Source organism: Neoarius graeffei, chromosome 1 (genome assembly GCF_027579695.1).
Source record: "Neoarius graeffei isolate fNeoGra1 chromosome 1, fNeoGra1.pri, whole genome shotgun sequence".
NCBI lineage: Eukaryota > Metazoa > Chordata > Actinopteri > Siluriformes > Ariidae > Neoarius > Neoarius graeffei.
Window position 1 is genome coordinate 52,148,291 of NC_083569.1, and position 144,179 is coordinate 52,292,469.

Below are 144,179 nucleotides of genomic sequence, written 5' to 3' on the forward strand. Positions count from 1 at the left end.
TCATTCACACACACACACTTGTCTGGTCCCGGGTTGCGCTCCCTCTCCTCTCTCTCTGCCTCCTTAAATAGGGAGCGGTTACTGGGAAAACACACACACAAACACAGGTTAATTATCCTCAGGTGTCGCGATTCTGCCACTCACCTTCCCCGGCTCCACCCTCCTGTCACAGACCGGCGCTTGACCACGCCCCCGCTGCCACAGTTACAAAACCATCTCTAAAGAGTTTGAACTCCACGAATCCACAGTCAGACAGATTGTGTACAAATGGAGGAAATTCAAGACCATTGTTACCCTCCCCAGGAGTGGCTGACCAAAAAAAGATGACTCCAAGAGCAAGGCGTGTAATAGTTGGCGAGGTCACAAAGGACCCCAGGGTAATTTCTAAGCAACTGAAGGCCTCTCTCACATTGGCTAATGTTAACGTTCATGAGTCCACCATTAGGAGAACACTGAACAACAATGGTGTGTGTGGCAGGGTTGCAAGGAGAAAGCCACTGCTCTCCAAAAAGAGCAATGCTGCTCGTATGCAGTTTGCTAAAGATCACATGGACAAGCCAGAAGGCTATTGGAAAAATGTTTTGTGGACAGATGAGACCAAAATAGAACTTTTTGGTTTAAATGAGAAGTGTTGTGTTTGGAGAAAGGAAAACACTGCATTCCAGCATAAGAACCTTATCCCATCTGTGAAACATGGTGGTGGTAGTATCATGGTTTGGGCCTGTTTTGCTGCATATGGGCCAGGACAGCTTGCCATCATTGATGGAACAATGAATTCTGAATTATACCAGTGAATTCTAAAGGAAAATGTCAGGACATCTGTCCATGAAATGAATCTCAAGAGAAGGTGGGTCATGCAGCAAGACAAAAACCCTAAGCACACAAGTCGTTCTACCAAAGAATGGTAAAAGAAGAATAAAGTTAATGTTTTGGAATGGCCAAGTCAAAGTCCTGACCTTAATCCAATCGAAATGTTGTGGAAGGACCTGAAGCGAGCAGTCCATGTGACCAACATCCCGGAGTTGAAGCTGTTCTGTACAGAGGAATGAGCTAAAATTCCTCCAAGCCGGTGTGCAGGACTGATCAACAGTTACCGGAAACATTTAGTTGCAGTTATTGCTGCACAAGGGGGTCACACCAGATACTGAAAGCAAAGGTTCACATACTTTTGCCACTCACAGATATGTAATATTGGATCATTTTCCTCAATAAATAAATGACCAAGTGTAATATTTTTGTCTCATTTGTTTAACTGGGTTCTCTTTATCTACTTTTAGGACTTGTGTGAAAATCTGATGATGCTTTAGATCATATTTATGCAGAAATATAGAAAATTCTAAAGGGTTCACAAACTTTCAAGCACCACTGTAGATGTGAGTGTGAATGGTTGTTTATCTCTGTGTGTGAGCCCTGCGATGATCTGGAGACTTGTCCAGGGTGTACCCCGCCTCTCGCCCATAGTCAGCTGCAATAGGCTCCAGCTTGCCTGCGACCCTGTACAGGATAAGCGGCTACAGATAATGGATGGATGGATGTGCCATTCCTGAAGATTGTTGATTAAAAAATGTCATAAGTGATATCACACATCACCTGAAAAAGAAAATGATCTTGTCATTATCATTATCATCATCATCATCATCAACAAGAACAAGGTGGTGCAGTGGCTAGCACTGCCACATCACAGCAACCGGATTCCTGCATGTACTCCCCATGTATGCATGGGTTTCCTTCAGGTTCTCCAGTTTCCTCCTACTGTCCAAGAACCTGTCAGTAGGTGGATTGGCTCTGCTAAATTGTCCCTAGATGTGAATAAGTGTCTGCATTGTGTCCCATCCAGGGTGAATTCCTTGTGCCCAGCATTACTGGGATTGGCTCTGGATACATTGCAACCCTAACCAGGATAAAGCATTTACTGAAGATGAATGAATGAACAACAACAATTTTTAAACCACACTTTTCTTTTCAGTCTTTCTTTTTATTTATGTCTGCATTTTTTTCAGCTGAAACAGCTCTCCTCAGGCTTGCTCATTTGCTCACTTGCTTAAAATAAACCCCAACAACTTGCACTGTAGATAAACAAGCTGACTCAATCCTTACCATAATATAGCATTATATTGATCTTCTGTGCATGCTCAAAGACCAAAGATCAGAAAAGGTCTCCATAGGGATCGGCGAGTGAATTTTTCACAGCAGACCAAGCTCCCTTTCGTCTCCGCTGTACACAGCTGTAATTATTGGAATGCAGTTGCTTCAGTTTACTGAGTACCTCATGAAAATCAAACATAACACCCCATCTCAAATGGGTAGCAAATTACTAGTGTCTGATCAGTAATAACCTGAGGCTTGTGAGACAGTCGCTGTGAATGGAGCTACAGACAGTGTGTCCAAACAAATAAAGAGTGATGTGCACGGGCACTTAGTTGGATAAATTAGTGTTGGAGTTTGCTTATTGATCAAAACAAGTCCTTTCAGGATCCCAGCAGGGGAGAACAGATTGGCTGATATTTGGCACGGCTGCTGGACTTGGCAGAAATGGCAGCATTTTTCAACCATATTTGGGGCACAATGGATAATTATATTTTTTGTGCCAAGTCAGGGCGTCTTCTCTGAACAAGGGTGTGCACTGTAAAAAATGATTTGTTGTTTTAACTTAAAAAAGTTAGTACCTGGGCTGCCTTAAAATTTTGAGTTCATAGAAATTCATATAGTAAGTTAAATTGTTCACCTCGTTGTGTTAACTTACTATATTAATTTCAATGAACTCAAAATTTTAAGGCAGCCCAGGTACTAACTTTTTTAAGTTAAAACAACAAATCATTTTTTCTCCTATAGGAGAATTCCAGATCAGGGTGGCACTTCCTGTACTAGCATGGAGATTTAGTGGCATTGTAGAGCAGTGACCTCATCATATAGTCAAAATATTCACCAAGGCAGTAAAACAAGCAAATAAAAAATCCAGAAAATTAACCATATATATATATATATATATATATATATATATATATATATATATATATAGAGAGAGAGAGAGAGAGAGAGATCAAATGTACTGTCCAAATGTAAGGCTGCATTTTTGTTACTCATGTGTAGAATCATGCTATAATCATTTTCTTTCTGTGAATAAAATGTGTTTCAAACATTTCATTGTGTAGAAAGACTGGGCCCTGAGTAATGACCGAGCCAGAGTTCAAATTCCTTCTTTAATCTTTCATCCTGCTTGACTTTGTAATAAAATATGTGGACTAGAGAAGCAGATAAGGTGGAAGCTGGATACTTGCAGTATGAATGAATGAATGGACGTTGTATGGTGACGTTTGCTGTGATTGATGGTGGGTGTCAAGTGAGCTTAACAGAAACATCCTCAGTCACTTTTGCTGTAGTCAGGATTTCAGGCTCCCAGCACCGGACAAAGAACATCACACATGTACACTATCATACCTTCCAGCAAATTCCATGAAAAATGATTGCTCCATTTCTGCGGTGAGCTTTGGACTTTTATCTGATGCATCACCAGCTTGAGGCTCCAGATGTCCTCAATTCATTACGAGGCAAAGCGGCCCAGTTGTTGCCTGGCAGCAATGAGCTTTTCCACATCAGCTCTTTTGCCGTGTGAAGGAGCAGATCAGACGAGGAGGCGAGCTGGAGGTCTGCTGTTTGTCATCCGGGGTGAGGTGGGGGCAGCACTGGCTCTGATCCAAGTTGGCAAGAATGCCTTCATGCCCTTTTGCTGTTTCTCAGTATATGAACTCTGTCCATCATATATAATGCTTATTCCCTCGTGTTCTATGAATACGGACGCTCCATTTAGAGTTATTTGCAATGAGCTTCCAGTGAAACTCATTGAACTCGAACCAATGTTTGAAACGGTTGCAGTTTTATTTACTAGCAGTGATTAATTGTGCATTGCTAAAACATATAAGTAATGGGATTTCTTTCAAGACCGTGCCAAACTACTGTTTAATGTAGACCATGAAGGCCAGCGCAGCCAGCTACAGCCCATTACACATAGTAGCACAGCATAGTAACTCACTTTTCATTTGTTTTCAATTAGCTCAGAGGAAATAAGACGAAATCACACAGACTCTAATAGTTACTGCCAACTCCTGAATCAAAGCTTTAATGGCTTTTAAATTTACTCTAGATTCCACTTGCCTTCCCATTCATACAGCTCGTCACTAATTTAAAACCGAAGTAGAAAAATACACTATTTGACAATTGGAATGAGACACCATAGCTGGTGTGATTTATTCAAAGCTTATTTATATACTGGGTTCTTAAACTACTTCCAAAAAGTCATTCTGCAAATATCGATTTTAATGCTGTGGAGGTTTTTTTTTTCTTTTCTGCTCTTAGCTAGAATTGTCTAGCATTGTAGAATTCAAGAAATCCCAAACATACAAATGTAACAAATAAGTGCCTTTATGTGGACAAAGTTTCTATAGATTTTTTTAAAGGGTTTGATTTTGAAAGCCTGGACCATGCTGCTTCACTCAGTCTGTCTGTCTGAATGTGTTTCGCTCTCAGTCTCTCTCCCTCTGTGTGTGTGTCTTTCTCTCTCTCAGGCCCCCACTTTCCCTCCTTTGAGAAGGATTTAGCGACTGAAGCATTGTATGTGTGTGAGGGAGAGTGTCTGAGCACTCACACACTAACACAGACTGGTGGGTTGGTTGGGGGGGGGTCACGGGTCACTGACCTGCCCAGCTCCGTGAGGGAGAACAAAGCCTCAGTCAGGCCAATCAAAGAGCAGGTTGGCTCCGTGCTTCACTCCAAGAGTCCGGGCCCACATTGGGGGTACCGGGGTTCTGGGCCCAAACATGTGAAGGAGGCGGGAGTTCCTAAGAAATAATCAAATCCCCAGCCGTCTGGAGGAAAACCGTCTATCCTCCTCCATTCTGTTCCCTCCACGAAGCTGGAACGAAGATCTCCCTCCTTCTCGCCAACATCCCACCCTTCAGCTTTGCCCATCACTTTGAAGTCTGCTTTCTTTTGTTCTTTACATAACTCAAGCTGATGTTTTTGAAAAAGCTAATTTGTATGCATTTCCAGTGACATGGCTGCCACCCAGAATTCTTCACAAAGGTCTGGCAGAGAGGTGAACGTCTGAAGAAAGAGCCCAGAGACAACTCGGCGAAAACATGACGACGGACCTTTGAATTATTGTCACTGTGCAAATCGGAGAATAACGGATTAGGGATTTGAAGATGAAATCACTCGGAGAATAGGAAGTTTGAGGAGGATTTTCTGGCTTTCTCTCTCAATTACTTTCTCTCCTGAACCACTTATTCACAAACTTGATGCCCATGTAGAGTGAGAGAGAGCAGACAGATTAAAGGTGGGCAAATATTTGAACTAGTTTTGTTCACATTTAAATGAAGGGCTTTCAGAAAGGAAAGTGATATTAGGGCCCTGTTGTTACATTCTCTTCAGCAGACTCATTGATGCTCTTCAGAACTGAGGTTCAGTGAGAAACGCTTACAATTAAATGTTAAAATCTTTGCCAAATAAGCGACAATCTTAAAAAGAAAACCCAACAATTTCAAAACAAAATAAAATATATTTTTTTAATGTTAAAAAATACAGCTTTTTCTGATGGTTCTTTTGAAATAACCCCCCCGAATAACATCCATTCATGCAACTCAAAGCGACATTAGTAAGAAAGAGCAAGAAGAGCTTCCTTTTTGAAGGTAGCATTTTAAGCTTTTGTAGCCAGCGCACTGTGACGGTCTTTTGGAAAGGCTACTGAGGACTTTTCACCAACCTTCAGCTTTAATAACGTACTTTAGGTGCATTTTTTTCTTTACTACCGCCTAGCGTCTCTCACAAACCCTTTCTTTGAGCCTTGGCCTTGGGCCAAGATGATGATCAATGTCCTTGCTTCTCTTCTGTGTGAGCCCGATGTGGAAAGTCTCTCCTTTTTTTTTTTTATTAGAGGAAATGGCATTTGGAGGCTCAAACAGGATGTCCCACTGTTGGCCCTAACTGTGAACCCCCCCCTTTCCTCCACTAGCACCCCAGCAATGTGAGATGGCTTAAGTTAATCCAAGATCCCAAAACTTGTGGAGCCTTCTTTTTTTTCTTCCTCTTGTTCTCGCTCATTTGGAGAGCAGTGTGAAAGAAGTCGAGGACACAATGCTTCTCCTATGGTGCGTCTCTGACCACAGATAGACTGTCTCAGGGTTGAGCTGTCTGAAGTTTTGACCGTGAATTTGGGCTACTGTGTCTCTCTCTGCACCAGTAAGGAGTTACATCTCGCAAACTTTTTCGCTGCTGAATATAATCTCCTATGAGAAGGATAGATTCGAGGTTGTGTGTGTACAGTGGTGCTTGAAAGTTTGTGAACCCTTTAGAATTTTCTAGATTTCTGCATAAATATGACCGAAAACATCATCAGATTTTCACACAAGTCACTAAAAGTAGATAAAGAGAACCCAGTTAAACAAATGAGACAAAAATATTATACTTGGTCATTTATTTATTGAGGAAAATGATCCAATATTACATATCTGTGTGTGGTAAAAGTATGTGAACCTTTGCTTTCAGTATCTGGTGTGACCCCCTTGTGCAGCAATAACTGCAACTAAACATTTCCGGTAACTGTTGATCAGTCCTGCACACCGGCTTGGAGGAATTTTAGCCCATTCCTCCGTACAGAACAGCTTCAGCTCTGGGATGTTGGTGGGTTTCCTCACATGAACTGCTTGCTTCAGGTCCTTCCACAACATTTCAATTGGATTAAGTTCAGGGCTTTGACTTGACCATTCCAAAACATTAACTTTATTCTTCTTTAACCATTCTTTGGTAGAACGACTTGTGTGCTTAGGGTCATTGTCTTGCTGCATGACCCACCTTCTCTTGAGATTCAGTGCGTGGACAGACGTCCTGACATTTTCTTTTAGAATTTGCTGGTTTAATTCAGAATTCATTGCTCCATCAATGATGGCAAGCCATCTTGGCCCAGATGCAGCAAAACAGGCCCAAACCATGATACTACCACCACCATGTTTCACAAATGGGATAAGGTTCTTATGCTGGAATGCACTGTTTTCCTTTTTCCAAACATAATGCTTCTCATTTAAACCAAAAAGTTCTATTTTGGTCTCATCCATCCACAAAACATTTTTCCAATAGCCTTCTGGCTTGTCCACGTGATCTTTAGCAAACTGCAGACGAGCAGCAATGTTCTTTTTGGAGAGCAGTGGCTTTCTCCTTGCAACCCTTTTATGCACACCATTGCTGTTCAGTATTTTCCTGATGATGGACTCATGAACATTAACATTAGCCAATGTGAGAGAGGCCTTCAGTTGCTTAGAAATTACCCTGGGGTCCTTTGTGACCTCACCAACTATTACACGCCTTGCTCTTGGAGTAATCTTTGTTGGTCGACCACTCCTGGGGAGGGTAACAATGATCTTGAATTTCCTCCATTTGTACACAGTCTGTCTGACTGTGGATTGGTGGAGTCCAAACTCTTTAGAGATGGTTTTGTAACCTTTTCCAGTCTGATGAGCATCAACAACGCTTTTTCTGAGGTCCTCAGAAATCTCCTTTGTTTGTGCCATGATACACTTCCACAAACGTGTTGTGAAGATCAGACTTTGATAGATCCCTGTTCTTTAAATAAAACAGGGTGCCCACTCACACCTGATTGTCATCACATTGATTGAAAACACCTGACTCTAATTTCACCTTCAAATTAACTGCTAATCCTAGAGGTTCACATACTTTTGCCACTCACGGATATGTAATATTGGATCATTTTCCTCAGTAAATAAATGACTAAGGATAATATTTTGTCTCATTTGTTTAACTGGGTTCTCTTTATCTACTTTTAAGACTTGTGTGAAAATCTGATAATGTTTTAGGTCATATTTATGCAGAAATATAGAAAATTCTAAAGGGTTCACAAACTTTCAAGCACCACTGTAACTAGAAAAAGTGTATAGATTCCTCCAAAACATAACAAAATGCCTTTACTGAGTATTTTCACAAAACTGTAAGCAGTTCAGTGAGGTCTAGCTTAAAGACCTTTATCCATTGTGTGAAAGTGTTTTTGGTTTTACTCCCTTGAACAAAAAGCATGGCTTTAACTTTGTGCCTCTCATAATTGGCTCTCGCTACAGATTTATGATGTAATGAACAGGTGTTGGGTGGGAGGGACAGTGCGACAGGGATACACACACACACTAGTCTTATTTTCTTTGTGAGGACCTTCAGTTGACATAATTATTACTGTAGGTAATTGACATTAAACCTAAACTCAACTCTAACATTAACATCAGTAATATTTTGGATCTTTAAATTTTTTTTTTGAAGACCTGGTGACTGTGATGATATTTAGTCCTCACAAATAGCTAAAAACATGACCACACACACGTGTGTGTTACAGTCCTTATGAGGACCTTCATTTAACATTTGGCATTATGAAGGCAGCTAATTAATGTTATACCTACACTAAAATCTAATCCTAACCTTAACACCAGAAAGCAAAGGGAAACCTTTGAAATAAAAGTCACAATTTGTTTATTAAAAAAAAAAAAAAAACGGGGCTGGGGGACGACATGCCAAATGTCCTCATAATGTCCAACATTTTGTCCCTGTGAAGATATGAAAACATGGAAATACACACACACTCAGTATATTCTCATGGTTAGTTTCACATTTGATATTTGTAGATAGGATTAATAATCCAATTTGTCACGCAAGATTAGTGCATTATATGTGTTCCACTTGTAAATGATACGTTTCACAGTTCCACTATTCTGAACAGCAGGAATCCCTAACATTACTGCTTCATGCAACCTCAAATGAAATGTACAAATGGTTGACAGACAGACTTCAGGGCTTAAATCTATAGTTACTATAATAAAGAAAAGAAAGAGTGGTTCTTAAAGTGATGCATGATTCATGGGTTAAATACAGTATATACTACAAATAAGCAGTGAAAAAAAAAGTCTGGCATAGTGATTGAATTTGCTCCCCCCCGTAGGCCAGTATTTTTTCAGTAGCTCTAGCTGGACTGGTGCATATTCCACAGATGCAGTTACAGTGCTAATCATTTCACAAACAAGTCTTTCAGCTCGTGGAAGAATGTTTTGAGTCGATTCCATTTCCCATTTTCCCTATCCGTTACTGCTTTGTAATCAAGAACTGCCAGACTAATCTGACGAGATTTGTTGGTGTTCTTTATGTTTAACTTCTGTATTGGATGCCGGTTGTCCGACGTGATACGAGTGTGAAAGTTCATGTGGCTACAGACGGGCAGCAGTCCAACACATGGCTCTGTGTTGACTGTGTTCAGCTGCTCATGGTCTTTGTGGAATGGTGTTAAGCAAAAGGCTTAGTGGGACTGTTACAGACGCTCTCACGCTTCATAGCAGCCGTTCGAAGGCTGTTATTAGACAAAAGAGGCTGAAGGAAAGGAAGAAACAAGGACATAACCTACTGTATGCAGTCTCGTGCAACAATGAAAAATGACAGTACACGACCAAAATTCAACCTGCTCTCAAACATACTATGAAACAGAATATCTGCTTCCTGATAACCAAAGCGAGTTGTATTACCGGAAACTAGATGTACTTTTACTTTGTTGTGTTTAGATTCAACTAAAGCCAAAGACAAATGTGTGGAATCCTCCAGGCTTGATAAGCTGCCCGTACTACATTATGGCACCATCAATATAGACTGCTACCATCATCCCAGACTCCCCTCCCAAGACCTCTTCTGACTGACAGTGAATTTTAGTGTAGAAACTTTCATACGCCTAAAGAATTAGATCTCTTTCCACAAATATCTTCAGACAACACCATGATCTTTAAGAAACCGAGCATCTTGTAGAGGACCTCACAGCTCTGTTAGACCACCCACACTGTACTGTAATAAAAACACATCCTACAATTTCATGGCGAGTGGGAAGGGTGTGTGATTTAAGAAACTGTGTTCATGAACTTTCCCACTTTCAGGGCTTCTTTTAGATCAACTAAACTGCTAAAGAATGTCAGCATTTAAAATCTCCTGGTGTGAGACACGAGTAACACTTTACACTAGAACAACGCTGCTAATACCAGTAGAATATGAGACAAAGACACATGGAAGACACATTCAGAGTATGCAGCTTTGATTTTGGCATCGACATGAGCCAAGAGACTCCATCAACATGAACCAAACATCCATCCATCCATTATCTCTAGCAGCTTTATCCTGTTCTACAGGGTCGCAGGCAAGCTGGAGCCTATCCCAGCTGACTACGGGCGAAAGGCGGGGTACACCCTGGACAAGTCGCCAGGTCATCACAGGGCCGACACATAGACACAGACAACCATTCACACTCACATTCACACCTACGGTCAATTTAGAGCCACCAGTTAACCTAACCTGCATGTCTTTGGACTGTGGGGGAAACCGGAGCACCCGGAGGAAACCCATGCGGACACGGGGAGAACATGCAAACTCCGCACAGAAAAGCCCTCACCAGCCGCTGGGCTTGAACCCGGACCTTCTTGCTGTGAGGCGACAGTGCTAACCACTACACCACCCATGAACCAAACATTACTTTTTCAAATTCAGGCTGCTAATACAATCTTACTTTTCAGGTTTCTGTATTTCTAGTAGGCAATTAAAGGTCCAAGCATCAGTGATGCAGGGCCCCCATCCTTGACTTGCAAATGACGTCAAAGCAAAATAGAAACCAGGATGTTGGCCACATTGGCGAAGATACAAATGCATGGTCAAGCGACATTCCATATAAAACATACTCATGCATGTGCAACCCTCTTTGTTTTTCCACTGCTTTAAGCATTCTTTTAGCTCTGCCATATCTTTGTGCTGTATATGGTTGTGGTCACAACAGTACTCGTGACCGCAGCACGTTCTGATTTTTTAGAATTCCGTCCGTGATTCGGAAAGAGGGCGAGGAACTGCTGAGGCTTAGTACGGAGAGGAGACGAGCACGGCTGAAAATCATCAGCAGGGCTGATCTAAGAGGCTAAAACCAAAACAGCTCGTGTTTGCAGTAATCATTTTCTCTTGGGTGAGATTCAAAAGCTCTCAATAATATCATGGAAGAATTTTGTGTTGCTAGAATTTTGCTATAAAATGAGCGTTCTCTTGTCGTGGTTCACTCGGTCGTTGTTGAAATTATAACACGTGTATTACCATTTCGCTTCTAGGAGCGCCAGCAAAATTATAGAATAGAAACAATCCAGACTGGGGACCCACTCAGAACATGGGCTATGTTTCGTCCAAGGTCAGACCTGATTCTTCGGCAGCCAAACCAGATAGAACGCGATATCTGGGTACTCGATGGTTGGTAGAAGAGTCTTATCTTCAGAAAAGTCTGACTTTTTTTTCAATAATATGGGTCAAAACCACACACTTCTCTTTGTATCGAATCTCGACTGTTCAAATCGTGGTAATACTGAGAAAATTCAGCCTTGTTTACAGACACGCTTTCAGCAGCTGCCATCCTAGTTGCTTTGTATATCCACCATCATGACGGACGCTCATGACGTAGCACATTTTGATCATGTTGGTGCAAGACATCTATACTGATTGTACAGTGGTCCTTGAAAGTTTGTGAACCCTTTAGAATTTTCTATATTTCTGCATAAATATGACCTAAAACAACATCAGATTTTCACACAAGTCCTAAAAGTAGATAAAGAGAAACCAGTTAAACAAATGAGACAAAAATATTATACTTGGTCATTTATTTATTGAGGAAAATGATCCAATATTACATATCTGAGTGTGGCAAAAGTATATGAACCTTTGCTTTCAGTATCTGGTGTGACCCCCTTGTGCAGCAATAACTGCAACTAAATGTTTGCGGTAACTGTTGATCAGTCCTGCACACCAGCTTGGAGGAATTTTAGCCCATTCCTCTGTACAGAACAGCTTCAACTCTGGGATGTTGGTGGGTTTCCTCACATGAACTGCTCGCTTCAGGTCCTTCCACATTTCGATTGGATTAAGGTCAGGACTTTGACTTGGCCATTCCAAAACATTAACTTTATTCTTCTTTAACCATTCTTTGGTAGAACGACTTGTGTGCTTAGGGTTGTTGTCTTACTGCATGACCCACCTTCTCTTGAGATTCAGTTCATGGACAGATGTCCTGACATTTTCCTTTAGAATTCACTGGTATAATTCAGAATTCATTGTTCCATCAACGATGGCAAGCCGTCCAGATGCAGCAAAACAGGCCCAAACCATGATACTACCACCACCATGTTTCACAGATGGGATAAGGTTCTTATGCTGGAATGCAGTGTTTTCCTTTCTCCAAACATAACGCTTCTCATTTAAACCAAAAAGTTCTATTTTGGTCTCATCCGTCCACAAAACATTTTTCCAATAGCCTTCTGGCTTGTCCACGTGATCTTTAGCAAACTGCAGACGAGCAGCAATGTTCTTTTTGGAGAGCACTGACTTTCTCCTTGCAACCCTGCCATGCACACCATTGTTGTTCAGTGTTCTCCTGATGGTGGACTCATGAACATTAACATTGGCCAATGTGAGAGAGGCCTTCAGTTGCTTAGAAGTTACCCTGGGGTCCTTTGTGACCTCGCCGACTATTACACACTTTGCTCTTGGAGTGATCTTTGTTGGTCGACCACTCCTGGGGAGGGTAACCGTGGTCTTGAATTTCCTCCATTTGTACACAATCTGTCTGGCTGTGGATTGGTGGAGTCCAAACTCTTTAGAGATGGTTTTGTAACCTTTTCCAGCCTGATGAGCATCAACAACGCTTTTTCTGAGGTCCTCAGAAATCTCCTTTGTTCGTGCCATGATACACTTCCACAAACATGTGTTGTGAAGATCAGACTTTGATAGATCCCTGTTCTTTAAATAAAACAGGGTGCCCACGCTCACCTGATTGTCATCCCATTGATTGAAAACACCTGACTCTAATTTCACCTTCAAATTAACTACGAATCCTAGAGGCTCACATACTTTTGACACTCATATGTAATATTGGATCATTTTCCTCAATAAATAAATGGCCAAGTATAATATTTTTGTCTCATTTGTTTAACTGGGTTCTCTTTATCTACTTTTAGGACTTGTGTGAAAATCTGATGATGTTTTAGGTCATATTTATGCAGAAATATAGAAAATTCTAAAGGGTTCACAAACTTTCAAGCATCACTGTACATTGTATTGTTATACATGCCATGGGAGTCTGCAGCAACCAGCAGAACTATTTATGATACTTAAAAATAAAATTTGGCACTCCATGCTTTCACCATGGTCCTAAAACATCTCACCAAATTTTAGGTGTACCCCTTAATCCATCTACTGCCACCACTAAACCAAACATTTTTGTCCATTGCTTTTGTACCACTTGTCACAATCACCTCTCCAAATGCCCAAGATTTTAACCAGTTATGTTCGTAAACTTAAAAAAAACAATCTTCAAATCTTAATTTTCTTTACTACTTCTACAAATTTGGTCCAATCCATCTTCAGTTAGATGATCCTACATGACTCTCACCAAAGCTATCAAAAGATTTATGAAATTCATAACTGTTCAAAAGTAATGCATTAAAGATGCCGGTTGGTCACCAAGCAGGAAGCAAATATGGATTTCAGCAAAGTTTTGGCATATTGACACCCAGCTGGGTGTGTGCATGTTGGGGTAAATAAAAAACTCAAGACTGAGAGGACATGTTTAAAATAATTTTTGCTGCAACTGTTTAACTTAAATTCCAAACCAGAAAGTCCAACTCTTCAGCAAACCCTTGTTTCACAGACACCAAACTTGGTAGGCATTTTAGACCACACCCAAAAGCTCACCTGTGTTCTGTTACTTCACCACTAGGTGGCACGATAATAAAGAGCTGAACATGACATATTCATGAAACCATCTTTACGATACAGGAATTTCTAAGTCAACCAAATCCTTCCAAAAGTATCAAGTCAACTGGATTCAATCTTCACAGGTCATCAGAGTGCTTGGACCCCTTAACTGCTGCTTGCAGCTATATTTTAAACACCCCTCTCTCATTCAAGTTAATTTACATACAAGTTGCTACTTACAATCACAATCATTCTGTTCATACACACTTTCTAGTCAATAATGAGACGTTGATGCAGACTGTTTGGATTTTATATTAGGATAAAAAACGTTCAGCTAGAATCAGGTCAGTACCTTCCAAGAAAGGAAAGATATTCAGTTATTATCACATAAAGTTTATACACACATATAAACATTATATAATGATAGCTAAACTAAAGTTTCTTTGGGTTGAGAAACTCAAAAATCAGGGAAATCCAGACAGGAAAAAGTATACAAGGTTTGATTTCATTCAAAAACAACACAATACAAAAATGCAATTATGAAAAGTTCGTACACATTTTTTTTTTCCTTTTTTTTTTTTCTTTAAATACACACAGTGCCAATACTTCAGCCCCCCTCCCTGTCAGGCCACCAAAGTAATCTGTAGCTCTTATAGGATGTATTCATTTGATTTAAAATAACCCATTTAAACATACTGGTCATGCCTCAAGGCATAACTCAACCATCAAACCCACAGCTCAACTGTACAATCTGCCCACACTGATGTCTCGCAACTGATCAAGCTGTTTATAAAAGAAGAGGTCGGGGGGGGGGGGATTCTGACAAAATAAAAATTCCAAAAAGACCCATAACCAGTTCCCACTGGTTTAGAGAAAGCCAAGACAGAAGCAAAGCGATTGTGGTCTCGATGAAATAAATAACATCAACAGATTCAATAAGACAGCTTTCAACGGAGACATATTCTTACTATGTAAGTATATTTGGCCTTAAAATCAATCAATCAATCATTATTTTTGCTCAGTCCTGACCAGTACAAAAGGTGGCATTCCGAAATTACTCCAATGTTGGTACTGCCTTCATGTGCAATCGCTTAAAAAATAGTATTTGATCCTCACCGTGAAAGTTTCGTCTCCTGACATCGCTTTTTCTGGAAACAGCATTAAGACCAAGACTGGTGCTTTCCTCTGAAACCACAATTTCTACAGTGCCTTTAAAATGTCCAAACAGTCTTGTAAATGTGTCACGGATCATTTGTTCTTCCTTTCATACTGGATGCATTTGTTAGATTTGGTGAGCAAAATCTAACACTTCACCACCTTAAAACACCAATGACATGACTGTGCCCAAGTGCTTGCACGAGTTTAATATCATTTACTCTTACACACACACACACATTCTCTCTCTCACACACACACACGAAACTCATACTCAATAAATAGACAATGGTGTAAGGCAGTGTTAAGACATGCATTCGTGACAAAGAACAGAACCAAACCTCATTCACACATCGTAACAATATGCACATTGTTTTTTTTGGCGCATGAACTTGTTATTCCCTTTTTGGCAATGTTGGACTTTTCAAGGCTTTTCAGGTGAAGTCCTTGTGGACAGGAAGAATCTCACATCCATCTCTGAGGCACACAGAGAGAAGAAAGGAGCTCCAGGACCTCTCGATGAGGCTGATTCCGTAACATTGCCACAAGCTGATTGAGACAAAATCAGGAGGACAATCAGGAGGTCTGGTGTTCCTGCTCATGGCAGCCAGCTGCACACGGCTTCAAGATGTTCCAGAAGTTTCTAGGTAGCTCTGCAGCTTTCGAACCGTGGTTTTGTCCAAGGAGCAAAGGTCAAAGTCAAAGGTTGTGTTTGTGATGTGAAAATGTCCAGTTTCTTCAATGAGGTTTACAATCTGGCAGCACAAAAAAAAAAAAAAAAAGGGCAGGACAAAGGATTAACAACCCAAACACATGATATTCATCAGCAGCATAATATAGTCCTCAATATATTCACTTGCATTTTTATATCGCAGATAAATAAAACCAGGTTTAAGGGAAGCTTGGCTGAATGAGTGACTTTGTCTTAATAAGTTTCCATTGAAAATGAGAAGCCCCCAAACTCCACATGGTGCCATGTATCTCAGTGTAATGGAAGAGATGCTTGTCTAATACGGCAACTTATTGGTACCAGTCGTCTCTCTTTGGTTCGAGGGGATTGCGCTAGCAAATTAAAGGGATGGGAGGTGGGGGCGGGGAACGGGTTCCGCACCAATGAAACTGCTCAGTAATGGGACCCAAACCTGATCCCTTTCACACTACAAAGCCAGACCCCCATATGGAAAGAATTTATTGTCTCTATGCTGAGCGAGGGCTAGGAACAGAGAGACTCGGGGGTCTGTTATGACAACAGTAAAGATAGAAGTCAGCTGCTTGTGTGACTGAACTGCTATCTGGATGGAGCATTGAGGTTGTTTCATTGCTAATGGTTTTATTTGACAAGTCTGCGATTTGCAGATTTTGAGCCCTCAATAATAATAATAAAATACTTTAACAATTTCAAGCAATAAGACATTTTTGCAAACTAAGAAGCATCAGATAAGAACCTTATAAATTTCAGTCTCGATTTATTTTAAGTCATTTAATCACCATAATTGTCAAACGAATGTCCAATAAACTGTCGCCTCACAGCAAGAAGGTTCTGGGTTCAAGCCCACTGGCCAACAGGGTCCTTTCTATGTGGAGTTTGCATGTTCTCCCCGTATCTGCATGGGTTTCCTCCAGGTGCTCCGGTTTCCCTCAAAGGCATGTGGTTAGGTTAACACAGTGCAACCTTGGGCTGAAGTGCCCTTGAGCAAGGCACCCAAGCCCCAACTGCTCCCGGGACGCTGTAGCACGGCTGCCCACTGCCCTGGGTACGTGTGCGCGCGCTCATTGCTCACTTGAGTGTGCTCACTGCTTCAGATGGGTTAAATGCAGAGAGGAATTTCACAAGTGCATGTACGTGTGATGAATAAAGTTGTTCAATAATGCATTTTCAATACACTACACATCATAAACCCGTTAGAAAACCTATCTAAAAATGACAGGTAGGGTTTTTTCTTTTTCTTAAAGCATGCCAAAATGACAGTTGATTATCGCCATGTTTCATGGCCGAGGAGGTGGAACACTTAAGGCTCCAAAGGATTGGCTTGATATTGCGATATACTTCTGCTTCCAATCCTTGTTTGGGAATTTTCCAAACATTCTCTATATTCCAACCACACCTGGTTGTCAGTTCAGACCTAACAACTAATCCTCAAAGTATTATGACTCCCCCTTTCCCTGAAGTTGGCAGACACAAATTTGATAAAGCATTTTACTTTAAAATGTTTCAGTCCCCATTATTTGCTTTAAGGATGTTCCATATATTTGAGATCCATTTCATCCTTATTCCTTGATGAGATTAGGAAATGGAATTCTTTTTGAAGAAATCTCTCTCTATACATCTCCCCAAAAACACTTCTCGACTCTGGTCTCTCATGAAGGTAAACAGTACCTGCTGTAATATGTGCCTCTCTCGCAGTGCCATTAGTCTTCTATGGAGCTCCACCAGTTCATCCAAGTATGCCTTAAAACACCACAACAAATGTCATTACAGTTGACGTGTGTACTATCCAAACCCCATTCCCACACATTAAAGGGGAACTGAAGGCAAATTTTTTTTATCATCAAAATTCTATTTCTCTCATTTTATTAAATATAGGAATGCATTTCTGACAGCTATTTTGTTGCTGCTATAGCAAGTTATGAGTGTTTGAAATATGCTGTAATATATATCAGTCCATATGTCAAAGCGATGGCCGTAAACGAGATTCGTTGAGACCTGTGCGAGACATCGTAGGACGGAAGTAAAACGTACAGCGGAAATCAAAGTGACCGACATCTGCCAACGCTGTCAAAAGACGCATGCGCCCTCTTTCGAATGCTGATATAATCAAGTTTTGTTCATTTTGATAGCAATCAGGAAAGTTTGGGGGAAAAAAAAAAAGTAGGCAGTAATTGTTATTTAAACTCATTTTTGTGCAATATTTCGTTTGGAAAACAGTTTTCAAAATGGCGGCACTGACACCTGGCTGACGCTTCACGTTTCGAAGTCTCGCACAAGTCTGGTGAAGATCGCATGGATAAGCGACGCCTGCCGTGGACCAAACGAACTAAATTCAACATGGCTAAAAACCGAACAGGCTGATAAGTATAATATTTAATTGCAATTAGTTGCCAATATGAGTCACGATATAAGGTTACTAAAACCGAAAACGTAATTGAATAACACGTTAATTAAGAAATAAAGCAAGTTTAAAAATGACTTCAGTTCTCCTTTAACTGTGACTTTTCATCTCCCGCCTCAACATATCAGAGCCTTCTTCTAGTGTAGAGGATACTGGATACGGATACTGTTTATAGCAATTATCACCTTGTCACAGTCGATATTCTTGTTTTTATCCACTTTTGTCTGCTTCATGGGACTCTTCACTTCTAGAATCTGTAAGAGAACAGGATTATTCAATTTGTAACATGGGCATGGACTACAGTGAAACTTAAAAAAAAAAAAAAAAAAGATATACAAGTCAACCAACATAAAGAAACAAATAAAACCAATTAGTTCCCATATGGAATCCATACTGGATAAAACAAGTTCAATTTGTAAAACAGCAGTAGTAGCTCAGTGAAGATTTTGAGCCATAGATGAACCCATGGAGGACGGCCCCATGAGGACAGTTGAGGGTTACACCTGGAGGACGCTCTGGACTCTTACAGTAATGCTTTTATGGCTGAGGACTACAGTTGACTCGCTAACTTTAGGACTGCAGTTGTCATGAACAGTTTCCATCAATGAAGAGTTTATAACATCAACGAAACTGACTTCATGTTAAAACTGTTAATGTCACGCTACGTTCACACTGCAAGGCTTAATGCTCAATTCCGATTTTTTTGTGAAATCCGATTTTTTTGGTGAGGTCGTTCACATTAACAAATATATGCGACTTGTATGTGATCCTCAGTATGAACGAAAAGCGACCTAAAAGTGTTCCGCATGCGCACTGCAGGATACGACGACGTCACACGCAGTGAGCATGGCCAGTGTTTACGGAAGTAAAACCGCCCGGTTGCGGTATGACTCATCCAATCTAGGTTGAATAGCTGCATCCCCCCAAATGGAAATCAGCTCCCTAACCTCTGCGTCCTTCCATTGAGAAGATTCAGAACCTTCACAGCCCGAAGCGTCCCTCGCATTGATGTCATGCGCAGGGGCGCAGATACGTTTTTTGAACTGGGGGGGGGGGGGGACAAAAAACTGGGGGGGGGGGGGGGGGGGGACACAAAGCTGCCAGCAAACCAACCCCAACCCCGATATGCCTGTCAAACTTGTTGTTAGTAACCATAGCAACCAAGCTCGAGCTCGCAACCTGTGCAGTCTGCGCAGCTCAACCAACCGAATATCAGTCTTTGTTTTGTTTTATGTGAGTTGTTGCAACTATATGTATACACTGCTGTGCACCTCAATAAACCGAATGGTAATTAGTCTTTTGATTTTTCCGTGAGGTTTGCCTTATGCAAAGAAAGACAGCATAGACGTTTTTTCCTCCCTATAAGTGGGGGGGACCGAACGAGGTGAATTTAAATCTGGGTGGGACGAGTCCCCCCCCTCTATCTGCGCCCGTGATTATGCGCCATGTTGTTGTAACTTTTTTTGAGAGACCCGCCACCTACTTCAGCGCAGAATAGTGACGTTTGTGGCTTGTTGATGACGTGTAAGTCGGATGAATGCGACCTGGCGGTTCAGACTGAAGTCGCATATGAAAAGAGCGGATAGGAATCGGAATTAGCACCACATATCCAAACGGCCTGGGTCGGATTTGAAAAAATCGGATCTGTGTCGTTCATATTGTCAATAAAAGATCGGATACAGGTCACATATGGGCGAAAAGATCGGATTTGAGTCACTTCAGCCTGCAGTGTGAACATAGCCTTATAGTCATGCTGTCTGTTGTTGCCCAAATGAGGATGGGTTCCCTTCTGAGTCTGGTTCCTCTCGAGGTTTCTTCCTCATGTCGTCTGAGGGAGTTTTTCCTTGCCACCGTCGCCACAGGCTTGCTCATTGGGGATAGATTAGGGATAAAATTAGCTCATGTTTTAAATCGTTCAAATTCTGTAAAGCTGCTTTGCGACAGTGTTTATTGTTAAAAGCGCTATACAAACAAACTTGACTTGACATGAACCGCTCTATGATTGGACTGTATACAATACCAGTCAAAAGGTCTGGACACACCTCCTCATTCAATGGTTTCTTTATTTCTATTAACTAAATACTAGAACTCTGGAGATTTTCGTCCCAAGCCAAAAGGGGTGCCCCCTCCTCTTTCTCCCCACACAAGCTCATCCCTCCCTTTTCAGTGCAGTTATCACCTATGCAACTTTACAGTCAGTGTGTTTACGTGCACATAGAGAAAATCGAATTTCTGCCGTTGCTCGACTGAAATCGAAGTTCTAAATGCCATGGAAACACCTTAGCTAGGCTGAAATCGAACCGAACTTGATTTCTTGTAATCGAGCTACATGACCTAGATTATGCGATTTTAGCCGAGCTACTTAGTGCATGTAAACCCTATCGAGCTACATTAGTCCAGCTACTTACTTCAGCGCTGCCCCTTCCGGAAGTGACGAGTGACGAGACCACAAGCGGGAAACACAACAGCCTCGGTCGGCATGACAACGAATCATGACAACGGCATGAATCTTTTCTTTTTGTGGCATTGTTTGCACTGTTAAAATTTAGCTCACTTACTGTATCACCAAATACATCTGTTGCATAGCTGTGAATTGTGTACATAAACAAGTCATTGTATGTGTGTGTTTTTATATTTTATTTATATATATATATATATATATATATATATATATATATATATACACACACACATACATACATACACACACATATATATATATATATATATATATATATATATATACACACACACACATTATATATATACATATATACACACACACATTATATATATACATATATACATATATACATTATATATATATATATATATATATATATATATATATATATACACATATATACATTATATATATATACACACACAATATACACACACATTTTATATATATACACACACACACACCACATCTTAAGAATGTCAATAAAAACAAAACAATTTAACTTTTTGTGTGTTTATTAAGAGAAGTTAAATTGTAAGAAAAAAAATTTTTGTAAGCAAAAAATGGACTTTAGAAAAATATACAATTGTGGAAAATAAGTTGTCTTACAAAACAGTGGTCTGCGCAGGACAGTTTGTAGCCATACAGTCTGTTAGAGCAAGCCTAACAGCTTGAGCACGGAACTTGTGAACACGGAACTGCCAGTGTTGCCAGATTGGGCGGTTTTAAGTGCATTTTGGCAGATTTGAACGTGTTTTGGGCTGGAAAACGTCAGCAGTATCTGGCAACACTGCTGATAACTTTGTTTATACTCTTGAATAGCTCTTCATGACGACAACCGGAAGTGTACCAACACGATGGGGCGTGTAGCGCCACCTGTGGCTCGGGTGCACAATGCACCTCACACAATAGCTCAATTAACTTGTGTGCATGTAGGATTGGATTTCTCTAGCACCCCTGCTGGGACCCTTAGCTCGATTACCGACAGTAGCTCGAGTTGGATGTGCATGTAAACGCACTGAGTGTTATGTAAATGTTGAGTGCAGGTAGGTTTGAGCAAAGCCACACCTGACGGGGGGGCACGTGTGCACACCTGCTTGACATAAGCAGGATACACGCATTACAGATCGTGTAATGTTCTTGTAAGGCAGTATCAGACTGCGTAAAAATAAATGTGCTTTTATGCAAGAATAAAACTGAATGTGTTCATTTTGCTCAGAACTGGTGTATGCACATTTTAGTCTGAATGACCGACAAAAAGAATAGGTTTAAAAAAATAATATTCAATTCAAGTGAAGACTGTGTGGAGCCAAACTGATGTTAATGAAAAATAGCTGTTAATTTGTAGTCTCCACGTCAATTTAAAGATTTATTTTTTTAACCTGTTTTTATTTTCACGTGATTCAAAGTTCATTTCACACAGATTAAAGTGAATTAGCTTGCGTTCATAGTTCACAGTCCCAAAAGGGAACTTTCACGCTTTTCCTTTCAAATTTTATGAGCTGTACTGAATCCAATGTGAGATTTTTCATCAGCAATTAAAATAATTATTTTACCTACCATTATAAAGTTCTTGGCTTCTACTTTATTGATAGAAGCAAATCAGTAGGGTCACAACAAGCACATCGCCATAAGACAACACTGGTCAAGGCAAGGAATCAGAAAACTGAGATGGTCTCAAATTTTCCCAAGGTGCGATCACAATATGAAAGTTACATTTTTGCCTATTATTCCTACTTCTGTTGAGTAAGCATCGGTCACTCTCACTAGTGAACTATGCTCACATTCAGGTTCATTAGTCGGAAACCGATTCAATGAACGGCACTCATTTAGCGTTCATTTTTCATTACCATTCATTTGGACTTCACACAGTCTACACCTGAATTTAATATTTTTTTCTTATTCTTATTTTCCATCATCCACACAGTCTTCTTCACTAAATATACTAAAACATGAGTCATTTATTTACTCAGTTTTATTCTTGCAGAAAAGCACACACACCCATCTGACACTGTCTCTCATGAACATTACACATTCTCTGCCAATGTGTGTACAAGGCTTGACATTAATGGTAGCCTGACTGTCCGGGACAACCAAAAGTTTGGTCCAGACAAGTCAAAGCCGCATCTGCCTGTCCGACAGGACAAGTTGAATATTTGTTGAAAATCACCATTTTATAGTAATTATTCAAGAGTTACATCAATAAAGTAACAAGAAAACTAGTTCCACCTCCTCAGCGATCCAGCTGTTTACGAAATTCAGAGGAAGCAGAGTACAAGTGTGTGTCTATAGAAATTAACCATGTTGTAATATCTAATTCTAGATCAGGGGTCACCAAACTACGGCCCGCGGGCCAGATCCGGCCCGCCACCCCCCTTTGACCGGCCCCCCAGCCCCTCTGCCCCCCATCACTTGAACCGGCCCTATGAGGCAATCCCCAAAAGTGGTCATGGCCTATTTTTTTAAATTGCTTTTTGGCAAATAATAACATGTCTGCATCTTGTATTTTGTTGATTTTATCAATTAAAATTGATATTTAGTTATAAAATGAACTATTCATATTTTCCGAATTTTCGTCATATGCTCGCGATCAAGCAGTGACAGGCAGCGCATGCGCAGAGAACTGTCAGTGTTCAGGACAGCAAAATGGCTAGCGGTCAGCAAAAAGCTGACAGAGAGTGCAGAGTTTTTAAAGAACAGCGGGCCACCGATTATTTTTTCGTTCAGTGTAAGGACTGTGCAGTTTGTCTTGTATGTAAAGAAAGTGTGCCGGTTTTCGAAGAATATAATCTGCGTCGTCACTACGAAACCCGCCACAAAGCAGGGTTCGAATTATAAATTTGACCCTATGGGGGTCTCTATTTAAAAAAAAAAAAAAAAAAAAAAAAAATGCATACTCGCTCTCCTGGACCAGCGCACTTTTGCGCACTGCAGTGCACAGCTTTCACACACAGGCGCGCGCATGCACGCACGCACACACACGGTGTTGCATATATATATATATATATATATATATATATATATATATATATATATATATAAACAAATTATATATATATATATATATATATATATATATATATATATATATATATATATATATATATATATTGTTAAACAAAGGAAGATCGTTGTGAGATAGAGGACAAGTCTTCTTCGGACTTAACTTCACATTCGATTTCACAGGCTGCAAATTTCAGTTTGCGCGCATAGTGGTGTGGTGGTGAAGTACAGCCGTACATGTTGCGGTTTAATAACACGTTCAATACAAAGTTATGGCTGCATGGTGATCGGAAATGAAATGAGTTTTATTTATATGGTGATATAGGCTATTCAAGCTTATTATGGTGATATATGACGTATTTGAGAGACTTCCACAGAAAATTAAGTTTGCTTCTTTCATGGGAGCCTGAGGGAATGGGAGCTCAGCTCCCATTGGCTCCCACGTAATTCGAACTATGCCACAAAGAGTATGCTAGTTTGCGAGGGCAAACAAGAGAAGACAGGATTTGGAGGATGAAATGCGGACTGGCTGCACAACAGAATGTATTCCTTCGCCAAACCCAGATCAACCAGGCTGCTGTCTGAGCTAGCTATAAGGTAGCTCACCTACTAGCTGCCCATGGAAAGCCGTTTACTGATGGGGACTTTGTTAAAGTATGCATGCTTGCTGTGGCCGAGGAGGTGTGTCCCGACAAGAAGGATGCGCTCGACGCGGTGAGTCTCTCCGCACCTGCTATGACCAGGCGAATCAAAGATTTGGGGGACAACGTGTATGACCAGCTGAATGAGAGAGCGTCAGAATTCGAGTTTTTTGCTTTGGCCATGGATGAGAGCAATGACGTGCAGGACACAGCACAACTGCTGTGATCTATTGATCTATTGCTCATATTATTATAATTTCACTGTTTTTTTTAAATGTATTTATTTTATAGGCCTATTTATTTGACCTTTATTAAGTGCTGCATACAATTATTATTAATATTATTAATAATATCAACAGGCTTACCTACAATTTATAATTTTCCACTCACCTTTGCCAGTGTCAATCACCTCAACTAGGCAGATGTTTCTTACCTTGACAGCTTTGATATTATTTTTATTAGAAAATAAATAAATGGAATATCTGTGGTATTTCAAATTAAAACAAAGTGTGAAGACTTGATTACTACTTTTGCAAACCACTAGTAAAGATAAACAAATATGTGCCAGGAATCAAGTGTTGATATAGTAGTATGGATATAGTAGTGTGGATGGCCGTGCCAGGCTAGTAATCTCTACTACACAATGAGGCCTGCTGGTGGTCATATTTGTCTGGGTTATACAATTCTATGTAATATAGCTGACCCGACCCCGGCCCCCATCACAGTCAGGAACGACAATGTGGCCCCCAGAGAAAAAAGTTTGGTGACCCCTGTTCTAGATCATTAGACTTTGAATTCATCAAAATGGCGATCGAATACCTCAGTAAAATAAATATCTGATGAATCTTCATTTTATTCATCTCATTATCTCTAGCCGCTTTATCCTGTTCTACAGGGTCGCAGGCAAGCTGGAGCCTATCCCAGCTGACTACGGGCGAAAGGCGGGGTACATCCTGGACAAGTCGCCAGGTCATCACAGGGCTGACACAGACAACCATTTGTATGCTTCACATTAACCATCACAAATGTGGTAAAATATTTCGGGGGAATTTTACAACAGTGCTGAATTGACTTAGGGTTTGTTTTCATTCATAACGTGATCGTCACCCTTACGTCCAACTTGTTTTCTTTCGGTTTCATTTCTTTAAATTATTTTATACTTCAAGTTTTATTGGATCAAGGTTTACCATCATTTCCTTCAGAAGCTTTGAATTTGGGTGAGTCTAACTCTACAAACTGCATATGAGGTACTGGGTTATAACACATGCACCATAATGGGGCTTTGGATAGTTTTTGTTTATTGTTGCAGCAAAAGTAATTTTTATTGAAAAATTATAAATGATTAAAGCATAATCATAACTATACCTGCTTTTTGATAAACTTTAACCACTTTCCTTTCACTGAACTTGTAAATATATAGGAACAAAAAGGTCATGGTCAGCTTGTCCGACTGGACAGGTGGATTAAAAAGTTAATGTAGAGCCCCGGTGTATCGCACTTGTGTCAAACACACACAGTTTTGTTTTTTTTCCCCCTCCCCTCCGTGTCCGATGCTGCTTTGCTCAACATTTGATTAACAATGTAAAAGTTGCATAGGTGATAACTGCGCTGAAGAAGGAGAGATGAGCTTGTGTAAGGAGAAAGAGAAGGGGCATGCCTTTGGCTTGGGAAGAAACTTCTCGCAGACCCCGGAATTCTCACGTTAAGTCACTTCATGTCTTAAAGTAATGATGGATGTCGTTTCTCTTTACTTAGTTGAGCGCTTCTTGACATAATATGGATCACTACAGTTGTGGAATAGGGCTGTTTACTGTATTATTTACTGTTTGATCTCAAATGCATTAAGGCGGCAAGAAATTGCACTAATTACCATTTGACGAGGCACAACTGTTAATTGAAAAGCGTTCCAGGTGACTACCTCATGAAGCTGGTTAAGATAATGCCAATAGTGTGCAAAGCGTCAAGGTAAACGCTGGCTACTGTGAAGAATCTAAAATACAAAACATTTTGTTTACCACATAATTCCATCTATGTTCTAGATGTTATTTCATAGTTTTGATGTCTTCAGTGTAGAAAATAGTCAAAATACAGAAAAACCTATGCATGATTCGGGGTGTACAAACTTTTGACTGGTACTGTAAATGAATTAACCCGTCCATTCAGTGACTACACTTGTAGACAGTCAGTTTAAGACTATGCATATTTTCCTCAAATATAAAATGCAAAATCATCTCCAAATTACTTGTGTAGTAGTAATAAAGTTATTATTCTGGGAATAATGCTGCTTTAGCTTTTTTTTTTTTTTTTTAAATACACACTCAATCCATTTGCTTTTTAATAAGTAATATTTAGACAGACTCATAATTCATACTTCATCCAAATTTAATCAAAAAGGGTTTAAAAAAATTAAAAAGCGAAACAAAAGCACCAGTCATGAATTAAACAGAATATGAGAACATCTATACTACTAAAGAACGCCGTCTGTCCGTTCACCTATGCAAATCGACGTGGCTGGACACACATACTCCATACTTTGCACGTGGATTGGTGACACTCCAGAAGGGCCCAACATTTTAGATTTTCCAAAACATGGGATGAGTGCAAATCCAACACACCATCATTCCCCATAGGCTACATGCTTGCGCTAATACACTGCATAGCCTCGTCAGAGAATCCCCTCCCTGACTTGCCTGAGAGTTTCGATTGCATGTGACCTCGCAATCCGTGCTCCTCGCCGGAGACTTCCGCTAGGGCTGAGTAGGCTTACAGGGCGCTACATGGTATTAAGATACATTATCCAGTTGAAAGCAGTCTATTATGTTACCTCTAATTGTTTACAAGTGTGCCAATATGGCAGCAGGAAGTTGGCGACAGATCCATCATATAAACTCGCCTCCCTGCACATAAAGCTTCAGTTACTACCAGGTAAACCATCTCTGTGAATCTACGGTCTATACTCCGACGTGCAAACGTAACAGTAATGGCTAACGTTACGTTTAACCCCTGACTCCTCGGCTAGACTGCCCAATTCCAAGCAGCTGTATGACCAAACCCTAGGACCGATACAGCCCCTGTGAAGAGCACCACTCAGAGGAAATCAGGTTCACAGGCAATAACTACTATTATTTTTTTCACGGTCCAGTTTCCATCAAATCATGCGCTCTGATTGGCTGGCGAGCGGGTCCATATCCAACGATACAGACCCCGGTTACGGACCTCTGGCGACTCGCTCGTTCACAACAACAAACATCGTAGCAATGTGTGTCAACATTTATTTTCGCATTTCTCAGGAGAATAGCATTAATGGTGGTAACGACAGTGTTCACAGCGAAAGCGAGTTTTACTGCCCTGAGGAAGAAGAAATAAAAGAAAACATTTCAGGAGAAAGCTAAAAACCTGTAATTGTTGCTAACGCCGAGCAAAAACATGGCTGAATCCTGAATGACTCCTATTTGTATAAATAGGGGACTACATAGGCGGCAAAATGTAGTTTTTTTCCTGCCATGGAAGTGCACTTGTATACCGAGGAGGAAGCCATTTGCATTACAGCCGTGAATGAGGATTCAAAATGGCGGCTCGGCTCGGTTTTCCCTTTCGGGCGCTCTCGTTTTCTGTTAGAATTTGGTAAAGAAAAAAATAAATATATTATTTACCAGCTTAAGGTCGGTCCGTATGGTGAAATACCGTGACCTCGGCCTTGAATACTGTACTTTCAAGACCTCGGTCATGGTATTTCATGATACGGACGTCCCAGCTGGTAAATAATACATATACACAAGATTTAAAATTTAAAAAAAATAAAAATAAATAAATTTTGCTTACAATTCAACACACTCATTTTGCAGTTCTTAAATACTTTTTAAAATAAGAAAACATTTTCACTGTTATCCATTTTAGGTGAATTAAGAACAAATCCTTGACCAGTTGGCCAAACGCTGAACAAGTCTGCTCTTACCTGATTATTGCTGGCCTTCAGAAGAGGCGGGGCCTCGTTGTGTGGGAGTGGTGAGGAGGTGGAGCTATTTTCACTGTCACTGCCATCACTCAAACTCACCCTATAACCAAAACAGAGAAATTCAGTGCACCAGTAGTACGAAAGCTTTTAGTATTCCATATATTTACACTGGATTTACTCAGACGAATCAGAATATTAGCACAGCTACACACAGCGAATAAATACTTCTGGAGGACAAGATGAGAACCGTGGCCAACTGGTAAACAAGCCCTTCACTAATGAGACTTTGTGCAGTTAGAGTATAATGGCTCATTCAATGTACAGCACCTATAAAATGGGCTTAGGTTAAACTCTTGGGCACCAAAGTCAATTTACGAGAACAAGGTCAATGAATTCACTACGAGTGAATCTGAGAAGCGTTCACCTGCGATGGCGATGCGTCATGTGTGTGTGTAAGGGGCGCTCCATGTCCGAGTCCATGTCGTTGTCCTCTTCCTCCTCCGACTCCTCTTCATTGTCATCTGAGTGCAAATCTGGAATTATCGTCTGTAAAGGACCCAGCACTGAATGTGCACAACACAGAAAACACTAAACAACTAAGTGACAAACTGTGTTTGAAATCATGATGTTACATATCATACAGACAGCTCCAAAATTATTGCTGCCCTTGATGAAAATGGATTTAAAAGGATTTGAAAAAAGTGTCTTTGCAGTTACTGAGCCTAATCTCTCACTTCAAACTACTGAGGTTTTTCATATTTTGATGAAAGTGTCAAATTACTAGCCTAGTAAACTAGATCCACCCGCCTAGTGGCCAAAAATATTTTTGCCTACGAGTGGGTCTAGCAGGGCGGCACGGTGGTGTAGTGCTTAGCGCTGTCGCCTCACAGCAAGAAGGTCCTGGGTTCGAGCCCCGTGGCCGGCGAGGGCCTTTCTGTGCGGAGTTTGCATGTTCTCCCCGTGTCCGTGCGGGTTTCCTCCGGGTACTCCGGTTTCCCCCACAGTCCAAAGACATGCAGGTTAGGTTAACTGGTGACTCTAAATTGACCGTAGGTGTGAATGTGAGTGTGAATGGTCGTCTGTGTCTATGTGTCAGCCCTGTGATGACCTGGCGACTTGTCCAGGGTGTACCCTGCCTTTCGCCCGTAGTCAGCTGGGATGGGCTCCAGCTTGCCTGCGACCCTGTAGAACAGGATAAAGCGGCTAGAGATAATGAGATGAGTGGGTCTAGCCTCGCACCATATCAACAACACACCCCGGGCATCAAATCGTGCCCGCCAATCACAACGCAAGGTTTTTGTTTGGATTCTTTGGGCGGGCTTTTGCAGGAGTGACGACAAAGCTGCACGACGCTGGAGAAAGCACAACAGGAAAGATGGCTACGGCTAGTGAACAGCGCTCGTTTGACTCCGCTTTGGAATCAGTTTTAGAAGAATTAGACTTGGAGTTTTCGTTGAAACATGAGCAGGAAGAGGCTCTCCGCTCATTCCTTTTCAAGAAGGACGTTTTTGCTGTTTTGCCGACCGGCTATGGCAAAAGGCTGATCTACCAGCTGTTTACCCTCCCCCACTGCTTTCTGTCGCTCTGACTACGTCACAGTCACAGTTGCGCTGATTGGTCAGAGCGTTGGCCTATACGCACAGAGACAGTTTGAAAGACAACGGGTTGTTCCTACCCACACCCTTCGGAAATGTCTACGACCGAGACCAGACTAAATATTCACATTTAGTCTGGCTTGCCAGGCTATCAAATTACTGGTACCCCTGGAAAAATTCTCATGAACAAAATGTAACGGATCATGCTACTTCTGTTTTATGCATCTTTACCAAGGGTGCCAATAATTCTAGTGCTAACTCAATGGCAAAAGAAGAATACTACTATGACTATTTATACACCCAAAACCCACTATCCGGATGCAGTTTGTTCCAGAAAAGCACCTATAACATGTTTAGAGAAAGCAGGAGCCTGTGTCTTATTAAAATGTTCATATCCTGTCCAGTGTTTGAACATAATTGTGACCGAAGGCCCAGAATTCCTAGCTGTGTCCCGGTTTCTCACTATATAAAATGCACAATGTACAGTGATGGCATTAAAGGGAAACTGAAGGCAAATTTATCATCAAAATTCTATTTCTCATTTTATTAAATGTAGGAATGCATTTCTGACAGCTATTCTGTCACTGCTATAACAAGTTCTGAGTGTTTGAAATATGCTCTGTAATATATCAGTCCATATGGCAAAGCAACGGCCGTAAACGAGATTCGCCGAGACCTGTGCGAGACTTCATAGGACGGAAGTAAAACGTACAGCGGAAATCCAAGTGACCAACAGCTGCCAACGCTATCAAAAGACACACGCGCCCTCCTTCGAATGCTGATGTGATCAAGCCGGAAGTTTTCCCTGTGTCCGAAATCGCTCCCTACTCACTATATAGGGCACTATATAGTGCGGACGCCATTTTGTAGTGCTGTCCGAAACCTTAGTGAGGATTATGTGGGAAATGCGCTCAGTATAATATGGATTTATCACAAATACATGCATGTATTTATTATTTTGAAAACCCACCAGCCGCCTGATCTGGCACATTTTAATTGTGCGACAGTAATGATGTAAATACCAGCGCGATGGACTCGTCCTTATCCTGTCGTCTTTCCAACTCTTCTCTACTCCACGTTGGTTCGAAGTCATATGGAATAATCTCCATCGCTGATGAAGCTGGCGAATCTCGAAATTAATCTAAATTGGAATGATGTGGAGATCTGGCCGCTGTGTAAACAGTTTTCAAAATGGTGGTGCGGACACTTCACGTTTGAAGTCTCGCACAAGTCTCGTGACAATCGCGCGGATAAGCGACGCCTGCCGTGGACCAAACGAACTACATTCAGCATGGCTAAAAACCGAAAAGGCCGATAAGTGTAATATAATATGCCAATACAAGTCACGATATAAAGTTAATAAAACCGAAAACGTAATTGAATAAAAACACATTAAGAAATAAAGCAAGTTTAAAAATGACTTCAGTTCCCCTTTAATGCTGCTATACGAGCACCATCTCATATCTAGAGATTGATCAATCAACTAATGTGTCGGTCCATTCTTGTTTCGTGGTCTTATCATTGATTTAAAATAAATAATTTTAAAAATAAAAATCTGCATTCTAAAATTACATGATGCCAAATTGACTGAATAGCAAGAAATGAGAATTACATCAATTATAGCAGGAGTCCAGGTGGCAGGAGTCCTAATAGAGAGGTTTGGCTGTGTTCAGCATTAAAAATAACTCGATACAAGTTTAATAATAAATTTACTGACCCTAATCTGTGATAAAAGCGTGCTAAAAGAAGCAAGGCAGGACGCTGGAGTCGAGTTGTGGTTACCTTGTCGCTTATGTGTAGGTCTGTATCCTGAACTTGAACTGGAGCTGGAGCTGGCAGGACTGGGCTGCTCTGACTGCAGTATAAAGTGAGAAGACATATTAGAGAGAGTTCCCTGCAAAGAGGGGAAAAATAATAATTAAAAAAAAAAAAAATGTACACAAGAGTCTTACTGCACACAACGTCCCTTTCCAAATACGTCCCTTCCACATTTTTATCCACAACTGGCTTTATAGCTGTGTTACCATAATTTATGCATGTTTTATGTACTGTTGCTAAAGTGCCACTGTGATCATAACTTAAATCATGCCTTCGACAGTCATTATGACAGACAGTCACACTGCCTCACATCCTGCAACAGAGCTTTAACTGTGCAAACCAGTGCTATTAGCTTCACTTTCCTCTCTACAGCAGAGGCTTTAATGGGTTCTCGTGGCACTTCCACAGAGTAAATCAAGACCATGCACTAAACCCTTCTTAAAAGAAAGCTGATTTACGAGTTCCCTGAAGCAGTGTATGCACCGGGCATTCCCCCCCACCCACACCATTACTTACCACTAGCATAATAATTAATGCAGCTAATTAATATTATGCGACACCTAAATCCAACTGTGACCTTAACCTCAAACACAAAGGAAAAACATTTTTCCACTTTTATTTTAAATAAAAGATGCAGATCCTGTTTAAAAAAAAAAAAAAAAAAAAGTTTACACATACACACCTACAAAATACATAACATACTCAAACAAGTCTGCACATTACAAAAATATCCAAAGTCAAACATTTAAAAAATGACTACCTGAGGGGGAAGAAGGGGGGACCCATGACCACTTCACCACCACCACAACTTAAATGCGCATCGTTAAACCCTTTAAACATATTCAGCATTCAGCTTACCTTAGATTCAGTTTAACAGCCTCATTAAATTTGCAAATAAACAAGATCTACTCAAGCGCACACTCTCCAGCTCCTCATAACCTGTGGCTGATTCCATCATAGGAGTCGTCGGAAGACGCAAAGACCTTCTTTGAATAAACGTCACCTCCTCGCTCGTGGACTCCAGAACCGTACGACTGAAGTACAGGAATTACAAATCACACGATGTACTCACGTTATACAGAACCCTGCAGTAATGATTCACTTCGAAGCCCTTTATTTTGATGTGAATAAGCTGCAGCTCGAGACGAATACAATTTCAGTTGCACACATCATGTGAGTAAGATGTAAAGATGTGTTTAAGGCATTGGACAGTGTGTGAAGGAAGTAGACTTCCCAATGTGGTCAAGATTAAAGACTCTGCATGCTGCTAACGGGAGAAATGTGACAGTTTTACTAGACAGGCTCCCATGGCTGCGGTATTTACAACACATGCCCGCACACACACACACTGCTGGTGCTCATATACAATTTGCCCACTAACAAGGGACACAAAATAAGACAGACGCACACAGACACACCTCCTTTGGAAACACACTACTGGTGCTCATATTCCACAATTTCCATGTAATTAGAGTCAAAATATAACACACCAGTATTCAACATTTAAATCGGTACATTAGTGTCTTGCTTTGGAGCGATCCTCCACAAAAGGTCAGCCAGAGTCATTTCCAGAATAGGGAGGACATGTTTTTAAACCCAAGCTCTCTGATGTGCGGTTCCCCCCCCCTCTCCTGAAGCACTGAGGGCTTTGTGGAGAAATATTAAAGCAAGCTGCAGAGAACACTGATACAAACGAGATACATAAACAGTCCACAGAGCTTCTGCTATGAAACCACTCTACACCAATGGCCAAGGCTTATTATAACAAAATCAGCCACACATTAAAAGGAAGAAGCCCCCAGGAGGGCCAGCCACACTTGTGGTCCAAACTCTCCACTTGGCCCGGTTTTGAGGGTTTTAAGTTTCGCATTAAGTCCATCCTGCATTTCTTTGTGGCTTGTAACTCTCTGCTGAAAGGCCCCTCACAAAGCTGTGCACTCCCGCTGGAGCAGGAGGAGGGACGTGCTTTAAACGGAGGGAGAGCATGAAAGTTCAGCGCAATACTATTAACTTAATTCCTGTTGGAGAAAAGCCCAAGAGGAACTCTAAAGACGCCATTAAAGTTAATCTCAATTAATTTGTTTACATTCTTTTCTGATGAGCTCTCGGTGAAACAAAATAGTCTCTTGTAGAAAAACGCCGTACAGAATTCGCATGGCCCCTAAACACAACAGAGAGAGACTAACTGCCTAAAAGAAGCTTAACTCCTACAGCTCTGAAATCCTCAGCATAAAGCCACAGGGTAAACCATAATTAAACACATGCTAATAGAGAGGAAATGTTTCTAAATAAAAGGAGGATTACTCACTCTGCCTTTACTAAACCATGTACAGTACCAGCCACATGGGTGTCAAACTTTTCATTGTGCACGGCGTTAAACTGAATGCATTTTGTTTACTGAGAAGCTTCTCGAAGACACGGTTACTATAAACTGACAAGTTGCGGAAACCAGCATTTTAAGACCAAAAACAGGAGAAAAGCCATAAGGGACAGAAATATCTCAAGGATTGCATAGTCTTTTGTGGTGGATTAGCTCCCAAATGTATGAGCACATTTAGCTTCGGTTAGGCCTGTGCAATATAACGACTGATTTGTCTCTACACAAAAGATCGTCATTTACTTTATTAACCGACGCCACGTGGAAGCCTACAACAAAGCATCAAACTGAACACTAACAACAAATGTTAAACAGTGGCGATCATGAGAAAGTGATTAAAATACACTGTGCTCTCCTGCTCCGGTCAGGGTTGAGATATGTTCGGATGTGCTCGCTTTGAGCAGCAACATCAAGAGTGAAAAATGTCAGCCATGTGGATTAGACAATGATTTGTAAAATGATTAATGAGAAAATGTACTGCTGCGCTTTATTTATTGTTCAATGCTAATTACTGCACAATCACTTAAAAAGTAATCATTTCTTTTTAAGCAGTTTGTTATTGTTGCTGCCAGCAAGCAGTTCCAGGCTTAAACCTGAAATTGTGGAAAAGCTTGCCTTCCTGTCTTTTTAAAGCTATCGATTCTGAACAATGAAGTCATTTGTGCAACTTTTTAAAAATGGAGTACTCTGAACAGGATTTTTTTTTTTTGGGGGGGGGATACATCGCAAAAAGCTTAGTTTGGATGGATGGTTATTCCTCTGAGGGGACCACTAAAAGGTTCCACATACAGTGATGCCTGAAAGTTTGTGAACCCTTTAGAATTTTCTATATTTCTGCATAAATATGACCTAAAACATCATCAGATTTTCACACAAGTCCTAAAAGTAGAGAAAGAGAACCCAGTTAAACAAATGAGACAAAAATATTATACTTGGTCATTTATTTATTGAGGAAAATGATCCAATATTACATATCTGTGAGGGGCAAAAGTATGTGAACCTCTAGGATTAATAGTTAATTTGAAGGTGAAATTAGTCAGGCGTTTTCAATCAATGGGACGACAATCAGGTGTGAGTGGGCACCCTGTTTTATTTAAAGAACAGGGATCTATCAAAGGCGGCACGGTGGTGTAGTGGTTAGCACTGTCACCTCACAGAAAGAAGGTCCTGGGTTCAAGCCCAACGGCCAGTGAGGGCCTTTCTGTGTGGAGTTTGCATGTTCTCCCCATGTCTGCGTGGGCTTCCTCAGGGTGCTCCGGTTTCCCCCACAGTCCAAAGACATGCAGGTTAGGCTAATTGGTGGCTCTAAATTGACTGTAGGTGTGAATGAGTATGAATGGTTATATGTGTCAGCCCTGCGATGACCTGACGACTTGTCCAGGGTGTACCCTGCCTCTCGCCCATAGTCAGCTGGGATAGGCTCCAGCTTGCCCGCGACCCTGTAGAACAGGATAAAGCGGCTACAGATGATGGATGGATCTATCAAAGTCTGATCTTCACAACAAGTTTGTGGAAGTGTATCATGGCACAAACAAAGGAGATTACTGAGGACCTCAGAAAAAGCACCCTTGATGCTCATCAAGCTGGAAAAGGTTACAAAACCATCTCGAAAGAGTTTGGACTCCACCAATCCACAGTCACAGATTGTGTACAAATGGAGGAAATTCAAGACCATTGTTACCCTCCCCAGGAGTGGTCGACCAACAAAGATCACTCCAAGAGCAAGGCGTGTAATAGTCGGCAAGGTCACAAAGGACCCCAGGGTAACTTCTAAGCAACTGAAGGCCTCCCTCACATTAACATTGGCTAATGTTCATGAGTCCACCATCAGGAAAACACTGAACAACAAAATGGTGTGCATGGCAGGGTTGCAAGAAGAAAGCCACTGCTCTCCAAAAAGAACATTGCTGCTCATCTGCAGTTTGCTAAAGATCACCTGGACAAGCCAGAAGGCTACTGGAAAATGTTTTGTGGACGGATGAGACCAAAATAGAACTTTTTGGTTTAAATGAGAAGCGTGATGCTTGGAGAAAGGAAAACACTGCATTCCAGCATAAGAACCTTATCCCGTCTGTGAAACATGGTGGTGGTAGTATCATGGTTTGGGCCTGTTTTGCTGCATCTGGGCCAGGACAGCTTGCAATCATTGATGGAGCAATGAATTCTGAATTATACCAGCGAATTCTAAAGGAAAATGTCAGGACATCTGTCCATGAACTGAATCTCAAGAGAAGGTGGGTCATGCAGCAAGACAACAACCCTAAGCACACAAGTCGTTCTACCAAAGAATGGTGAAAGAAGAATAAAGTTAATGTTTTGGAATGGCCAAGTCAAAGTCCTGACCTTAATCCAATTGAAATGTTGTGGAAGGACCTGAAGCGAGCAGTTCATGTGAGGAAACCCACCAACATCCCAGAGTTGAAGCTGTTCTGTACGGAAGAATGGGCTAAAATTCCTCCAAGCCGGTGTGCAGGACTGATCAACAGTTACCAGAAATGTTTAGTTGCTGTTATTGCTGCACAAGGGGGTCACACCAGATACTGAAAGCAAAAGGTTGGCCTAATGGTTAGAGAAACAGCTTTGGGACCTACAGGTTGCCGGTTCAATTCCCTGGATCAGCACGACTGGCGCAAGTGTCCTTGAGCAAGGCACCTAACTCCCAACCATTCCAGCAAGACAGACTGTGTACCTTGTGTCTGATCCACCAATGAAAAACTGATGATGCAAATCATTAGCTCAGGCATTGAACCTGACCAACTGAACTCATTTTCCTCAATAAATGACCAAGTATAATATTTTTGTCTCGTTTAACTGGGTTCTCTTTATCTACTTTTAGGACTAGTGTGAAAATCTGATGTTTTAGGCACAATTTATGTAGAAATATAGAAAATTCTAAAGGGTTCACAAACTTTCAAGCACCACTGTAGGACCCTACAACAAATCAAGGGGTTCTATTTGAACAAAAATCTTTAACTATCCGAAGAATCATTGAGGGAGCTTTTTAAAAAAAAAAAAAAAAAAAATGACCCCCATTCACAGCTCCATAAAGCCCAAAACATCTACTATTCAGAGGGATTTCACCAGTCATCTAAAAACAAACTTGTTGTAAACCATATCTTTGTGTTGAAGAAAAGAGTACAACGTAGAACACTGTCCTCGTTTAAAGGTTGAATTCCCAAAACAATAAACCTGAGCTTTCATCGCCTCTGGTAGTGGCTCACAATTCACAGTAAATCCAAAAGATTTGAATGGGTTGGGGGGGGGGGGGGGGGGGGGGGAGAGAAGAAAAAAAAAAAAAAAGAAGAAATTGAGTGTGACACTACTGAGAGCAACACATGGTGCAAAATTTTGCTCAAAGCAAGCAGGGTGGTAAAGACACTTTTACCCCTTGCAGAGCCGGAGGGACCGCAAAGTAGTTCTTTGAAGTATCTTTACTATCTTTCTTTTTGTTATCCCCCCTTCCTTTTTCTCTTTCCACCTCTTTGCATTTTACTGCCTGTTTGTCTGTCTGGGAGCCTCGCTGACATCAAACGCATGGTCAGAGCACCAGACTGTAAATCACTCAGCCTTTCTCAAGACCGATGGCCCCCAATCTAGACACTAGTAAAAGCACGGCCAGAGCAGCCCCACACCCCTCCACCACTATAACCAACACCATCACTCATGTGGAAACACTGGCAAATCTTTAAGTACTAACATCATGTGGTTGAGAACAGAAGCTCAGGCAAAGGAGATCTCAAGCTGCTACGACTAGCACCGAGATCCTTGCCGAGCTGTCACCTAAGCTTGAGTAACTGCTGAGCAGTGGCTGAACTATAAAATGCTACATTACTTTTTTTTGTTTTGTCACAGCTAATGAAAAAGCAACTTCTATCAAAACAAGCATGGCCTGTGGCTTCACGTGAGCCGCCAAAATGAAGCCCCAAACCAGTGACAAACTAAAACTGAACCCATTTGCTTAAGAATTGTTGCATTTCACCCCTTTGGTTGTGAATTCATCAAATCAACATACTTTTACTTGCAATACTGCAATTGTAGTATTACAGGATCCAGAACCTTGGTCATGATATCCGTTTTAAGCCTTTTATCTTCATCTGAATCTACTGGAAGAAGAGAAAAAAAAAAGGTTGAAACCCCACATTTTGTCTGGTACAGCTATAGGTCACTCAACTTTACAGTTAGTTCATAATATATACTGCATTTGAGGTGAAGTTGCAAATTTTATTTCCTCAACTTAAAATTTCAACTTGTCAACCTGGGGTAGTCTTCAACCACCAATTCCTTCCCCGTTTCAAAGATGACATCAAATCAACATGGCTGCACACAGTGTAAACTACACCTTCTCCATTTTTAAACTATTTTACAGCAGTATTGGCTATCAATCAGTTAATATACAGACACGGTACTTGGTTAAACCAACAACACTGACCATACTAATCACTTGTTTGAAAACGTAAACAGAGTTATCATTAACATTCGCTGGGTTGCTTGTTCCTAACGCAAATAACTTTCGTGCTGCAATTTCACTCCAAAATGTTGAAGTTCATTACAGAAGAACAGTACCAGTAGCCACTCAGGCCTGTAAAAGTGTGCTTAAAGAAGATTTATCATCATCTTTATGCATTCTGATGGAGCAAACGAAAGACAAGCTTTCATGGAGGTGTCCATGTCACACGTCACCTCCTACCCCACTCTGCATGTATAATGTGCCAAGGAGAGAAATGTATTGCAACTATTAAAAAGCACCAGAAACAACACTATTTTGTTCTAGTTGTCAGATTTATCTAATATTTGTTGTTCTGGCACTGAAATGCTCTTTGGAGTTGCCTGATCCATCCTGATGCCCTACTTCTGGCTGGAGTCTCATCACAGTGCTCCTGTAGAGGACGGCCCCATTTTGACGACAGCCGAAAGTCGCACTTAGAAGATGGCTCTGGACACTTAGGCCCTGTCCACACGGCAACGGATTCAGGTGAATCTGATAAAATTGCTTATCGTTTCGGCTTGGCGTCCACACGGCACCGGCGTTTTGGGTGCCCCAAAACGAAATCTTTTGAGAACGGGTTCCAGAGTGAAAAAATCTGGCAACAGCGCCGTTGCGAAGTCGTCTGGATGAGTAGAACGGATTTGTTTACGATGATGTCACAACCACATGACTGAGTGCTTCACGCCGGGTAGAAGTGTAACGAACTCAATGAGAGTTGTCAACAAATCCTATAACTTGGTTCATGAAACGCGCTTACAAAATATTTTCACTGTGAATATTTATTGTGTAATGGTGCAGAGAGAGAGAATAGCCCTTAGGGCAGAATCTTTAGTCCAAACACTGCGGAAGCAGTACCAAACCGCGCACCGCCCGTGCGCTTTCCAAAAACAAAAACAATCCCGCCAGCAAACATAGGAAAAAAAAAAAAAAAAAGGAGCGATCTCACCTCTTCAGATGTTGGTTTAAGTCCGACAATACATTCCTCAAAAAGGTCGTAGAAGAACAAAGTAATCCATCAAAGTGTCACATTCAATTTATTCCGGACCATTAAAGAATTCTGGAGGATATCAGAATGTTGGCATACCGGCTTCCATCTACCCCTATTCGTTCCTCTTTCCGCGTCTTTCGTTTTACGCTACTGATTAATAATCAAAACTTTGTGGCTGATGCTACAGAAGAAGGGGTTTATGCGCATGCATCTACTTCTATTGTTCTGGTGTCTCCGATGGGACCGTCTTACAGCACACGTAGTGGTGTGGCATGTGTATTGCATTGTTTTCAGCAAGCGTTGCGTTGCCATATGTACCTGAAATTTTACTGATCCGTTGCCCATGTGGACGCGATATTTAAAAAAAAAAAAAAAAATCTCGTTGCCGTTGTCGTGTGGATGTAGCCTTAGTTTTGCTACAATGGTTTAGGAATCCAATTGTCATGATAAATTTAGGACTAAAAGTTGTCATGAACAGTTTTGCACTCGAGTGCATCAATGAACAGTTGATGACTTCAACAAAATGGACTTAATGCTAAAAGTATAATGAACTGCATGGTCACACAATTATACTATATAGGGCACTGTTATAGAAGGGAGGGGTTTTTTTTTTATAATCCTGCTATTTATCTTCTCACCCAAATGAGGATGGGTTCCCTTTTGAGTCTGGTTCCTCTCAAGGTTTCTTCCTTGTGTCATCTGAGGGAATTTTTCCTTGCCACGGTCACCTCAGGCTTGCTCATTAGGGATAAATAAACTTATAAGGCATAAAACTTAGTTCATATGTTTAAAGTCTTGATTTTTCTGTAAAGCTGCTTTGCAACAAAGTCTGTTATTAAAAGTGCGATACAAATAAACTGAGTTGACCTCTATAATGGTACCAGATAACACTTACGGTTTTAGGTGAACCCCTTTCTTGACTGCTGATTGCAAACAATATGCCTCGATTCTCTTCACTAAGCCAGGTACTACAATGGCTTGTTTTGATGACTGGATTAATTTGATTTGCAATACACTATGGGAACATCCTGTTTTGCTCATTTCTCCATAAATCTTGGGCACTCAAAGTGTACCCATGAATAACAGGCAAGAGCAAAGTTCAATCACTGCCCAACATTTTCCTGGTAAAAGACGGTCCTTTCCCATCCAACTATGCAAGTAGCAGTTCGAATCCAAAATAACATGCTAGCGTTGGCTCACTTCACACCAGCTGACAACAGGCAAGCCAGAGAAACTGTGAACAAAAGGTTCAATAGCCATCACACTGCACAGTCGACCAGAACCACGCAGCTGTGCTGGGGCTTTACGAGCATCGCCTCAACTGTGGAGCCATAAATCTGAAATTGCTCTAAAACTGATGACTGGGCTGGTGCAGGGCCTTTGTCCCATTCACTTCCCAGCCACCAAAGAGCCCCTATATAGGAACGTCATAAACACATTTAAGGGTACGGTTAAAAACACTACCCCCCCCCCAAAAAAAATAATCAACCTCTAATCACCATCCGTCTCAGGATCCGATAGAGCAGTCAGGCCAACAACTGAGGTGCTTAACACAGAATAAATTTAAAGAGCAGGGTAAGAAACCTGTAGTGTAAAAGGGAGAAAGAAAGTCCCCCCCCATCAGGACCCAATAATTAATGTACAGCAAAGGGGTAAAGTCCTTTAATTTGCATGATGTGAACAGAAACAGTATTAAATAAGCTGTAACATTCATGAATACACATCCAAGCTCGACCGTTTAAGAGTTCACCATTCTTTCTTTTTCTTCAGAGTGAAAGAAACGTCGATACTTTCTGATTTAAGCTCTTGAACATTTCACATATTGCTTAATTTAGGGAGAGCTACTTTAAAAAACTTGTTGCAGGAGGTTCATGCTTCTTATGGGGGAACTCACAATTACAAACCACTTGTAGCTTCAGTGTAGATTTAAATACAATCAGTACCAGCAAAGGTTTTATATTTATTCAAATTTCAAGGCATGTTATACGATAACTGACAGAGGAAATGAAATACACAATCAAATTTGAAGAAGTCCTAATTTATATTTCTTTGCTACTAATCATTTATGGATTAATTATTAGCAATCAATTAAATCTAGTGCAGTCTAACTTTGGCAATTTAAACAACACTGAGGGGGGGTCGTCCTTGTCTTTGAGGAATTGGGCCCCCCACAGCTGTCAGACAGTTACAGAGTTAAGTTGCTACATGAATAGAAATGGGGTCGGGATTCCAGACTCTCAGACACGGCAATATGTGGACAGAAACACCTGGGATTTGTTAATCGTCATAAACACAGACGTGTCTTTCTTCCTTTCGCTCGTTTTTAAGGAGCAGGATTAAAGAACCTTAGCTATTCATTGCACCCTTCCTCTGTGCTCCTTAGGTGCCATAAAACCATAAATCTCATCTCACCACTTGCTTTAAAGCTAATAAACCAGGCCTCCCTTAGAGAGCCTTTTTCTTAAACAAAGTGAGAGGATACGGCGGTTGTGTGGCAGTTCCAGTGGATTACTAATCCCGTTTCCTTCACTGGAGAAATACTGAGACGCTATATAGTGTTCGTGGGTCAGTGTAGAGGTAGAAAGTATTACACTTAATGTCAAGCAGACATTTCTTAGAACCACAGACAAGCTCTCTGCAGAGAGGTGAATAAAACTAAGGTGTGTCATAAGACTTATGGCCCTTTTCCACTACCCTTTTTCAGCTCACTTCAGCCCGACACGGCTCGCGTTTCGACTACCAAAAACCAGCACGACTCAGCTCGCTTCAGCCCTGCTTAGCCCCTAAAACTCGCACCGTTTTGGAGTGGGGCTGAAGCGAGCCAAGCCGTGCCGAGTGAGGCTGGGGGTGTGAGCAGACACTCCCCTGTGCACTGATTGGTGAGGAGGAGTGTCCTCACATGCCCACACACGCCCCGCGAGCGCGCTGGGATCTGTAAACACCGCAAACCCGGAAGGAGAATAATTACGAGAATTTCTGAAGCCTTATGTGCCTCGCCTCATCTATACGCTCTTGCCAGTATCTGTTGGCGTTGTCGGTGACAACAAGCCACAGCACCAAGACCAGCAACACTAACGACTCCATGTCCTCCATGTTTATTGTTTACTATTCGGGTCGTGAGACTACCGCTTAAAAGATCACTGATGTCACTGTTTGCGCTGCTTAACGACATCACCTGACGTCCACCCACTTTCGCTAACTCCACCCAATGTGTCCACCCACTTCCAGCCAGCACAGTTCAGCGCGGTTGTAGTCGAAATGCAACTCCAACAGCCCCGCTCAGCTCGACTCAGCACGGCACGGCTCAGCCCGACTCAGCCGCGTTTGTAGTGGAAAAGCGGCATTATTTGTGCACACAAATGAACGAAGTCAGTACTTTGCCTGTTAAAGGAGAACTGAAGGCAAATTTATCAAAATTCTATTTCTCATTTTATTAAATATATCGGAATGCATTTCTGACAGCTATTTTATCGCTGCTATAGCAAGTTATGAGTGTTGGAAATATGCCATGTCCACATGTCAAAGCAATGGCCGTAAACGAGATTCGCCGAGACCTGTGCGAGACTTCGTAGGACAGAAGTAAAACGTACAGCGGAAATCAAAAAAGTGCCAACGTTGTCAAAAGACACGTGCGCCCTCTTTCGAATGCTGATGAATTAAGCCAGAAGTTGTTTGTTTTGATAGCAGTCAGGAAAGTTTGAAAAAAAGTAGGCAGTAATCGTCATTTAAACTCATTTTTGTGCAATATTTCATTTGGAAAACAGTTTTCAAAATGGCAGCACCGACACCTGGCTGACGCGTCACGTTTCGAAGTCTCATGCAAGTCTCGTGAAGATCGGGTGGATAAGCGACACCTGCCATGGACAACACGAACTAAATTCAACATGTCTAAAAATCAAGCAGGCCGATAAGTATAATATTTAATCGTAATTAGTTGCCAATACGAGTCACGATATAAGGTTACTAAAACCAAAAATGTAATTGAATAAACACGTTAAAAAATAAAGCAAGTTTAAAAATGACTTCAGTTCTCCTTTAATCTGAATGCACTTATCAAACTCTGCTCTGTACCACATTCCCTTCAAGCCTCGAGCATGGGTTGACCTCAAGACTCTGTCCTGGCACTCCTGTGGTAAAACAGACTTCCCCTGGCTCTATGAACGGCTGAGTCACTGACTGTTTTTACAGCATATACGCAGAGCCGTGGCCTCACTTTCGTTTATAAATGCCTTGAGACCTCAAGAATGGCACAGGAATAGTTTTAAGCGTTAACAATAAATCTAATACAGTAATTTTTACGATTAAAATGACTTATATAGGTAGCAGTCTGAGTGAACGACCTTGACATTAGGGCTGTACGATATATCGAATATACTCGATATATCGCGAAAATTGTGTGCGCGATACATAAAATTATAATATCGTAACTATCGAGTATTTTATGGTCATCTTCCGACTTGCGTTTGTTTCGTGTTTGTTTAAAACCTTTTCCGGTGGTTTTCTCTCTGTCCCTCAGGCAGTAACGTGAGAGGCTGCCTAAGGGTAAAGAAAACAATGTCATGCACTTGGCAACCAATCCCAGGCGACATCTCGGTGCTGAAAGGAACTTCCGGGAAGATTTTCTAGTTTCGGTTGTGTTGCCAGATTGGGCGGTTTTAAGTGCATTTTGGCGGGTTTTGAACATATTTTGAGCTGGGAAACGTTAGCAGTATCTGGCAACATTGCCGGCGGGAAGATTTCCTGGTGCCGGTTTACAGCGCTGACTCAGTTCGTGCAATCGCTGGTGTTGCATAGGCTACCGTGTAAGCTCTGGCCATTTCAGCAACAAATTATTTCCTAAAAGAACTAGTAAGGGGTCAGTCAACTGGCATTTTTTGGATATCGCAAGGAGGACGTGGAACAGCAAATGCCAGTTTGTAAAGTGCGCAAAAAAAACCCCTGTCATCATGAAAGGCAGCAGCACTACAAATATGTTCCATCACCTGAAACTCACCCGGTACAGTATGAAGAGTCTCTTAAACTCCAAACTACTTGCCCACAAGCTTAACCCCCCCCCCAGCTAAACAAATGACCCTAGCGGCCTCGTTCTCCAAAGCCCCCCCATATGAGAAAACGAGTCAGAGATGGAGCGCTATAACGGATGCAATCACTAACGTCATTGCCGAAGACATGATCCCAGTTAGTATAGTGGAAAAACCAGGCTTCCAAAAATTACCAAACACACTCGATCCCAAACATGAGTTGCCTGGTCGCAGACATTTTACAGAGAAGGCGATACTGGAATTATACACATCTGAGAGGCAGAGCCAGAAAACACTCGGTTCAAAAGTGTGCAAAGAGAAAAATTGTGTTTTGCAGATCTCTCTCTTCTCTCCCTCAATCTCTCTCTCTATTGTGAATGTTCCAGTGGTTCTCAGTAGTCAGGTTAATAGCTTGGAGATCTATTTTTAAAATAATTTAATGAATGAGCACTTTTCTTATTTAGGCTAAATGTCCTTCTCAGTGTTGAGCTTGCACTTTATTGGTTTGAGCTCTGAGCAGCTCTGTATTGTATTGCCCCTTTGTTGCAATTTTCAAGATTGTTTTTGCAGTTTGTGCCACATCTTCGTTGAATAAAAATAGTCTTATTTCAACTCAATTGTGATTAATCACTAACATGAAAATTTAAAATGTGTTGTTGAAAACCACCTGTAAAGTTAACCAAGAATGTTATTTAATCTGCAGGGATTGTAGTGAAAACAGTAAAGAGTAAAAGTTAGATTTCATGGGGTCCTTTAGAGGAGATTTAAATATATCGAGATATATATCGTATATCGTGAAATGGAGAAAATGTATTGGGATATTCATTTTTTCCCATATCGCACAGCCCTACTTGCCATCCGTAACATCACAGCAGGAAGTCTATCGGTCTCATTGCCATTTCCGCTATACTAAAACACAGAGCTGACTGCAACTCCGATCCTCCATTTTGAGCTAATTTATCGCCATGCCACGTAGAGGTGTTGCTGGCAGGTGCAGCAACACGACAGAAGGTGGATTTATGTTGCATTCATGGCCCAAGAATGCTCAAACTGCATAGACTTGGATGCGTTTTGTGAGAAGTTCACGGGCACGTTGGGTACCTACGAAGTGGTCTCTCCTCTGTTCTGCACATTTTACTGAAGACTCATACGAGACCTCTGATCTGTTGAGGAGTGTTGGCTATAAGCCCATATTGAAAGAGGATGCAGTACCAACAATTAAAACAAGTATTTATTTATTTATTTTTTTTAAAAAGGAAAGCAAGTTCAGTTGCACCAGTTCTCCCGGAGCGTGAGCCAAGGGTTGTCGGTAAAACCCGGGATGGAACGGTACGGCTCGGCTCGGGCAGTGACCTCCCTGCGGTTGTTGCTAAAACCAGTGACATCCTGTCCCGGGTTTTAATAATTGCCTGAGTCGAACAGTAATGGCGGAGTACTCAGTCTGGAGAAAATGGAGAATGAGTGGACCAGCCGTCTGATTTCTTTGCTGGATACGCTTGCCTCAGCAGCAATATCTCACCCTTACATGGAAGAAGCGAATGAATGGAGAACTGAATGAACAACTGAAAGTCAGATTGTTTCAAAACAATCAGCCACAGGATCGGCCTTCAAGAAGCGAGAACACGGACAGGTAAGCTCCAACTCGCATTTGGACACAAAAAATGAAACCCTCGCATCCATGTAACTTGTATTGTGTGTTTAAGTTACCACTATAAGATTATTTAATTTGCTTCAGAATGTGATTGTCTCAGTTCATCTGATTATTGAATGAGCCTTTTACGTTTTATCAGTGAAAATGCATGCATGTACATGTATGTTGCATAAGTTATAACACCCATCCTGTTTTAATGAGAGTCAACCCACAATCCGTGAAGTCAACTCGGTCTTAGTTGAGCAAGTCGGTGACGGGATTTCTTACTTTCACCATAAATGTTTATTTATATGACTTTGGTCTATAGCTGTAAAAGGCCTCGGCCTTAAAACCGGTTCCTGCTGTGACGTCATGCGCTCAGGGCTGGCTGGCTCAGCGGGGCAGCTCGAATGCCAACTTTGTGGTCGATTTTAACTCTCAAAAATATATTTTTTATTCCCATTTATGCAGCATACAAGAGTCAAGGATGGAGATACTGTCCACTCAGAAATGTATTTAAAAATAAAGGTTCTGCGCATCTCCTTTAAGCAAAGACCGAAGACCTACTTCTTCAGCAAATCACTTAAATAAGCACAAATTTAAAAAAAAAAATTATATAAAAAAAAAATATATAACTTGAACTGGGTTGTGTTGGTATACCAACAGAGTTTTAGCAATAGATATGATTAGCCCCTGAAACTAGAGTGTATTTGCTTGAGGATGAGGAAAAGTCTTTGATGGGGACTTGAAAGCAGCTCTGTAAGTCACTATGGGTGTCTGCCAAATGCTGATTACAGGCGAGAGACAGAATTTCATTGTCTTCAATATTGTGATACAAAATACCAGTGAGTCAAGTTTGTGTATAGTGATATTTCCATTTAATCTTCATTCTAAAGCTCTACCTCTTCTTTCACCCTCGGCAGCAGCAGAGGTAGGAGCATACAGAGCACGAAGTTTGCGAGTGGGAACCTACCTGTTTCAAAGCATGCTTAATTAATAGTCCAAAAATTTAAGCTAATCAGAAGAAAGCGTTCTGGCTCATGTGACAAACAACCCAAGACACAGACCCATTTCGTTCATCCCACGTGAATATGAAAAAATAAATATATATAAAATTATATTAAAAAAAAAACAGCCTGTAATCTCCTACTGCTCCACTTTTTCACACTATCCAGAATTCACCGCAGCCCTGTAGCATATCCGAAAGGAGTTACTGTAAACTGCTGTATATACATGCACTCTGGTTTCTATAATGGCTGGCTTGACTGCGGTCTGAAATTCAGGTTAAAATAAACACCTATGTACTGCACTTGACGTAAATCACACTTGCATGTAAACATGATTTCACAAGCACGTCAGGTGCTGGGCTGGCAGTGGAGTAACCAGAAATTAATGACCGATGCACTGAAAAAGGATTAAAATAACAGTGATAAATGGGGCAAAGTATACCTTGTATAATAAATCCTGATCACTGTTTCTTTCGCAGTAAACTCTAGCAACTTCACCAGCTCTCACCTACATATCTTTGTAGTTGTAGTGTACCTATCTGGCTAGTGGCTTTTAAACAGGCAAAATGCATCATGTCGGTCGGTCTGTCTCTCTCTGGTGTCGTGGTTAGCACTGTCGCCTCACAGCAAGAAGGTCCGGGTTCGAGCCCCGTGGCCGGCGAGGGCCTTTCTGTGCGGAGTTTGCATGTTCTCCCCGTGTCCGCGTGGGTTTCCTCCGGGTGCTCCGGTTTCCCCCACAGTCCAAAGACATGCAGGTTAGGTTAACTGGTGACTCTAAGGCTACATCCACACGACAATGGCAACGAGATTTAAAAAAAATAAATAAAATATCGTGTCCACATGGGCAACGGATCAGTAAAATATCAGGTACATATGGCAACGCAACGCTTGCTGAAAACGATGCAATATACATGCCACACCTCTAGGTGCACTGTAAGACGGTCCCATCGGAGACACCAGAACAATAGAAGTAGTAAGGACGCATGCGCATAAACTATTATGCGCGAGACTTCATATTAGCCACAAAGTCAGAAAAATCTGTTCATAAAATTACGTTATAATGACCACATACAATGAAAAGTATTTTTCCAGTCTCACCTGTGAAAGGTAATCCCGTTTGTGATCTTGTTTGGACAGTAAACCTGTTGGTACAGTTAAACGCAGCACATGAATGAGGCATCTTTATTCTCCGCTTTGACCCATCCAATATGGCGGCGAGGATGACATATGATTCTACGCGGAAGGCGGCGTCTTTAATGGTCCGGAATAAATTGAATGCTACACGTTGATGGATTAATTTGTTCTTCTACGCCCTTTTTGAGGAATGTATTGTAGGACTTAAACCAACATCTGAAGAGGTGAGATCGCTCCTTTTTTTCCCTATTTTTGCTGGCGGGATTGACTCTCACCCTCTCTCTCTCTCACTTTGCACCATTACACAATAAATATTCACAGTGAAAATATTTTGTAAGCGCGTTTCATGAACCAAGTTATAGGATTTGTTGACAACTCGCATCGAGTTCGTTACACTTCTACCCGGTGTGAAGCACATATGGTTGTGACGTCATCGTAAACAAATCCGTTCTACTCATCCAGACGACTTCGCAACGGCGCCGTTGCCAGATCTTTCCACTCTGGAACCCGTTCTCAAAAGATTTCGTTTTGGGGCACCCAAAACGCCGGTGCCGTGTGGACGCCAGGCCGAAACAATAAACAATTTTATCAGATTCACCTGAATCCGTTGCCGTGTGGACAGGGCCTAAATTGACCGTAGGTGTGAATGTGAATGGTTGTCTGTGTGTCAGCCCTGTGATGACCTGGTGACTTGTCCAGGGTGTACCCCGCCTTTCGCCCGTAGTCAGCTGGGATAGGCTCCAGCTTGCCTGCGACCCTGTAGAACAGGATAAAGCGGCTAGAGATGATTTTGAGAGAGAAAGAGAAAATAACCATTTTTATACTTTATATTCAGTATAATTAGTATAGTATTGAGCAGTAGTGGTGAGCAGTAGCAAAACAGAATACATGTGCATCAATGAGAATGGAGATGAGAGTGTAGTGAAGATACAAGGAGTAGACGTAAAGAAAGTTGGTGAATTCAAGTACCTGGGGTCAACTGTGCAGGAAAATGGGGGCTGCGATAGTGAGGTGAGAAAGAGAGTGCAGGCAGGGTGGAGCAGTTGGAGAAGGATTTCGGGAGTCATTTGTGATAGGAAAGTCCCAGCAAAAGTGAAAGGTAAGATGTATAAGACAGTAGTGAGACCAGTTGTGATGTATGGATTGGAGACCGGACCCTTAACGAGGAGACAGGAGGCAAAGTTGGAGGTGGCGGAGTTGAGGATGTTAAGGTTTGCGATGGGAGGTTGGACAGGATAAGGAACGAGCAGATCAGAGGGACAGCACATGTGGAGAGCTTGGGAATGAAGCTAAGAGAGATGAGACTGAGATGGTATGGGCACATCCTGAGAAGAGATGCAGAGCATGTGGGAAGGAGAATGTTGAGGATGGAGCTGCCAGGCACACGAAAACGAGGAAGGCCAAAGAGGAGATACATGGATGTGGTGAGAGAGGACATGAAAGTGGCAGAGAAGGGTGCAGAAGACAGGGAGCAATGGAGACGAAAGATCCACTGTGGCGACCCCTAATCGGGAGCAGCCAAAAGAAGATTCAGTATAATTAGTATTTAAATATTGGCTGGCTTTTTTTCATGGTATATCAGATATATACCTTTCAGCTAGCATGATATTTAATGAGTCAAAGACAAGTTCAGTGCCATGCTAACTGAAAGGAATATGTCCGATATACCGGGTAGGGGGGAACCAGCCAATATTATTAATACACATTCCTTTCGGGTGTTCGAGCCTTTCAAAATCTTCTGTATTTAAGAAAGCAAACCTGGCAGCTATATTGGTTTACAAATTGTCACAGTCGCTAGCTAGCGTGGAAGTTTGACGTCTCTGACGTGTCTTTTCCAGTTTTTCGATGTCTGTTGGCATTTTTTTCCTCTTGTAAACATGCGTGAAGAATATCTAAATGAAGTTTTGGTAGCCATCCAGGTGGTCAGCATGTCTTTCTCTTTCCTGGCAAACAAAGAAATGCTTCTGCGCAGCAGCAATCTCTCTCACTGTATATTCGCATCAGCTCCGACGTGTGACGTCATGCTGTCTTGACAACCATGCGATATCGTAAACTCTATTCAACGCTCATTCTCCATTGGGTAGAGAGTGACAATACACGTAGGATAAGTGATATGATCACAATATTGCATGCTATCAAACCAAATGAATGAAACCCGCTAGAAGGGAATAGAATACATGTTTTTATTCCATGGAAAAAGTGTCCTGTATGTATAATACCACCCAAGAGTGCATACAATAATAGTTTGTTAGCTATTCTTTTTCGCAGAAACATCTTATTCTAATTTCAGAGCCTATAGATTATTGGTGTTGGTTCATAGAATATGTTAAAAGTGAGGGAACGATTCATAGACTAATTATGGCCTTTCAGGATCTCACAAAAATGCTGATGTGGCTTGGGCACAATTTGAGATTGGGAATCCCTGCATCAGGATGTGTGTGGTATTGTGGCTTTAGTGCATCGTCTCCTACCTAGCTGGAAATCTTTTCAGGAGTCAAATTAAGAACGACACCATAATGGCTAAAAAGTATGTGGACCTTCCCCAAAATGTTGCCAAAAAACTGGATGCGCACAATTATATAGAGAATGTCTTTGTAGGCTGTAGCTTTACAATTTCCCTTTACTGGAACCAAGAAGCCCAAATACGTTCCAGTATATGACATCGCCCCTGTACACAAAGAACTCCGTAAAGACATGTTTTGCCAAAGGTTGCCGTGGAAGAACTCAAGTTGCCTGCACAAAGCCCTGACCTCAACCCCAGTGAACACCTTTGGGATGAACTGGAATGCCGACTCAACTATGAAGTATGTTCAACAACCGGATATGGCTATGATGGTCAGGTGTCCCCAGAAATTTGGCCATATTGTGTACCAGCACAAAATATGTTATTCACTCAAGTGCATAAGATTGTCGTCTCAGTGCTCCTTCTTCATTAAGCATGTACTGGATGCTTGTACTTCAAACACATCCAGGTATCACCAACCCCACTGTTCAACTGAAGCCCAAGACAACAATGAAACAAAGCAAAATGGAGCTGAAGGCATCAGTTACCAAAGTATGTACATTCACTATTGGTATGACATGTGCAAGGAAGTATCCTCAACAAAACAAACACTGTTTGGCCATAATCATCTGTGAATACAGAGGAAAAAGAATGGAGAATTTTTCATATGAAGAACATCATTCCAACTGTGAAGCGTGGTGGTGGCGGCAGCATCGTGCTGTGGGGCTGTTTAGCTGGAAAAGGGACTAGTGCACTTCCGAAAATAAATGGCATAGTGAGGAAGCGGATTGTCTAGAAATACTGAAGCAACACCTTTAAGACAGAAAGCAAGCAAGACATCAGTTAGAAAGTTCAAACTTGGTGCACCTGGGATCAGGACAATTATCCTAAATCATACCTTGAAAATTGTAACAAAATGGTTTGAGGGCAAAGTAAAAGCATTAGAGTGACCATCACAAAGCCCCTGACCTGAATCTCTCAGAAAATGCGTGGACCAAATTGAAAAGCATGTCCAAGCAACCAAGCCCAGAAACCTAATGGAGTAACATCAGTTCTTCTCAAAAGGAACAAGCAAAACATTGTGAAGCTTGTGGAACGCCACCACAATGTTACTTTCAAAGGCAATGCCACCAAATACAAACAAGGTGTATGTAAACATGTGACTCACCCAAAATCTGACCGAGTAAAGAAAGGCTAAAATAAATGTCTCTTGCCTATTATTTTGAAGTGACTGTTTATGGAAATAAAGTGGATACTCTAATGCAGGAAATGTACACCAACTTCAAAAATGTGTGGAGCTGTGAAAAATGGAATTTAAAAATATCGTGTATGTAAACATTTGGCCTCAACTGAGCCAATGTCACCCTTTTCCATGGAGCAACATGGATGCAATGTATGTAGTGTCATGGAATGGCAATATTTATCATAACATTATGATATGTGGTGACAGTGTTAACACCATAATCATGTTTCCATATAAATGCCAAACAAAATGTAATTCATCCCCTTCAGAAAAATACAAGGTCCATTATAAAAGATGCCATTAATATCATCAAAATGACCCTCCCACTGCGTTTTACTGGCATCATACTGTATTTTAATAGCTTTTCTCAACAGACAGCTTTAACAGGTGAAATTAGGCTGAACACTAATGTGCACAGATTTCTTTGATACGTTAGAAAACCTATGTAGACATGACAGTCAACACAAACAAGAGTGCTCGGAGAGCACAATATCCCCCGCTGGCAACTACCCCATAACTCTGGTAAAAATGCGACCGAATCGAACGAAATTACAATATGCATATTACCGACAAAGAACCCTGTCAAGTTTCGTGAAATTCCTCCAAAAATTGTGAGAGGAGTTGATTTCAGAAGGTGAGCATCCTTCCAGGGACGGACATCGCCATGACATAATCCCTCTTCGGGCCTTTTGGCCAGCAGGGGATAATAAAATTGTGAGGGAAGTTGATTTCAGAAAGCAAGCACACCTTGATAAAATTGCCAGAGTTTGTTAATAATCAAGGGCGTAACGCTGGTAAAATTTGCCCAAATTAAACGAAATTTCAACATGCATATAACTGTAATTTAACAAAGCCTTTTGCCAAGTTTGGTGAAATTCCTCCACAAATTGTGAGTTGACTTCAGAAGAACGTACACCCTCATGAAATTGTCAAAGTTATTTAATCAAGGGTCAAAACTGGTAAAATTTTCACAAATGAAATTAAGGCTACGTTCACACTGCAGGCTGAAGTGACTCAAATCCGATCTTTTCGCCCATATGTGACCTGTATCCGATCTTTTATTGACAATATGAACAACACAGATCCGATTTTTTCAAATCCGACCCAGGCCGTTTGGATATGTGGTGCTAATTCCGATTCCTATCCGCTCTTTTCATATGCGACTTCAGTCTGAACCGCCAGGTCGCATTCATCCGACTTACACGTCATCAACAAGCCACAAACGTCACTATTCTGCGCTGAAGTAGGCGGCAGGTCTCTCAAAAAAGTTACAACAACATGGCGCATAATCACGGGCGCAGATAGAGGGGGGGACGAGTCAGATTTAAATTCACCTCGTTCGGTCCCCCCCACTTATAGGGAGGAAAAAACGTCTATGCTGTCTTTCTTTGCATAAGGCAAACCTCACGGAAAAATCAAAAGACTAATTACCATTCGGTTTACTGAGGTGCACAGCAGTGTATACATATAGTTGCAACAACTCACATAAAACAAAACAAAGACTGATATTCGGTTGGTTGAGCTGCGCGGACTGCACAGGTTGCGAGCTCGAGCTTGGTTGCTATGGTTACTAACAACAAGTTTGACAGGCATGTTGGGGTTGGTTTGCTGGCAGCTTTGTCCCCCCCCCAGTTCAAAAAACGTATCTGCGCCCCTGCGCATGACATCAATGCGAGGGACGCTTCGGGCTGTGAAGGTTCTGAATCTTCTCAATGGAAGGACGCAGAGGTTAGGGAGCTGATTTCCATTTGGGGGGATGCAGCTATTCAACCTAGATTGGATGGATCATACCACAACCGGGCGGTTTTACTTCCGTAAACACTGGCCATGCTCACTGCGTGTGACGTCGTCGTATCCCGCAATGCGCATGCGGAACACTTTTAGGTCGCTTTTCGTTCATACTGAGGATCACATACAAGTCGCATATATTTGTTAATGTGAACGACCTCACCAAAAAAATCGGATTTCACAAAAAAATCGGAATTGAGCATTAAGCCTTGCAGTGTGAACGTAGCGTAAATCTCACTGCATATTACCGTCATATAACAAGGCCTTTTGCCAACTTTCGAGAAATTCATCCAAAAATTGTGAGAGCAGTTGATGTCAGAAGGCAAGCACACCTTCATGAAATTGTGAAAGTACAAGCTTGTTAGTCAAGGGCCACAACGCTGGTAAAACGCGACCGAAATGAACATGCGTATTACAGACATATAACAAGGCCTTTTGTCAAGTTTGGTGAAATTCCTCCAAAAATTGTGAGAGGAGTTGATTTCAGAAGGAAAACACTCATGAAACTGTCAAAGTATAATTTTGTTAAATCAAGGACTGTCACTCTGGTAAAATATATGACCAAATTTAACGAAATTACAATATGCTTATCAACGTATAACAAAGAACCCTGTCAAGTTTGGTGAAATTCCTCCAAAAATTGTGAAAGGAGTTGATTTCAGAAGGCGAGTACCCTTCCCGGGATGGACATCGCCACGACATAATCCCCCTTTGGGCCTTTTGGCCAGCGGGGGATAATAAAAATTGAGGGAAGCTGATTTCAGAAAGCAAGCACACACACACACACACACAGATGAAATTGCCAAAGTACAAGTTTGTTCATAATCAAGGGCGTAACTTCGGTAAAATTTGCCCAAATTCAACGAAATTTCAATATGCGTTTGCCATATACGAAGGCCTTTTACCAAGTTTGGTGAAATTCCTCCGCAAATTGTGAGAGGAGTTGATTTCAGAAGAACATACACTCTCATGAAACTGTCAAAAGTACAAGTTATTTAATCAAGGGTCAAAAATTCTGGTAAAATTTTCACAAAGGAAATTAAATCACTATGAGTATTACTGTCATATAACAAGGCCTTTTGCCAAGCTTCAAGAAATTTTCCAAAAATTGAGAGAGCAGTTGATGTCAGAAGGCAAGCACACCTTCATGAAATTGTGAAAGTACAAGCTTGTTGCCACAACTCTAGTAAAGTGTGACTGAATTGAACAAAATAATCTGCGTACTACCGACATGCAACAAGGCCTTTTGTCAAGTTTCATGAAATTCCTCCAAAAATTGAGAGAGGAGTTGATTTCAGAAAGGGGAAAAAAAAAAAAAGTCAAATTATAATTTTGTTAACCAAGGGTTGTAACTCTGGTAAAATGTAACCCAATTTAACAAAATATGCGCATTACCATTGTTTATTGCAAACCGGCATCACAAAAAAGTGTATCTGGTTTAAGGTGGCAGTAGAAAAGGCTATTGAGAAAAGCATTCATTTTTGCTACTACAAATTTAATAGCATTTCTCTAATTTATGCTGCACTTAAGGTTTTCATTTGGCTCAGCCTCGTAAAAACACACACCGTATCGAGTGAAAAGGACACATGCAATGACCTGAGAGAGGTGAATGCTGCTTGTTTAAGCACAGCTACAGTTACCCATATCAGAACTGTATTCAAACATACTAGAAGTATTAAACGTTTAAGTCAGATATTAACAATCTGAATTGGGGGGGGGAGGGGAGAAAGAAACTATAGCTTAAATATCTCAATTTTCTGACTGTGACATTGTTTCAGTACCAGTAATGTGGGTAAATAAGGAGTCAAAATCTGAATTCCAGACACCACTTTTCTGACATCTTCCAGCACTGGCTCCCTGAACCCCACCCAGAAAAATGAGGCCTCAATCTGTGAACACCCAGCGAGTTTATGATCACTGACCGGACCTGTGTTACAGGAATTCTCCCACTGCCCGTCATGACCTGTTCGTTTGATGATTACACAGCCAGTGTTGTTTTTGGCAGCCATTTTTGATTTAGTTTTAGTCTTTTGGACTAAATGCTTAGTAGTTTTAGTCACATTTTAGTCAATTCCATCCTTGATAGTTTTGGTCTAGTTTTAGTCGACGAAAACTAAAAGGGTTTTAGTCAGTCATTCATTTTAGTCGAAAAAAAAATTACTTTAAAACATTAAATTAGGCCAATACAGAGATAGGAAATTGTAATCGAGGTTGATAGGTTGTACATAACATGCTCTTTACATAAACGCTGTCTTGTGCGGACATCCCAAGTCTCCCGGAAGTTCTGGGAGTCTCCCGCATATTGATAGCGGCTCCCTGATGCCCGCAAATTGGATAATATCTCCCGGAATCTAGAGGAAGCAAGCAAGAGCGTGCACGTGAAACATTAACGTCTGCATCGCGCATATGACCGTGTGCGAGGGAGCCTGTGTCTATGCCTGTTCATGTAGCGCATGCTAGACAAAGAGCATCCTGATTGGTTTACAGACATGCAAATTCATTTCAGGGAGGTGCCGTGACCCCCCCCCAACTGATGGGGAAAAAAAAAAAAAAAAGTCATGCGTCACGACACCTCCCTGAAATGAGTTCCTGCAGGTTGGGATGTCTGCTAGTGTGTATAGACCCTTTTCAGTCACGTGACCTTCGTAAACGCGACCACCATTTTGGACATGTAGCGGACTTCGGCTCGAATTGGTTTGAATGCGAGGAAGGCGACAAACGGAGAAAATACAAGAAAAAGGAGCGAGATGCAGAAAATACCTTCGCTATCCAGCGACGTAGGGCATTTACAGGGCGAGCAGAGGGAGAAATAACAGTAACGACACATTAGCAACGCCGTACAGAAATAACGGTTTATGGCACAGACCCTTTCGGTTCTCGCTCATCTAGCTGCTACAATGACTGCTTAGACTGCAACAACAATACCTGACACACATTTAAGTATCCGTCGTAAAGACGTGAAACTCGTCGAGTGACGAGTGTGTTCATTGATAAGCTAACTCAATCTAAAAGTAGACATACCATCACACTGCCCTGGCGCTGTGTACAGTTTACCTTCTACGGTTTGTGCACTCACTAGTTGCCATTACTTTCTCCAACCGTTGTTACAGATTACAGGGAACGGCCTGGATTTAAGAGACAAATACATGTTCCTCTTATTTTGAACACTTATTTGTAGGCAGTGCTTAATTTGTAAAGTGGGAGGTCCCGGAGCGCAGAGGATGAGCGGCTCCGGAGCGGAAAAAAAGAGGAGAGGGGAGGGGGGCTCTGCGCTTCTGGGCATGTTTTGTAATGACACTGCAAATTAAGTTCATCTGCAGATATTTTGTGGATGTCGTTTCATGAGAGAAATCACCAACAAGACAGATATCAAAATCAGACATTAACACTAAATAAAAAAATGCAAGTTTATTTAATTATTATTATTATTTTTTTGTTACATAGTCAAAAGAGGTGTCGGATCACCGGATCCAGTGTAAATAGCTGCCGGAGCCAACGCCCGAGGTTCCGGGGCGCGCTCCGGCTTGCTCCCCCTCAAATTAAGCGCTGTTTGTAGGACACTGCCTCTGATCTGTCCTACAGTCTACCAACAGCAAAGGAACACAACGCTAGCTAATGTCGTTAGCTAATAGCTACTACAGAAGAACAAAGAGGTTACAATGGGTTATTTTAGCCCATTTGGTTACACACTCGGCGCCACAGAATGTTAACAGCAATGTAATGCCTTTTCTGGCTAATTTTATTCGTCTTACCTCCAACAAAGTGGTCACTACACAAGTGTTGATATGCCGCTATCCATCTTCTCCGTCGTTCAGCATCTACCGGGATCCGATAAAATGATAACCCTTGCCTTGTTTGTTGATGGTTACTACATCCAGGTGCACAACAATATAGTGGCATGATGGAAGTCTTGCTGAAAATAAACACTTTCTTTGCTGCCGTTCCTCAATGTTGGCTGTGGTAAACTACTGGTAGTACACGTCCAAAATGGCGGCCGCGTTTGTCGTGATGTCACGTGAAAAGGGTCCATACGCCATTGTTCACAGACTCGTGTTTCTGCCTACGTTTAACATGTCGCAATGCGCTGATAGAGCACAAACATGTCATGATGAACACACAATTAGAAGATGACCACGCTGTCCGTTAATGTAAATACCGGTATGCTGCTAACGTTAGAGTAGCCAGGTGTGCTGCTGCTCATTTAGACATATTAAGGCACAGCAACAGGTCTGAAAAGCGACATTTCCCCCCGTATGTTTCACAGGAACTCAAATATGGGTCAATATATGACAAAGCATTCAGTTGCTGTCCCACCAAAAATCCCTGCAGGACAAGTTTTACTCATGACATGTTAATTGAATTTAAGTTAGCTTAACCAAGCCAACTGTAGCATGAAGCTAGCGGTCCCATTCATTTTCGCCAGGTCACGGTGTTTTGGAAAACTTCATAGGAAATTCATCACAGACCGATTGTTGAGTGACATTAACCAAAGCTAGCAAACATATACATGATTTGTTAACAGGACTTCTTGTAACGTTAACTTACCGTCGCAGAAATAGCAACATGGTGAGCCTTTAGACGCCTCTTGAGGTCGGTCGTATTCTTGCCATGTAGTTTATAGCCACAGCGTGTACCTCTGTCTCCCCTACAAGGCATTCCGTTTTATTTTCTGCTGGATTATGTGTAAAGTGTGTCCATAAATCATCGCGTCTTTTCCGCCCACCAAGCCCTTGTGCTGGCATTGCCGATGGTCCATGAACTGTGTGGCTGCCCCGGTGTGCACTGTGCCCAGACACGCCTGGTGGTAGGCGTGACCAAACAAGGACAGGATGCAGGTGCATTGCTGATATTTTCAGCATTTGGCAGACAGGTTGCACGCACCATTGGAGGAAACGCCATGCATTTTGATAGTCCTATAGCCAACCCACTAACATTTTCATCTCGTCAACAAAAACAGATACGTCTCGTCATATTTTCGTGATCAAAGAGTTATGTTTAGCTCGTCACTGTCTCGTTTTAGTCATGAAAAAAAGGTGCGTTAACGAAATCATTGTCATAGTCATCGTTAACGAAATCATTGTCATAGTCATCGTTAACGAAAACACTGTACACAGCTCCCCCATGCTCTGGGAGAAGTGCCTGTAAACAAGGCATCCTAGAGATCAAGTCTCAACACCTATGGGTGCTGCTTTGCATGCATGCACACACACACACCTGACCTTTACTCAACATCTAAAAACAAAACCGTAAATCAAGTGCCTTCAAAATTCAAATCATCACAGAAAATCCATTAGTCAACATGTTCAGATATGCTTAGTAGGCAATGCTGCAGGCTCACAAGAAGATGACAGTGTGTGTGAAAGAAATAAAACATCTGGGGATCAAGCAGAAACACCACAGAACACTTACGTCATATTTAGCAGAAATGTTGTCGTCCATATCCGAGTCATTTGGGTCCACCACATCCTGAAAAGGAGGTAACGTGGACACCTTCCTTCTCTCAGACAGCTCATTATCCCTTAACTTGGCATGCCGGACCTGCGATTTGTCCTTTAGAGCCTTTTTATCCGAGTGGTGAGGCTGGACCAAGCTGGAACTGGACTGGAGCTTCTGCGATGACTCTGAAAAACTTCCTTTCCGTTTTTTGGTAATTTGGGCTTCATCGTCCATCGACGACCTTCGTTTATTTTGGCCCAAGCTCGAGAAGCTAACCTCAGTTGCCCGGTGCTCCTTAGATATGGCCTTGGGCTCTTTGAAACCCATCTTAGGGATGGGCTGCTCATCACGCAGCGGCTGGTTCTCTTTGGGTTTCTTCAAGGAGTCTTTGGAGACTTTGCCCGAGTCCCTGCTCAAGTCTCTGAAGGCACTTTTGGACTCTTTTGAGTCTTTGGGAGGCTTGTCCTTGTGCTCCTTGGACGGCTTGTGGAGCTTGAGTGAGCTGCTGCTGATGCTGTTGGTGGTGGTGATGGTGAGGGCACTACCGCTTTTGGACCCGTCCTTCAGACAAAGAACAAGAGACTATGGTTAGAGAGTGGCACCAGACATAAGCAGGCCAGGCAGTTACAGGAAACAAAATTACAGGATAAAAATTGCAGGCTGTGAGTGGGTCTCATGGAAGATCTTCTAAAAAGTACACAAATGGTGAGCAAATGCTTATTCAGCAGAACTCAAAACACTTCTGTATCCCCTCCCAACTGTGAATTTACATACTGTCTAATTTTGGAGTATATGGAAAGTAGGTAAGCTACAGGAGGAGGGGAAGCTGAAACCCTCAGTTGTAACCTGGACATTGAGGCTTGAAGGCACTTCCTCCCCTAATGACTGGGTTGTTATGTTCTGTCCCAAGGTCAGGCCTGGTAGCCCCTGTCAATATTTCACTCATGCAGTAAAGCCATTAGACAGTCTAGACAGAGGAGGTGTTATTGACCTGCCTGAACTACCTCTAAAGCTTTTTATTTTCTCTATCTGTTGTTGACCCTTGGACCTCTGAACACAAAAAGGCTTCTTCATGGCGAGCCAAAGAATACAATTCCACCTGACAGAAAGCTTCAAGTGTTCATTTATGTACGTTCTACAAGGCTGGAACCACACCAAATAGTGGATACCAAATTAAACAACCCTTGCCTCTTATTAAGTAAAGCAAAATCAACTGGCGCTGTATTCAGCAGATTTAGCTTGGCTCTAAAAGCGTCTTATAGAGGGAAAACCTAAGAATGAGTAGGTGTGTCCAAACTTTTGACTTGTACTGTACACACACACACACACTTTAAATGCCTTTTGCCCATTTGCTAAGGAGGCTGATGTAGTTGTGCAGCAGTCAGGCTACCAGTGACCCTTGATCCGTCAGTAATCCATCACGTGCGAGGGCCTGTTTAGATTGGGAAACGTTTCCATGTGCCGTAGGGACTCCCGTAACCTCTGCATGCGCGCAGCACTTTAAGCTGGATCACACTAAGTGATACGACACTGGAGACTAAAAATAAAACCTAACTGAAGAAATATGTAGGTACATAGTCCTGCACGATTTACTAGCGTAATGGATAATATGCTTCACTAAATATATGGGGAAAAAAAAAAAAAGTGTTCTAACTTTTAAGCTCCCTGCGCAACACTGCTGGAAACTAATAACTGGAGTGAAGCGTTACATAAAGAAAGGCCTGAACAGTTTCTTAAATGGTTCTTTCAAGCAGATTTGGGAGGGGGAGAAAAACTGAAAATGTCTGAGGTCTATAAGTATTTCACAGTTAATTCAAATCCCCTTCTGTAACAGAACACCCTGCTGCTTAGTTTACGTCATCATAAAGTAAGCACTTGCCTCTTCCACAGCCAAGAAATACCTGACTCAAGCCAATGTTTAACGTCTCTCAAAATCTCCGCTAAATGCCATGAACATATTTGAACTTGCCAAATATGGAAGATTAAGAAAAGCTCTTTGAAGAGCTGGGAATACTTCTAGTGGCAAATGAGGGTTCCCCTCTCCCGTTGATTTAGTTTGCAAGCTGAGCGGGGCTAAACGTGGAGATTTATACTAACTTTTGCTCCTGGAAAGGACTTGTTCTTTTTGCCATCAGAGAAGTTCAGTGTCAGTGAGCTGCTGGGTAAAGTGGGCAGCTTAAGGTGCTGACCGAACAGAGACGTGGAGCCTTCCTGCATGACCATCACCTGAGGATAACAAGAAACCCACTTAGATTACAATACTGTTGCAAATTCCTCAAACACGTTACAAATTCATCAAAAACCACGTGCCAGTGAATTGATTTTCAGCACAGCTTCACTTAAAGAGGAGCTCCTCACGTAATTATTTCACTGTCGAGCTGGCCAAACATGGTTTCTGATGACTTTGTAACATGGTGGCTCACATTCTGTAAACATTTCAAATGTAATGATTATTAAATCATTAGTTAAGGACTGATCCTTACTTTAGAGTCTTCTGAACTTCTTTTATGGGGATCTCGTTGCTATAAAAATAGAAAGCAAACAATGAGATAGCAAGTGAGTGAAGGGAAAGAGAACACACACACACCCCTTCCCAGAGGCAAAAACCATCAGGTAAATTGAAGGCGACCTTTCAGTCCCTGCCAAGTTAGATTGATATTGGACATCCTAACAGAATGGCTCTCTTAATTAAACGACTTCCAGTATAACCACTCGTTGTCAATCAACAGTGTCGATTCATGCTACACCCAGTCTATAAACCAACTAGTACCAAGGGAAATGATGTCATCCACAAACGGTCAGATTCCTGGAACAAAACTAGAATCAGGAGAACAAAACCTACAAGCACATTCCTACAGTACATCATTTCCTTAGATTGTGACATTTAAAAATAAATTAAATTAATTAATAACTTGTGCTTGGTGCGTTTCTATCATCAGGCTGTGATTTGACCAAAAAAAAAAAAATTTAAAACACTCCACCCATGCACCAAAAGATGTGCTGTCCTCTGGCATGGGACCAAGAACAATCTGTGTGTCCTGTAGTGATGGATGGTTCAGGCTGGAATTGGCCCACTTTAATTCATCCTGCCTGATGAGAACTGTAATTCCATTAAGACTCTTACTGACAGTGGGGTTTATTGTGGAGCTTTGCAGAGGCAAACAGCTTCATAGAACAGCACTACACCCTCACCTTGTGTGCGCCCACAGCTCTCCCAAAAGACACCACCCGCATAAACACCGACCTACCGTAACGCTGGGACAGAGCCCGGATTCAGAAACCTTCAAATGATAAATAGCTGTTCTGCAATATCACCCATACGTACTGCCGAAACAAAACGTAATATACAGGGCAAATGCTCATTCTATACATGAAATGTAAACTAAAAGCGGTTCAGAACAGAACAGCAAGTACAAATTTACTTCCTGCATGCTCGGGATGAAATTTCAATTTTAAAAATTTCCAAAAATTATTTGCCAGTAACCTAAACCATTGAGGTTCATTCCAGTAAAAATAATCCAACTTAAAGGATTTATACTGCAGTGGATCAGGTGGAATATAAATATCCACTTCATTGTTCCAAGTTAATAGCATGTTTATTCTTGAGCCTTATTCATCATCTCAGTACTACTGGGCCAGTTTCAGTTTTGCATTCCACCAAATTCAGGCAGGAACATTGCAAATGAACAGACTAAGCACGCATGTACATTACCCCTCCGGCCTTTAGCAGCTTCCTGCGGAACTCCTCTGTCGGGTTGTTGAAGGTGAGTTTCTCACAGCGCAGGTGATTGACAGGCGGATGACCCTCCAAGTGCAGAAATAGATCGTAGTCGAAGCGCACTTTTTTCGGCTCCTCCTGGTGAATAGCAAAAGCGTGTGCTCAAACTAAATCACGTTCCTATGATGCAAGAGGACTGTCAACTCGAAGGAAAGGGAAATAGGTACCTTATTTCGGAAGTACACTTCAATAGGCAGAATAAAGCCAGCGTATCCAGACTCTTCCACTTTATATGGTGGATCCTTGCACACTGTCACAAGGAAGGGGCAAAAACATTTAACAAATAAATTTAAGGCTTTTTTTTAAATTTAGCTATCATTTCACCTTTTAGCACATTAACGCATTTACTAGGCTCAGACATTACTTTGGACTCAAAACTCACAAAGCTACATCTATTTGCATCTGTTTGTAGTAAGATCCTTGAATTGGCCTTGAACACATTTTGAATGTGCGCACGTGTGCGCGTATCTAAAAGAAATGCAAATCAGTCCATTTTATCAAGCTCCTGCTGTGTGAGAACAAAGAATAAATGGAATACATTTGTATGTGTACTTTAGCAATTACAGTTGAGCATTTTCAGACAGTATGTGTGCGATACTGCAGATGTGAAAGTGCACAGCTGTAACAAACTGGTGCACAACAATGAAGATCAAATCAAAAAAGAAAACACACACAAAAAAAATACAATTTAAACCAAAAACATTTAAATAGCTAACTTTGCAGAAAGAGAGATATGTAGTGTCGAAGCAAATTTGGGAAATATTTTGGTACGAAAGCTGAACATAAATTCTAAGCATGGTTAAAGCAAACACACTTTCTCCATTATTAGTTTGCTTGCTAGAGCAAAATTTATACTTTTGGCAAATTTTGTATTTGGCCTGATCCATTTTGACAGTTCATAAATTTAAGACGACCAGAAAAACAATAAACCCTTTGCTCAGGGGTTATGTGGGAATGAACAGGGCTGGAAACGTAATCAAAAAGTCTTTGGAAACTTGTTGGAAATTTTCTGCAGTTGGGTCGATTCGGGGTTGTGTTCTCGGTGCTGAACTGAACCACACCTGAATGCAGAGTTCACATCTGTCCAAAAGGACTGTACAGAGAGGGATTGAATAATGCACACAGTACCAGTCAAAAGTTTGGACACCCCTTCTACTTAAACTTTTTCTTTATTTTTATTGAGTAAGACACTTCATGTCTTAAAAGTAATGATGGATGTCGTTTCTCTTTACTTAGTTGAGCCGTTCTCAATGTAACATGGGATTACTACAGTTGTGGAATCGGGCTATTTACTCTATTATTTATTGTTTGATCTCAAACACATTAAGAAGGCAAGAAATTGCACCAATTAACTTTTGACAAGACATGTTAGCTGAAAGGTGTTCCAGGTGACTACCTCATGAAGCTGGTTAAGATAACGCCAATAGTGTACAAAGCATCAAAGTAAACGCTGGCTACTGTGAAGAATCTAAAATATGAAAACATTTGAGTTTTTTTTTTTTTAAACATTTTTCTGTTTACTACATAATACCATACATCTTCCATGTGTTATTTCATAACTTTGATGTCTTCAGGGCGGCACGGTGGTGTAGTGGTTAGCGCTGTCGCCTCACAGCAAGAAGGTCTGAGTTCGAGCCCTGTGGCCGGCGAGGGCCTTTCTGTGTGGAGTTTGCATGTTCTCCCCGTGTCCGCGTGGGTTTCCTCCGGGTGCTCCGGTTTCCCCCACAGTCCAAAGACATGCAGGTTAGGTTAACTGGTGACTCTAAATTGACCGTAGGTGTGAATGAGAGTGTGAATGGTTGTTTATCTCCATGTGTCAGCCCTGCGATGACCTGGTGACTTGTTCAGAGCGTACCCTGCCTCTCGCCCAGTCAGCTGGGATGAGCTCCAGCTTGGCCGCGACCCTGTACAGGATAAGCAGCTACAGATAATGGATAGATGTCTTCAGTATTGTTCTACATTATAGAAAATAATCAAAATACAGAAAACCCTATGAATGAGTGGGTGTGTCCAAACTTTTGCCTGGTACTGTGTATGAACACACACACAGTCATCTTCACTTCAAATCAAGCTTTCAAAGCAGAGCTAAACATGGAATCATTATTAGTACCACAGTTTGAGGTCAAACAATCCAGTGCTTTTCCAAAGAGCATTTTGGCAATGGCCTAGACATAGAAAAAAATGGCAATAAATCAATATCTCAGTTCTGGCACAGCATCTGTGTACTGTATCATAGTGCAGTCAACCCAAGAACCAGAGAAGACGATGTGTATTATTTATTTGCCCTGACAGGAGCTTAATAAAAAGTGAGAATTTCTGCCCTGTCTCACAGTTGACCTGTCGGGGATTCAATGAAAGGAAACTTAAAACTAATTTCATGCTGCTTTTGACCTGCATGCAGTCAAATCTGTTCATGGTTTCATTTTAAACTTTATTACTGATTCACTCAATTGTAAATATTTTGGCAAGTCATGAGTCGTATTGAAGTATGGAACGCTACTCTTGAATTACATTCAGCCTTATAAGTTGCTTTAGACCCCCCCCCAAAGTTAAATGAGGGCAGCATAGTGGTACAGTGCTTATTACTGTCGCCTCACAGCAAGAAGGTTCTGGCTTTGAGTCCGTCACTTGACTGGGGCCTCTCTGTGTGGCGTGTGCATGTTCTGCTCCTGTCTGTGTGGGCTTCCTCCAGGTGCTCCGGTTTCCTCCCACAGTCCAAAGACATGTGGATTAGATCAACTGGCTACTCCAATACCCCATTCACACTAAAAATTGTTTATTTACTGCTATTGTGCTGTAATGGTGTCTTGTGGGAATGGGAGCAAAACTAAAGTTGAAATGTTAATCTTTCCACTGGTGACCAAGTAACATTAACCGTAAGCTTTTGCCACGGCTCCACTGGGAATCAAAACCATTGGATTAACGTGCTGGGACATTGCTGGCACTGGAATCACTAGAATCTGCTCTGCTCACATGGATTCAAATCTGCTCCGTTTGCTCAAGATTTTATTTTTTGACCGTGCGATTTAGGTTAATAAAAACATAATTGGCCTATTAATTTCTACTAAACGATACAAGTAGAACGACCAAATGGACCATCAATGTCTTTTTAATAAATCAGTTAAAGAGGTGTGGGAGGAGCGCTGTTATAAAGCCGAAAGCGCTAACTGGACTCAAGTGCACCATGATGTTGTGGGCAGCATATAGCAGATGAAAATCCAAATTGCTTGAAGCTGCTCTCACTGAATTCAGAATTGAATGCAGAACATATCTTTTACAGAATTAAATTTACATAATTATCCATTCTTGAGATATTACAAATCAAAGATTGAAAAAAAAAAAAAAAAAAAGGCTTAAATTTTAGAAAACTGCCATAATATATTTTAGGATCACATGGTCCAAAATGGGCCGCATTAACCAAATGAGATCAACTGTGTTTTTTCCCCCCCCTTCATAATTTTATTTCTCCCCCCCAGATATTTACATGGAAATTGGCAGGCACATAGATGGTTGTATACGAAGTTTGAAAACTCAGTTAAAAAAAAAAAACAAAAACCCTGATTCATATTTAAGTAGTATTAATTATGCTATTTAAGTAAAACATTAAATTAGTCAACTCAAAAAAAGTAATAAAATATTTCTAAATACCCTTTTTGTGCTCCGTCAGCCTTTGTATTTATCAAAAGCAGGGCCTACTTGTGTTGAAAGAATATAAAATGATATTCACAGCTTTCAAGGCTAACCTTGAAAAAAACAAACAGATCCACAGCCAATAAACAATTCCAATTAACTGAATTGAAACTGACACTCGCGTTTCTGATTTCCGGTTTTTTAAAATATTATTCCGATCACTAAGATCTCAATATTTTTTCATCAAAACAACTCCGGTTATATTCTTAAACCATTATTTATTTACAGGAATCAGTTTGATTTGAAAAAATAAGTAGGTAAAGCTATGAAAACTCACTTCAACGTCTCCTGTGAATAGCATCAAAACTAGCAGACGGAAAATTTTGCTGAATCCTTCATCAGAAACCATGAGAGCTAGCAGGGTTTCCCCAGGTTTGACCACCATAAATTTAAGACTTTAAGACCTTTTTAAGACCACTTAAATGAGAATTAAGACCTACATCGCACCCATTATGCGGTCGTAGAACACCAGATCAAATTCCCAATAATGACAAATGTTTCAAGTAAAAATACTTTTATTATAAAAAAAAAAAAAAAGTTATATACACTTAAGTCATTATATGCATTGCTTGTCGAATCTTCACATTCAAGACCGAATTTTGTTATGTAAGACATTTTGTTTTTTCCACAGGAGAATGTTGTAGCGACTTCAGAGTCTGGGAACACAGCCTTAAAGAGTTCACTTATGCCCTCATTCGAGCTGTACGAGTGGCGTTCCGTAATTGTTTTTAAAATCCAGAGCACCTCTGCCCAAAGTGTCGGGGTTCCACCGACACCCATCATGCCACTGCTCGGCCCTTGTGTTGTTGCTAGCCTTGCCGATGACGTCTGGCTTGGCTGATGCTGCTGACGTTCGACAGTGGTGCTAGTGCCAACTCCAGGTGCATTCGGAGATTGAACCGTGCAGAACTGAGTGATGGGCTGGTAGCGGTGGAGGGCAGATGCAATGTGCTTTGAGCTTTTCATGTGAGACTCTAAAGCGAAATGACCTATAGTGGACAACTTGAAGGTCTTTCGACAAACACAGCATCTTGCTTCAACGTCGCTTCCAGGAACCTCCCTCACCCAATCACGATATCTTTCATCTGAAAGCCACTGCTGATTAAAACGATACTTCCCCATGCTGCGATTCGCGGAGTCTCCTCTCCACCACGGACTCCGATGATTGTGCCAGTGCGAAAATGCATCAATATTGTTTCTCTCTTTGCGCATACTCCAAGAAATTCACTGATGTTACGCAAAACCCATGTTTTCGCACTGTAGAATAGTATGAGTAAATTTAAGACCTTTGTTTAAAAAATTAAGACTTGGGCAAAGCAATTTAAGACTTTTTAAGGCCTTAATTTTGGAATATTAAATTTAAGACTAAGACTTTTAAGACCCCGCGGCTACCATGGCTAGAGAACGTCCCTATAAAAAAAGTTGATATTTCACGAGTAATCCAGTCAGAAACCGATCAGAAGAAGAGAAAGAGCCTGACCGCTTTCCCGTGACTCAAAAAGCACCGGCAGTTTCCCAACGTCCCACGAGCAGTGTGTGTACTCTGTTGTACCAACTTCAACCTGCCGTTACTCCAAAAGCACTGAACAGATCTTCATAAGGTACATTTCTTTTGAAAGCAGAGATAAGCTTTTTAATGATAGTATTCACGATAGACATTATTCAGGAGTTAAACAATGACAGATTTAGAAACCCAGATGAGCGTCTGCATGCACAATTTTCACAGCACAGCCAGCGAGTATCTGATATGCCTAGTTGTGGTAATGCTGAGAACATGTAACATGCACACTAAGATTGTTTACATTTATTGCTCTCCATTTATGCAGTTGGCTATTTGGCTAATCATTCCAGCACAACGCAACTCCTTTTAGCGACACAATGTGTTTTCATTATTGTTTATCTATTCACAAAAACACTCATTCTTCAGACTTATTCACTAAAATGGGTCACCAAATTAAAGGGGAACTGAAGAAGTCCTTTTTAAACTTGCTTTATTTCTTAACATGTTATTCAATTAACCTTATATCGTGACTCGTATCGGCATATTATATTACACTTATTGGCCTTTTCGGTTTTTAGCCATGTTGAATGTAGTTCGTATGGTCCACAGCCAGGGCAGGAATTTCATGAGGGCCATGGCCCTTGTGCCCTCTCAATTTGGCCTTGTGCCCTTGGAAAAAAATATCTGCCGTAAGGCCACCGTGGCCTCGATGCCCTATGGTTTTGTAGTCTGCCTCGTGACTGCCAGTAGGCTTTAACGTCACCTGCGTCTACTGAGAAAAAAAAAAAAAAAAAATCTTTTGATGACATTCTGGATTCTTATTGGGCAACTCAGTGGTGGATCGGACTCGAGCCTGGCATGAACCGCTCCGACGTGCTATAATGACACCAATCTATCACCAGCCAACCAGGAGACTTAAATCAAACGCATCCCCCGCCCACTTGTGTCCGCGTCTGAGACGTTGAATTTTCACAGAAGGAGGGAAGAAGTTGACTGAGGTAAGGCTGTGTGATAAATTAACGAACGAATAAGATAGGAATTTCAACATGTAGGGCTTAAGTTTGTTACCGTTAAATAAGCATTGCTTGTACAGTAACATTACATCGTTACAACGTTGACCCACTTTTAACGTGCCGAGTACCGACTGTAGCCGGTAACAAATGCCAATTAGCTTGCTGTCAAGTTCTTCCTTTGTCGAGCTTTAAGCGCAAGGTCATGGATGTTACTACTGCTTGTTCCTGCCGTAATATGATATGCGATATGTGCTGTTGTCTGTTCATAGCCACTTTTTTAATCTATGCAGTTAGCATTGTTTTGTTACTAGTATTGTATGTTTCTTTTTGCTGTTTAACCGAAGTGTAATTGCTGCCATCTTGACGAGATCACCATCGCAACAGATTCTCTCATTGTTTTTGGCGTCATTACAACATTAACATTTACTTTTATTCATTTACCCCCCAGTAATAATTACGCCAAGCAAGGAGCGGAGGGAGAGGTGCCGTGTAAAAAAAAAAAAAAAACAAAAAAAAAAACTTTGAAGATGCAGCTAAAAACTGCAAAACAATGGACGCTTTTTTCAAGAGGTGAGTGCACTGTGGCCTGAGGTAAAACATGATAGTTTAAGTTTGTTTAAATTACAAAAATGAGTTCTACACCCAATGACTGTCTCATATACTCTTCATATACTCATACTGTTTAAGTAATGCAATAAAACTAATCTTTAAAAGTGGTATTTACTCAAACTGTTTGCACAGCATGAACTTTGGGGTTAACAGTGTAATAGTATTGCAGTGTTCTGCAAATTTGCAATTTAATATTTCAGATCTTGAGACATGAAAGTGCCATTTTAAAAAATAAAAGGTCAGAAATGTTTTCTTTGTCGTCTATTTAGTTCATTTTATTTCCTCAATAATTTTCCTTGATTGAGAAATCGGTCTGGGCTCTTATGGGTTAATCAGTAGCCTGCATGCGAGTATATGCTCCATTTACAGTCAAACATTTTGATGAACTCCAGGCTCAATTTTGATTAATCAAAAATCTGCGTAGTAGTACAGTCTGAAGATGCTCTTGCACATTCGGTGTCAACTGAACAAAAATTATGGGAGGATATAGGTTTAATAAGTTTTACAATTTTTGAAGTGAGTGATAAGTTTAGATGTGTTCAATATTTTCTTATCTTCAGACATAGTGTAGATGTTTCTTTACCTGCTTGATAGTTTCGACTGAGACGCCAATCTTCCTCAGAAGAGTCATTAGTCCTTAAATTAAATTCATTATAGACGTGAACTTAAAATCGTTTTATTTTATGGCCTTGGTGCCCTGGCTTTTGGCCTTCGTGCCCTCAAAAAAAAAAATTGACAGCACAAAAGGCCAAGTGGCCTTGCCCCTAAAATGACGAAATTCCAGGCCTGTCCACGGCAGGTGTCGCTTATCCGCACAATCTTCGCGAGACTTCAAACGTGAAGTGTCCGCACCACCATTTTGAAAACTGTTTACACAGCAGCCAGATCGTCATATCATTCAAATTTAGATTAATTTCGAGATTTGCCAGCTTCATCAGTGATGGAGATTATTCCATACGACTTCGAACCAACGTGGAGTAGAGAAGAGTTGGAAAGACGACAGGATAAGGACGAGTCCATCGCGCTGGTATTTACATCATTACTGTCGCACAATTAAAATGTGCCAGATCAGGCGGCTGGTGGGTTTTCAAAATAATAAACACATGCATGTATTTTTGTAATAAATACAAAGTATATGAGTGCATTTCCCACATAAACCTCACTAAGGTTTCGGACAGCACTACAAAATGGCGTCCACACTATATAGTGAGTAGGGAGCGATTTCGGACACGGGGAAAACTTCCGGCTTGATCACATCAGCATTTGAAGGAGGGCGCGTGCATCTTTTGACAGCGTTGGCAGATGTTGGTCACTGATTTCCGCTGTACGTTTTACTTCCGTCCTACGATGTCTCACACAGGTCTCAGCGAATCTCGTTCACGGCCATTGCTTTGACATATGGACTGATATTACAGAGCGTATTTCAAACACTCCTAACTTGCTATAGCAGTGACACAGTAGCAGTCAGAAATGCATTCTTTCATTTTATAAAATGAGAAATAGAATTTTAATTTTAAAAAAATTTGCCTTCGGTTCCCCTTTAAAAAGTCCCACCTCCCCAAGTAAAGTCTCATCTCACCTCATTATCTCTAGCCGCTTTATCCTGTTCTACAGGGTCGCAGGCAAGCTGGAGCCTATCCCAGCTGACTACGGGCGAAAGGCGGGGTACACCCTGGACAAGTCACCAGGTCATCACAGGGCTGACACATAGACACAGACAACCATTCACACTCACATTCACACCTACGGTCAATTTAGAGTCACCAGTTAACCTAACCTGCATGTCTTTGGACTGTGGGGGAAACCGGAGCACCCGGAGGAAACCCACGCGGACACAGGGAGAACATGCAAACTCCGCACAGAAAGGCCCTCGCCGGCCCCGGGGCTCGAACCCGGACCTTCTTGCTGTGAGGCGACAGCGCTAACCACTACACCACCGTGCCGCCACAAGTAAAGTCCACAGCTAAATCTGAATACCCCGTCTGCACCAACACTGGTTAAGTACCTACTACCCACCAGTCACTGTACATTCTGGTATGCATACTACAGGTGTAACAGATCACGTGGTTTCCTTCTGACTACTATTAAATGCCTCAGACACTGTATGGATTAGGATTTACTACTTCATGTGCTATATAGTAAGGCAGTATGAATACTTGGATGCAGGGTATGTGTGGGAAACATTGCATAAATAGAGTGATATTGCAACAGAACTACCAACACCTACATAATCTGAACACTCGTACTCCCTCAGTGTAGTGCGACTGGCAGCAAAACAAGGAAAGAAAACATCAGCAGATACGGCGGGAAACTGGAATGAACGGTGTCTCATGTGTGGTCTTGCATGTTTTACACGTCTCATGGAGGTTCACGCTCCGTAGCATACAGTCAGATGGGAATACACGACACCCGTTACTTTACCGTTATAGAAGACTGAATGGGAATAAAGATGCGTTATCTAGAACAGGGGTTCTCAACCTTTTCTGCTTTAAGGGCCACCGATTCATACTTGTAACGAGTCAGTGCCCATTAAAAAAAAAAAAAAAGATCCCCAGTTATTTTGGCTCATCTATTCTATTAGAACCTAATAATCTATTGTAAACTGTATTAAATGGGATGCAACCTCACCCCGTTACAGATGGGAGCCCAGGAATTAAATAAATGCAATAAATACAAACTGTAATTGTAGATATTGTATTTAAAACTGTATGAAATGTTCCAGAAGCTAAAATAAAGCCATGCATGCAGGACATTCTCAGCCAAAAGAGATCAAGGATCCAAAAGTGGAGTCTGGTCCATTAACACAAACTCATTGCCATGTTTGTGTACAGAAAAAAAAAAGCAAGTTATTAAAACCAAGAAGTGGATAAAGAAACCACTCAATGGGATTAGAGCCTTACTAACAAAGAAGGATTTTTCCTATTATTTAAAAAATTATCCATCTGTTGAGTCCCGACATCTCAAACTACCTGGTGCTGCAGACATCGTTCTACACGGACACACAGATGAAAACCTGGAAGAGCACAACTTTTTAATATGTGGCTGGGTTACAGATCTGGGGATGAGGACACTACAAGATAGACTGCGGTAGACGGATCCAAGTGCAGGAAAAAGTGTTTATTAGCAGGCGTGATATTTAAGTCAAGTTTATTTGTACAGCGCTTTTAACAATAGACGCTGTTACAAAGCAGCTTTACAGAATTTGAACGACTTAAAACACGAACTAATTTTATCCCTAATCTATCCCCAATGAGCAAGCCTGTGGCGATGGTGGCAAGGAAAAACTCCCTCAGACGACATGAAGAAACCTCGAGAGGAATCAGATTCAAAATGGAACCCATCCTCACCTGGGTGATAACAGATAGCATGATGATAACTCACTTCGATAACAGTGTCCTATAAAGTCACAAAGCATAACTGAAAACAGGAAACTCGTAGTTTTAACATGAAGTCTGTTTTGTTGAAGTTATCAACTGTTCATTGATGGAAACTTGAGTGCAAAACTGTTCATGACAACTGCAGTCCTAAAGTTACAAAGCTGACTGTAGTCCTTAAGGCCAATTTATGCTGACAACCCAGTCCTCGCAGATGGCATCGCAGATAGCGTCTGCGTAGCCCCCCCCCCTTTGCAGACGCTCTGCGTGCACCTCCCAAAAATTGTGACCACCGCAAAAGCCTCGCAGACAAGAGGGCTCTGATTGGTCCACTCTACATCCGCTGTACACGCACTTCCGCTTTCCTACTTTCCCGGTTTGGTTTGTTTTCACGACCGCCATTTTTAAAAACACGAGCGAAGATGGAGCAGCACGAAGAGCGGTTGATCGAGGAAGTACGTACATCTATACGACTCCAGTTCTAGTCATTATAAGTAACCGGAGGATAAACACTCCACTAACCACACCCACCAACTACTCCTAGCGATTTCGCGACTTCGCACCCCCTTGCGTTGTGGCGGTGAATAACATCGCGCACGCCTATTACTCCCCGCTCAACGATAAATTACAACTAGGGCTGTGCGATATGGGAAAAAATGAATATCCCGATACATTTTCTCCATTTCACGATATACATCTCGATATATTTAAATCTCCTCTAAAGGACCCCATGAAATCTAACTTTTACTCTTTACTGTTTTCACTACAATCCCTGCAGATTAAATAACATTCTTGGTTAACTTTACAGGTGGTTTTCAACAACACATTTTAAATTTTCATATTAGTGATTAATCACAATTGAATTGAAATAAGACTATTTTTATTCAACGAAGATGTGGCACAAACTGCAAAAACAATCTTGAAAATTGCAACAAAGGGGCAATACAATACAGAGCTGCTCAGAGCTCAAACCAATAAAGTGCAAGCTCAACACTGAGACAGACATTTAGCCTAAATAAGAAAAGTGCTCATTCATTAAATTATTTTAAAAATAGATCTCCAAGCTATTAACCTGACTACTGAGAACCACTGGAACATTCACAATAGAGAGAGAGATTGAGGGAGAGAAGAGAGAGATCTGCAAAACATCATTTTTCTCTTTGCACACTTTTGAACTGAGTGTTTTCTGGCGCTGCCTCTCAGATGTGTAGAATTCCGGCTGCTGCCTTCTCTGTAAAATGTCTGCAACCAGGCAACTCATATTTGGGATCGAGTGTGTTTAGTAATTTTTGGAAGCCTGGTTTTTCCACTATACTAACTGGGATCATGTCTTCGGCAATGACGTTAGTGATCGCATCCGTTATAGCTCTCCATCTCTGACTCGGTTTCTCATATGGGGGGCTTTGGAGAACAAGGCCGCTATGGTCATTTGTTTAGCTGGGGGGGGGGGTTAGCTCGTGGGCAAGTAGTTCGGAGTTTAAGAGACTCTTCATACTGTACCGGGTGAGTTTCAGGTGATGGAACATAGTCGTGCTGCTGCCTTTCGTGATGACAGGTTTGGTTTTTTTGCACACTTTACAAACTGGCATTTGCTGTTCCACGTCCTCCTCGCGATATCCAAAAAATGCCAGATGACTGACCCCTTACTAGTTCTTTTAGGAACCAATTTGTCCGCTTCCATTTTTAATTTGTCGCTGAAATGGCCAGAGCTTACACGGTAGCCTACGCAACACCAGCAATTGCACGGACTGAGTCAGCGCTGTAAACCGGAACCAGGAAATCTTCCCGCCGTGTTGCCAGATACTGCTGACGTTTTCCAGCCCAAAATATGTTCAAAACCCGCTAAAACGCACTTAAAACCGCGCAATCTGGCAACACAACCGAAACTAGGAAATCTTCCCGGAAGTTCCTTTCAGCACCGAGATGTCGCCTGGGATTGGTTGGCGAGTGCGTGACATTGTTTTCTTTACCCTTAGGCAGCCTCTCACATTACTGCCTGAGGGACAAGGAGAAAACCACCGGAAAAGGTTTTAAACAAACAAGTCGGAAGATGACCATAAAATACTCGATAGTTACGATATAATAATTTTATGTATCGCACACAGTTTTCGCGATATATCAAGTATATTCGATATATTGCACAGCCCTAATTACAACTGTCTGCAAAAAGCTATCTGCGAAAGCCTTGTCACAAGAGCATGCAGAGGCCCTGAGGCTACAATGTAGTACCATAAGTGTCAAGAGCGACTTCCAAGGGTTTTTTTGTTTGTTTTTTTAAATACAAAGCAAAACAGAAAGCAGAATATTTAAACAGCGTTATAAACCTGGCTAGAAACAAATGAGACCATGATCACGATAATGCTTCGCAAAGTCTCTGTGAAAACAGCTTCCGTATCTGCGTGTGCTGGTTGCACTCAAATCGGCGTCAGGTGTTTTCAATACAATCGCGTTCCAAGCACTCGCACAACGCGCTCCGTGAACGCGCGTGGCCGCTTGAGCTGCGCCACACTTAAGTGCACAAAGACATGACAGTCAAGTGTTCACCTACGATGTGATCACAACTTTTAGCTCACGTGTATAATCATCAAAATGCCTCATTTTTCATCGATAACCCATTGCAAAGCATCACGAGCTGGAGCGTGACTGTAGCTTAATGACGTGGATGTGACATCGGATGCAACCCAGCAATTGTACTCTACTACGAGTAAAAATTAGCTTTAACTTGGAGGGGTCGGGGGGAAAAAAATAATCTAAAAAGATTAAAAATAAATAATTCCCCAGTGGTTGAGAAACACTGATCTAGAATGCATTGTTTTTACCCGATGCATTAACAGGTTTCACATGTGAAAGGGGTTTTAAATTGCCCATAGGTGTGAAAGGTTGCCTGTGTGTTAAATCCAGATCTCACCCAGCGTCTGCTGGGATTGGCTCCAGCTAACCTGCAATTGATACAGAAGATGAATAAATGAAGATAAATGAAACAAAAAGCAAGCAAAAACACGAATCCTAAAATGTGATTCATTTATTTTCGAACTCCGCGTCAAATACAGTGGTGCTTGAAAGTTTGTGAACCCTTTAGAATTTTCTAGATTTCTGCATAAATATGACCGAAAACATCAGATTTTCACACAAGTCACTAGAAGTAGATAAAGAGAACCCAGTTAAACAAATGAGACAAAAATATTATACTTGGTCATTTATTTACTGAGGAAAATGATCCAATATTACATATCTGTGTGTGGTAAAAGTATGTGAACCTTTGCTTTCAGTATGTGGTGTGACCCCCTTGTGCAGCAATAACTGCGACTAAACGTTTCCGGTAACTGTTGATCAGTCCTGCACACCGGCTTGGAGGAATTTTAGCCCATTCCTCCGTACAGAACAGCTTCAACTCTGGGATGTTGGTGGGTTTCATCACATGAACTGCTCGCTTCAGGTCCTTCCACAACATTTCGATTGGATTAAGGTCAGGACTTTGACTTGGCCATTCCAAAACATTAACTTTATTCTTCTTTAACCATTCTTTGGTAGAACGACTTGTGTGCTTAGGGTCGTTGTCTTGCTGCATGACCCACCTTCTCTTGAGATTCAGTGCGTGGACAGACATCCTGACATTTTCTTTTAGAATTCGCTGGTTTAATTCAGAATTCATTGTTCCATCAATGATGGCAAGCCGTCCTGGCCCAGGTGCAGCAAAACAGGCCCAAACCATGATACTACCACCACCATGTTTCACAGATGGGATAAGGTTCTTGTGCTGGAATGCACTGTTTTCCTTTCTCCAAACATAACACTTCTCATTTAAACCAAAAAGTTCTATTTTGGCCTCATCTGTCCACAAAACATTTTTCCAATAGCCTTCTGGCTTGTCCAGGTGATCTTTAGCAAACTGCAGACGAGCAGCAATGTTCTTTTTGGAGAGCAGTGGCTTTCTCCTTGCAACCCTGCCATGCACACCATTGCTGTTCAGTGTTCTCCTGATGATGGACTCATGAACATTAGCCAATGTGAGAGAGGCCTTCAGTTGTTTAGAAGTTACCCTGGGGTCCTTTGTGACCTCACCAACTATTACACGCCTTGCTCTTGGAGTGATCTTTGTTGGTCAACCACTCCTGGGGAGGGTAACAATGGTCTTGAATTTCCTCCATTTGTACACAATCTGTCTGACTGTGGATTGGTGGAGTCCAAACTCTTTAGAGATGGTTTTGTAACCTTTTCCAGTCTGATGAGCATCAACACTTTTTCTGAGGTCCTCAGAAATCTCCTTTGTCCATGCCATGATACACTTCCACAAACGTGTTGTGAAGATCAGACTTTGATAGATCCCTGTTCTTTAAATAAAACAGGGTGCCCACTCACACCTGATTGTCATCCCACTGATTGAAAACACCTGACTCTAATTTCACCTTCAAATTAACTGCTAATCCTAGAGGTTCACATACTTTTGCCACTCATGCATATGTAATATTGGATCATTTTCCTCAATAAATAAATGACCAAGTATAAGATTTTTGTCTCATTTGTTGAACTGGGTTCTCTTTATCTCCTTTTAGGACTCGTGAAAATCTGATGATGTTTTAGGTCATATTTATGCAGAAATATAGAAAATTCTAAAGGGTTCACAAACTTTCAAGCACCACTGTATACAGCTATAACCCTAGCCAACAAACGAACGTCCCAATTATGTACCTGAGAAGACCGGCCCATGGGACACTTGTTTGTCATGCTCTTGGTGTCTCACAGGGACTTACAACGGTACGAGCAATTAGTCACCATGCTCTGTGCGCATTGCGAGTCGAGGATAAATTATCTTCAAAGAGTAACCATCTCTCGCCAATTTCTACCAATTCTCTTCCCCCCTAATGACAAACAGTGCAAAAACAGCGATTTCTTGGTAAGAGCACACCTCCTCGAACAGTACCATATGTAATTTCCAGTGTGCCAAAAATCTATTACAACTGTATATTAGGGGCTTATGCTATTATTGATGTTTATCAAAAATATCATGACACAAGGTCTAATCCATGCATTGTGCGATAACTCAAAACAGAATAAAAACTCCTACAGCTTGAGATGGCAACAATCCCAGTCACAGCACATAGCAACACGATTCTCAATCAAAATGCAAACCAACAATATGGATGTGTGATTAATGCACTTATACATGCTAACATTATTACAAAAAAAAAAAAATCAGGATGAATAACGCTACGTTCACACTGCAAGGCTTAATGCTCAATTCCGATTTTTTTGTGAAATCCGATTTTTTTGTGAGGTCGTTCACATTAACAAATATATGCGACTTGTATGTGATCCTCAGTATGAACGAAAAGCGACCTAAAAGTGTTCCGCATGCGCATTGCAGGATACGACGACGTCACACGCAGTGAGCATGGCCAGTGTTTACGGAAGTAAAACCGCCCGGTTGCGGTATGATCCATCTAATCTAGCTTGAATAGCTGCATCCCCCCCCAAATGGAAATCAGCTCCCTAACCTCTGCGTCCTTCCATTGAGAAGATTCAGAACCTTCACAGCCCGAAGCGTCCCTCGCATTGATGTCATGCGCAGGGGCGCAGATACGGTTTTTGAACTGGGAGGGACAAAGCTGCCAGCAAACCAACCCCAATATGCCTGTCAAACTTGTTGTTAGTAACCATAGCAACCAAGCTCGAGCTCGCAACCTGTGCAGTCTGCGCAGCTCAACCAACCGAATATCAGTCTTTGTTTTATGTGAGTTGTTGCAACTATGTATACACTGCCGTGCACCTCAATAAACCGAATGGTAATTAGTCTTTTGATTTTTCCGCGAGGTTTGCCTTATGCAAAGAAAGACAGCATAGACGTTTTTTCCTCCCTATAAGTGGGGGGGACCGAGCGAGGTGAATTTAAATCTGGGTGGGACGAATCCCCCCCTCTATCTGCGCCCGTGATTATGCGCCATGTTGTTGTAACTTTTTTTTGAGAGACCCGCCGCCTACTTCAGCGCAGAATAGTGACGTTTGTGGCTTGTTGATGACGTGTAAGTCGGATGAATGCGACCTGGCGGTTCAGACTGAAGTCGCATATGAAAAGAGCGGATAGGGATCGGAATTAGGACCACATATCCAAACGGCCTGGGTCGGATTTGAAAAAATCGGATCTGTGTCGTTCATATTGTCAATAAAAGATCGGATACAGGTCACATATGGGCGAAAAGATCGGATTTGAGTCACTTCAGCCTGCAGTGTGAACGTAGCCTAAAATGCCTAACCCCTGAAGCCACAGAAACTCACTCAAGTTACACTGCAACCAAGACCTGACCTCAACAAGACAAGACACGACACGACTCTACTGACCAGACAGCTCGTGACCCCAATCCTTAGGTCATGGCGCCCTGACTCCACACTGCTGCACAAATATTATGGGTTGCAATTAATTGCATGACTGGGTCAGGTTCAATTATAAGCTGCTAAATGGGCCTATTCACTACACTGTGTTTATTTTCTCTGTTAAAGCCACCGGGGTGTGTATAGGAGATGAGCCATGAAGGGGAATTATATAAACGTTACCTTTTTTGGGTTTATCTTTACCGTTTACGAAAAGAGCCCATAAACCTGCATATTACATTTCTTCTTGTTACCTCAGTGATGTGATGGATAGCTTGTACCTGCTGGGAGTTCAAAATCTGGGAGTTTTGGAAACGTGAACCGAGAAAGTACAACAACCAATATGAAAAACGACTTGCAATTATTTCAGAGTAAAAATGTCGGCACAACGATATAGAAAACAATGCATGCTTTTTAGAAATAGTAATTCTATTTGTACCATTTCAGTCGGTTTAGCTTTTTCCTTTATCATCTTATTCAATATAAAAGCAGCAAAGAGACGCCTCATACAACTCTGCATCAGAAGAAACTATATTTTCCATACACGATGTATAAAGCGTAAAATGTATGAGCTCCGAGAAGGAAACTGACAAGAAGAGAATCAGACATGAACACTGGAAAATGATCAGATTGTTGTCGTGTCTGTGGAACTTCTGCTCAAGTTAAAAAGGCCACTTTACATTTGGAAGTGGGAGTCAGGACAAGCAAAGCGTACAATACACTCATTGACCTGGAACAGGAAATTGGCCAGCGACTACACCAAGCCAGAGTGGAGGGCGCTTTGCTTTTTTCCCCCTTAATGGAAAGAGCCAAAAAGAACCCCTGCCTTCTCTTATGCTCTCTCGAACACACACACAGAGCCAGGATGCCAATCACAGCACAATGCCAGTCAGAAAGCATTTGCCCTTTCTTGAAGACTGGGTCATAATGAGGCAAAGCCGGAAAATCCTGAGACAAAACCACAGAGGAAGAAAAGACCTGATCCAGTTGACATTTAGATCATTGCACGACTAAACTGTTAAACTACGCTATTAGATTCCATCAGCATTTCTGTCCTCAGTGAAGAGCAGTTAATATACACAAAAACCAAACACTGGTTCAGATTACACTTACTAAATGGCCAGGGCTTAGTAACAATCTGGTCTATGGGAAGTGAATTCGACTCTCCATTTAGAGTCCGATTACCATCTTAGCTGAAGCAAAGACTCCACAATGAGATATGTGTCAGTAACACACACAGTGTAAACAATCCTTCAGTACAGTGGACCACCTGCATTCAGGTCAACAAGGACTGAAATCTCATTTATCTTCCTGTCCTCTCCAAATTCGTTAAGAATTCTTAAATTGGTAAATCATATTTATGGACTCTAGAATGCTGAACGGGGATACGGAACTGGTTAGGTACAAGGAGGAATAGGGTATTAGGCAGAAAAAGAAAATTACCAGTCAAAAATAATATTTTATATAATCCTGATGAGCGCCGCAGGCGCGAAGTCCCTCTAGGGGGGTCTGGGGCATGCCCCCCCCAGAAAATTTTTGAAATTTAGACTTCATTTCCTGCATTCTAGGACATTTTCAGGGTGAAATGGCCTGTAATTTTTCATCAGAAATATTGCATATTTTTACTTTGTATTTTTTTCAGTTTCACTCCTGAATGTATCAGATGTATGTATGGTGTTTGATTTGGTAACAAAAGTGAAAAGAAAATAAACAACAATGAATTGTATATAATCTTTTGATCTAGTTACAGTATTTAATAAAAAAAAAAAAACCAACAGTATTCTATTTTACGTGGCACAAATTAAATCGCAGAATGTCTGTCACTGACTGTCATCCATAATATTTTGACCAAACTACTCAAAAATTAAAATTAACTTTGAAAGAACGGGAACGGAGTTTCTTTGGTTTACACAAAGATTACAGACGTCTAGGGGCCTGCAAGAATCGGTCTGCTGCTGCATCAAAGTCAAATTCCTGATGATCTAACTTTTCGTAGCTTTGTCTGATAAGCTGCTCCAGTCTAACTATACTTAATTTTGTTCTCAACTTGGTTTTGATCCTGATTGGGAGTAGCGGGAGTTTTCCTGGTGGGCCGGTGGTTCAGCGTGGGCTGGCGGAGGAAAAAAAAAAAACAGTTGCGCGCTGGCCTTTAATATAAGCAATGTTAACAGTTTCTTTAAGAAACTTAACAATGCTTATCATATTAAAAGGCCAGCGCACAACTGTAATAAGCAATGTTAACAGTTTTTTAAAGAAACTGTTAACATTGCTTATCATATTAAAAGGCCAGCGCGCGCAACTGTTTTTTTTTTTTCTCCACCGGCCCACCGGGAAAACTCCCGCTACTCCCGATGGCCAGTCCGTGTGTGGGCGGAACATAACTGGATTTATCGGATGACATGTGGGAGTATTCATGTGCGAAAATTTTCGGCATTATCGTCTGTTTCAGTATCCGTCTGTGTGTATACTTGCCCGTTGAAATCGGCAATCGCCCGTCAAATTTACGGGTGGACAAGTCTCTGCCTAATACCTTAAGGAGGAACGAGGATTCAACCCATGCCGAATAGCCTGCGCTAATGTCTCGAAGGTCACCTACTCTTTCTCTAAGGAATTTCCCCTCACTCAAGCTAGCAATATTCATACACTGCAACCCCACTATAGACCCTTTTCAGTCACGTGACCTTTGTAAACGCGACCGCCATTTTGGACATGTAGTGGACTTCGGCTCAAATCGGTTTGAATGCGAGGAAGGCGACAAACACAAAAGAAAAAGGAGCGAGATGCAGAAAACTGTATTTACTAGTTTACTGTAATTATGATCTGGCAGCTATTTACACCGGATCCAGTGTAAATAGCTGCCGGAGCCAACGTCCGAGCTTGCCGGAGCACGCTAGCTCCGGCCGGCCGCGAGCTAGCACACTCCGGAACCTCGGACGCTGGCTCCGGCAGCTATTTACACTGGATCCGGTGTAAATAGCTGCCAGATCATAATTACAGTAAACTAGAATGGAATGTTAACAGCAATGTAATGCCTTTTCTGGCTAATTTTATTCGTCTTACCTCCAACAAAGTGGTCACTACACAAGTGTTGGTATGCCGCTATGCATCTTCTCCGTCGGTCAGCATCTACCGGGATCCGATAAAATGATAACCCTTGCCTTGTTTGTTGATGGTTACTACATCCAGGTGCACAACAATATAGTGGCATGATGGAAGTCTTGCTGAAAATAAACACTTTCTTTGCTGCCGTTCCTCAATGTTGGCTGTGGTAAACTACTGGTAGTACATACCCAAAATGGCGGCCGCGTTTGTCATGACGTCACGTGAAAAGGGTCCATAACGAACTGCTTGGGGGACGTCCAAGTAGTTCAATACACCGAAAAGTCTAATACTGAAATGGACCCACCTGTCACACAACACTCACTCTTGCACAAAAACAAGACAGTGTTTAATTTATATTTACGCCTAATTCCACTTGTATATTTATGAAGTCAAGGAAACGAGTCACACTCGCCATCGTTTGCTTGCAGTTACGGACAAAGTCTTAGAGCTCTTTTTCATTTGCTTTAAAAGTTGAAGTCAAATTTTTTGGGATACCATATTCGTTGCTTTCTCACCATGCTTTGGACGGTCCAGCAGCACCAGTAAGACCAATATTACCATACATCTGTTCCAGATTAGACTGCAACCACAGCGCACGCTTATAAGGACTCACCACGCACAGACTTTGCCAAGTATGTGCGCTGTACCTTGTGTCTCACCATTACCAAGCCTTATGTAGCACCGTGTTGATATTCAGGTTTCCGACTCAGTTTTGGATTTTGCCCTTGTCTCCACCAGATATCCTGTCTATGCCTCGCTTGACCATTGGCTGTTTCTCGACTCCAATTTTTGGATCACCGATTTGGATCTGTCCGTCTCCTATATTTTCTGACAGAGTAGCTTACGTTTACGAGCAGCCATGACAACAATGCTTACAGAGTAAAGATTCGAGTAAAATTGCTTTTAGCTAGTAAAAGAAGTCCTTTTAAGGGATTTTTGAAGTCAATGATTGTGTTGAAGTCTTGATAATTATTAGTAGGGCTGTGCAATTAATCGAATTTTGATCACGATTTCAATTTGTGTGTCAAACGATCTCAAAATTCATATAATAAAAGTTGAAACGATTATTTTGCCATTTGTCGGGGACGCGCACAAGCAATACATTTCCTTCCCGCGGGCCCATGCGCAGACTTGCCGACAACACTCACGCGGTGGAAGCAGTGTGTGTGTGTGTGTGTGTGTGTGTCTCTTTATGGCTCTCCACTCACGCAACTGAAAGGAGGGGAGATTGTGAATTGTCTGGCGCGAGGTAGGCTCGCAAGATGACAGAAGGAGGGCAGAATCAGTTGGTCGACAAAAAGGGATGAAAAACGTCTGCAATATGGGATCACTTTGGATTCGAAGAATCCGACGTGGAACAGAAGCGCATCATGTGTAAGATTTGCAATAAGGTAGTATCCGCGCCTCTTGGCAACACTACAAACCTCTTCAACCACCTGAAACTGAGCCATAAAAGTTATTCACGACGAAACAAAAACAAACAAAAAGTCGATGCCGCCACAACCAGCAAGACAATGCAGCCATCCATTTCAGCCACTCTCTACAATGCCACGAGTTCGGAGAGGCACAACGCACTCACAGCATCCATCGGATATTATTTAGCCAAAGACATGCAGCCTATCAATGCAGTAGAGGGTGGGGGTTTTAAGAAAGTGATAAACGAGTTTGACAAACGTTATGCACTGCCCTCTCAAGACTGTGGACAACTGGATAGAATGTACATTTGTTTTTCTCTGTCTTATGTCAAAAGAATATTTTTATTTTGTTTTATACATCGCAAACTTAAGTTTTTCTAGACTATATTTTAGTGCTGTCAAGCGATTAAAATATTTAATCGCGATTAATGTCGCAACTGTCATAGTTAACTCGCGATTAATCGCAATTTAATCGCACATTTTTGTCACATGAAAAACCATTGTAATTCTCTTATCAGCATAAAAAAGTGAATGGGCTTGCTCACCGTTCGAACTACGGGGGTACTCGGAGGATCCGAGATCCCCTGAAACAGACATGAGATCCCTTGAAAACATGATTTGGGAAATGTTGGGGGGTCTCTAAAATATTGGCAAAATGATGTTTATTGACACAGCAATCGTGTGTAACGGGAAGCATTTGCATATCCGAAGTGAGCGCGCGATGGAGATCCGCGCTCCGAGACAAGCGCAAGCACCCCCCCCCCCCCAAAGGAAAAAAAGGGACCCCCCCGAAAATATCGGCATAGTTCGAACACTGGTTGTACCAATGTTTTTTTTTTTTTATTGCAGAGCATAACACGTCTTGTCACAGCCACTGCAAAGTGGGGCTGGAGCCGCCGATGGGAAAACGAAACTGAAGCCGAGCACCGTGGCTCTTCGGGGGAGGGCAGAGGACTCTGGCTGTGCGGGGCGTGGCATTACAGTCTAACTGCTATCGTTTTTCTCTGTTCCAAGTTCCTGGCAGTTTCAAAAGCTTATGAAAAACCTACATCATGTCACAGAGCATTAATCTCGTGATAAAAAAAAATTATCGCCGTTAAAACTGAGTCAAGTTAACGCGTTAATAACGCGACATTTTTGACAGCACTACTATATTTTCAGTTTGAAAGAAAGGTGAACGTAAATCAATAACAGAGGTTTTGTTTTAAAGAGAAAATGCTGAATAAATGCATCGTTTCAAAAAATCGTTTGAATAATCATGATTTCAATATTGACTGAAATAATCGTGATTATTTTTTCCATAATCGAGCAGCCCTAATTAGTGATCAACACCTAAGCAAGGCTAGTCAAGCCTTTGTTTTATGGCATCAACACATTGTTAACTTGACTGCAGACTTGTCCTTTTTTTTTGGAAAACTTTGACTCCTCATCACTGAAGGTGGGGAACACTAATTTAATTTGCTATATGCAAAAATTTGCAGTAAGAGAGTTCATTATAGCAGGGTTGAAGTGTACTAGCAATGGAAGGGATACACATTTTATGCACTAAAACACAATCCCTACTGACTTCTTTACACATACCCCTGTGAGGTGCACTTCCCTCACACAGTTTGAGAACCTAAAACAAACTGACTTTAAAGAATTAAAAGGAAGCATTTATGTTCCCTCATTGAAATGCATTAGTCTAGCGAGATATCAAGTAGAACTGTGTCTAGATGGTAGTATCGTCTGTGGTCCTACTTTTTAAACTAGGAATTTATCCAGAGGTCAACTGACGCCAACAGGCAAACTTATTCTTCACTGCCATACAATTTGTTTAAAACTGTAGATTCCATTTAAGCATGACCATCTCCTGTAAAGTCCAATAAATTCTAATCTTTTTGTATTCATCTGCAAGGATTCAGTTACAATGAGGCTGCTAGAAAACACAGCTACAGCTCAGTTAAAGGTGCAAGTTTTTCACCTTAAATTACATATGATGGTTGACCGTAAGAAAATATAAAGCTTGGTCATATTTAAAGAAAACAATTCAACTGTTGGATAGGTTGTTTTACCAAAATTATTTATAGCTTCAGGGTAAGTTCATTTTCATGTATCCTCACCAATTTTTAAGTTAAACCTATACCCACGGCTTGTGAAATTGATGGAAGTTAGCAAGAACATGAAAAGCTTAAAGCTGTACCGCCTTTCAGATTTTTCAAGTGTAGGTCATAAAAAGAATTTCCCCCGACACCCAATTTTTTTGTTTAGTGGACTGAAAGCTACTGAATTCGAATCGCAGACTTCCAATTTTATTAGTTTTTTTTATAAATAGAATAATTAATGAATTAAGGCCACGTGGCCCTAAATTCTCTGCTATTTTTTCCTGCTTCACCATGACCCAATTCAAGATACTACACCATGCGTCACATGATGGGCCTTCCCCGTTCATGCAAGGCATTGTGGGATACAATTTTGCAACAGGAGAGAACAATGGAGGACGGGAGTGTGCAAATGAAACGTGAAAGACCGACTACAGTAACGGAAAGCGAGAAAAGACATCATGTTGCGAAGGAAAGGAAACGCAGGACCAAACTAATAAATATCGGCGGTCAGCGAGCACCTCGGTGTGATCAGCTGTTCGTTTAGTGACAATGATGGAACTCTCAGCGCACGGTCAAAGGTAAACCTGCGTATGCGCACACGGACTTCCTCTGTCTGCTTGACTGCACGAAGCGAGCAATTTCATACACATTATTTGCTCAGGAATCCCCTTAAATTAAATAACTCCCCAGCCACAAAATGGCCTGATTTTTTTTAAAAGATAATTACAGAAATAAACATAAATGACCTAATTTCAGAGGGAACTAAATTTCACCAAATTTTATTAAATCGAAAGGCCGTTTTGCTTTAACTAGCAGAGGTGGCTAGTCCTCAGAAAGGTGCCAGGTGCATGGCTAGAATATAAAGAAACCTTGAGTTGAGATGGCCTGAAATTATAAGCCATTAGTGAAATCAGGAGAGAGAGAGAGAGAGAGAGAGAGAGAGAGAGAAAAAAAATCTATAATTGGTCCCAGGCTTGAGCACTATAATGATGGCTGACAAACATCAGGAAGGATCCCACCTCTTTTCCCAGCCGTAATGGTGACCAGCGCTGCCTTTCCATGGTCGGAGGGGAAAACCTTGCCTCATTATACATTCCACATGAAGGCACTAATGCACTTTAAATTATTTAGGAGCAATTTTCTGGAGAGAGTTCAGTGTTTGTAGAATATTTTGAATCCTGGAAAACTTTTGTCAGCACGTACAGAAACACTTCTGGACAAAAAGCACCAAGGCTCAGTTTTCAACATGGTAGCTGAAGGCAGTTACAGAGCTACCAGGTAGGAGAGTAACGCAACATACTAAGAGACAGACAACCAGCCAAGAACAAGATCAGCTCTGAGGTTTTTAAATAAAAGGAGACACATCTTCACAAACTAATCACGTTGTGCGGCTACTCGTATCCTCAAGACTCAGGTGTGCCCGTTCTATTGATGCTGCAACATCAGCCAGATCTCATGCAACTTTAATGAGCTAGTAAATCTGAGGCCATGTTTACACTGACATGGATTTCAAAACTCACGTTACTACATTTTTGCTTTCCATTCATAAAGAAATGGGATTTTTTTTTTTTTGCCACCAAAAATGATTTCATATTGATGGTGTTGTAATACGAATGGAATCAAAGACGTATGAAGTTATTAGTCTATCGTTCTGTGACTGTTCTCTCCTCAGATTTGTCACATGATCCAGCTCCATCATACCAAAAAACACACATTTACCGCCCATTTTGTCACTCTCCTACAACTCAAAGCTATGTATAATACAGAAGCACTCCTGCATGCAAGTAGTCCTTTGTGGTCACTGCAGTATAACCAACCTCTGTACTCTCAGCACTTACGCCAACTGCATAAAGAGCCTTTGTTCCACTTAAAGTGAATTTAATGTCTCTAACCCACACTTTTTTTCCTTGTACAAAGCAGCAATCATTGTTGACCAACCATGCGTTTTTGAACCATAGCTGATCCAAAAGGCCATAAATTAACGGAAAAACCAATAAAATCGGCCAATTTTCACGGAATCTGCAGAGACTGAACTGGAAGATCCCGAAGGGGTGCGTGACGTCACACGTGTAACAATCCAATCCAGGTATCGGTTTCGTTCCCATGCGCATCAGTGGTTAGACCCGTTTTGATATGGAAATCACGTTTTGGAGAGAATTCTGATAACGATTGGGATGCTTATGTCAGATGAAGTGGCAGAAGATTATCAAGGATGTTCTGGAGTAAATGGTACTCTTTTCGAGCCCCCAAGACGAGAAACTGCCCGTTCACTACAGTCCCACTCACCGCCGATAGCGCACCACCAGCCAGAGAGAATTGGAAACAGATTAGTTTATGGATTTTTTTTTTTTAATTCCAAGCTGGCTACTCCAAAATATAGGGAAAATATTTACATATACCTCAATAAACACAGAAATATAATCTTTAAAACGTACACTTCAGTGTAATCACTGAAAGAAAATATGAAGTGGGCGATAATAGAAATTGCCAAACTGTCAATGTCGGATCAAATGTCATTTATTAAATAAATGGGTTTCTTTTTTGCTCTAATAATTCCCACGTAGTCGTTCTGGTGAAGAACACTCGAAGAATCAGATTTATTATTAGTTGGCGACAAAATCTGCCTGCTTCGTTTGCACAAACCTCACCCACGGTCACTTTTGATTAGTGCCGTTTCTCGGAAATTTGTGAACTGAATGTCCCGTTATATACGGATTTGAACATCCAAACACAACTCAGCACTTTCCCATTGTTATTTTTGTAGGATTCCAACAATAGCCAATTTCAGCGAGTAAACAAGCACGGAGTCAGATGAACCAAAATAACCCAGATAACCAGGGTTCCATGCGTGACGTCATACGAGAGGAGTCCTGGGCCAAGGCTGCCTTTTTCCGGGATCTGCGATTTACCGATAGTTTTGAGCTTGATGATAAAAAAAAATTATTTCCCCCCCTGCTTTATTAATTCATTTTGGTCGTTACTAAGGATTTAAAAGCATTACAAATAACATATTACATACACTAACTTGACCATCTTTGCTTGCAAGAATCACACTAAACTGCTTAAAATTACTTACACTTCTTGGTTCAGACAAATATGATACTTCAATACATTTCTATAATATACAAGCCTGCTTAATGAAGCCAGCAAAACCGGAGTGTTGGACAGAAAAAAAAAAAAAAAAATTATAGACATTAAATAAATTCCAATATTTTTTATTAAAACATTTTTCAAATGTATTCATGAGTATGGACATGGCATTAGACCGATTGCTGTGCTTTAGACAGCAGCAGTCTGGCAGGTATTCTCTCAAACAGACCAAAAATCCAGACACCCATCTTCGCAAATAGCTTTCAGGTCATTATTTTAGGCAGATAGTCACACTACATTAGTTAGAGTAAACTACAAAGAACAAAATCCACTGCAGATGAAGCACTGCTTTTTTGTGTCACGTACAACAATATCTGGACGGAAAATTTACTCCATTCGATTATGACAGGGAAGGGATGGGGTGTATATGGCCAGTTCATCCATACAGGCAAACTATGCAGTTGTTTGTGCAAGAGTGGCTGAACGTAGCAGAATTATATTGCCACAGGTTACGTCATATTCACTAGCTCTACAAGGATTGCACCATCAATCAGGCCACCCTCAGCTCTGCTTCCACCACTCCATGGCCTACAATAGCCAGTTGGTGCCAGTCAGAGAATCAACCTAGCACATCGAAATGCAAACCGTTTTAAACATGCTGATGGTCTGAATGCAAAAATTCTCTCATTTGCTTTTGGGAGCTGAAAGAGGCTGGCTCGATACACATGATGATTTCACTATACTAGAGCATCTCGAACAATAAGAATATTTGTTCAAAAGGTCAATATTTTCCATTAGTTATTTAAGAAAGTGAATAATACATTCTAGACTCATTACATGTAAACAAATGTCTCAAGCATTTTTCTAAATTAATTTTGATAATTATGGCATACAGTACAAAACCCTCAAAATATTAGAGTATTTCATTTCAAGTTTGAGTAAAACAGTATAAATACCATGCATCTCAATCTAGTTCAGTACACGCAACCACAATCATGGGGAAGACTGCTGACTTGACAGTTGTCCAGAAGAAAAATCACCGACACCCTCCACAACGAGCATAACCCACAGAAGGTCACTGCTGAAAAAGGTGCACAAGCAACAGGGATGACCGCAGCCTTGAGGGGATTGTCAAGAAAAGTTCATTCAAGAACTTGGGAGCACTTCACAAGGAGCAGACGGAGGCTGGCGTCAGTACATCAAGAGCCACCACGCACAGACATCTTCAGGAAAGGGGCTACAACTGTCACATTCCTCATATCAAACCACTCCTGAACCAGAGACAACGTCAGAAGCGTCTTACCTGGGCTAAGGAGAGAAAGAACTGGACTGTTCCTCAGTGGTCCAAAGTCCTCCTTTCAGATGAAATTAAATTTTGCATTTAATTCAGGAATCAAGGTCCTAGAGTCTGGAGGAAGAGTGGAGAGGCACAGAATCCAAGGGGTTTGAAGTCCAATGTGAAGTTTCCACAGTCTGATGATTTGGGGTGCCAGGTCATCTGCAGGTGTCGGTCCACTGTGTCTTATCAAGTCCAAAGTCAATACAGCTGTCTACCAGGAGACTTTAGAGCACTTCATGCTTCCATCTGCTGGCAAGCTTTATGGAGATGCCAATTTCCTTTTCCAGCAGGACTTAGCACCTGTCCGCAGTGCCAAAACTACTACCAAATGGTTTGCTGCCCAATATTACTGCGTTTGATTGGTCAGCCAACTCGCCTGACCTGAACCCCATAGAGAATCTATGGAGTATTGTCAAGAGGAAGATGAGAAACACCCGACCCAAAAATACAGATGAGCCGAAAGCCGCTATCTGAGCCTCAATAACGCCTCAGCAGTACCACAGGCTGACCACCTCCGTGCCATGCCGCACTGATGTAGTAATTCGTGGTAAAGGAGCAACAACTAAGTGTTGAGTATATAAATGAACATACTTTTCAGAAGTTGGACATTTCTGTATTGTAAATCCTTTTTTGACTGATTTTAGGAAATTCAAATAATCTGAGATGAATTTCTGATTTTCATGAGCGAAAAGCCATAATCAAAATAAATAAAAAAAGGGGGGGGGGGGTTTGAAATATTTCACTTTATGAGAATATATGAAAAAGTTTACCTTTTGGAATTAAATTATGACAAAAATGAACTTTCATGATGGTCTAATTTTTTGAGATGCACGAGTAAAGTCTTTGCAGTCAGTTCAGTGGGGTGACTACATAGATTATTTGGCATCATATTAGTACACTGCAACCCTGCTATAACAAACTCTTACTCTGAACTTCTGCATATAACGAACCAAGTTTGTGTCCCCTGCTTTTAGTAATAGTGAGTCAGAGTCTTCCAACAAAAAAAATAAATAAATAAATTGCGTCACATCAACGTGCATTGGCGTTCGACAAGTGGGTCCATTTCAGTATTACAAACTATTTGGACGTCCCCCAAGGAATTCGTTATAGGGGGGTTGCAGTGTATATTGTCCCATGCATCAAAATGTTTGCAGAGGAATGCATTTTGCCAGGTTTAGTGTAGATGGGTGGAACACAGCACCTTTGCAGCCAGACTCAGGATAAAACCATTTAATATATTTCCTTTATTTTTTTTCATTTTAAGTGAATTGGCACATGGTTTCCTTACGCTATTCCTCCGGACAGACAGCTATAGTGCCTTGCAAAAGTATTCATACCCCTTGAACTTTTTCACATTTTTCCACCTTACAGCCACAAACTTAATTTTTTTTTTGTATTGAGATTTTAAGTGACAGACCAACACAGTAGCACATAATTGTGAAGTGAAACGAAAATGATAAATGGTCTTCAAAGTTTTAAACAAAAATCTGAAAAGTGTGCTGTGCATTAGTATTCAGCCCCCCTGCGTCAATACTTTGTAGAGCCACCTTTTGCTGCAATTACAGCTGCAAGTCTTTTGTGGTATGTCTCTACCAGCTTTGCACATCTAGACACTGAAATTTTTGCCCATTCTTCTTTGCAAAATAGCTCAAGCTCAGCCAGATTGGATGGACAGCGTCTGTGAACAGCAATTTTCAAGTCTTGCCACAGATGCTCAATGGGATTTAGGTCTGGACTTTGACTGGGCCATTCGAACACATGAATATTCTTTGATCTAAACCATTCCATTGTAGCTTTGGCTGTATGTTTAGGGTCATTGTCTTGCTGGAAGGTGAATCTCCTTCCCAGTCTCAAGTCTTTTGCAGCCTCCAACAGGTTTTCTTCCAGGATTGCCCTGTATTTAGCTCCATCCATCTTCCCATCAACTCTGACCAGCTTCCCTGCTGAAGAAAAGCATTCCCATAGCATGATGCTGCCACCACCATGTTTCACAGTGGGGATGGTGTGTGCAGGGTGATGAGCAGTGTTAGTTTTCCGCCACACATAGCGCTTTGCATTTAGGCCAAAAAGTTCAACTTTGGTCTCATCTGACCAAAGCACCTTCTTCCACATGTTTGCTGTGTCCCCTACATTTCTTATGCCTGTCTTTCAACAATGGCTTTCTTCTTGCCACTCTTCCAGAAAGGCCAGATTTGTGGAGTGTAAGACTTATAGTTGTCCTGTGCACAGATTCTCCCACCTGAGTTGTGGATTTCTGCAGCTCCTCCAGAGTGATCATGGGCCTCTTGGCTGCTTCTCTGACCAGTGCTCTCCTTGCTCGCTCTGTCAGTTTAGGTGGACGGCCATGTCTTGGCAGGTTTGCAGTTGTGCCATACTTTTTCCATTTTTGAATGATGGATTGAACAGTGCTTCTTGAGATGTTCAGAGCTTGGGATATATTTTTTATAACCTAACCCTGCTTTAAACTTCTCCAGAACTTTATCCCTGACCTGTCTGGTGAGTTCTTTGGTCTTCATGATGCTGTTTGTTCTTCAGTGTTCTCTAACAAACCACTGAGGCCTTCACAGAACAAGTGTATTTATGCTGAGAGTAAATTACACACAGTAGGACTCTATTAACTAATTAGATGACTTCTGAAGGCAATTGATTGCACTTGGAGGTATCAGAGTACAGGGGGCTGAATACTAATGCACACCACATTTTTCAGATTTTTATTTGTTTAAAATTTTGAAGACCATTTATCATTTTCGTTTCACTTCACAATTACGTGCTACTCTGTGTTGGTCTATCACAAAATCTCAATAAAAAAAAAAATTAAGTTCGTGGTTGTAAGGTGGAAAAATGTGAAAACGTTCAAGGGGTATGAATACTTTTTCAAGGCACTGTACGTAACAGACCTTCCTTATTATGTAAATAGTTATTCTGTCAAAACTTAAGTCATGATTGGTAAATCCAAGAACAAAGATTTCTCAAACGATAATTTAAATTGTAAACTAGCTGCAATCTAAAGTGTGTGTGTGTGTGTGTGTGTGTGTGTGTGTGTGTGTGTGTAGGCAGTATTAGAGTTTGTCTCATTTCCTATTGGTTGTGACGTTGCACAGTTCGGTCTGACAGACCTGAAGGGGAGGAAAAGAAAAGGGGAGGATAAATAAATAAAATCCCACACACAGGTCCTGGAGGGAAGGTTAAGCTGCAATTCTCAAAGGGTACACTCTTCTCAAAGAGTTGACACCATGGAACCAGGCATATGGGAGCACCAAGTCCGCTCACAGTGGTGTAAACCGACACCTTGTACAGGGGAAACCATGGTAGCTGAAATGAGGCACCTTCTCACCAGGGACACTGTTACCTTTGGTCAGGAGGGGGGGTGTAGTATTCTGTTTTCCAGACAATACCAGAGAACATTATTCTCTTTGGTTAAAAAAAAAATAAAATAAAAAGCCAGCCTACAAAATGTGTGAGCGCTGGTGTAAAGGAACACCCCGATCTCTGAATACAACAGCGGATGTTATTTTCCTCATCAGCTCCACAGCATTTGTTGCTTAGTGTTTCCAACCCCAATATTGAAACCGGATAAGACTCCTGCTTCCCAACTGTGCTTCTTCAAAAGTCAGCCTAAGGCGAGAATGTGGACCTGGAGCGCTGCTGGCTTCGGTACTAGTTTTAAAATCCAGCGCAGCAGCACCGAGGCACTGTGGGTCAAAGGAAACATCCGGGGTTTAAAGTTAAATAGAACATGATGAGACTCTTCTCAGCACAGCTTTACAAACCATACAGAGAGTCAAGAGTTCCAGCAAGGTGTGTCCTCGTAAGACAAAGCTGAGAAAACATTTGTCCTACGTAGCAGAGTTGTGGGACCAGGCAGTAAGACTAACAACTTCACAGTAAATAATGAGAAAACAAACAAACAAACAAACAAACAAAACAAACAAACAGCCACGTGTCAAATCACACCAATATGGACCACTACATCTGGAAAAGAAGAAACTACACTAGCTGCCAAGCAGAAAGGGAACTTCAAAATTTGTAAGCAATGTGATCAAGACTGCCTACTTGCTTAAAGGAGATATGCAGAACCTTTATTTTTAAATAAATTTGAGTGGATATATTAGGGCTGCGTACCGGTACTGTACCATGAAAATCGATTCGGTACAGGTCCAAAATACCGGATCATGAAGTACCGGTACTGTACCAATATAAATTTACACCAAGTATCTGCTTATTTTGTAACTGAAGATGCGTAAATCCTACCACAAAGACGAAAATTTAGCACTGGAAAAGACGTAAAATGCCACGTTGAAACTTGAAATCAGAGCCATCTTTGATTTGAGATCCTCTTGCCACAGTCTCACGAGACATTGCAAGAGCTTGGCTGATCCAGCGTTCTGATTGGTCAAAAAGACTCAAAAGCAGGTCAGTCATTTTTCCTTTGCTGGCATTGGCGACCTTTGTTGCTTTGTGTAATTTTGCCGCGCAAGTTAAAGGCCGCGGACTGCGCAGAGTGAATTTGTCATGCCACGTGGGAAGACCAGTAAGGTCTGGGATCACGTAACAAAGCTTTCAGGGGGCCAGAATGCAAGTTGTCTCACAGCAAGACAACTTATGACTTTTTGTCCCAAGTTAACCAAGTGTGAGACTGAGAGGGTGACTGATAAGTGAGGTAGGAAACCTATTATGTTCGGTTTTCTTTGAATAAAAAGATACTGACAATTTGTCAAATTGTTCAGGTACAGGTCCGGACCTGTACCTAAACCTCTGTACCGGTACCTGATGTTACGTTTAGGTACACAGCCCTAATAAATAAATATTTTTAAAAAATTATTTTTTGAGAGTTAAAATCAACAGCAAAGTTGGCATTGGAGCTGCCCCGCTGAGCCAGCCAGCCCCCAAGTGCGTGACGTCACAGCGGGAACCGGTTTTAAGGCCGAGGCCTTTTACAGCTATAGACCAGTCATATAAATAAAAATTTATAGTGAAAGTAAGAAATACCGTTGCCAACTTGCTCAACTAAGACGGATTGTTGACTCTCATTAAAACAGGATAGGTGTTATAACTTATGCAACATACACGTACATGCATGCATTTTCACTGATAAAAAGTAAAAGGCTAATTAATCAATCAGATGAACTGAGACAATCCCATTCTGAAGCAAATTAAATAAATCTTATACCGGTAATTTAAAACACAATTCAAGTTACACGTATTAATCTAAATGCAGGTAAACAACTTGTTTTTGTTATCCAAATGAGAGTCGGAGCTTACCCGTCTGTGTTCTCGCTTCTTGAAGGCCGACCTTGTGGCTGAGTGTTTGGAAACAATCTGACTTTCAGTTGTTCGTTCAGTTCTCCGTTCTTTCGCTTCTTCCACGCAAAGGCAAGATATTGCTGCTGAGCCGAGCATATCCAGTGGAGAAGTCAGACGGCTGCTCCACTCATTCTCCATATCAATTACTCCACCATTACTGCTTGGCTCAGGCAATTACTAAAACCTGGGACAGGACGTCACCGATTTTAGCAACAACCGCGAGGAGGTCACTGCCCGAGCAATAGGTTCCGTCCCGTTCCATCCCAGGTTTTACCAACAACCCTCAGCTCACACTCCAGAACTGGTGCAACTGAACTTTCTTTTTCTTGTAGTTTTCTTTTCCTTTAACTGTTGGTACTGCACCCTCTTGCAATACAGGCTTATAGCCAACACTCCTCAACAGATCAGAGGTCTCGTACGAGTCTTCAGTAAAACGTGCAGAGCAGAGAAGAGACCACTTTGTAGGTACCCAACGTGCCCGTGAACTTCTTGCAAAACGCGTCCAAATCATTGCAGTTTGAACATTCTTGGGCCATGAATACAACATAAATCCACCTTCTGTCGTGTTGCTGCACCCGCCAGCAACACCTCTACGTGGCATAGCGATAAATTAGCTCAAAATGGAGGATCGGAGTTGCAATCAGCTCTGTGTTTTAGTATAGCAGAAATGGCAATGAGACCGATAGACTTCCTGCTGTGACGTTACAGATGTCAAGGTCATTCATTCAGACCGCTACCTATATAAAAATCACTTTAAATCGTAAAAATTACTATATTAGATTCATTGTTAAACACTTAAAACTATTCCGATGCCATTTTTGAGGTCTCAAGGCATTTATAAACAAAAAGTGAGGCCATGGTTCTACGCGTCTTCTTTAAATTCACACTGACTGCTTGGGAGTCTGAGCTAATGAAACAGTTCCTCTTTCCCACTGTATTAAAATGAAACACAGCCACTAATTTGAGTAAAGCTCTCCCCTCCAGCAAAAACATTTCTCATCCTTTACTAATAAATTCTCTATTTTTTTAACCGGCTAACACTTGGACACATTTTTGCAGCTGGCTGTCGATTGGTTAACAGAAGAGCTTTGATTCTTGGCTACAATCGCTCAAGAAACAAATGGTGGAACATCCAACAGGACATAGCAATCTGGCTCAAACCCTCAGCAGCTGGTGGTGTAACTAGCTACTTATGCAGTTGCATTACAGAAGCACTATAACCAGAAATAATATTACCCTCCATTTTATCTTTAGCTACTTACTGCCTTGTTTGTAGATGCGTACATGTGTAAACATTCTGCATCTTCACAGCATTCATTTAAGTAGAAATTCAAAACAATCCATTATTTTATTGCTCCAAAGAAACAAACCAAAAAAAAAAAAAAAAAACCTATTTTGGTAGCTAGCTAATCACGTCATGTTTTAAGTTCAATTTAGTTAGCATGCCTTTAGCTAGATGATATTAGCTAGCATATAATGGTAGAAACCGTGTGTTGGTGCTTGTATATGTTGGAAATATAAACAATGGACACAGGATTGTACATTTTTCAACTTGCTTAACAATGTTTACTTTGCACCAGGGGTGGGCAATTATTTTTTCCATGGGGCCACATGAGAAACAGAAAATTTAGTGGAGGGCCGGACCAAAAGGCTGAACTAAATTCTGCATAATATTAACTGTATTTCTTTATATAAAGCAGTAAACATCATTGTTTTTACAAGCTGCTAAGACTGGTAAGAGTATGGAAAAAACGAGGTTGCCTTACAAAAAAAAAAAAGTCATTTATTCAATCAAATTTCCCAAAACAATGGTTAACAAAATGTGAACGTTTGTACCATTTTTTTTCAGTCACATTCACCCCAAAACACAATAAAGACATCACAATATTGTCTTTCTACTCCAAATATCAAGCAAGATACATCATTATAATAATGATGCCCACATTTGTAGTCTAATCACCTCATTTGGTGTTTATTTGTTCAGGGAGAGAAATCTCGTCTCTGTTGGTCTTTAACGAGTGCAGAGTCAGGTTGAATGTCTGAGGTGGAGATGCGAAGCACAGCTGACAGATGATCATCAGTCGATTCGGTGTAGGAATCAGATCTACAGATCGGCTCGGGCTCCGGCGCCTGCTGGTGACGTCACACTATGTGATTGGCTGGACCGTTTGAAGGATGACGTACAAGTTTGTGGTTGGTCTGGACAAATTACGGAAGTAGTTATCGCGGGATTAGGTTTCGTGGGATTTCATGTCATGCTCATGTCGCGCGCATTGCGTTTTTGTTGAACACAACTTCAAAATGAAAGCAATGCACATTCAGTCCATGCATGAGGTAAAATTAGAAAATACGTTTATTTTGTAATTTCTAATTAACCTTACGCGGGCCGGTCAGAATGAACCAAAAGGGCTGGATGCGGCCCGCAGGCCGTAAAATGCCCAGGTCTGATTTACACACTAAAAATTACTTGATTTTTTTTTTTTTTTAAAAGAGAAGCAGTATAAGCTAATTTAAAAATTAATTAATTAAAATATCTGCCCTTGACTGAACTCCCTTTCCCCCTTTTCTATTAGATTCAAAGCTCAGTAATTGACCATTAAGGCCCCTGGAAGGTAGCACAATGAACTCTTCCTTATTTCCAAATGCCCTATAGGCATCAACTGGGAAAGATTTACAAAAACGAAGGCAGGGCACTCACAGATCTCCTTTAATTGGCACCATACTAAAGTGATCAGTCTGTGGATAAGGTTTCATGATGCTTCTCATTAAAATTCCATTAATGCCAGCCTTTGCCTCTGACTGGTTCGTGTGATTTAATTTCCGGGGTAGTCACGTTTTCAGCTTACTGCTGTTCTGACCAGAGGGGATTGGTTTCTCAAATGATGTACTTTTTTTGGGGCCAAGCTGCAGTGCTTGTCATCAACCACTCATCAGTGGAGATCTTAAAATGCAGCTCTGTAAGGCACTCCAGCCTTCCCTCAATGTCACCTTCTGGAGTGTGTTTAGGGAACTTCATGTTAATGTTTTTTTTCCTTTTAAATTATTTAAAAAGTTGGACCGAATCCATTTTGTACAACTTTTATGCAAGACCATGAAGAATCCTTGCCGAGAGGAAGGGAAGTGAGGAAATGCCACTATTAAGCACTTACTAGTCCAGTAATGATAACAAACCCAAGTTACATAAAAATGGAACAAGCTGGACCACCACTGCTGTTTCACAACTTATCAACACAACCCACAGATCAAAACACACAATGCATCATTCATGCACCATTGCCACTTCACTCTTTAAAAAAGGACAAGATTTGGATTATCCTGAGGCTCTGCAAAGTGACCAATGATGAGGATATACCACTGTAGAGATCAAGGTTTTTACTGTAGTACATTCCTAATCGGAATAAAACATCTATGCAGGTAAAACAAAAACAACCTCCAAAATTCAGCTGTCTAGACACGAAATAACACCGTTTTGTATAACTGAATAATAGTAAAGCCGTAACTACATTAAAATGTGCTTTGCCATCCTTAATTAACGACTGGCACATTTGGATTCATTTGTATTAAAAAAAAAAAAAAAAAAACCCACACAATACTGGGCTGCACCAATAAATAAATAAATAAAATATTTAAAAAAGGGGGGGGGAGAACCCCATTAAAAGCACAATCATGATCCATTCACAAACGGTACTACTATTCCTCCTCAACATGGGGAGTCTTTTTTTTTTTTAATATTTTTTTTTTAAAACACCTGGGGGGGGGGGGGGGGGGGGGGGGAACACCTGTAGCTGTGAGCGAACTTCAAATCTCAAACATGGTAAAGAAACATTTAATATATACTGAATAATTAATTTTTGGAAACCAAATATGGATGAAAGGAACAGGTGGAGTAAATGAGTCATGGTTCAAAAGTGTCTTAAGCGTGATGCGTACATACCGTAGGCCAAGAACATCAAGAAAGTGATTATCACCTACAAGTGGTTTACGAATTGCTCTCAGAAGGAAATAAGTTCGGTTCCAAAACGCAATAAGCACCATTAAAAATAAATAAATAAAATTAATAAATATATATTCCCACTGAAGTTGGACATTTGATCACTATTCAAGGTTCCATAATTAAATTTTATGCAAAGCTCTGCCACATTTCTCTGCAGAACGCGATGTCGCTGCTCGACCAATCACAGTGTACCATTCAAATACAGAAACCGTAATAGCAGCTCCCACTGACTCAACATCGCAGAGAATCCCCATCTTATACGGAGACTCTGAATGAAATAAATGAATAACTGATGGAATCAAGCATCTCATCTTAATATATTATTCCAGTAGAGAAAGTGGTCCAATGTTTTCCACTATGAGCACACCCAATTGCTCCTGGGATCTAGATATGCCAATTTATTTATTTGTTATTAAATTAAAATCAAGTGCTGGATAAAACCCATCCATCTTGTGTAAATAAAGATCAATATCATTGTCCTGTGGTCAAGTGCTTATGAGATATGTTGCCTTGCACTTAAGATCAGGTTCCCTGTGGTCGCAAACGCAATCAAAAATCAGGTCATTGCATTAACATGTTCTCTGAAGTAAGGAGTTGTGCTCCACTAAAACTAACTGTACATGCTGTACAAGGTGTCCAAACTTCAAAAATGTATTTTTCAGAATAAAAAGTTTGTCCATTTAGAAATAAAAAAAAAAAGGTTCCATGTAAATATCTGACTGGGTCCATCAACCTTCCTCAGAGCCGAGTGTGTAAAATAGATCAGGGCTTGTAGACAAGATGAATAATTTGGGAAAATCTGTGGCCCAATATAAGAGATGGTCCAAGTTTAGAAGTGGTCATAGAACTTTATTCATCACACACTTGTGAAATTCCTCTCTGCATTTAACCCATCTGAAACAGTGAAAAACACACACACACACCCAGAGCAGTGGGCAGCCATGCTAACAGCACCCGGGGAGCAGTTGGGAGTTAGACGCCTCGCTCAAGGCTGTCCCATATTAACCTAACCGCATGTGTAAAAATCAACTTTACTTCCAGTTTCTGGTTACATTTCTCACAACAATAATAATAAATTTCTATTGATAATGGATTTATCAATTTTTTTTTTTGGGGGGGGGGGTCAGATACATCACATTTTGGAAAAAAAATTTTACACACACTTTTTAAATTAATAAATCAAAATCAGGGGCGGCACGGTGGTGTAGTGGTTAGCGCCGTCGCCTCACAGCAAGAAGGTCCTGGGTTCGAGCCCCGTGGCTGGCGAGGGCCTTTCTGTGCGGAGTTTGCATGTTCTCCCCGTGTCCGCGTGGGTTTCCTCCGGGTGCTCCGGTTTCCCCCACAGTCCAAAGACATGCAGGTTAGGTTAACTGGTGACTCTAAATTGACCGTAGGTGTGAATGTGAGTGTGAATGGTTGTCTGTGTCTATGTGTCAGCCCTGTGATGACCTGGCGACTTGTCCAGGGTGTACCCCGCCTCTTGCCCATAGTCAGCTGGGATAGGCTCCAGCTTGCCTGCGACCCTGTAGAACAGGATAAAGCGGCTACAGATAATGAGATGAAATCAAAATCAAGATTTGCATTTTTAATGTTATTACAACCTCCATGTTATATTCAAGTTTCAAAGAGAAAATAGTGGTTTTCATGCGACCATTTTTTTGGTAAAGAAAATTTCTCAAGTTCATTACAATGGATTTACCGCAATTTGGAACCAAACTCTTGAAATCAAAACAAAAAGATTAATCCTTTAACTAGCTGTTATTATTGTTGGTTCCCTTTTAACTTTGGGAGGATACACTGTGCACTCAGCACCTTAATATGATTATAGTATACAGCAGCAGTTAGTTTTACTCAGGATTTAGGCTATTACATGAAAAATGTGTGTATAATCCATCTGTAATTCATGGAATAAAATGTACACAACCTGTCATTTATAAACACCTGCTAGGAAATTAAGCTCCCACACTTCGCTACAGTGCTGGAAGAATTTAGTACGTACAGTGGTGCTTGAAAGTTTGTGAACCCTTTAGAATTTTCTATATTTCTGCATAAATATGACCTAAAACATCATCGGATTTTCACACAAGTCCTAAAAGTAGATAAAGAGAACCCAGTTAAACAAATGAGACAAAATATTATACTTGATCATTTATTTATTGAGGAAAATGATCCAATATTACATATCTGTGAGTGGCAAAAGTATGTGAACCTCTAGGATTAGCAGTTCATTTGAATGTGAAATTAGAGTCAGGTGTTTTCAATCAATGGGATGACAATCAGGTGTGAGTGGGCACCCTGTTTTATTTAAAGAACAGGGATCTATCAAAGTCTGATCTTTACAACACATTTGTGGAAGTGTATCATGGTACGAACAAAGGAGATTTCTGAGGACCTCAGAAAAAGTGTTGTTGATGCTCATCAGGCTGGAAAAGGTTACAAAACCATCTCTAAAGAGTTTGGACTCCACCAATCCACAGTCAGACAGATTGTGTACAAATGGAGGAAATTCAAGACCATTGTTACCCTCCCCAGGAGTGGTCGACCAACAAAGATCACTCCAAGAGCAAGGCGTGTAATAGTCGGCGAGGTCACAAAAGACCCCAGGGTAACTTCTAAGCAACTGAAGGCCTCTCTCACATTAGCCAATGTTAATGTGCATGAGTCCACCATCAGGAGAACACTGAACAACAATGGTGTGTATGGCAGGGTTGCAAGGAGAAAGCCACTGCTCTCCAAAAAGAACATTGCTGCTCATCTGCAGTTTGCAAAGACCACGTGGACAAGCCAGAAGGAAAATGTTTTGTGGACAGATGAGACCAAAATAGAACTTTTTGGTTTAAATGAGAAGAAGTGTTATGTTTGGAGAAAGGAAAACACTGCATTCCAGCATAAGAACCTTATCCCATCTGTGAAACATGGTGGTGGTAGTATCATGGTTTGGGCCTGTTTTGCTGCACCTGGGCCAGGACGGCTTGCCATCATTGATGGAACAATGAATTCTGAATTATACCAGCGAATTCTAAAGGAAAATGTCAGGACATCTGTCCATGAACTGAATCTCAAGAGAAGGTGGGTCATGCAGCAAGACAACGACCCTAAGCACACAAGTCGCTCTACCAAAGAACGATTAAAGAAGAATAAAAGTTAATGTTTTGGAATGGCCAAGTCAAAGTCCTGACCTTAATCCAATCGAAATGTTGTGGAAGGACCTGAAGCGAGCAGTTCATGTGAGGAAACCCACCAACATCCCAGAGTTGAAGCTGTTCTGTACAGAGGAACGGGCTAAAATTCCTCCAAGCCGGTGTGCAGGACTGATCAACAGTTCACAAGCGTTCACAAACTTTTTAGCACCACTGTATACAGTAAATCATGTAACTTGCAACACTGGTCAAAGAATCATGAGCGGAAAACATGAGCTCAATTCTCAGCCAAATTTCATCAAAAATATGTCCTGTTGAATTGAGGTCCTGAAGGACTCCAATAGCGATGAAAAGCTATTCTCCATGTCCCTTCACCAGTAAAAACCCTGCTCATACATGCAAGACAATCTCCTTATATCGACTTGGCCATCTCCCTCAGGTTCAAGGGCTCTCTTATTAAAATAGGCTCCAACAAGCCATGTAAAGCAAAACAGCAGTGTGCCCAGCAACTTCAAGGACCAGGACGGTAATTTAACTCCCATTCCAACAAAAGACACAAAAAAGGTATTCACCAGCCGTTTTTGAACAAGAGCCTCATTACAGTATTCGGCAGGATGCGAGAGTGCCAGAAATTCTTGAACTAATTGTACACGAATAGTAGAAAAGCTAGTTATGCGACACTGAGTAATAAAAACAGCAAGAATCTTTAAGAACTGATTATGAACAAAACAAATCAGCAGAGAAGAGCTGCCATTTATGTCAAAAATAATGAAAAAAGGCATTTATTCTACTTTCCAAAAACGGCGTTTCACACTGAGCCCAGGGTGTGTGGAATTTATGACAATTTTAAATAGCTTCTCTCTGCCAGCCAAGCAGACAATGGCCACGGCAGGATTCCCCCTCAATGAGAGCAGAAGCTCGGATTTCACCCTCATACACTCACCACAACCACATCTATCCCAGATACTAAATGAATCTCTCCAGTTTCCTGGGGAAAAAAATTTATTATTTCAGCCTTGCAACTAAAGCAGCATGTTCATGGTTTTTGGAGATACATGAAAGATATGTATATGGAAGTATATTGATGAATCAGACCGTGGTTTTCTGCAAAAACATTTCTCCACAATTTGGGTAGCAAGTGGCAAAAGCAGATCCGAAAAGAGCGGGGTCTTTTACTCAATGGGAGTGCGGAGGGTGTGCTCCCGTTAGAATGAAACCTAAAACTACTAGAGCTCCTCCAGTTGTTGATTGCAAAGCCAGGCTATTACTAACAAAATGCCTCAAGGGGCTAATCATCAAGTTTATGAAAAATTTGCACCCAAAAAAATTTATATACACAAGTTCTAACACCGACAATTTCTCATTATCTTCATTACTGTAATGATAACGAAGGCAAAAAAAAAACAAAAAAACACTATTCCTGCTTTTACTTTTGAGACTTCGTCAACAAAAGGGGAGACAAAATGTTTTGTGACACATACACGCATGGTGAAGGACTAAGACTTTGCTAGCAGACAGCCTTTATAAACCGCGCTTCAATAAACCACTTCCTCACAGCCCTTACCTCCTTTCACTCAAAAAAAAAAAAAAGGGGGGGGGGGCATTTATGGCCCAGTTCCTGTTTTGGACTGTTGCGCACAAGTCTCTCACACACACACACCATTCCATCTCTCCCTCCCGCTCTTCCTCCATCCCTCCCTTTTCCGCTCCTTTCATTCCAGTGGAGGAGGCAGCCTGCAGTTTCATGGCTTGAGCCCTTTGTGCACCACCAATACAAGTAGATACGATTTTTGCCTGGTCGTAAAGCAATTACGGGCTTGTTCTCGCAGATGTTTCATCTGAGGCTCGACCACTGCCAGGAGACGAAAGCTGAGGGAGCTGAAAGATGTTGGGTCACCAAGAAACTCAAACTCTCCTTCCCCCCCCCACACCTGATAGAAAACAAGCATCGGAGACCTACAGGAGCTGTGTGGCTTCGAACTCTAACACAGGCCATTTACTAGTAGAAAAGAGCAGGGAGCATGCGTTCAAATGTGCTCTAATCACTTTCCTTCAGTTTGCAAATGGAAGATTCTATTTAAAACGACAAGCTTTCCAAGTCAAATGCATTGATGCTCTCGTACATGCTTGAGACCAGCAGCGAGCAATATGATAAAAATATGATGTGATGCATATCACAATATATAGATTTGCTATCAAACTGCCAGCAAAACCTAGTCTGGTTAACACCAGACCATATCACACGTGAAATATGGTCTGGAATCCGCCTATTGAATTTCTCGTAGGGGAGGTGTGGTTTACGATTGTCAACGGCCGTTTATTGGACGTTGCGAATGTCTGTCATTTGGCATATATGTAGCCCATGGCCAATCATGGCAGTTGTACCCGGTGACGTAGTTAGAGCGACGAAGAGGCGAAGAAGAGAAGGAAGGAGAAAGAGAAGGCAAAAAAAAAAAAAAAATAGGAAAACAATGGCACCGAACGATTACTGCCGTTTGTGCAAGACAAAGCTTGATCGAAAGTTTGGTTCGTATCGCTCGCCGCCATGTTAAATGTGATCCGTAAACAGTCCCAAATAAACTACAAGCTTCCGTTTGTCGAGTAGTACGCGTCACCGTCTTTCCACCCCTCCCCACTCTCTGATTGGCTCCCTAACTCAGGCGAGCCTTTAGACCATAGTTTCCATGCTGACTTTTCAGATCGGAACGATTGTGCAAAGCAGCATGGGATTTCCCAGGCTAAGCAAAACTGTAGGGATGCATTTAAAAACAAGAGTGCTCTGAGAGCACATCACCACCCGCTGGCAGCCATGCCATAACTCTAGTAAAATGCGACTGAATTGAACAAAATTACAATATGCATATTATTGACATATAAAGAATCCTGTCAAATTTTGTGAAATTCTTCCAAAAATTGAGAGGAGTTGATGTCAGAAGGCAAGCACACCTTCATGAAATTGTGAAAAGTACAAGCTTATTAATCAAGGGCTGTAACTCTGGTAAAACGTGACTGATCTTGAACAATAACAATACGCATACTACCGACATACAAGGCCTTTTGTCAAGTTTGGTGAAATTCCTCCAAAAATTGTAAGAAGAGTTGATTTCAGAAGGAAAACACTCTCGAAATTGTCAAAGCATAATTTTGGTAATCGAGGGCTGTAACTCTGGTAAAATATGACTGAATTTAACAAAATTACAATATGCTTATTACCAACATATAACAAAAGAATCCTGCCAAGTTTTGTGAAATTCCTCCAAAAATTGTGAGAGGAGTTGATTTCAGAAGATGAGCACCCTTCCTGGGATGAGCAAACAGACAGAAAATCACCACGACATAATCCCCCTTCGGGCCTTTCGGCCAGCGGGGGATAAAAACCTGAAACTTATTTTTTATCTACATAAAATGATACAACACTGACAAGGAGGATGTTTTAAAGACAATTATATTTGAACATTTGACAATTTTAAGATTCAAATTATTCTTTTGATGTAACTTAAAAAAAAAAAAAACGATTTTAATATATCTTAGAACGTGTATCACAATAACACGATCATACCGGCCAGCTCGGATTGGACCAAATAGAAAAATATTTTTACACACTCAAATCATCAAAACAGTGTTTGCTATTCAAATCCAACCTGCAGGGCGGCACGGTGGTGTAGTGGTTAGTGCTGTCGCCTCACAGCAAGAAGGTCTGGGTTCGAGCCCCGTGGCCGGCGAGGGCCTTTCTGTGAGGAGTTTGCATGTTCTCCCCGTGTCCGCGTGGGTTTCCTCCGGGTGCTCCGGTTTCCCCCACAGTCCAAAGACATGCAGGTTAGGTTAACTGGTGACTCTAAATTGAGCGTAGGTGAGAATGTGAGTGTGAATGGTTGTCTGTGTCTATTTGTCAGCCCTGTGATGACCTGGCGACTTGTCCAGGGTGTACCCCGCCTTTCGCCCGTAGTCAGCTGGGATAGGCTCCAGCTCGCCTGCGACCCTGTAGAACAGGATAAAGCGGCTACAGATAACGAGATGAGATCCAACCTGCATGCAGTTCATTGACTCTGTACTAGTGGATACACAGCTGCTAAGTCATAGCAAAACATCAGCCAGAAATAAAAGTAACTGGTGCTGGGGGAGGGGAAAATACCCATGTGTGAAATTGACAAACACAGTTTGCTCCAGAATGAAGACAGACATGGGGCAGTTCAACCAGAAACCCAACTCCTCTAGCCGTGGTCATGTGTGTAGGAATATTAAACCATCACTGCTGACTCAAATTTATAAGAATCATGACAGAACATCACAGTTATTAGACTTGTATGGAGAATTTGGGGGGGGGGGGGGGGGGAATCATGTAGCATAAGAGCTCTAGAGGTCTAACCCATCTGTAGAAGTGAACACACAAGTGAGCAATGAGCACACACACATACCCAGCGCAGTGGGCAGCTATGCTACAGCGCCTGGGGAGCAGTTGGGGGTTCGGTGCCTTGCTCAGCCTGCCATGATGCACTCAACTCCCCTCAAATTTTTCCTGCCGGTCCCGGGAATCAAACTGACAACCCTTTGGGCCCCAAGGCTGCTTCTCTAACCTTCAAGCCATGACTGCCCAACAGCAATCAGTCCTGATTACTGTCTAATCAGTAAGAAACCCAGATGTATAATTTGTCTATGGAATCTCCAGGAACTTCCTACAGGATTTACATTCATCAGCAACAGTTCAGCTCTATAAATCTACCATTTCCTCATATTAAGAATAACACTGTCACTATATGATGAAATAATATTCCACGTTTTTTGCTCTTAGGAGTAGTCCCTCCATCACTGCACTGGGTTCAGCTGCTCAGTAAGGATAGATTGCTTCCTCCGAGCGAGTGAGAACGATCTCTAGCAAAGCCACAGTGAAAGAGCACCGGGAAGTTATACATCTCCAAATGACATTTAAGACATTCTTTGCCTGAGGACAGCTGCTATTAAGGCCACATCAGGGTTTTACCTTATTGGACATGTGCATACAATACCACAGACCTCTGATCAGAAAAGCAATAGACAGATCTAAAAAGGCATGCTAATCATCCCCCCCCGGGGCCAACGCGGTCATCTGATCATCAGTTATCCACAAGGAGGAAAGCCGAGACGATGCAGCAACCACAAGAAACATCAAAAGGTGATGCTTGAACATACTCCATACCATCACATGCCTGATTTGTAAGTCGTCTATTTCTGTTGACCGGATCATGTGATCAACAGCTCGTACTTTTCTAAAAAAATAAATAAATAATTTTAAAAACACAACCTCCATACACTAATAAGCACTTTTCTTCCCTTCCAATTAAGCGTTACACTTTCTCACTAGCCATGCAAAGCTTTGTGAAGCTGTGGCGTGATAGCTCTAATTGGAAAAATGTGTTCACACAATCACGCTTTTTCTTCATGCAGAAAAAAGTTCAGACATTGTTTCCTCTTTGGCGTGATTTGCAGATACCACAAAAATAACAGGCTGTGATTACAGAGGATGCGTCGTAGACTTTTTTTTTTTAAACTGATAACCACAATGGCTGTTGCACCAAGCAACGTAAAAGCAGTACACCCTTAGAGCTTCTCAACATATTTAATGACTTAGAACTACCGGTATGCTGAAATGCATCGCAAAAGTAGACCATTTCTGCAGCCAATAGCTTGCAACAGCTGAAATGAACATCGAATAGGAAATCAGGATTCATATTTTGATGTCTAAGAGGATTGCGATTTCAGATTCCTTTAAAAATAAATAAATAAATAAATAAACACCACCGCACAGAATGGAATCAGCTTGGTGCATTACTGGGCAATCGATCATATCACTAATCTCACTCATCAATAAACGTGGCCAAGAAACTGATACTTTCACAAGAACGGGTGATGACTGAAGGCCTCTGCATGCTCTTGCGACAAGGCTTTCGCAGATAGCTTTTCGCAGACAGTTGTAATTTATCGTTGAGCGGGGAGTAATAGGCATGTGCGATGTTATTCACCGCCACAACGCAAGGGGGCGCGAAGTCGCGAAATTGCTAGGAGTAGTTGGTGGGTGTGGTTAGTGGAGTGTTTATCCTCCGGTTACTTATAATGACTAGAACTGGAGTCGTATAGATGTACGTACTTCCTCACTTCCTCGATCAACCGCTCTTCGTGCTGCTCCATCTTCGCTCGTGTTTTTAAAAATGGCGGTCGTGAAAACAAAACAAACCGGGAAAGTAGGGAAGCGGAAGTGCGTGTACAGCGGATGTAGAGTGGACCAATCAGAGCCCTCTTGTCTGCGACGCTGTCTGCGGTGGTCACAATTTTTGGGAGGTGCGCGCAGAGCGTCTGCAAAGGTGGGGGGGCTACGCAGACACTGTCTGCAACGCTATCTGCGAGGACTGCGTTGTCAGCATAAATTGGCCTTGACACTTTAAGTGACATTACTGTAGCTGTACTACAATTACGCAAAGATAGCTCGTTTACTTGCCACTGTTTCAAAGAAAGCTCTGGAATAACTTTTAGAGACGAGATATCATCAACATCTTGCTCAAAACAAACAAATAAAACAAAAACTTCATTGTGTCACAGTGTTGGAAGGAAGTGCAGCAAGCCAATCAGATTGCAACCTTCAGGATTCTGATCCTTGAGACCAGATGTGTTTACGACAAGTCCCACAGGGTGTCTGAGGCTGAGATTAGTCAGTCCTTAATTAAAGTCATCCCACTTCCTGGAAATCCAAACTTTAAATCATAAGCATGTCCGTAAACAAAAACCTCACAATTTCTAAGTATCACAAGCCTTTTGTTTCAAGATTCTTAAAGAAACATAGCCAAGAACTGCCCAATATCATAGGAAGAAAGAGGCTATTTGACTGACACAATCAACCACAGTTACTCCACACCAAACTATTGGGGGGGAACCTTATATTCAATACAAGATGTCATGGACTTCTCAATCACGGACCAGATTTTCCACGTACAGAAGCGAACGAAAAGCTGAATGATCAAACCAATGCATTCTATACATTAACGAATCTCATATAGCAAAATTTTAATTCATCCTTCACAGCAAGATCCCTGATCATCTCGGATGCGTTTGTATAATCGCCTGCCATCCGATTGCATGACCTACTTGCGCTTCATAAACGAACACGCATGTCATGTGTTGGCTTCACACTTCTTTCAGTGGCTGGTTTATCTGGCTCGTGCTCGCTCCATCTGTGGTTAGATATTGAAGACTCTTGGATTAAGCTGGAACAGATGAGCTGCACAAGGGGTCATGTTTAAACAATTTCGTGAAAGGCATAAAAAATGTAAACAGGTCCTCCACAAAATGCCGAACAAATGCACCATATCACACCCTGTAATTTTATAGTGGTGTACGCGAGCCGTATACATAGCATCCGCCTTGTTGGACAAGCGCACGTCTGACATTTCGGCCCGATTACAAAGCTCTATAAGCCGGTCGTTCTTTGTGTCCAGTCCTTTACTAGACTTCATATGAATAAAACGCATGCGGCCAGTTTACCATGTGTCTGAACAAAACGGCAGGCAGTGTGCAAAATTGAAAGTGACAGTCCCAAAAGCTTTTCTGTGATGACAAAGAACACTTTCTGCAAGCAACACTAAATTACCAGTAGCCTTGTGACCACCCAAAAGCCACACAGCTTTATTTTAGTGATTTTTTTTTTAATTTACTTTTTTTTTTTAAAAGCCCGGCATCAATGGACGCAGGTGAAATGTACAGCCGTGTTCCAGTTCGTTTCTTTTGAGTTTACCCTGTACCCCTCCCTCGCTAAAAAACACGTACGCTCCCCCAACCAGCTCCCGACACTAAATATCAGGTTTCCAAGGCTACACAGCATGGCTGCTAATCATAGCCTTTTCTCCCCCCCTCTCAAGCCAAGCAGATTGGAGTCTGTTTAAAATGTGTCTAGTTTGCAATAATTCTTCAAAATTGATGGCATTTCTCGTCCGTCCAGCATTACACTTCGGCACGTGCAGAAATTTGTGTAGGCGAAAAAAAAAATAAAGTTGAGCCTGCATGAACAGAAAATGATGTGCGTGACAAAAGGGGAACAGTCACATTTCTTGAGAATGCTTCGGCTGGCTCTGTTAAAGTGGAACATTGCAGAGGATGACCAATATAATAAACAAAAGCCTTCCTTTTTATGTGAATCACAAAAGGTATTTAGTATAACAGAACAGCTGCGGGATGGGTAATATCAGATGGTGGCAAAGATTCAATTAAATAAATAAATAAATAAATAAATACGAAAGAATGAAAAGGAAGTGACTAGAGAGAGAGAGAGAGAGAGAGAGAGAGAGAGAGAGAGAGATACAGCTGTTCTCTTACAGACGACTGTTGGTATTAAACTGTCAAACACATGCCCGTCTGTGCGCGAGGTTTTTCTCGAACTTCCCTCCCAGCTCCTCTCGATGCTGCCGAGTGTGATCAAAGCAACAAATCAGGAGCCCTTTTTTTTTTTTGGGGGGGGGGGGGGGGGGGGGGGGGGATATGACAGAACCTCCCAGGACCCCAAATAATAAGCCTGATTGTTTATGTTACATGCACTCCATAAATTCTGTCCTGTCGAAGAAAGCGGGTTATCCGAATTCAGTGGCTAGAGAGAGCCCCGTTGTGAATTAGCCGAGCCAATAAACATGGAAGAAAGTCTGTGACTCACGCTGGAAGCAGTTTACAATTATAAGGCCACTTTTTGTTGTTTGAGTCGACACTAAAACAACACTATATACTCGAGTTTGTGATCAATAAATAGCTGGCCAGGTTATCATCCAAAGATCATGCTGACGTACAGTACCAGTCAAAAGTTTGTACACCCCTACGTATTCATTGGTTTTTCTGTATTTGGACTATTATCTACATTGAAGAACATATATGGGGGTGAAAAAAAATGTGTTTCTCATATTTTAGATTCTTCAAAGTAGCCACAGCTTCATAATGTAGTCACCTGGAATGCTTTTCAATTAACAGATGTGCCTCGTCAAAAGTTAATTAGTGCAATTTCTTGCCTTCTTAATGTGTTGATCAAACAGTAAATAAAAGCAGTAAATAGCCCTATTCTACAACTGGAGTAATCCATATTATGTCAAGAACTGCTCAACTAAGTAAAGAGAAACGACAGCCATCATTACTTTAAGACATGAAGCGCCTTTTAATTAGGAAACTAAAGAGAAAAAAAAAAAAACTGAATTAAAAGGCGTGTCCAAACTTCTGACTGGTACTGTACAATCTAAACTGATCTTCCCTTCACGTGAGTAACATATGAAGCCTACGAGCCTCAACCTGTTCTTGATCACGACATTTCTCAATCGGTTACAAAAAGATGCCCGTTTGTGACATGAAAGTAACCTCAGGGAGTACTTAGGCTTCTTAATTTGTCATACCACAAAAACACATTAGGCTGCATACCATATAGTTTTAAAAGGGAGCTTGGGAGAATCACTAAGGTCGTGTCATAAGGCAGGATTTATTAGAGGTTAAGTATCCTCCTGCTGGTTTTGAACTTTTTTTTTTTTCCCTCCCAGAAGGCCTCGCAACACATTTGTCAAGGAAGGGGGAGTTACAACAGGGATGTTAAAGCAAACTTACGTTTGGTACGACCTCCTGTCATCATCAGCCTACAGTGTATGTTTCGAGTACTTTTCAGATTAGGACTTGGTGATTTAGTGTTAATGTTTCTACCCAAAAAAAAAAAAAAACCCGAGCAAGGTATGGCAATTTTCACCAGATTGTGTACACACACAGTACAAGAGGACTTCCCTACAGAACTAATGTAAAACACGAAAATTCATGTTTTTCTGTTCTATAAATTATGACCAGTGGGGTACATGGACTACAAAAACTGAGAAAATATTACCACACATTTACAAAATCAGTCATGTTGAACAGAAGCAAAACAGAATCCAAATTAGCTGTTTTATTTTCCAAACTTTGCGGTGAGATTCCCCATTGCACTACGTTAGTAAATCAAGTCCCCTTTATGTCCCGGTATAGTTTAACACCAGACCATGCAGTCTGTTCCTAACTGTTCTGATGCACAAACCATAAGGAATATTCAACTTTAAACCAAAACCACAGCGAATAAATGAACAATTCTAGGCTTCCTTGTTTGCTTTTTGCCTATAAAACTTATCCAACTCTTCTTGGCATGCCAACAGTATAATACAGTCTTTTTTTTTTTTTTTGAGTCACCCACTTGCAATTTCTTCCAGTCACAGCCTCTGAGTGCAGCATGACACATCCGGCCCATTTCAGCTGTATTGATACTCGGTGCAAAAAAGGCATTTTTTAATCGAATCCTACGACATTTAAAAAGCTCCACAGAAAAACACTGGAGGATGCTTCAAGTGCCAACGAATTAGTCTCGTTTTAAGATTTCAGGTTCCAATAGCAGTAAAGTAAACGCCAGCAGGGCTGTAATGATTAGTCAGGATTATACTGTGCAGCCTCAGTCTTGACTGAGGAGAGAAAAGGCGAAGCGCGGTTAGACCGGACCAAGCTCACAAGTGCGCACAATACAGTGAAAACGTTAGTCTGCAGTGAGTCGTGTGTAATTAGGACAGACTCTGGCTGGCATTTCGCCCAGCACTTGTTTCCTCAGAGCAAACTCAAACGCAGCAGAAACTGTGCTTCAAAGCAACAAACAGTTTAATTGATCCCTTTCATCCTGCAAAGAGGGGACCGAGTCTGTTCAAGTCTCCTGGCATGTAGCGTGTTCTCTTATGCCACGATCAGATTACACAAATACAGCCTGATTTTTGACATGATTTTGTCATGGCAGACAAATTTCCAGTGCAGCTTGACAAAGAACAGCAACGTGGCATCTGCGATGCGCCATGACGCTGTGATGAAGTTTTTGGATTTTCTCACCTAGTTTAACATCGTGATCCACCATGATAAACAAAATTTCTCGTCCCTCCTTTCTGACGACACGAAACATGATTGGTCACGGTCAAACTTGTAGCGTTTCCAATCTCCCGACCACCAAGACTGCACAATAACAAAAACAATCTGACACAGTGAACATTGTGAAAGAAGAAAAAAAAAATTCTCATTTTTCTTTCCAGCATTATTCTGTCTTGTCGCCTTTTCGATAAATACAGAAAGAGATCTGAGAAAGTGAAATTAAAGCTGTCTTAATTGTAGGTGCCAAAAGTGGACAGGATTTCTCTTACTTCATAGCTTGTGTATATTGAGATGATAATCAGAGGCTGTTTGAATGCACACCGAGTAAACAAAATTGACATTTCCAAATTGAGATCTCATCTCATCTTATCTCTAGCCGCTTTATCCTGTTCTACAGGGTCGCAGGCGAGCTGGAGCCTATCCCAGCTGACTACGGGCGAAAGGCGGGGTACACCCTGGACAAGTCGCCAGGTCATCACAGGGCTGCCACATAGACACAGACAACCATTCACACTCACATTCACACCTACGGTCAATTTAGAGTCACCAGTTAACCTAACCTGCATGTCTTTGGACTGTGGGGGAAACCGGAGCACCCGGAGGAAACCCACGCGGACACGGGGAGAACATGCAAACTCCACACAGAAAGGCCCTCGCCGGCCCCGGGGCTCGAACCCGGACCTTCTTGCTGTGAGGCGACAGCGCTAACCACTACACCACCGTGCCGCCCCAAGTGAGGATCAGCCTTAGAAAAATAACTCATATTTCTCTCTCTCTCGGGTGGCACGGTGGTGTAGTGGTTAGCACAGTCACCTCACAGCAAGAAGGTTCTGGGTTCGAGCCTAGCGGCCGGCGAGGACCTTTCTGTGTGGAGTTTGCATGTTCTCCCTGTGTCTGCGTGGGTTTCCCCTCACAGTCCAAAGACATCCGGTGAGGTTAATATGGGACGGCCTTGGGCTGAGGTGTCCTTGAGCGAGGCACCTAACTCCCTACTGCTCCCCGGGTGCTGTTAGCATGGCTGCCCACTGCTCTGGGTATGTGTGTGTGTGTTCACTGCTTCAGATGGGTTAAATGCAGAGAGGAATTTCCCAAGTGTGTGATGAATAAAGTCTTTCTTTTCTCTCTCACACTCACCTCGCTACGATGCGTCAAGGTTACACACAAATCCAAGCAAATTAAACCAGTTGGACACTTCACGCACCTCTTTTTGGTCTGGGGAAACTTTCATGCAGGTGAAACACTACTTTCTCCACAAAGTGCTGGATGTTGGTGTGCTCCGGCCCGCGGACAAACACCATCCAGTCGTGTGTGAATCCCTCAGCGGTGGGTTTCTTCCGGACCTGAGCGCGGTGCCCGAGCTCCAGCTTCACCTGAACAGCACCCTGCAACAAACAGCACCGTCACAACACAACCGCACATCTCACAACCTTCTGCTTCCTTCCAGCAGCGCGGCCGGGCACACCAGCACAGCGCCAGCTTTCATCTGCGCTCACTGCACTTTGGGTTTTTTGTTTTTTTTTGCATGCAGGAGCGTGTTAGTGCACACCGGAGCTCCAGAGCCCCTCTCCTCCTCTCCTCTCCTCCTTTACCGGCTTGCTCCTTGTTTAATCTGAAGACGCGTCCTGAAGCACAAAACTCTATTCAACACGCTCAACAATTTCTACTATACTCTAGAAAATTCTCGCACGCGCTGATTTAGCGCACAGATTCACCTCCTTCTCTACGGAGACCGGAGGGGGAGAGAGAGAGAGAGAGAGAGAGAGAGAGAGAAGAAAAACAAAAAAACAACGGCGCTAAAGGCAAGACAAGACAAGGCGAGAGCACCGTTCGAGCAGGTAAATGCTCTACTCACCGAGCTGGCCATTCTGGAGGCCAGAGGATAATGCTATTTCATGGAGAATTTTGTAGAAATAGCGACAGCGCGGACTGCGGGCGCTCGATGGCGGCGGACATGGTCTCTTAATTGAGCCCCAGCCCGAGTTTCAAGGAGTGAAGCGAAGTGAGACGCATGCGCTCTGGACGTACGTGGACGCGTAAAAGGCAAGCGCGCGCGCACACACACACACGCGCGCCAAAGAGAACGCGCCGATTGGTTAATTCCAAAGCAACAGACTTACTACAGTACACTACACTACAGTACAGTATACTACACTACACCACACTACAGTACACTACACCACAGTATACTACACTACAGTATACTACACTACACCACACTACAGTACACTACACCACAGTATACTACACTACACCACACTACAGTACACTACACCACAGTATACTACACTACACCACAGTATACTGCACTACACTACACTGCAGTACACCACACTACAGTATACTGCACTACACTACAGTACACTACAGTACACTACACCACAGTATACTGCACTACACTACAGTACACTACACCACAGTATACTACACTACAGTATACTACACTACACCACACTACAGTACACTACACCACAGTATACTACACTACAGTATACTACACTACACCACACTACAGTACACTACACCACAGTATACTACACTACACCACACTACAGTACACTACACCACAGTATACTACACTACACCACAGTATACTGCACTACACTACACTGCAGTACACCACACTACAGTATACTGCACTACACTACAGTACACTACAGTACACTACACCACAGTATACTGCACTACACTACAGTACACTACACCACAGTATACTACACTACAGTATACTACACTACACCACACTACAGTACACTACACCACAGTATACTACACTACAGTATACTACACTACACCACACTACAGTACACTACACCACAGTATACTACACTACACCACACTACAGTACACTACACCACAGTATACTACACTACACCACAGTATACTGCACTACACTACACTGCAGTACACCACACTACAGTATACTGCACTACACTACAGTACACTACAGTACACTACACCACAGTATACTGCACTACACTACAGTACACTACACTACACCACAGTATACTGCACTACACTACAGAACACTACACTACAGTATACTACACTACAGTACACTACACTACAGTACAGAACACTACACTACAGTATACTACACTACAGTACACTACACTACAGTACACCACAGTATACTGCACTACACTACAGTATACTGCACTACACTACAGAACACCACAGTATACTGCACTACACTACAGAACACTACACTACAGTATACTACACTACAGTACACTACACCACAGTATACTGCACTACACTACACTACACTACAGTACACCACAGTATACTGCACTACACTACAGAACACCACAGTATACTGCACTACACTAGAGAACACTACACTACAGTATACTACAGTACACTACACCACAGTATACTGCACTACACTACACTACAGTACACCACAGTATACTGCACTACACTACAGAACACTACACTACAATATACTACACTACAGTACACTACACCACAGTATACTGCACTACACTACACTACACTACAGTACACCACAGTATACTGCACTACACTACAGAACACCACAGTATACTGCACTACACTACACTACACTACAGTACACCACAGTATACTGCACTACACTACAGAACACCACAGTATACTGCACTACACTAGAGAACACTACACTACAGTATACTACAGTACACTACACCACAGTATACTGCACTACACTACACTACACTACAGTACACCACAGTATACTGCACTACACTACAGAACACCACAGTATACTGCACTACACTAGAGAACACTACACTACAGTATACTACAGTACACTACACCACAGTATACTACACTACACTACACTACAGTACACCACAGTATACTGCACTACACTACAGAACACTACACTACAGTACACCACAGTATACTGCACTACACTACAGAACACTACACTACAGTATACTACACTACAGTACACTACACCACAGTATACTGCACTACACTACAGTACACTACACCACAGTATACTGCACTACACTACAGCATACTGCACTACACTACAGTATACTACACTACAGTACACTACACCACAGTATACTGCACTACACTACAGTACACTACACCACAGTACTACACTACAGTGCACCACAGTATGCTGCACTACACTACAGTACATCACAGTATACTGCACTACAGTACACTACACTACAGCATACTGCACTACACCACAGTACACTACACTACAGTATACTGCACTACACTACAGTATACTACACTACACTACACCACACTACAGTACACTACACCACAGTATACTACACTACACCACAGTATACTGCACTACACTACACTGCAGTACACCACACTACAGTATACTGCACTACACAACAGTATACTACACTGCAGTACACTACACCACAGTATACTGCACTACACTACAGTACACTACACCACAGTATACTGCACTACACTACAGTACACCACAGTATGCTGCACTACACTACAGTACACCACAGTACACTGCACTACACTACAGTACACTACACTACAGTATACTACACTGCAACACACTACACTACAGTACACTACACTACAGTATACTGCACTACACTACAATATACTGCACCACACTACACTACAGTATACTGCACCACACTAGACTACAGCACACTACACTACAGTATACTGCACTACACTACACTACACCACAGTATACTGCACTACACTACAGTACACTACAATACAGTATACTACAGTACAGTACACTGCGGCACGCCACACTACAGTATACTGCACGACACTACAGTATATTACACTACAGTACACTACACTACAATACAGTATACTACAGTACAGTACACTGCGGCACGCCACACTACAGTATACTGCACGACACTACAGTATATTACACTACAGTACACTACAATACAGTACAGTACACTACAGCACACTACACTATAGTATACTGCACTACACTACACCACAGTATACTGCACTACACTACACTGCAGTACACCACACTACAGTATACTGCACTACACTACAGTATACTACACTACACTACAGTACACTACACCACAGTATACTGCACCACACTACAGTACACTACAGTATACTGCACTACACTACACTACAGTATACTACACTGCAACACACTACACTACAGTGCACTACACTACAGTATACTGCACTACACTACAGCACACCACACTACAGTATACTGCACCACACTACACTACAGCACACTACACTACAGTATACTGCACTACACTACACTACACCACAGTATACTGCACTACACTACAGTACACCACAATACAGTATACTACAGTACAGTACACTGCAGCACGCTACACTACAGTATACTGCACGACACTACAGTATATTACACTACAGTACACTACAGCACACTACACTATAGTATACTGCACTACACCACGCTACACCACAGTATACTGCACTACACTACAGTGCACTACAATACAGTATACTGCACTACACTACACTACAGCACACTACACTACAGTATACTGCACTACAGTACAGTACACTACAGCACACTACACTATAGCATACTGCACTACACTACGCTACACCACAGTATACTGCACTACACTACACTACACTACACTACACCACAGTATACTACAGTACAGTACACTACAGCACACTACACTATAGTATACTGCACTACACCACAGTACACTACACCACAGTTTACTGCACTACACTACAGAACACTACAGTATACTGCACTACACTACACTACAGTATACTACACTGCAACACACTACACTACAGTGCACTACACTACAGTATACTGCACTACACTACAGCACACCACACTACAGTATACTGCACCACACTACACTACAGCACACTACACTACAGTATACTGCACTACACTACACTACATCACAGTATACTGCACTACACTACAGTACACTACAATACAGTATACTACAGTACAGTACACTGCGGCACGCTACACTACAGTATACTGCACGACACTACAGTATATTACACTACAGTACACTACAGTACACTACAGCACACTACACTATAGTATACTGCACTACACCACGCTACACCACAGTATACTGCACTACACTACAGTGCACTACAATACAGTATACTGCACTACACTACACTACAGCACACTACACTACAGTATACTGCACTACACTACACTACACCACAGTATACTGCACTACACTACAGTACACTACAATACAGTATACTACAGTACAGTACACTGCGGCATGCTACACTACAGTATACTGCACGACACCACAGTATATTACACTACAGTACACTACAGTACAGTACACTACAGCACACTACACTATAGTATACTGCACTACACTACGCTACACCACAGTATACTGCACTACACTACAGTACACTACAATACAGTATACTGCACTACACTACACTACACTACACTACAGTACACTACACTACAGTATACTGCACCACACTACACTACAGCACACTACACTACAGTATATTGCACTACACTACACTACACCACAGTATACTGCACTACACTACAGTACACTACAATACAGTATGCTACAGTACAGTACACTGCAGCACGCTACACTACAGTATACTGCACGACACTACAGTATAATACACTACAGTACACTACAATGCAGTATACCACAGTACAGCACACTACAGCACACCACACTACAGTATACTGCACTACACTGCAGTACACTACAATACAGTATAATGCACTATGCTACAGCACACTACAGTACAGTACACTACAATACAGTATACTACAGTACAGTACACTGCAGTGCACTACAGTACAGTGCACTATACTACACTACAGTGTACTAGAGTACACTACACTACAGTACACTGCACTACACTACAGTACACTACAGTACAGTACACTACACTACAGTACACTGCACTTCACTATACTACACCACAGTATACTGCACTACACTACACTAAAGTATACTACACTACAGTGTACTGCACTACACTACAGTATACTGCACTACACTACACTACACCACAGTATACTGCACTACACTACAGCACACCACAGTATACTGCAGTACACTACAGCACACCACAGTATACTGCACTACACTACAGTACACTACACTTCAGTAGACTGCACTGCACTGCACTACACCACAGTATACTGCACTACACTACAGTACACTACAATACAGTATACTGCAGTACAGTACACTGCAGCACGCTACACTACAGTATACTGCACGACACTACAGTACATTACACTACAGTACACTACACTACAATACAGTACAGTACACTACAGCACACTACACTACAGTATACTGCACTACACTACACTACACCACAGTATACTGTACTACACTACAGTGCGCTACAATACAGTATACTACAGTACAGTACACTGCAGCACGCTACACTACAGTATACTGCACTACACTACAGTATATTACACTACAGTACACTACAATACAATACAGTATAATACACTACAGTACACTACAATGCAGTATACCACAGTACAGCACACTACAATACAGTATAATGCACCACGCTACAGCACACTTCAGTACAGTACAGTACACTACAGTACACTGCAGTGCACTACAGTACAGTGCACTACACTACACTGCAGTGTACTAGAGTACACTACACTACACTGCACTACAATACAGTATACTACACTACACTACAGTGCAGTACACTACACTACAGTACACTACAGTACACTGCACTACAATACACTACACCACAGTATACTGCACTACACTACACTACAGTATACTACACTACAGTGTACTGCACTACACTACAGCATACTGCACTACACTACACTACACCACAGTACACTGCACTAAAGTACAATACACTACACGACATTGTAATACAGTACAGTACAGTGCTCTACACTACAGTGTACTACACGACACTACACTACAGTGCACTGAACTACACTATAGTGCACTACACTACAGTACACTACAGTGTACTACATTACACTACAGTGCACTACAGTGTACTACACTACACTACAGTGCAATACACTACACTACAGTACACTACACTACAGTACACTACACTACAGTACACTACAGTGCAGTACAGTGCACTACAGTACAGTACACTACACGACAGTGCACTACACTACAGTACAGTGCACTACAGTAGGCTACAGTACAGTGCACTACAGTACAGTACACTACAGTACACTATAGTACAGTACAGTACACTACACTACAGTGCGCTACACGACAGTACACTACACTACAGTGCGTTACACTACAATACACTACAGTGCACTACATTAAACAACAGTACACTACACTACACCACAGTACACTACAGTACACTACATTGCACTACAGTAAACAACACTACAGTATCCTACAGTACAGTGCACCACACTACACTACAGTGCACTACATGACAGTGCACTACACTATCCTACAGTACACTACAGTACAGTACACTACACTACACTACAGTGCAGTACACTACAGTGCACTACACTACACGACAGTAGAGTGCACCACAGTGCACTACACTACAGTACACTACAGTACAGTGCACTACACTACACTACACTACAGTAGAGTATACTACAGTGCACTACACTACAGTACACTACACTACACTACTATACACTACTATACAGTGCACTAGACTACAGTCCAGTACAGTACAGTGCACTACATTGCACTACACTACAGTACAGTGCAATACACTACACTACACTACAGTGTACTACACTACAGTAGAGTGCACTACAGTACACAACACTACACTACAGTACACTACATTGCAGTGCACTACAGTACAGTTCAGTACACTACATTGCACTACAGTGCACTACACTACAGTGCACTACAGTGTACTACACTACAGTGCAATATACTACACTACAGTACAGTGCACTACACTACAGTGCACTACACTACAGTGCACTACAGTGGACTAAACTACACTACAGTGAACTACACTACACTACAATGTACTACACTACACTACCCTACACTACAGTGCACTACACGACAGTACACTACGCTATACTAGAGTGCAGTATACTACACTACAGTGCACTACACCACAGTAGAGTGCACTACAGTACAGTACACTACTATACAGTGCACAAGACTACAGTACAGTACACCACACCACAGTGCACTGCCCTACACTACAGTACACTACACTACACTACAGTGCACTACACTACAGTACAGTACAATACAGAGCACTACACTACAGTACACTACTATACACTGCACAAGACTACAGTACAGTACACTACACCTCAGTGCACTACAGTACAATCCAGTACAGTACACTACAGTGCACTGCCCTACACTACAGTACAGTACACTACACTACAGTACAGTGCACTACACTACAGTACAGGACAGTACACTTCAGTACACTACACTACAGTGCGCTACACTACACGACAGTAAACTACACTACCCTACAGTACATTACAGTACAGTGCATTACACTACAATACACAACAGTGTACTAGACTACACTACAGTGCACTACACTACACTACACTACATTGCACAACAGTACACTACACTACAGTACACACTCTACAATACACTACATTGCACTACAGTACACTACACTACAGTATCCTACAGTACAGTGCACTACACTACAGTACACTACACAACAGTGCACTACACTACAGTACACTATAGTACAGTACACTACACTACAGAACAGAACAGTAAACTACACTACAGTGCACCACAGTACAGTGCACTACACTACACAACAGTGCACTACACTACCCTACAGCACACTACACTACAGTGCACTACACTACACTATACTACAGTGCACTACACTACACTACACTGCAGTGGAGTACACTACAGTGCACTACACTACAGTACACTACACTACACTACTATACAGTGCACTACACTACAGTACAGTAAACTACACTACAGTGCACTACACTACACTACAGTGCAATACACTACACGACAGTAGAGTACACTACAGTGCAGTACAGTACACTACACTGCAGTGCACTACAGTACACTACAGTACACAACAGTACAGTACACTACAGTACACAACAGTACAGTACAGTACAGTACACTACAGTGCACTGTCCTACACTACACTACAGTACAGTGCAATACACTACACTACAGTAGAGTACACTACACTACAGTGCACTACAGTACAGTACACTACACAACCGTGCACTACACTACAGTACACAACAGTACACTACAGTACACTACAGTGCATTGCCCTACACTACAGTACACTACACTACATTCCACTACAGTACAGTACACTACACTACAGTGCATTACACTACAATACACTACAGTGTACTTGTAGCAAGCGTTCTAGGTGGGTGGAGCACAGAAACACGGCAGGCCAGTACTAAGTTCTCAATAATTCTTTTATTGTCAGCTTTTCAGCTTCTACACTTTTATTCATATATATATATATATATATATATATATACACACACACACGCCGCACACACGTGTTCTGGTCGAGAGAGAGCCCACTCTGCTCTCGCTCTCTTCCTTAAATAGGGCGCGGCTGCTGGGAAGACACACAAACACAGGTTAATTCACATCAGTTGTAGGGATTCTGCCACTTACCTTCCCTGACTCCGCCCTCTGGTCACAGACCGACGCTTGACCACGCCCCCACTGCCACATACCCCCACCGCCCGACTCAGGCCGGGCAGCCGTCCGGCCCGCAGCCGACTCCCCCCCCCCCTTGACGGGAGAGAAAGTCCGCCACGACCATCTGCGCCCCCGGCCTGTGGACCACCTTGAAGTTAAAGGGTTGGAGTGCCAGATCCCAACGGGTGATCCGCGCATTGGCATCCTTCATGCAGTGGAGCCACTGGAGGGGCACGTGGTCCGAACAGAGGGTGAAAGGGCGTCCCAGCAGGTAGTAACGGAGGGCGAGGACCGCCCACTTGATGGCCAGGCACTCCTTCTCTATGGTGCTGTAGCGCCCCTCACGCACTGACAGCTTTCGACTTGTATACAGCACTGGGCGATCCTCCCCCTCCACCTCCTGGGACAAAACAGCCCCCAGCCCTCTATCCGACGCATCTGTCTGCAATATAAAAGGGAGAGAAAAGTCAGGGGAGTGTAACAGTGGCCCCCCACACAGTGCAGCCTTTACCTCAGAAAAAGCCCGCTGGCATTGCTCCGTCCACTGGACCGGGTATGGTGCCCCCTTTTTAGTGAGATCAGTCAGTGGGCTGGTGACGTCCGAATAATTAGGTATAAACCTACGATAATAGCCAGCCAGCCCCAGGAACTGTCTCACCCCCTTTTTGGTCTTGGGCCTCGGGCAGGCCGCAATTGCCACTGTCTTGTTAATTTGGGGACGTACCTGCCCGTTGCCCAAGTGGAAGCCCAGATACCGTACTTCCACCCGCCCAATCGCACACTTCTTCAGGTTGGCTGTGAGACCCGCCCGCCTCAGCGACCTAAGGACGGCCGTCAGATGTTGGAGGTGCCTCGGCCAGTCATTACTATAGATAATGATATCGTCGAGCTAGGCGGCCGCATAGGTGGCGTGGTGGCGAAGGACCCTATCCATCAGCCGCTGAAACGTAGCGGGTGCCCCAAACAGCCCAAAAGGAAGTGTGACAAACTGGTGTAAGCCGAACGATGTGGAAAAGGCCGTTTTTTTCTCGGGATAATGGAGTCAAGGGGATCTGCCAATAACCCTTTGTTAAATCCAGTGTCGAGTAAAAGCAAGCCGTGCCTAGTCGATCGAGCAACTCATCAATACGAGGCATTGGGTACGCGTCAAATTTAGACACCGCGTTGACTTTCCTATAGTCTACACAGACCCGGACCGACCCGTCGGCCTTGGGTACCAAGACCACCGGGCTGCTCCAGTCACTGTGGGACTCCTCGACGATGCCCATTTCGAGCATGGCCTCGAGTTCTTCCCGAACCACTTTTTTCTTGTGTTCAGGTAGCCTGTAAGGGCGGCTACGCACTACCACCCCCGGGGGTGTCTCAATGTGGTGTTCTATGAGGTTGGTGCGGCCGGGCAGGGGTGAGAATACGTCCGAAAACTCGGTCTGCAACTGGGCAACCTCCGTGAGTTGGGTCGGGGAGAGGTGGTCTCCACAGGGGACCGGAGAGGTACGCGATGCCAGTGTTCCCTTTTGAACCTCCGGCCCCAGCTCCGCCTTCTCCGGAACCACCGACACCAACGCCACGGGGACCTCCTCGTTCCAGCGTTTGAGCAGGTTGAGGTGGTAAACTTGTAACACCCCACCCCTGTCCGTTCGGCTTACCTCATAGTCAACGTCCCCGACTCGCCGTGTGACCTCAAAGGGTCCTTGCCACTTGGCGACTAATTTGGAGCTCGATGTGGGCAACAGTACGAGTACTTTATCTCCTGGTGCGAACTCCCTGAGGCGCGTACCCTTGTCGTACAGGCGGGTTTGTCATTCTTGGGCCTGCCGCAAATTCTCCTGGGTTAGGTGGGTGAGTGTGTGGAGTTTTGTGCGCAGGTCAAGAATATATTGGATTTCACTTTTACTTGGTGAAGGTCCCTCCTCCCAGTTTTCCCGCAACACATCTAGAATGCCGCGCGGCTTACGCCCGTATAACAATTCAAACAGGGAGAACCCCGTGGAGGCTTGGGGGACCTCTTGCACTGAAAACAACAAGGGTTCGAGCCACTTATCCCAATTACGTGCGTCCTCACTTACGAAATTTTTAATTATATTCTTGAGGGTGCGATTGAACCTTTCAACTAAACAGTCCGTTTGTGGGTGATGCACGCTGGTGGGGATCGGCTTAATACCCAACAACCTATACAGTTCCTTTAGTGTGCGTGACATAAACGCGGTGCCTTGATCAGTCAGAATCTCTTTCGGGATTCCAACTCGGGAGATAACGCAGAAGAGTACCTCCGCAATACTGTGTGCTGAGATATTGCGAAGGGGCACTGCTTCCGGGTATCGCGTTGCATAGTCCACCAGAACTAATATAAAGCAGTACCCTCGTGTTGACCGATCTAATAGCCCGATGAGATCCATCCCAATTCTTTCGAACGGGGTTTCGATTAACGGTAGAGGGCGCAAAGGCGCTTTTGGAATGGCCGCTGGATTTACTGACTGGCATTCGTGGCACACCGTACACCACCTACGGACATCGCCGCGAATCCCTGGCCAATAGAACCAGGCCATTATTCGGGCTAGTGTTTTATCCTGCCCTAAGTGTCCAGCCATGGGATTAAAGTGAGCCGCCTGGAATACCAATTCCTGGCAGCTTTTCAGAATCAAAAGCTGCATGACTCGCTCTTTAGTTTGAGTGTCCTGCGTCACTCAGTATAATCTATCCTTCATAATCGTGAAGTAGGGGAAGGACGGGGTGGCGTTTGGCTGGAGCGTTTGACCATCGATTACTCTCACTTGGTCAAACACATGCCGCAGAGTCTGGTCTCGCGACTGCTCTAACGGGAAATCCGCGAGGGATTCCCCGAGAGAGAGAGGAGGAGCCTGGGGCTCCTCACTCTGACGCGGAGCTGACGTAGATGGCTCTGAGACAGCTGCTCCCGCCAACGCGACACCGGGACCTCCCCCTATTAAACTACGGCAGGACCCACTCTTTACTAGGTGCCTCATTAATTCCCCAAATCCCGGCCAATCAGTCCCCAAAATTATAGAGTGGGTAAGGCAAGGATTAACCGCCGCCTTTACTATAAATTTTTCCCCTCGAAAAAAAATGTGGACCGACACTAAAGGGTAGCTGTGAACATCCCCGTGCACACACAACACCTTCACCAATTGTGCTCCCCCCAATGCCTCATCTTGCACCAGGTTTTGGTGGATTGAGGTCTGATTACAACCAGAATCCACCAACGCCTGATATGTATCCCCTTGGATACTCGCCGGTATGCGATACGGTCCGGCCCTATCAAAGGCGGCTCCTGGCGCGTCAGGGATCCGAACCACCGTGCCCACCTCCATTACCGAGCACTGCTGTTGGAGGTGGCCCGGCTCCCCACAGCGCCAGCAAACCGGCCCGGGCTTCCTCTCTGCACTGGTGCTCTGGGGCTCACTCACCTGAGGGGAGGAAGAGACAGACACAGAAGGGAGAAACGGAAAGGCACCGCGGGTGCGGCAGGCCGGCTGGGGTGGGGCCGGCCCCCGCCTCCGCGGTGGGGGAACGGGGCGAGGAGGAGACACGGGAGGAGAGGGGGAGAGAAAGAGAGAGAGAGAGGAGAGGGGAGAAGAGGTTGTCTGCTGTCCTGCCGTCGGGACAGCCGCCAAATGGTCTTCCGCCAGCTCGATTGCCTGATCCAGCGACGCCGGTCGGTGGTACTGGACCCACTCTGCTGCTCCGGCTGGTAGACGCGCGATGAACTGCTCCAGCGCCACCTGGTCGATAATCCCCTCGGCGTCGTGGTTGTCGGCCCTCAACCACCGCCTGCAGGCGTCCCGGAGTTGCTGGCCAAACGCGAACTGCCGGCCGACTTCCTCCAAGCGCAAAGTGCGGAAGCGCTGCCGTTGTTGCTCGGGGGTGCACCCCACACATTGGAGGACGGCCCGGCGAAGGTCCGCGTAGGCCAGACGGCAGTCGGCGGGGAGCTGTAGCGCGGCCAGCTGCGCCTCTCCCGTTAGCAGGAGGAGGAGGCGCGCTGCGCGCTGTTCCACCGGCCACCCCGAGGTCTTTGCCACCTGCTCAAAGAACGTGAGGAAGGCCTCGGGGTCGTCCTGCAGGCCCATCTTCGTCAGAGTGAAGGGGGATGGCCCCGCGGCAGTGGACCCCGCCGACGCGAGGAGGTGCCGGAATGCCTGCCACTCTTCCTGCTGAGCCAGCACCAGGGCCTCGAACCGCTGTTCCTGCTCCTTCCGGAGGGCGACTAGTGCCTGGTGCTGGCTTTGCTGGGCTGTGGCGAGGGCGTGGACCAGCTCGGCGAAAGGGTAGGACTCCATGGGGCTGTTCTGCTTCGGCACTCCAATTTCCCGGGTTTCGGCACCACTGTAGCAAGCATTCTAGGTGGATGGAGCACAGAAGCACGGCAGGCCAGTACTGAGTTCTCAATAACTCTTTTATTGTCAGCTTTTCAGCTTCTACACGTTTATTCATATATATATATACACACACACACCACACACACGTGTTCTGGTCGGGAGAGAGCCCGCTCTGCTCTCGCTCTCTTCCTTAAATAGGGCGCAGCTGCTGGGAAGACACACTAACACAGGTTAATTCACATCAGGTGTAGTGATTCTGCCACTTACCTTCCCTGACTCTGCCCTCTGGTCACAGACCGACGCTTGACCACGCCCCCACTGCCACAGTACTACAACCCCGATTCCAAAAAAGTTGGGACAAAGTACAAATTGTAAATAAAAACGGAATGCAATGATGTGGAAGTTTCAAAATTCCATATTTTATTCAGAATAGAACATAGATGACAAGTCAAATGTTTAAACTGAGAAAATGTATCATTTAAAGAGAAAAATTAGGTGATTTTAAATTTCATGACAACAACACATCTCAAAAAAGTTGGGACAAGGCCATGTTTCCCACTGTGAGACATCCCCTTTTCTCTTTACAACAGTCTGTAAATGTCTGGGGACTGAGGAGACAAGTCGCACAAGCTTAGGGATAGGAATGTTAACCCATTCTTGTCTAATGTAGGATTCTAGTTGCTCAACTGTCTTAGGTCTTTTTTGTCGTATCTTCCGTTTTATGATGCGCCAAATGTTTTCTATGGGTGAAAGATCTGGACTGCAGGCTGGCCAGTTCAGTACCCGGACCCTTCTTCTACGCAGCCATGATGCTGTAATTGATGCAGTATGTGGTTTGGCATTGTCATGTTGGAAAATGCAAGGTCTTCTCTGAAAGAGACGTCGTCTGGATGGGAGCATATGTTGCTCTAGAACCTGGATATACCTTTCAGCATTGATGGTGTCTTTCCAGATGTGTAAGCTGCCCATGCCACACGCACTAATGCAACCCCATACCATCAGAGATGCAGGCTTCTGAACTGAGCGCCGATAACAACTCGGGTCGTCCTTCTCCTCTTTAGTCCGAATGACACGGCATCCCTGATTTCCATAAAGAACTTCAAATTTTGATTTGTCTGACCACAGAACAGTTTTCCACTTTGCCACAGTCCATTTTAAATGAGTCTTGGCCCAGAGAAGACGTCTGCGCTTCTGGATCGTGTTTAGATATGGCTTCTTCTTTGAACTATAGAGTTTTAGCTGGCAATGGCGGATGGCACATTGAATTGTGTTCACAGATAATGTTCTCTGGAAATATTCCTGAGCCCATTTTGTGATTTCCAATACAGAAGCATGCCTGTATGTGATGCAGTGCCGTCTAAGGGCCCGAAGATCACTGGCACCCAGTATGGTTTTCCGACCTTGACCCTTACGCACAGAGATTCTTCCAGATTCTCTGAATCTTTTGATGATATTATGCACTGTAGATGATGATATGTTCAAACTCTTTGCAATTTCACACTGTCGAACTCCTTTCTGATATTGCTCCACTATTTGTCGGTGCAGAATTAGGGGGATTGGTGATCCTCTTCCCATCTTTACTTCTGAGAGCCGCTGCCACTCCAAGATGCTCTTTTTATACCCAGTCATGTTAATGACCTATTGCCAATTGACCTAATGAGTTGCAATTTGGTCCTCCAGCTGTTCCTTTTTTGTACCTTTAACTTTTCCAGCCTTTTATTGCCCCTGTCCCAACTTTTTTGAGATGTGTTGCTGTCATGGAATTTCAAATGAGCCAATATTTGGCATGAAATTTCAAAATGTCTCACTTTCGACATTTGATATGTTGTCTATGTTCTATTGTGAATACAATATCAGTTTTTGAGATTTGTAAATTATTGCATTCTGTTTTTATTTACAATTTGTACTTTGTCCCAACTTTTTTGGAATTGGGGTTGTACACTACAGTGCACTACACTACAGTACACTACACTATACTAGAGTACAGTATACTACACTACAGTGCACTACACTACAGTGCACTACACTACAGCAGAGTACACTACAGTGCACTACACTGCAGTGCACTACAGTGTACTACACTACACTACAGTGCACTACACTACAGTACACTATAATACTATACAGTGCACAAGACAAAAGTACAGTACACTACACGACAGTGCATTACACTACACTACAGTATAGTGCACTACACTACAGTACAGTGCACTACAGTACACTACACTACAGTGCACTACAGTACAGTACACTACACTGCACTGCAGTGCACTACACCACACTGCACTACAGTACAGTACATCGCACTACACTACACTGCAGTGCACTACAGTGTACTACACTACAGTGCAATACACTACACTACAGTACACTACAATACAGTGCACTACACTACACTACACTACAGTACACTATAGTACAGTACACTACACTACAGAACAGTAAACTACACTACAGTGCACTACACTACAGTGCACTACACTACAGTACAGTACACTACAGTGCACTACACTACACCACAGTACAGCAGACCACAGTACACTACACTACAGTACAGTATACTACACTACAGTGCACTACACTACAGTAGAGTACACTACAGTGCACTGCCCTACACTACAGTGCACTACAGTACAGTACACTACACTGCAGTACACTACACTACACTGCAGTGCACTACACCACACTACAGTACACTTCATTGCACTACACTACACTACAGTGCACTACAGTGTACTACACTACAGTGCAATACACTACACTACAGTACACTACAATACAGTACACGACACAACAGTGCACTACACTACGCTACAGTACACCATAGTACAGTACACTACACTACAGAACAGTAAACTACACTACAGTGCACTACACTACAGTACAGTACAGTACAGTGCACTACACTACACTACACTACAGTGCAGTATACTACACTACACTATAGTGCACTACAGTAGAGTACACTACACTACAGTGCACTACACTACATTTCCTGAAAGAAAACATGACCCATCTTGTTTTCAAAATTCTAAATGGTTCTGCCCCAAATTTTTTGGCCCAAGACTTCAACTATACGAAGGAACTTCATTCAATCAATACAAGATCTAGTGCATCACCCTTGCAGATACCTAGGGTCAAGTCTTTTGGTAAATCTAGTTTCCTTTCCTTTCTTTCAGAGTTACACTACATACAAGATCTGTGTAATTTTGAGAAAGCTGTAAAAAGTCATAATTTTAATCTGATATCACACCAGGAGAGAAACTCTTTTGTTTACTATTAGCTTCCATTGTGGTCTGTGTTAATGTTCACTAGTCGTGTTTTTCTTGTAAATTTACTAGTTATTACTCTAGTGCTATGTCCTTTTTGTTACCATAACATTATTATTATTATTATTATTATTATTATTATTATTATTATTATTATCAGTAATCTTTTTTATTACTTTATTATTGATGATATTTTGGGTATTTATTTGGTATGGTAATCATGGCTGTCTGTGATAAGTCTCTGGTACCACAACAGAAACAAGTTTTCACACTTACTTGTGTAATCCTGGTTTTTATGCCATGTTTATACTGTATTTTGTATGTACTGCATTTTAACCAAATAAATCAAATCAAAATCAAATCAAAATCAAATCATCTAAACCAAGTAAACTTTCACACATTGTTGTCTCTTCTATTTGGCTACATTCCTTTCCCCTGCACACAGTTACCCGTTTATTACGATTCACAACGCTTCATAAGGAGACACACTGAGAGACTGTCCTTTGAGGCAAAACATGTCCTACTCCTTAAATCAGTGGTTCTCAAAATAAGGACCCCTAAGGATCCCTGAAACAAAGTCAGGGCACCACTGACCTATTATTTTGTAGTGGAAATCACAAATCAACATTATTATTATAAGTTATTATTTGTTTAGTTCCTATGGTAATTAACATATTTCCATCCATCCATTATCTGTAGCCACTTATCCTGTACAGGGTCACAGGCAAGCTGGAGCCTATCCCAGCTGACTATGGGATATGAGAGAGGCGTGGGTACACCCTGGACAAGTCACCAGGTTATCGCAGGGCTGACACATAGACAAACAACTATTCACACCTACGGTCAATTTAGAGCAGTGGCGGCTGCTGGTTTTTAAAACAGGGGAAGCCCATTTTACGCATTCATCGTAAAACCTGTAGGCCGGATATCAAAGCATAGAAAGGTGTGCCCCATTAGCATAGTGAACTAGACAACCCTACCTAGTGGCAGAAAGTATTTTTGCTTGTACATTTCATGTTATAGTCTGGCTTGCCAGGCTAGTGCCTCATATCCTTAATCAAAAATATCAAACATCCAAAAATCACTGGCTATTCAACGAAGAGCCTTGAACATCATACCCTGATATGCAACACAGAGTCTTTAACACAACACCCAGCTGTGCAACACATCCTTGAACATCTTCTGCAACACAGTCTGGAAATTCATAACCAGGTAGGCTATGCAACACACAGAACCTTGAATATTATACCCAGGTATAACCTATAACACAGAGCCCACCATTCTCTTAACATTACTGAACAATATACACACTTCAGATTCATGAACATGAACACTATTTATACACAAATTCTGCCCTCCGCTCCTTTTCCAGAAAATGGTCTGTGACCCTGTCATACCAGCTGGTTGTGCTTTCCAGAGACTTTAACAATTTCTGTTAGCAGCTAGCACTGCAGATCCCAATAAGGCTCAAGCTAGCCTACAACCAGATTGAACTACAAATGAAATAAACGAGTGAATTCACGAATGATCAAACTGATAGAATGGATGAAAGTTAACAGAGCACAACGAGTAATATTTACATTTATTTACAGAGTAATGTACAGAGACATCAATGAGAAGAACCGTTTATATGAAAAGAAATTCGGACAGCACTTTGGCACACGACTACACTTTCTCAACATCCGCTAGGGACTGACTGATCATACTTCCGTGTTCCTCGCCGAAGTACCGCCCTCCTCATGTCTTTCAAACACTACCTCCAATAATCCTTCATCAGCCCGGCTTCTTGTCCCTCCCACTGTCTCGTTTAGTCCCAGAGAAGCCCGGCTTCCCTGGAAGTGACAATTTGTTGATTTTAACCAATAACAACTAGCCGTAATTGGCTGTTCAGAGACGTCTCGTAGACTGCAACGGATACCCGGCTGCCAGTCAGTGTTGCCAGATACTGCTGACGTTTTCCATCCCAAAATATGTTCAAAACCCGCCAAAATGCACTTAAAACCGCCCAATCTGGCAACACTGCTGCCAGTCCATAGAGCCCATTGAAATAAGAAAGGTTACAGCCTGGCAGCAAAGGTGATTCTCGTAGCGAACTGCAAGTTCGTCAGACATCACTCAAATAAGTTACAGGATAGTTATGAACATAAATACAATCTTGGGCATATATTATATTATGCAAGTTATTGTTTTAATGAGAATTCAATGTCGTAGATGCCGCAGTTTGGGGAGAGAATTTTAGGGGAAGCTCGGCTTCCCTTGTTGTCTCTGAGAAATCGCCCCTGATTTAGAGCCACCAATTAACCTAACCTGCATGTCTTTGGACTGTGGAGGAAACCCACACAGACACGGGGAGAACATGCAAACTCCACACAGAAAGGCCCCTGTCGGCCACTGGGCTCGAACCCAGAACCTTCTTGCTGTGAGGCAACAGTGCTAACCACTACACCACCATGCCGCCCCATTAACATATTTGGTCACGAGAATTTAAAAAAAAAAAAAGGTTAATCTAAATCCAATGACAAACTAATGACAATTTTAAAGGGGACATGCCATACAAGTTTCAGATAGTTTATATTATTCCTTGAGTTCCTTTTGCAAATTTTGTAATTTTTTTTTATTGAAAAAACACCTTGGTTCTTTTTTCACCCCAGGACATTTTAGTATAGTATGAAAACCCTATAAGATGAGACAGGCTGATTACCTTTAGATATTCAATATTTAATTAGCTTTGCTCTGATTGGTTAACGTCTTTAAACAAGCCCTGTGTCCGAAATCGCTCCTTACTCACTATATAGGGCACTATATAGTGGGGATGCCATTTTATAGTGCTGTCCGAAACCTTAGTGAGGATTATTGCACCCTATATAGTGCACTCAAAGTATCCCACAATGCATCACAAAAAGTAGTGTACAACCGATGGTCATTAACCAAAGCAATATATCCCATCATGCACTGCAGTTGCGCTCAAAGAAATCAAATTAAAAGTCTCAAATTTGATTTCATAAAAGACAACACCAAAGAAGTATTCAGCCTTGATTTAAAAAAAACCAACTGAAAGATGCAAGTACTTTGTATTGATTAATGTGGGAAATGCGCTCAGTATAATACGGATTTATCACAAAAATACATGCATGTATTTATTATTTTGAAAACCCACCAGATCTGGCACGTTTTAATTGTGCGACAGTAATGACGTAAATACCAGCGCAATGGACTAATGTCCGAAAGCGTTTTTTCATTTTACCAACGAGCTCACTATGTAGTCCTCTATATAGTAATTCCCTATATACAGAGTAGGGAGTAGTAAACAAGTGAGTGATTTCGGACACAGGGAAGAGCTCTGGCTATATTCGAAACAGAAGGTTGCTGCCTTGTTGTCTCACTAGATAGGTAATAGACAGGTGTCTCATAAAGCAGGACTTTCGACCGAAGACGTCTTCTGACTGAAGGATGTTCGTTTTGAATTATCTATTAGGATCATATTTACAATGACATGTGACATCAGCATGCTGTGTAACTAAACCAAAGAGTTAGCTATTTGGCGAACAGATGCCTCACAGATCACATCAGACAAATTAGGATTATAAGATAGTATCATGTTTATGTCTTGGTAACTTTTCAAATATCTAAGTGACAAAAGCCACAAATGGGCACGGTGGTGTAGTGGTTAGCGCTGTCGCCTCACAGCAAGAAGGTCCGGGTTCGAGCCCCGTGGCCGGCGAGGGCCTTTCTGTGTGGAGTTTGCATGTTCTCCCCGTGTCCGCGTGGGTTTCCTCCGGGTGCTCCGGTTTCCCCCACAGTCCAAAGACATGCAGGTTAGGTTAACTGGTGACTCTAAATTGACCGTAGGTGTGAGTGTGAATGGTTGTCTGTGTCTATGTGTCAGCCCTGTGATGACTTGGCGACTTGTCCAGGGTGTACCCCGCCTTTTGCCCGTGATCAGCTGGGATGGGCTCCAGCTTGCCTGTGACCCTGTAGAAGGATAAAGCAGCTAGAGATAATGAGACAAAAGCCACAAATGTATAGTTGTATATGAAATCACTTTTCTGTGAAGTGTGTTCTGCCATCTTTTTTTTCCAAAAATTTTCTGTTGCTTGAAGGAGCTGCCGCACAGATTTATGGGTAATTGCTGGGTTTCACATGACGTCACATCCGCCTCATTATTTATTTAAAACTTTAGCTGGTGGTCTACCAAAGCTCAGTTGACAAAGCGTTTGTATGGAGAAGGTGCATTGCTCGCATGAACAACACCTTATGCTTGCGTTGTTTGAAGTTGTTTGAATCGATCAAACCGTGAAACTGATAAAAGTTTCTTCAGGGTTCCCCGTGAACTAATAAAGGGTGAACGAGCACAGGATTTCACAAAAAGACGTCGAGAAAGGTGGCTTTCGAACCTCTCACTGAAATCGAAGGAAGCCGAGTCGAAGCATGCTCAAGTTTGCAGTGATCACTTGGTGAAAGGTTTGTATCCCTCTCAGCTTTCGTTAGTGTTTTCCAAGTGTTTTTCTTGCTATGTGTCATTATTTTACAGTACTTTTTTTAGTCACGAAGCGCTAAAGTCCCCAGCTGTTTGTTTACTCCTCACAAAGTCCATATGCATGAAGGTTGCGACAGAACTCTTACTCAGCCATACAGTTACAATGCGCCGTGATCACTTCTCCGTCTTGTTTAACTAAGATCCAGGTCTTTAAAGGGGTTTCTGATGATCTTTGTGAATGATTTAGCTGAGAGATAAGAGCCAACACAAGTGAGAATCAAGCGAACTGTTGTTTGTTTACACTTCAAATTGCAGCGCTTCGTTGTAAATATGCAAATGAAAAGCTTAAAAAATCCCATACTTACACAGGCAAAAACAATACAGGATTCATTCGGCAGCGACTTGATACTGAGGTCCTTTACCCAGCCACGTACAAAAAAGTTGTAAGCCTCCATACTCTTCCACGCTTTCATCTGTTTTGTGGTGTAGAAGGATGTCTGCAATACCAGATAGTTCGAGATGTCGGGGAACTCGACTGAAGGGTCTTTTTCGAGATCGTATGACAAATCCTTCTTTCCCAGACTGTAGGGGTTGATTCCATTGCACATACAGTAGCAATCTTCTGAAGATACCTAAAGCGAGCAGTGGCTTCTAGATTATGAGCATACTCTGATAAGTTATCACTAGTTGTTTGCACTACGGCAGCCGTTTAGACCACCAGCTATTTCACTTCCGGTAAAACTGCTAAGAAAAGTCACATGACTGAAACCCAGTAATAGGCACCGCTGAGGATATGTCGATGTTGCCTTCAACTGGGGGCAGTTTGAAGACATCTAAGAAGACTGAGTTTCAAATGGTCCTTGCTGCCTCGCTGTCTTGTTAGACACCCTCTTGAGGCAGCATTTTCTCCTTTTCAAACGCACCCACTGTCATTCACACCCTCGCCACCACCACACGTGTAATTGTAGCTAAATTCTTAAAGGTAAACAAAAGTTTCTGGGCCAGGATTACAGCTTTACAGGTATGAACCCAAGTCAGAAGAGGAAAATGAAGGAGCAGAACCATAGAACCAGTGCCACACCCAAGATTACAGAGGCGATTCACTTTAGAGACCTGCTGTGGATATGGGTATGGCCCAGTGTAAGATTTACACCATCTTCCACAGATTATTAAGGGCCAACAAGAGCTCACTGGATGCTTTAGAAGAATATGCAGACTCAGGTTTTATTGTGCATCCCGGAACAGCACACTTGTGTTTTCTCCCTGACATCTCCGCTTGTTCCTTCTCGGTATTGTTTGCCGAATAACTAGGTAGATGTCTCCATCTTCTTAATTCAGATTTCTGTGGGCGGTCATATGTTAATTGGGGGTGGTATCATACAAAATGAGAGGATATCCTATGTAAGATGGACATACATTTGTAATTGGCCTGTTCTCTTCTCTCTGCCTGTTTTCTTTCTATGGCCATTACAAACTGGGTAGGTAACAGCCCGCTTTGAAAGGCCAGGTACATCCCCAAGTCACATTGATGTATTTCAAAAAAAAAAAATTCCACAGTATGTCCCTTCTTTAATAAAAGAGTTACAGTGGTGCTTGAAAGTTTGTGAACCCTTTAGAATTGTCTATATTTCTGCATAAATATGACCTAAAACATCATCAGATTTTTACACAAGTCCTAAAAGTAGATGAAGAAAACCCAGTTAAACAAATGAGACAAAAATATTATACTTGGTCATTTATTTATTGAGGAAAATGATCCAATATTACATATCTGTGAGTGGCAAAAGTATGTGAACCTCTAGGATTAGCAGTTAATTTGAAGGTGAAGTTAGAGTCAGGTGTTTTCAATCAATGGGATGACAATCAGGTGTGAGTGGGCACCCTGTTTTATTTAAAGAACAGGGATCTATCAAAGTCTGATCTTCACAACACATGTTTGTGGAAGTGTATCATGGCATGAACAAAGGAGATTTCTGAGGACCTCAGAAAAAAAAAAAAGTGTTGTTGATGCTCATCAGGCTGGAAAAGGTAACAAAACCATCTCTAAAGAGTTTGGACTCCACCAATCCACAGTCAGACAGATTGTGTACAAATGGAGGAAATTCAAGACCATCGTTCCCCTCCCCAGGAGTGGTCGACCAACGAAGATCACTCCAAGAGCAAGGCGTGTAATAGTTGGCGAGGTCACAAAGGACCCCAGGGTAACTTCTAAGCAACTGAAGGCCTCTCTCACATTGGCTAATGTTAATGTTCATGAGTCCACCATCAGGAGAACACTGAACAACAATAGTGTGCATGGCAGGGTTGCAAGGAGAAAGCCACTGCTCTCCAAAAAGAACATTGCTGCTCATCTGCAGTTTGCTAAAGATCACGTGGACAAGCCAGAAGGCTATTGGAAAAATGTTTTGTGGACGGATGAGACCAAAATAGAACTTTTTGGTTAAAATGAGAAGTGTTATGTTTGGAGAAAGGAAAACACTGCATTCCAGCATAAGAACCTTATCCCATCTGTGAAACATGGTGGTGGTAGTATCATGGTTTGGGCCTGTTTTGCTGCATCTGGGCCAGGACGGCTTGCCATCATTGATGGAACAATGAATTCTGAATTATACCAGCAAATTCTAAAGGAAAATGTCAGGACATCTGTCCGTGAACTGAATCTCAAGAGAAGGTGGGTCATGCAGCAAGACAACGACCTTAAGCACACAAGTCATTCTACCAAAGAATGGTTAAAGAAGAATAAAGTTAATGTTTTGGAATGGCCAAGTCAAAGTCCTGACCTTAATCCAATCGAAATGTTGTGGAAGGACCTGAAGCGAGCAGTTTATGTGAGGAAACCCACCAACATCCCAGAGTTGAAGCTGTTCTGTACGGAGGAATGGGCTAAAATTCCTCCAAGCCGGTGTGCAGGACTGATCAACAGTTACCGGAAACGTTTAGTTGCAGTTATTGCTGCACAAGGGGGTCACACCAGATACTGAAAGCAAAGGTTCACAGACTTTTGCCACTCACAGATATGTAATATTGGATCATTTTCCTCAATAAATAAATGACCAAGTATAATATTTTTGTCTCATTTGTTTAACTGGGTTCTCTTTATCTACTTTTAGGACTTGTGTGAAAATCTGATGATGTTTTAGGCCATATTTATGCAGAAATATAGAAAATTCCAAAGGGTTCACAAACTTTCAAGCACCACTGTATATGAGTTAAAGGTATAAGAATTAAAAAAAATTGTCCAGAATATGATTCTTCATTCCTTGTTCATTCATCTTCAGTAAGCCATCTTTTTGTTCAGGGTTGTAGTGGATCTGCCTGTCCCAGTAATACCCTGAATTGGATACCAGCCCATCACAGGGCACCTTGCACACACACACACACACACACACACACACACACACACACACACACACACACACACACACATACGCCTAGGGTCAATTCAGTGTCACTATTTCTTTCCGGGAGGTGAGAGGAAACCAGAGAGGCTGGAGGGAACCCACAAGGAGGACCTGGACAGATACTACACACAGACAGTAACCTGAGCTAAGGACTGAGCCTGGGACCACAGTGCTCTAGAGCGCCAATCCTTCTCGCTGTGCCATCATGCCACCCTAACTACAGTATGATTATACACATTTAAACACACACTGATCCTAATATTGCAATATTTGGATTATGTCCATAAATAAATCCTAAATGAATACTCACTACTCTGTGTGTCCTACATGTGTTTAATTATTTAAGACACTGTATATTCTCCAGTTTTATTTTGGTTTGGGGTTTTTTCCCCTCATCAAATAAAGCACTATACAGTAAATAAGTGTGGTTTTGGGGAATTTATTGTTGACAACATACATTCATGTGAAAAAGAAAGTACACCCTCTTTCAAGTCTAGGTTTTAATGTCAGTACATCATAAAAAATCATCTGGTCCTTACCGGGTCTTAAAATTAGGCAAATACAACCTCAGATGACCACTAATACATGACAGATTCACCCTGTCATTATTTATTTAACACAAAGTAAGCCAAAAATGCAGTAGCAGTGTGTGAAAAATTAAGTACACCCTTACTGCTTCCATAGAAATTATAAAGGCAGTTAGCAGCCAGGTGTTGCTGATCAAATGAATTTGATTAATTGATCATCAGTCAGTGTGGCCATGTCTTGAAGCAGAAGTTTTGGCAGTTTGCTGGCCTGGAGCACTCAGGTGTATGTTAACACAATGCCAAGGAGGAAAGACATCAACAATGATCTTTAAGCAATTGTTGCTGCGCATCAGTCTGGGAAGGGTTATAAGGCCGTTTCCAAACAATTTGAAATCCATCATTCTACTGTGAGAAAGATTATTCAAACGTGGAAAATATTCAAGACAGTTGCCAATCGTCCCAGGAGTGGACGTCCGAGCAAATTTACTCCAAGGCCAGATTGTGCAATGCTCAGACAAATTGCAAAAAACAAAAAAACAAGAACTACATCCAGGACTCGACAGGCCACAGTTAGCATGTTAAATGTTAAAGTTCATGACAGTACAATTAGAAAAAGACTGCGCAAGTAAGGCTTGTTTGGAAGGGTTGCCAGAAGAAAGCCTCTTCTATCTAAAAAGAACATGGTAGCACAGCTTAGGTTTGCAATGATGCATCTGAACAACCACAAGCCTTCTGGAACAATGTCCTTTGGACAGATGAGACCAAAGTGGAAATGTTTGGCGAAAATCAAACACAGCATATCAGCACAAGCACCTCATACCAACCATCAAGCACAGTGGTGGAGGGATGATGATTTCGGCTTGTTTTGCAGCCACAGGGCCTGAGCACCTTGCAATCATTGAGTCAACCATGAACTCCTCTGTATACCAAAGTATTCTAGAGACAAATGTGAGGCCATCTGTCAAACAGCTAAAGCTTGGCCGCAGTTGGGTCATGCAACAGGACAATGATCCCAAGCACATCAGCAAATCTACAGCAGAATGGCTGAAAAAGAAAAGAATCAAGGTATTGGAATGGCCAAGTCAAAGTCCAGACCTCAACCCAATTGAAAACAAATGCCCCCAAACTTGAATGAACTGAAGCAATGTTGTAAAGAAGAGTGGGTCAAAAAGTCCTCCACAATGATGTGAGAGACCGATAAAATCGTACAGAAAACGATTGCTTCAAGTTATTGCTGCAAAATGGTTCTACAAGCTATTGAATTATGGGGTGTACTTACTTTTTCACACATGGATTCTGCATTTTCACTTAATTTTTGTTAAATAAATAATGACACGGTGGAATGTGTTGTGTGTTGCTTTACACCTGAGGTTAGATTTGCATAATTTTAGGACCTGGTAAGATCAGATGTTTTTTGTTATGTTTTGATTGGTAAAACCATGTAACTGAAAGAGGGTGTACTTTCTTTTTCACATGACTATCTGTCTGGAGTGCAAGGTTTTTAGAGTATGCTATTGAACTTTCTTTAAAAAAAAATCATTATTATTAACTTACCTACTTAATGGAAGGCTTGAATCTACTAAGGTAATGATTAGTGAAGGTTCAGGACAGTCAGTAAATTTGGGAAATATACCCTCCTTTGTTCAGGTGGATGCTAATCCAGCCACTGGAAGTGCATAAGCGTACTCTTGGTGCCGGTCCCAAGCCCGGATAAATTGGAGAGGGTTGCGTCAGGAAGGGCATCCGGCATAAAACTGTGCCAAATCTAACATGTGGAATGAAAAGAGAAATACCATACCGGATCGGTTGGGGCCTGGGTTAACAACGACCGCCTCCGGTACTGTTGGTCAACAGGTTGCCGGTGGAAAGTGTGCTACTGTTATGCCAAAATAGAGAAGGAGAAAGAAAGGGGGGAGGCGTGTTAGGAGAGAGTGTGAAAGATGGAAGGGAAGGAGCTTAGAATTGAGGGTAGGAACACTGAATGTGGGAACATTGACTGGCAGAGCGAGAGAGTTAGCAGGTCCGATGGAAAGAAGGAAGTTGGACATTTTGTGTGTGCAGGAGACGAGATGGAAAGGAAGCAAGGCCAAGAACATTGGAGATGGATGCAAGTTGTTTTATTATGGAGTGGATGGAAATAGAAATGGTGTTGGGATTGTTTTGAGGGGAGAGTTGGTCAACAGTGTGATTGATGTGAAGAGGGTGTCAGACAGAGTGATAGGCATGAAGTTGGAGATTCAAGGAGTGGTAATCAATGTTATGTGTGCGTACACCCCACAGGTTGGATGTGAGAATGAAAAGAAAGAGTCTTTCTGGGAAAAGTTGGATGAAGTGGTAGAAAGTATACCGAGGGAGGAGCGTGTGCTGATAGGAGCAGATTTCAACGGACATGTTGGTGAGGGAAACAGAGGAGATGAGGATGTGATGGGCAGATATGGTGGAAGAGAGAGAAATGTGGAAGGGCAAATGGTGGTTGATTTTTCAAAGAGGATGAATTTGGCAATAGTCAATACATACTTCGAGAAGAAAGAGCAGCACAGGGTGACGTTTAAGAGTGGAGGAAGATCTACACAGGTGGACTACATACTCTGCAGAAGGGGTAACCTGAAGGAGATTGGAGACTGTAAAGTGATGGCAGGGGAGAGTGTAGCTAGACAACATCAAGTGGTCGTGTGCAGGATGAGCTTGAAAGTGAAAAAGAGGAAGCGTGAAATAGTGGAGCTGAAGATTAAGTGGTGGAAACTAAAAGAGGTTGAACATCAGAAGGAGTTTAGGGAAGAAATGAGACGAGCATTGAGTGGTCATGGAAGTCTGCCAGAAGATTGGGATACTACTGCTATACTAGTAAGAGAGGCAGCAAGGAAGGTGCTAGGGTGGTCATCGGGAAGACAAGGAGACATGGTGGTGGAACAAAGAAGTGCAGGAAATTCTAAAAGAGAAGAGGCTAGCAAAGAAGAATTGGGACAATCAGAGAGACAAGGAAAGCAGGCGGTTATACAGAGAGACGAGACAGAAGGCAAAAAGAGCGGTAGCGAAGGCGAAAGCAGATGCATACCAGGAGTTGTATGAAAGACTGGAGACCAAAGAAGGAGAGAAAGATCTGTACAGACTGGCTAGGCAGAGAAACAGGGAAGCGAGGGATGTACAGCAGGTAAGAGTGATGAAAGATGTTAATGGAAATGTGCTGACAAACAAAGAGAGTGTATTAAGAAGGTGGAAAGAGTACTTTGAGGATTTATTAAATGAGAAGAATCCAAGAGAGAAAAGGTCAGATTCATTGGAGACAGCAAATCAGGAAGCAGAGTTGATTAGTAAGGGTGAGGTGAGGGCAGCCATGAAAAGAATGAAGACTGGGAAAGCAGTCGGACCAGATGGTATCCCGATTGAGGCTTGGAGATGTTTGGGTGAGACGGCCGTGGAGTTCCTAACAAGATTGTTTCATAAGATCCTAGAGAATGAGAAAATGCCGAATGAATGGAAAAAGAGTGTGCTAGTCCCAATATACAAGAATAAGGGAGATGTACAGAGCTGCAGTAATTACAGAGGAATAAAATTGATGAGCCACACCATGAAGCTATGGGAAAGGGTATTGGAGGCGAGATTGAGAAGAGAGGTAGCAATCTGTGAACAGCAGTGTGGGTTTATGCCAAGGAAGAGCACGTCGGATGCAATTTTTGCTTTAAGAATG

General features: G+C 42.1%; 1 protein-coding gene across 2 annotated transcripts; it reads right to left on the reverse strand.

Moving 5' to 3' along the window:
- Window positions 1-15,141: 15,141 nt before the first annotated feature.
- mllt3 (MLLT3 super elongation complex subunit) lies at window positions 15,142-115,901 on the reverse strand. 2 transcript variants are annotated; one of them, XM_060934174.1, is made up of 13 exons: window positions 115,714-115,901; window positions 115,063-115,243; window positions 63,097-63,179; window positions 62,864-63,007; window positions 61,635-61,673; window positions 61,249-61,377; window positions 59,125-59,712; window positions 31,503-31,575; window positions 28,550-28,646; window positions 28,126-28,225; window positions 18,248-18,316; window positions 17,330-17,401; window positions 15,142-15,707 (listed from the first exon to the last, which is right to left on the reverse strand). In XM_060934174.1, the coding sequence occupies exons 1-13, from the start codon at window positions 115,723-115,725 to the stop codon at window positions 15,576-15,578; spliced, it is 1,719 nt and encodes a 572-aa protein (XP_060790157.1). In that variant the 5' UTR covers window positions 115,726-115,901; the 3' UTR covers window positions 15,142-15,575. The 2 variants fall into 2 exon arrangements, with proteins under 2 accessions (XP_060790157.1, XP_060790147.1); XM_060934164.1 differs by having other exon boundaries at window positions 28,550-28,688.
- Between the last annotated feature and the right edge of the window lie 28,278 nt (window positions 115,902-144,179).

What these genes read in the sequence shown, in the direction of transcription:
- mllt3 (XM_060934164.1), bottom strand. An exon ending in ACCTACACATAAGCGACAAG is followed by an intron (nt 28,689 to 31,502) that starts GTAACCACAACT and finishes GTGCACATTCAG; the next exon opens with TGCTGGGTCCTTTACAGACG. An exon ending in AGAGGCACATATTACAGCAG is followed by an intron (nt 15,708 to 17,329) that starts GTACTGTTTACC and finishes TTGTGCTGCCAG; the next exon opens with ATTGTAAACCTCATTGAAGA.